Raw genomic sequence first — 136591 nt, 5'->3', positions numbered from 1 at the left:
GAGGAGCAAGAGAATTTAGCTTTGAATACATTTCAGACAGTAGCTCTCCTTTGCTTTGAACAAAACTTTTGGAGTTTTATCATGCTATTCTGTCTCTCCTTGAGAATAGTTGCAGTGAGAGATGTGGGATTCTTCCCCCCACCACTCCTGCTCTCCTTCATCCATACTTCCCTCTCTCTAAACCAGCAGCGAGGATGGCTGACCATAGCCAAGCTAGAATAGCACTGGAGATTTCCCATGTACTATCATATGAATGTATTCAGGTAAATAAGTGCTGGAAAATAGTAATTTTAATACAGCACTGGGAGATGGCTTCTGAGAGGAAATTATTTCAGCTGGAAAGCAAGAAAAAAAAATCTTCAAAAGCCAACATTTCTGCTTTACTGTTTGCATGCTACAGCTCACAAAAATAGCAAAGAAACTTTCAAGAGGCAAAATGAAACTAGATCAGGACTCTGCAAGTCTGAGAGGAAGAACCTGAGAGGGAGAAGACCAAGAAACAAGACAAGAAACAACGTTGTTAACACCCAGATCTCACCATGACACAGATGGAAACTTAAAGCTTTAAATCTTTTCTATATTCATTTATTTTCTATTTCCAGGAGGCATTTGCTCAAGTGTTTAGCACACATTTGCAGTTTGCTTCTAAAACCATGCAAGAATTTTCAATAATGTGTGAGAATCACTGGAAAAATATTCTCAAACAAAACATGAATCTATTTACGGGAACAGTCTAAATTCACCTATTCCAAGATTAGTCAGAAAGATTCCCAATTGTGGCTGAAATGCAAGTAAACACTGCTATGATTAATTCCACTGAGAAAGAAAACACCAAGAGCTGCTCAGGAAGTTGCTAAACGTGTTACAAAGTGAAGCGACTACTCACAGAACTCAGGATCTGCTCTCAAACAGTTTAGGAACATAGGGCAGTAAATTTAGCAGCTGATTATACTGCATGTGATGAAATGACAAAAGGATCTCTTAGAGCTCAGGTTTATATAGCAACACTTGTGTGTCAGTATTGGAACATTTGATTCTGAAAGCACAGACAAATTATCTACACATTAAAAAAATCAGCCCTACCAGGTGGTCACATCACCCACCCCTTTCACAGTAAGTACATGCATTTTTAGTGAGGTAAACAACAAATGAACCTAGCAGTTAGCACTGCCAGAACAGAATTCTCTCATAAGAAAAAAGTTACTTAACCATCTTCTATGCCAAACCTGTGCTGTTGCCTGTTACTTATGACTAACTATTCAAGACAGGGCTGAAAAGCAGTACCGACTGGGGTGCAAACTAGTTACCTGCACAGCATCATGAAGCAATTCAAGCAATGGTGGCAACTACTTTCACAGACACCAGAGTATATTTTGTGTAAGGGCTAGTAGTTTTACTAAGTAGATAGTTGGCAGGGTTGGTTACTACAAAAAGCTCTTAAGTATATTATCATCAGGAGAGCCACTTGTCTTCAGCAGCAAATACCCCCATTAAAAGATCATTCTGCTTTAGCCTCAGTGTACTTCAGTTTCCATGCTACAATATTTTTGGGGATTATCCTTGATACCCAGATATAACAGGATCCTTGTTTCCTGTTTCTTGCACATAGTACTACCAATAATCAGTTATAAATAAAACCATTAATTTTAAAGAAAGATAGGGGTATTTTTAAAAACAAAAACCACCTGGGAAAACATCCTGCTGATCCAAGCCATCTCTACTTGTCATTACACCAAGGACTGCAGAGATGAACAGTGAAAGCGAAGAACCGCCCTACTCTTCCTCTACAACATCAAGCTGGTTGTAGCCTGCTCTGGGATCTAGGCATGTCCTAGGCTGGGATAACTGACACGTAGCTACCAGCTCTCCCAGAGAGTAGTAGAACTGTTGCCTCTGCTCTGGCAGACACCTTCACAATGGGAGACACTTAATACACTTCTAGTACAGGGAGGACTCCTGAACTCAGGTAATGCCATCAATAAGAGCAGCACTAGCTGCTGTCTGCTCAGCTGTTCGCATAGCATTTGTGTTGTACCATCCTGTTGGGTAACCTCAGTGGTGAAACACAGAGCTCTGCTGCTGTACAGTGCTTGGGGGGAGCAACAGCACAAGGTAAGCAGTGAAGGTGCAAACTCTCCTCTGTTTTCAAAAAGTGTCAAAAAGGAACTGTTCCTGCATACAGGCAAAATCAGAAACTGAGAATTTGCTTTTTAATTGAGAACAACATGTATGGATTAGAGTCCTGTTCCAGGCCTGTGGGCACAGGAAAATGTGCTGGAAAACCCTTGGAGGTTAATGTAAACACAGAACTGCAGGAAGGAAAGATACAAGAAAAAGCAGCTGCACCATGTACCAAGTTTGGTATATTTGAACAGGAGAACAGGAAGATCTATGTAAAAAACCCAAGAAATATCTATCAAAAAGTTGTATTTACTGCAAACAGCTCTCTTCAGTCACAGAGACAGTAGACTGGCAAACTCCATGAAACTTTCTTCCCACACATACAAGATGAACCAACTTCATTACAGGTTTTCATTTGGACAAGCAAACTGTGGCTCGGTTACAGCTTGAACTAACCTATACTCTTTCCTTTTCAGGATTAATTTTCAGCAAAACCAACTCCAGGAGCTGGCACCTGGTAGCATGAGAGCTACTGCTAGTGAAGGAAAAAGTGTATGTGTGCACACATGCACGTGTAAGGGGAAGGCAGGAACGCAGAATAAAGGCTGCAGGGACAGGACAGTGACTTTAGATTTGCTTAAAATGCCATGAATCCTTAGAATGATCAAAAAAGTTTTTAATCAAGAAATAAGCAAAGCTCAAAGCTCACATCCCAAGTGAAAAGCATAAATAGAGCAGAGAATTAATTTAGTAAATATAACAAACCATAGAGAGAACAAAAAGGAAGAGGAAAAAAATGGATAGCAAATACAATGTAGAATAGGAAGGAAACCTAAGTGCAGGGTAGCACTTGTGGGAATTATGGAGAACCGTGATAATGGAAAGTGTTCTGTGTACAGGGTCACCTGAGCTACAGGTGATAAGGGGAGCAAGAGTGCCATATAAAGGAATTGCACAATAATTCAATAGATGACATTTTACATGTAAGAGAAGAGCACACAGTGCAAGCCAGAAAAATATATTTACTGCTCAGATTAGGACCAAGACAGGACCTTAGCAGACAGATAGAAAATTGGATGCAATATAGACATGAAGGCATGAGAGAATGTGATGCAGTACCTACAAAGACTTCCCCAGCGTCATGCAAGAGAAGGAAGCAAAGTCATCCAACCAGGATAAATGCTGACACAACTGTTAAACCACTGCTATGGTGTAAATTACGAAGAAAAAAAAATTATACTGGCCTAAGTGTCAGTTATTCTCAGTTCTAGTAGACTCTTATCAGCCAACACTGCTGGGTGACGTTGGTGTCTTCTTGCCCACTTTCGAAAACAAGCAGAACACATTTTACTATTAAGTTAATAGTGGGATCACACCAATATGATCAAGATTGTGATCTGCCTCACAAGTCTCAGCATCACACAAAATAAATATTTTGCACGTGGATTTAAGAGAACAAGAAAGAAACTGTAACAAAATCAAAGTTAAAATCCCATCTGTAATCTGGAAAGAGACAGGAAAATAATTGCAAAGTAAAAATGAAGTGGCATCATAATAGGTTTTTGATCTGCTATAAAATCCTTGGGACGCAGTGCAGGGACTCCTGACCAGAGACTGAACAGACTGCTATAGCTATGTGGTGCAACACAGTACATGGCAGATACACTAAACAAAGCTCTGAAAGCTTGACATCTGCATTTACGCAACGCTGCAATCGGTGTTGTTCTGCAAACAGCAAGAGAATGATGGGAGAAAAGACACTATAAACCTTTTAATTTTTTTAAATGAAAAATATCTTGAAATTTGAAATACAGATGAGACAATCACATAACAGAAATATTACTAGGTGCATGTCATGACAAGCCAGAAGGGTTTCTTTCTTCACCTTAGATTGGCAAATTTCACATCAGATATTCCTATACGGGCATTGCAACCCCGAAGTAGAGCAGGATCCAAAAGAGTCGAGCTGATTAAATGATTGACAACATAATCAGCCACCAGTGTGGGTACATACATAAGTGTCTGTGTGTGCGCACACGTGCATCTGTGAGTTTATTTATATATAATCCTCATATTATTAGCTTCTTTTCTGTGGCTGCGAACACATTTTAATTTCTTCACGTTAGCCTTCAAAATTATTTTACAGTATTTGTCTCACAGACTTTAACGGCTTAGTTATCTAATGAAGTAAGAACTTAAATAGTGAACACCTAGATCAGTCTATGTTGGGATGAATGACACAAGAAACCTTCCTGAAAGTATAATAAACAGAATTAGTTGTCATCAGCCAGCACTTTAGCAATAACAGAGCACAAGAACAATACTAGAATCTGGCATTAATGACCTCCAAGGCAGACGGTTTGTGATGTGGTTATGCTGTGGTTTTAGACAGTGCTCTAACCCAAATTCCTATAGCTATGGCCTTCCTCTTGTGGGTTCAAAGTCAAACCACCGCTACAGAAAAATAGTAGTACGTTTTGGTCAAGATTTCAAAGGGCAATGAAACATAAAATAACATTGGAGAATGAACTTATTAGCATCAAGCCCTCCAATTCCCACTGAAGACTTTTGCTTATGAGCATGCATGCAGTAGTATTCAGAGAATGTACACTTTTAAAGTGACAAATTCAAGAGGCACCCAAGCACATACACTGACCTCCTTTCCCCTTCATGGTATTTGGTTGGGTAAAACAGCTCACTGCAGTTCTTAAACACCATTCAGAACTACAACAGTGCAATTCACAGCTTGTACTTAACAGAAACCCTCCAGGTGAGAAGATTGAATTACTTTTCTGAGCCAGAGCTTTCTAACTTGCCCTTTGTAACCTTGCTGCTCTCCTTTCCTTTCTGCTAGTCTCAAGTGCAGCATTCTGATAGCACAGAAGATGTGAACTCAGCTTGATTTATCCAAATGTTATGTATTTTTATATTTTCAAATAGTTGCTCAAATCTAGAGAATGATAATAATTAAATCATACATTGCATTTGTACTCCTATATTACCTGTGACCCAACCAATTTATTTTTATTAAAAGAAAAAAAAAGAAAATTATAGGCATTCAATGGTATGGACCAGGTTATGTTATATAGCTAGAAGATCATAAAGCAAAAACTGTCTGGGACACACTGAGGTGAACAGGATCACCTAGACATGTCTTGTCTTACTTTGAAATCCGTCTCAAGAGGAAAAGGAATAAAGGAAAAATAGGTATCAGGTGTCCTAGAGCAAATACCAGTAGCACATTGAACATAGACCAAGAACCAGTCTATTATTTCTTGTTGAAATGAGATAATGGAATATGCTTGTGTATCTGAGTTTCCGACTTCTGATAACAGTTGGAAACAGCTGATGTTGTCCACTAAAGTATTCACAGTTATTAGGAATAATAAATGAACCACAGAAAAATGGGCGTGCTTAAAATAAATAAGCCTTCAATGGTCAGAGTCATGCTTCAAATTGGATTCTTCAGTTTCTGAAGGATGACTGCATTGTTGAGGGGGCGGGGGGGTAAAAAACATGGCAATGCTATTGCCTGTGACTAGCCAAAAGTGATGCAAGATGAGCAGGAAGGAGGTACCACCCCTTGCAATGCTGTAGTCTGGCTCCTCACACTAAGGAGACATTCATATTTTCTCCATGTTTTCCATTTCATTTTTCAAAATTCTCTTGATCTAGTGTGTCATTTGGACTTCATACCTACCATCACCCACAGTCCTGGTGTGGCAGCAGTTCATAATGTACATATAGGTAACCCTTAGGAGAAGAGTGAATTACTTCACCGGAATTGTTCTTTGGAACTAATTAACTTTTTGTCATCTTCCCTGGGAAGGCTTTTTGAGAAGACTACTGCCTCTTTGTTTTCCCCCATTGCTGTCCCTCACACATCCTGAAGTGAGTGAAACTTGAAATCAGTTGAAGATTCCTGTCCTCTTAAGAAACAGATCAGAAATAGACCGTCATTGATAAGCTTTTCCAGATTTGTTATCTGTGTCTTCCCATTGCTTGCCAGACACCCTCCATGTGATTGCTCTATGAAGCTATGAGTTCACAAGTGACCCTTACAAGCTGATAAAAGCAAAACAAGCAAGCAAGCCTTTGAGCCATGCTGGATGGACTCCATTTACAGCATACTCCCTGCAGGAAAAGAATAGTCACATATGCTTATATAACTAACTGAATTACTTCTGAAATCCCTTTCCCCCAGCTTAACACTCATAACCTTATTGGGAAGTGTTTGACAGAAGTTATTTCTTTGGAAAGATGACTGTCTTCGCCTATTATGGTTCTTATGCTCCTTAGTAATCAAGTGAACCTTACCTGAAAGCAAAGCCTCAGACAGAATCCTAGCACGGTCTTCTCCTACTACTGAATTTTGTGGTAATACGTTATATCAGTTACATGTTTTCCTGCTATTTTGAGAGGTCGAGCAGCCTTGAATTGACTGATGTTGGTCTCCAGAATGAAGGCAGAAGGGGACAGTGATTATTGCAGGAATCAATGTGCTTCCATTGTACTTCCTAAATGACTCGTCCTCATCGTGTCTGCCCCGCTGTCCCTCCCTTCACCCCCAGCTAAAATAACGCCTTTGGCTTGCCAAAAAACTTCCTAAGCCACCTCTTTGAAGATCTCACAAAAGCACTTTCTGTAGTCATAGAACATCTCTCCACCACTCCAAATCCAGCATCCCACTGCCAAGAGTAGAAACTTAGAATATTTCTTGTAAAAATCTGTTTCATTAAGAACATGGGAAGGAGAGGTATTACTGCCTACTTCCTACATAATAGCCAGCTACAGAACATCTGCTAGGGAATAGAAGACCTTTGTTCTATTTCCTCCTCAGCCAGAGGTTATTCAAACCTTCAAAGAGGACATAAAAGCAACCCTTGCTTTAAGGTATTCTTCAGTGGGGGAATCCTCCATCTCACATGCTGAATATGGCCACTGTGTGGCAGGGATACCAGTGGAGACCAGTGAAGGTAGCCATCTGTTGGTGAGGTATCCCTGCTCACGTTGGCTGGGGCCACAGGTAACACACATGAAAATTATTTTGCATTTTTATTCCTGTCTCAATAACAGTGCAGGTCAAAAAAGTACTCTGGCCTAGTTCTACACTAGCCACCAGAACGCCAAAGGTCACTAGTTTTCACTACTGCAGCTACATTGTTGTCAGTTATGTGAACTGCATAGTGTGAGGCCCCAGCAGGTCTGTCAGCATGGGCTGACAGCCACTCAGTGTACCCTCAAGCATCCCATGACTCTGTACCAGCACTTTCAGCTAAACCTCTGGCTGATCATTTCTGAAGTCTCTAAAAGCTATTGCCAACTTGATTTGACTTTTACCTTAATACCTTCTTTTTAACTTAGGGCCATCCATCACTAAAGCAATTTATAGAGTACTTCATACCCAAGATTACAAACAATTGCATTGCAATCTGTATGGGTGTACACCTGTAACATTCTCCTTTAGTATAAAGTCTCTCAGTTTCAGATCAAACAGAGGCTGGCTCCTGGTTGTCACTATTCATCAGTTTCCTTTTCCCTGTACAGCTTAGGAGATTGATTATGAAATCCTTTCTCAGTCTTGCCATTAAAAAACATCTCTTCTGTTATATGCATTTAACTCTCAAGGGTCTTCACCATACCAGTCTACGCATTATTTTTTTGACATGTACCAGAACATAAATATTTGTACAAGTGAGTCTACAAACTGTGATGTGACTGCATACAGGGCTAAGTAATTACCTAAACATATTAATGTGAATACAGATAGCTAAAATGCACGTGCAGCAATTTAATGGCACAGTGTTGTCTCATGGTCATCAAGAAATACTGTGCTGGAAAGTAAATGACAATGGCTTGCATCAAAATAAGCAAATGAACAGAAGAAATCAAAATTCACACCCTCTTCATATCTACTGTGCTTCTTTTGTAAGGTGGTTAGGTCTTTCTGCAGACTTTGAATTATCAAGTGAGTTTGAAGCTTACCTGTTTTACTTTGAAAAGCTAAACTAGGATGTGTGTAAAAGTCACCCATGTGCATCAGTGAAGCTTGGACAGTGTTCTCCTCCTACAACTGCTTCCAATAGGAGCTTTTATTGTTGCCTCCAGCTGGCAAAGCAACGCATGTCGCATACAAGTCACAATGTCTGGGAAGCACTCAAATACTAAGGTAATCAATGCCAAGCAAGACGCTGGGAAAAAAACCAATTGCACTGTTGCCCATCTACCACAAGGTACTCCCCTGTCATTGCTCCAGGCCATGGAGCAGCCTCTTTCAACCAGTTTCTGAATGAGTTTCTCGGCAGTACATAAAATAGACCTCTAACACTGACCACCTTTTCCAGATACCCCTTGCCAAAGTCTCTTAAAGGGTGCACACACCTACCAGATGCAGAGCACAGCAAGTTAGATCATCTGTGTTGACTCATAACTTCAAACTGAAACCTTGCAGTGAAACTAAGGGGGAGTCTGAACCCCTGATTTGCAGGAAAAACATCCATCATATCAAAGATCAAAGATTAGCTTACCACGTACAAACTATATAAATGCTATATACAGTTCTTATTTTGATACCTGGCTTTGCTAGCCAACATAATGCTTTCTACTCACTGCTAGCCATCCCTGGATGTTTTCATACAGCAACACTCTTACCTCAGTTACAAGTTCTCCAAATCCAGCACACTCTCACATGATGCATCTGTTTCTCTAGCTAATCAGCAAAAATAGTGTTTAAATTATGCCTAGGTCTGCACTGAATTAAAAATTTAGATTTTTCACTTCATTTCATGATTTAAGGAGTCCTCCAGAATAGCAAATACATCTTTTAATTGACAACTTCTGTACTATGACATCACAGTTTTGGCAAGGTACAGGCATTCTGTGTTTCACAGTGCCGATAACTATATTCTATCAAAATATGTTTGTAAAATCTCTTGGGAAAGGAAAAGGAAACAGAAATCCTAAACAACTATTCATTGGCCTTTCATTCTCTTTAGAAGTGCTGGTCCCTTTGAGAACATATTTTTCCCTTTCTTTTCAAACATTCTTACAGCACCCTACTCAGAATGTGTTACAAGAATTACTCTATGTCAGATGAAGTATAGTAAAATACTGTTATGTGAAACAAAGCTTCTTGCTGAAACAAATAGAAAATAGATTTGCGTCCATCTTTATGTTGAAATAGTAAATCACAGAATCAAACTGATATAAGCTATCAGGTTGTTTGAAAATGTGCCAGCACATCAGAGGAGTACTGTTTTCCTGAGAATACACAACAGCAGATGATACACATTAAGACTAGGGCTATGCAAATAATTAATTTTGCAGTTTGCTTGGGGAACACAAAAACTCATTTCAGATTAGTCTGAAATATTCTTTCAATTCTTGGGGAAGAAAAATGAACAAAAGAACCCCACTCAAGTTAGGAGAAGGCATTTCATACCTAAACTTTTTAACCTGAAACGTGTCTGCATAAGAAGCTAGCACAGGAAACATTTAAAATACGTTTATTGCACATTCTGCAAAAGAGTCATCAATACTATTTTTCAGTCAGACTTTGAAATGGTCACTGTTTAAAGAGGAATAACTAGAAACACATTAATCCTTATGCACCTATACTATTAAGTTGCCATTATTATTATTTATTAATGACAGGAAATTTCCAGGATGGGTTTTATGCCTGCTACATAGAATACAACACCAAAATCTATATACTTGTATTTCCTCCTGCAGAAAATTGGAATTCAATTGTGATGTTTTTCTGGAGCCTTGACAATATACTTAGGAGAATGCCTTAACCCATTCATATCTATGCTATACAGTTCTACAGAACAGCATTTCATTCAGAGGAAAAATTATAACCTTTCCATCTAAGGCCTGCCCACCTGTATTTCCTTGTCCTCTAAGCTGTAGCACACATAGTGAAGGTTTTGTTTGTTTATTCCATTTGTTTTGCATACATGCATCAAAATTTAAAACAACATCAAACTACAAGATGTCAATTATTCCTGGCATCAGTAGTGACACAAGAAAGTCCAAGGCCAAATGATGGGCTTTGAGTGCTGTTCCCATCACAATCCCCTATGTATTCTGTATAAGTCTACTAATCCATATCAAGCCCTAAAGGTTTTTAAGTATCCATAAAAAAACCAGAGGCATATTATTGTCTACAAAGTCATTTAGAAGTTTTGTCTACTGTTCATATTTTGGAATAGTTTCCATAGCTTTCATTTTACCTTTAAATAACAAAGCCAGTGTTATCTAACATGCTGCCTCTGAAAATTCAATCAGCAGCGCTTTCTTCACAGCCCATATTTAAATCTTAGTACTTAAATAGTATTCTACACCTTCAAAGCAAGCACAGTACAAACGTTTAAACCAATCCTCATAACACTTCAAGGTCCACATTAGTTCAATAATTTAAAACAAAGAGAAAGGATTTCTACTGAGTATGAAGAAAAAAATCATTCCAAAAAAGGAAACAAATACAGCATGCATTCACTATCCTGAACACACTAGGCCTCCTTTAGAGACAGCAAAGCCCACACAAGTGAAGATATTCTGAAATGTGTTAGCATTAGAAAGCCAGCACTGCATACACAACGTTTTGAGAACAGAAACACTACTAACAACACCTCATCAATATAGCTTCATTTGTGAACCAACCTTAACGAGCACATCCTACTCTTTCCACACTTCCCTAACATCAGACAAACTCTCAGCTTGCTCTCCTTACTGCAAACCCTGAGTGAAAATCTGTCCGTTTAGAAAGCAGCTCTCTCACCTGAGTTAAAGCTACATTGGCCATAGAGGTCAACCTGCTTGTTAAGCATTTAGTAGCAAAGAAACCACCCCACCCTTTCCTGGGTAATCACAAGGCAGCTGTGACTAGCTTAGCCAGAGCTTCTGTTCTGCAGCTATTTTGCCAAACCCAATGTATTTGTCATGTCCTACTTGTTCACTTCTTTAGTAGCTATGGGAGGTTTACAAATTCTGCAACAGCTGTCCACATTTAATTTTAAGGACAAGGTTTTCAAAGTTATTTAGGCATATAACACATTTGCTACAGCCAGAGTCAGACATCTATCTCTATGGCTCTAGGCCTTAATTCTGTGCAATCTATCACCTACTAATTCCAGTTAGAGTTAATCTGAGGATTTGCCACAAACAGCTCGTTTGTGTCACTTCCTCCAATCAGGATCCCTTTACCTTCCCTGGCTTGTTCTGTATGCATTGGCTTCTTCTTTCCATCATGTTAGATTTATATAGTTCAAATCCATCCCTATGTGGATGAAAAAATACCTATTCACCCTATTGGGTGAAAAACTAGCTGGATGGCCAAGCCCAAGGGGTTGCAGTGAACGGCGTGAAATCCAGTTGGCGGTGGGCCACAAGTGGTGTTCTTCGGGGCTTGGTGCTGGGCTCGGTTCTGTTTAATATCTTTATCAATGATCTGTATGAGGGGATTGAGTGCACCCTCAACAAGTTTGCAGATAACACCAAGTTGGGAGGCAGGGTCCATCTGCTTGAGGGTAGGGAGGCTCTACAGAGGGATCTGGACAGGCTGGATCGATGGGCTGAGGCCAATTGTATGAAGTTCAACAAGGCCAAGTGCCAGGTCCTGCACTTGGGTCACAACAACCCCATGCAGTGCTACAGGCTTGGGGAAGAGTGGCTGGAAAGCTGCCCGGCAGAGAAAGACCTGGGTGTGCTAGTCGACAGCCGGCTGAATATGAGCCAGCAGTGTGCCCAGGTGGCCAAGAAGGCCAAGGGCATCCTGGCCCATATCAGAAATAGTGTGGCCAGCAGGAGCAGGGAGGTGGTTGTTCCCCTGTACTCGGCACTGGTGAGGCCGCACCTCGAGTACTGTGTTCAGTTTTGGGCCCCTCACTGCAGGAAAGACATTGAGGTGCTGGAGCGTGTCCAGAGAAGGGCAACCAAGTTGGTGAGGGGCCTGGAGCACAGGTCTTATGGGGAGCGGCTGAGGGAGCTGGGGCTGTTTAGTCTAGAGAAGAGGAGGCTGAGGGGAGACCTTATTGCTCTCTACAGCTACCTGAAGGGAGGTTGTAGTGAGGTGGGTGCTGGTCTCTTCTGTCAGGTGTCTGCAGATAGGACAAGAGGAAATGGCCTCAAGTTGAGGCAAGGGAGATTTAGGTTAGATATTAGGGAAAATTTTTTTTACTGAGAGGGTTGTCAAACATTGGAATGGGCTGCCCAGGGAAGTGGCTGAGTCACCATCCCTGGAGATATTCAAAAAGCAAGTGGACGGGGTGCTTTAGGACATGGTTTAGCGGGCATGGTTGATAGTTGGACTCGATGATCTTGAAGGTCTTTTCCAACCTAAATGATTCTATGATTCTATTTATTGCTTACTGCCGGGACTCCATTCCGTATCTCATTTCACCTTTAATTTAATTTCAAAGTAGATGCTAGAAAACCAAGATGGACAACCTGAATCTAATTTATGTAATCAAACTATGCTTATGATGCCATCAGCTGACCACTTTCTTACAGATACCGCAAGAAACTCTTATATCAAATCAAGTTCAGAAACTGCCCAAGTTTAGCAAGGACAACTTTGCTGTATGTAGCAAGGCCACCTCACTCCCTCACATGGCACTCTGAAAAGATAACAGGATGTTAGAAGAGCTTCAACCACATAGGAGAAAAATGCCCTCTGTAAATGAGTCATTTAGGACAGATTAAACAAGCCTACCAGGTTTCTGCCACAGAGAGGAAGGGTCAGGTATTAGTCAGGGCTGGCATATCTGGGGCTGCATTTGCAGTGCTGAATGCTGCTCTTAACCGCAAAGCCAAGCACAGGAAACCACTGTGGAGTCAGCCATACACCAAACTAGCCCCTAACTTACCTTATTTTGGTCCATTCAATAGCCAAAATGTAAGTGTAAAAATTAACATACTTTTTTTGCCCTCCCTGCCAGCTGTACCTGCTACATAAGAGAATCTATCCCAAATTCTTTCATACAAACTGCCTTCCAGATCTGCAGGGCTGAAAACTTGACTGCAAAAGGGAACAATGTGGGAGGCAAAAGACACAGAGATGTTTTACCTGGGGGAGCTTAATTAATTGTTTTTATAGCACATCAATGACATTAATTGCTTTAGAAGTGCCAAGGTTTTTTTTTTATTATTAGCACCACAAACAGTCATGGAGGACAAGAAATGGCCTGACCACTGCACTTGATGCATTGATTTTAGATTGTGACTTGAGTGTTCCGTAGCCTTTTCTTTCAATAGATAGTCACAGACCACATGACTACAGTAGAAAGCCCTTCTAGTGCAAATAAAGGATGTTTGGGGGGATTAAGAGGGGGCAGAAATAGAGAAAATTTTTTCTAATATGTTTCTATGGTGTAGGAACATCAACCCGCCTTTTTATGTACTCGCCTGAGTCCGTGCTGGTTTTATTCCATTCTGAAATTACTTTTGTTCAGTTAGAAGGCACCGCTCTCAGCTGAAATAGATAAAGACAAAGGATAAGATGGCAATTAAAGGTTGTTTTTTTCCCAGCTTCTACACACACAGTTTGTCCTTACTGGCAGTCACAGCTAGAGGACTACAGTGCCATCTCTCTCTCTGAGCAATGTTTGCAACATCATTTAATCCGCCTTCACCATAGGACAAAGTTGTTGTGAGGATGAATTATATTAGTGTATGTTAAGCAGGCAATCATTACAGCTATTGTGCATACCACCATCTCTTTTATATAGCTACAGACAGTTGCTCCACTGCCATTTCGCTGTGGTCTTCCAGTTTCAGTAACACCTTATTGAAAGAATGTAAAACCCCATTAGTTTACATCCTCTGTGCTATGTGATTGAAATACTGCAGTTACGTAGCATGCCAAAACAACTAACTCCTGCAGAAATAATGGTGCTGGATTACAAGGGAATATAACTGAGACAGGCAGACAAACATGCTTAGCTGGCATACCTCATGAGCAGACTTTGCTCACAAGAACCTTAGGAATGCTCATAATGCACTGCTATATTCTTGCCTTTTGTGTTCTTAATTGTCAACTTACCTGAAAGCACAGATGAGGGAGAATTTTTGCCATACTAGTTCTACCACTGGGTGTACAGGTTGCTCCAAAGGAAATAATCTGCTGGACAACTGGCTTGGTGCTGTATTAAAAAGATCTATGCAGAGACCAACAAGTTGGTCTGTCCTGGGTCAATTTCAGGAGCATCTCTCATGTGTCCCAGAAGGATGTTGTGGTACGCTGTACCATTAATATTCCTCCTCTTGTTGAATTTACAGTGTTTCAAAAATCCTCATAAAATTATAATGCCCGAGTGCCCTTCTACTCTCATCAGCATCATCTTTGGACATTTGATAGGATCTCTTAGCACTTGTCACTCCAGCTTTCTGAGATATGCTGGCCTCCAGGAACAAGAAACAGATAGCTGCAGCCAGCACTCTTGGCTACCTCCAGTTACCAGCCTGATTAGAGGCATAAGTTCAGTGTCTTAAATGACAAAGAAGAGATTTCTCAAAGCAAGTTGGTAGCTTTCCTGTGAATCTTGCATATCTGGCTCAGGAAGCTTAGACCTAGAGATAGTTTACAGCTTATTTAACCTCGCTATGTGACCACAGAACTGCAGAGATGGTCTTGACATGTCCACTGCAGAATGTCATTATCTTTGTTCATATAAGCAGTTACACATTTAAGCCAGTATGATTTAGAAAGTGTCGTGGTCAGCCTTAGGTTACAGGTCATACATAGTGGTGACCTGGCTAACTGGACATGTGTTAGGAAAATTTTGTTAGGAAAACACAGGACAAAAATTTCAACCCCAGTTAGCCCTCTGAATTCAAATTCAATAAGCCTGTACAAATACTACTGATAAGCAACTCATCACATCATGAAAACAGAGTTTAAAACAGTATACCTTCATCCTTCAGGTCACTAACTTAGAGGGTAACAGGAAGGGAAGGGTAAAACAAATAGGAACTCAAACCCAGTATATCCTTTCCCTTTGTCTCTCACAAGACAAAGCTTTTTCTGTACAATCATAAACTCCAATAGGAAATTAACTGTGATTCAGCGACCTAAGAAAGTTCAAAGCTACTAAAGCAGCAAATCAGCACAAGTGAACCAAAGCCAGTACTAACAAAGAACACATGCTACCAGTTACACACTTGGAGGCTAATTTTCAGTAGTGCTGAGCACTCACAATGCCAGCTGAAGCCAGGTGGAATGGTAGGAGATCAGCACATCAGAAGATCATGCTCTTTGATTTAAAGACTATCCTGAGGCAGAGAAAGCCTACCAGTGGGATGAAAGAATGGAAGACAATGACTGTCAGTAAGAGTCAAGCATTCTGGGAAAACAAGTTGAAGCCACAGAATAATCTCCTCCATGTCCCACTGCTCAGAAGGGCATAAAACTCAGCACTCTAAGAATCCAGGGGTGAGAAATATTTGTGGAGAGGAAAAAAAGTGATAAGTGGTGCAGTAGGATTTCAGAGCTGGGTTTTTAGGGTGACTGCTGAACAGATGCTTGATGGGAGTACCTAAGGGAAGGCTGTTATGTTCTCCAACTGGTAGAACCCATGTCTGCAAAAGAATGGCATAGGAATCCTTCTACTCCTGCAGAAGATAAAGCACAAGCAGATACCCACATACACAGCCCTGTAACTTGACTGTCCAGCTGTTCAGCAATTTCCAAATCTCCATAAATATCATAAATAATATTTTACTGTGAAATATATTCTCTCTAGTACCTATAAATATGACAGCTTATTGCAGAGTCTTGATTCAAGAGTATTTCTCTGCCCTCACTTAGTAATTGCATCACCCACTGACAGCTACAGCTCTATCAAGATGATCCTAGTGATATTCATTCCGCAGCGTATACAGTATTAAAATACTAAATGCTTACTAAATACTAAAAACATGTCACCCTCTACTCTTTCCCCTTAGCCACCAAAAAGGAAATGTGAACAAAGCTTGGTATTTTGGGTAAACATGAAGGAGGAACTGAATACATGTATATTAAACACCAGCAAAAAATTACAAGCCCTTTCATTTTGTAAATTAGCATATTCCCAGTTGTGTCAAACTGCAGGCTCAGGACTGGATCAACAATCTCCATGAACATATGAAATGAAGCCGTGTATTTCAGACTATTTTGTCAGACTGGAGAGATTCAATGCTTAGCCTCCTTTTTTAACTTTTCCTTTACCCTTCCTCATCCTTGAGAGCACATAACAGCAGGCATTGCCCTCAGTTGTATCCTGCTGCTGTTTCTCTGTTGTGATCATTTTTTTCTGCTTCTGGAAATGCAAAGATAGTCTGAGTGAACTGGACCATAACCAGTACGCAGCATAAACAAAGTGCCCCATTCTATTGGATGCAGAACATAAAACTGGGAGACACAACTAGTTTGTAGCACTTCCAGTTTTTTTAAGACAATAGTGTCTCCACCTTTCCTATCACTTAGTAAAAAAAGTTGAAATGTACACATCTGGAAAGTGGGATCCTCCCAGAACCTGTGAGAATCACTGGACATCCACACAAAACTCTTCCCTTTTTTTGCAGCATGACCCACATTGTAAACCTTTCAAGCAGTAAACTCCCAATGCCTCACTGATTGTAGCTGACTTCTGAATGCAGGCAGCGTATTGTTGAGGGAGAAAAAGCACAAGTTGATACAGCCTCAAACCCCTTTAGATAAGTAGAAGCTTTCATCTGGCTAGAGAAATAGATGGAGGCAACGTATTTAACCTGGGAAAACAACTTCAAGGTAAGCTCCCTCACGGAGACTGGACATAGAGAAAAACAAGGAGATTCCAAAAGGTAAATAGGATATTCAGAAGAGGAGGCTTAGAGGAAAGCAAGTGAAAATGACATGCCATTTTCAAGATCTTGAGGAAAGATAACCTTTAATGGCTCCCTAGTCACCAAATCCCAAATACTGTGTTAAGTAAGTTGCTAGCATGCTAAAGCTCCAATTAAAAAGTTTATCTCATTACACCAATGTCAAGTCTCATACACTGCAGTAGAACAATTTGACAGAACAACATTTTTGGTTCCTTGTAGAGAGGGGATGGATATAAATGGATGTAATTGCTTTGCTGTGTTGTGCATTAATGCTGGTTATCAGTTGTTACCAAAACTGAGTAGTTTGTGAATGTTATTTTACACTACCCCTGCTGCAGCATGTAGATGCCTTGAGTTTTGCCTATATTTATGCAATTAAGCTGCATTTAAGTTTCCACTGCCAGGGGTGATTTCTGCGGTAATGTGTTGTGAGCTTTTCTCCAGTACAAGCTTTCAATAATACAGATCCTGATAAAGTTTTAGTGTAAACACGCTGCTGAACCTTGAGGATGAAATGCACATGATCTGAGTACTGAAAACAAAGTCAGGGTGGATATCTATGTCTTTTCCTCTTTTCTGCGGCTGGCTGAGCAAGCTTTCCTGAGCAGGGAGTGATCTTTATGAATTTAACCAACATTGTATTCAGTGGGCCCTAAGTTCCACATGTCTTTCCATATTTTCAAACAGCTGTTAGTGATAACTGCAAAAGAAAACTATATTCTGATAGTCTAATTCTAGAGAGAGAGAGATTCTCACATGCTTTCACATTAATTTGAATGAAATAGACTATAGATCCTACATGTCCTGAATGTTCCTTGTGATAAATTGAATGAAAAGGAATAACTAGAAAATGTTTAAACACTGGTTATGTCTGACCAGACTGAAGATAGCACAGCTTACACTGTGCCTCCAGGCTCCCAGTTGCAGTCCGTACAAGTCCAATCTACCTTGCCCAGTAGCTAGGGCCCCAAGTGAAACTCAAGAGAAGGCCAACCAATTTCAAGAGAATGCATATGTCTTTCTAAACACTAGTCACATTCAACAACTCAAAAAAAGGGTTTTAACTGATGCATTTGAAAACTAAATGTGATAAGAAAATTATGCTCTTCTTCAGCTGGTGTGCAGGGAAAATATCTCATAAACTAAAGATGAGTAAATTTAAGATAGATCAGGTAAAAAGTTCTTCCAACTGTAGTTAAAGAAACTGGACACAAAATATTTGCAGAGCTTCCCCCCACCTCCCACCTCCCCAAGGGCAGTAACTAAACTTGTTGTAGCTGTGTCAATGTGTGTGTTCCAACGATACCGTAATCTGATCTTTCAGGGAAGAAGGTTACAGCTTGCAAAAAAAATCAACAAGGAACCTACCCCTCTTCCCTGAACAAGTATCCCTTCTCTCCAAGTGACTTAGATGGGCATATTCATAGAAGGGTAGGTAGTCCTTCATTCTCTGAACAAGCAGATTATAAAACAGTAGGCATTGCTAAGGGCAAGAAATCAAACTCGATGGTGTGATGCAATATGGCAATTGCTACAGCACTACTAGTAGTTCATTTCCATACAAAGTCCTTCAAAGAGCTAGATGAGAATTCCACTCTTCCTCAGATATCTCTGTCAGCAGAATTTGCATTGCATGCAATATTTATTACATCCTTCAGGCATTCCACGTGACTTGTCTCACACTGGCATCTGTACAGGTCCAGGCACATGTCATATTCCCTGAGAGGTTATGAAGGAACCCTTTGGCAAAGGAACCCTGAGAGGCAGTCAAGGGTCTATGTATTAAAATTATTAGTTGGGATTGCACTGAGACTGTGAGATATTATGAGTCAGCTCTATAAAAATACCTGTTCAAGGCAAAAATTAAGACACAGCAGACATTCCATATTAAGGAACAGTCTGGCACATTGGTAGCTAATTGACTGTTAATGCTTAGTATATTTGTAGAATGGGGCATAAGGAAACAATTAAGCCTCCATACTGCTTATTATCTGTGGAACCGATTTCTGAAAATCTTATTTGATAGAAAATAACAGCAACTTCCAGACTACTATCAAAGTTTACAAAGCTGAAGTAGGCAATGCAGTTTTCTTCTGACAGTATATCACTTACATAGCATTTGAGATCAAAATGTGCACTCTCCCCCTTTTACTGTCAATTATCATCTCTTTAATGAAACTGCATGTTTTAGAGACAGAAAACAATCCTACACTTTTAAAGAAGTGAATAGAACAGTAGCTGTTTACTTCGGCGTGTTCAATAACTTCAGATCAACTTCTCTTCCCTCCAAAAGAAGAGCTGGGTTTTAAAGTCCATTCCCTGAACGGCATTTTCTATCAAAGTACTTGTTAGGTAGTGGTTTTTCCCCTCAGTTGTGGGAAAACATGCAAAACAAATATTGAAAAAAAAAAATAGCTTGCTTTTCACTCTAGAAAGCATACTGATTTGGGGTTTTAGCACAACTAAATTCTCGTTGAAATATGGAGAAGTTTATTTTGGAATTCCAATCAGAGACAAGGAAATCCCAGCCAAACCCTAGAGAAAGGAAAAAAGCAGATATAAAGCAGCTATCTCCCCTGTCAGCGTGCTAAGCAAAGAATTCACCCTTGATTTCCAGCAAATATTTCAGCAAGAGCAGGATGAGGTCTTTATGAACTTAGATGTAAAGATGAAATATGTTCCATTGTCTGTACTCTGGAAGTAAAATGAAAGGGCTCCATACTTGTAAAAGTAAACTAGATCCTTCTGAAGAAAAGGGAGCATTGCAGAACCTAAACTAATTTCTTTTGCAATATCCTCTACTCCATTTAGGCTCCGTACTAATCGTTATCTTTCCCTTTTTGGTAAGTTTTATTAAGTTGTTTGTGTCTTTTTCTACTTGTTTGGGCTGAAATCTATTAATACATAACCAGCCTGCAGACATATCATCATCATCATATGTATTCTATATAACTACATGTAGTACCTATCTTTTGTCACCTCTTCAATGTCCTGGAAATACCTCCCCCCTCTTACAAACAGTCCATTGTAAGAAAACATGCTTCATGAGCACCAAAAAAAGATATACTGAAGTACACTTGAAAGTTTTCTTCTGCTCCAAAAAGTTGTCTACACTGTAATCTGGACAGCATATGCAATGTATCCAGCCCTAGCCCTGACTTTTTTGGGGAGTACCTTATCATCACCTCATTGGACTGGTACGCATCTAACAAGGGTTATAGTCATTTGGCTGCCTTCAGCACTAGCTCCACCATAACGCTTCCTAATGGCTCCTGAACAGACTGCGTGTCCATCTGGTGCCCCAAGGGTGAACTGACAAACTCATTCTGCAGCAAAGAACACAGCCAGCAGCTCCTTTTTAATTTGAGCTTATCTCCCTTCTGTGCCCTTCAAAGCACTGCAAGCTCTACTGACGTGGCTTTGCCTCAGTGCTGCTCCTAACCCTCCTTCCTAGGCGTCATTACCTCTATTGTTATACTTCTTAGCCATTCCACAGTAAGACTGAAGGTGCTAAAGGATGGTACTGGTCTTGTGACTTCCCCCACTCTTTCAGGTACTTTTTGACCATACTAAATCTCTTAACTCTCACAAAGGCCCATAGGCATATCGAATCTGGAAACATACTTGGTAACTATCTAAATCTATTTCACCTGCATGCTTTGAGCTGGACATATTACTTAGGATTCAGTTTCTCTGGTTCTAGACATGTCACATGCTCTTTTTATCTTCAGTTTTTGACATAGCTTTCACCTTAGCTTGGTATCCTGCTCCTAGCACCCTGCTTGGAGTTGTTACAACTTGGTACAGTGCTGAATTTTTTCTTCACCGAGGCCTCCTTCTACTGCAGGAAAAGCAATATCAAATGCAGTCTTCATACTTGAGGTTCCCCCTAGCCTTAGTTCCCATTGACAGTGAAATGCCTCTTGAGTCACACTAATGGCCAGAAATGTTTTTGTTTGTTTTTTTTTGTTTGGTTGGGGGTGGGGTGCCTTTTTTTTTTTTTTTAAAAGAACAGCTCCTGCAACCCATGGCAAATGTTGTCATGGGGCTGATACTTCTTTTTTACGTTAGCATCCTGATCCCAAAACTTAGCACCATAAGATGATCTATACCTTACAGAAGTATTGGATGAGCATTACACTTATGACTTTTTGCCTGATGTGCTATATTTTATGGAGGCCCTTGATGACACTCCCAGGACAAGTGTCTGATCATAATTTCTTTTGACAATATTTCTATTAAAATAGATAGGTCCTTAGAAACAATATTTTTGACCTTGTACTTCGAGATCTGAGAGTGCACAAGACTACACAGCAATCTGTCAAAAGTAATATCCTGTCTCTAACATGAATTTGAAATTGTTTGTACACTGAGTAATTTTTATCCTTTATTTTTAAAACAAAGGAAGACATATAATATTTGTCCAGAAGTTTAGCCAACAGCAATAATTATGGCTAATGAATTATCTGATGTGTTTTATTTTCAGTGTGGAGTCTATGTTAAGACAGCAACAGCTTGCTACTATCACAAGTAAAATGGTTAAGGTTATTGTAAGGTCTCTCTCATCTGGAGAGAAGACATATAAAAACCAAAACTATTTTAAAACTTCCTTCTTTATTATTAAATTCATTCTGGTAACATTCTTCTGCTTAATGCATTATGCATTGAAATTCTGGCAATTAAATACTAGCTCATTGCTCAAGATTCAAGATCTATTTTAAAAATTTATTTTGTATTGAATCAGTTTTGTATTTTTTGTATTGAATCAGTTGAAAGTACCTGGTGTTATTATGGTCAAATATTTTATTACAGGGTGTCCCACTAATCCAACACAAACATGAAGGTAGCTTTCCTGGAATGTTTTCACAGAAAACTTAATGACCAAGATGATCATTACATATGACTTGCAAGATAAATTACAAAGGTTAAAAAAGTTATTTTTTAAACCAAGTTATTCTTATATTAATCCACATAAGTGTTCTTCATATTTGATTTATTATATTCAGTAAGTCTGTCCAGCCTTCAGCTGGAGATATTAAAAAGATACATGTTGCCTTGCTTCTGTGAATTATTAGCTACTGGAATAATCTTAAGCAGCTTTACTTATATTTTTACTTTAACGTCTAGCATCATCTGCAAAATACATTATATCCTCTCTAAGCTGATATTTGATGATAGGGAATCACAGATCTTTCAATAAGCAAAGCAAGATCCAAAATCTTTGAAGATCTGAACTAACTCCCAACCTTCAACTGAAAGTCTGAGCAAATCCCCCTATAATTCTCAGGGTGTTGTTAATAATTTAAAAAAATAAATAAAAAAATTATGTACCTACAGAAAACCGATACAGCCTAGTGAGTTGGGAAGAGTAGATAGAAGGTGTGATTCATTTACGTATTCACCTACCTGTTCATAAAACCATATATGTTAAGAAATGAGAGAAAAAACCCTGAAATGTCAAACTTCATATGATAAAAAAAATAATAAGATCCTAATCAAATTTCTGTCAGAGGCATCTTTATCATAGCTCTATCTTCTTGCAAAAAGATTGTAATAAACAGTTTCATAAAAACATGTGTTACGGTTACATTTGGAACATTTCAGGTTTAACTCAGTTGCCTGCACATAGGCACGTAGCACCATTTAAGATGCTCTTGGTGCCTACCTAGCCTCTAGCTGCGACCCCAGAAGGCCTTTCGTAGGTTCTGTGTCACATCTGACAGCCCCCTGTATCAACACCATAACAGATTTTAAAAAAAACAAAACAAACAAAAAAACCCTACTACAACACAAAACAGTTCAGTATTCAATAAGTGAAGTTTACTCTTAGACACGTTATCAGCTTATTTTGCTTGTATAACCAGATTTCATAACTTATATGCTAGTCAGTAGCTTAGCTAAAAAAATACATCCAACATCCTTATACTCTGTAATAGAAACAAACATAAAATAATAATACAGGAAATAATGAGATAAAGATTTTACACATCTAGATGCAATGTCTAGTAATTCAGGTCTTTTCTCATGCTAATAGAACTGCTTAGATTTAGCAGCAAAAGACAATTGCATGTCACAAAGTGGCATAATACAAACTGAGAAACTTTTAATATCTGCGAGAAAAATTACATTATTAGCATTCATAGCATAGCCTATAATGTACTGTAATTCCATTACTTAAGAGTAGCATTTGTTTGATCTATTTGGAGCAATTCTGGATACGAAGATCTAATTCACAGACACAATCTTATTACAGCATCTGAGACCAATAGGACTATTGCTGCCTTTCCTGTGCACCACAGGACTTCTGGGTACAGACAGTAAGGACACATTCATGTTTAATTACTATGAAAATGTCACGTAAAGAATGAGAAGGGAGTTAAATCACTGTACAAAGATTTAAACTGGAAGCTGGTAAGGTTTTAATAACACTCTGCATGTGAATTATGCTTCCAATAACACATAAATGTATTATGAAGCTTTAGCTGGTATAAAGCAGTTTCTTATGGCTTAATGTATTTGAAAAGAGAATGGCTGTACTTTGTGGTAACAGAAATACCAATTATGAATCAAACTTATAGTTTAATTCACTTAATTATAGCTGCAGTTAAGGCAAAAGCCACGTTTAAATACTTTTTCTTCAGTTTGTGAAAGTGGAGAGACAATATCCATTTCCTTGTATTTATTGGAGTACAGTAGCGAAACCCCAGCCATTTGCTGCACTGCCATGTGCCCTCTTGGCATGCCTCTCATTTTAGCTGGACTCCAGCCACACTGCAGGCCACCTCCTACTTCTGCCTCTTGCCATCCACCAACATGGAAATGGTGGTTCCTCTGTCACTGGCCATTTCCCTTTTCATCTGCCACAGTGCCTCCAGCCTTACCTCTGTATCCCAGGATATCCAACCACACAAGTGTTACAAGCATCTGCAGGAGAGGGCAGAGAGGCAATTTTGAAGGAAGCTAATACACTTGATACTTGGTGTATCAGGTGCCCGTGCCCAGGCGTCGGCGAGAATCTCTGTGAGGAGAGATCAGGGCTGCCTCACGCCTGACACGGCTGGTTCCAACCGGTTCCAGCCAGTTCCACAGCAGCCCCACTGCCCCACACAGGTGAGCCCATCATCAGCACTGGTGGAGCCTCTGTGGTAACAGATTGAAGAAGGGGAAAACTGCACAGCTGCCAGGAGTGAGGAAAAAAACTGTGAGAAATGAGCCCTGCGGGCACCCAGCTCAGAGAAGGAGGAAGACCTCCCGGTGCCCGAGCAGAGACTTCCCTGCAGCCCCTGGAAAGACCATGGTGGAGCAGATTTTTTCCTGAAGGACTGCAGCTTGTGGAGAAGAACCACACTGGGGCAGGGGAGAAGCATGAGCTAAGTTGCTTAAGCTGAGAATAGCGCATGTACTTGCTCTGTGACAAGCCAAGTGACTTGCCCCTGAAAAAAATCCAACCTGTTAAGACCACCTTGCCTCAGCAGGTGAAAGCAACAACATTGCCAGACATTTTGAAGAGGGCTTGTAGTAGCCTCAGGTGAAGGTTACTTGCTCCTCAGATTCTTCTTCATTTTACTTACTAATAAAGACAGGATGAGTAGCTCTGTTTTTCCAGTACAATCACTGCAATAAAAAAATTAAGGAAAAAAAAAAAATCCTGTGTTGGTGTACTGAGATCTAGCTACAGACTAATTAATATGCCTCTGCAAAAAAAATTTAACATGTTAAGGAGTATTTGGAAGAAGGGATTTTTATTGTATTACAAGATTTTTACCTCGTATATATGGAAGCATTATTCTGTTAAAAAAAGGCCTTATCACAATCCTGACTGCAGGGGAGCCATGACAGAGCTTGACAGCTCAGATTTGTCCTAACTGCTCCTTTTAGGATTTAAGTAGCAGTCTTCAGCCTCAGCCCCCATCCCTGCATCTGCTTTAGCTGGAAGTGAGTAAGAACATCTAAGATTTACAGATGGACCCCTTTTGGCCTCAGTACAGCTGCCAACCCTTCAAAAGCCGCTACTATTCCATTCCCACTGCTCCACCTCTGAGAAAGTAAACACAATATTTCATGTACATTTAATACTAACATGCAATATTTATTACCCTTTCCAGCTTTAAGTTCTGTTTAGCATTTTATCTCAAACCTCAAATTGGCACCAAAAAAACCCCATACAACTGGAAAGATTTCAGTCCTTAAACCCATGAAAGCTGCAGTTAAATGTGTTGCTTTACAAGGTCACAATTAAAAGCTTATTTGCATTATACATAATCAAGTGTCTTACAGTCTAAATTATCTTGTCATTACAGTGGTACAGGAACTTTTTAAGAGATGTTAAAGGATTTGAACCTGCATTATCTCATTACTTTTGTGCAGTCTGTCAATAAATCAATGTATTGTGTATGACTGGAAGCGCCTGGCGTATTCTTCTTAACTGTCTACTGCAATGGTAAAACTCACTTTAACATCCCTAAGCTTTTCAGACCCCACATCTCAACCTCCGATGCAACACAAAGACCTCATACTGCAGCGTCCCATCTCTAAAAATCCACGAGAGTGCAAACTGGCCCCAGCCCACTGGCCAAGCACACAGGCTTTTAGGTTACCCATCAGGCTTCCCTGCCTGCACAGCCAGCCTTGCCCCTGACAATTAGGGCACTCGCCACCTCTGACCACCTGCACAAAAGGCATGATGGGAAGATGGACACAATGTCAGCAGATGGTCTGTAGAACAAGGTGAACAAAAGCAAAAACTCAACCTGCAACAAACATGGAGGATGCAGTTTGAAGCGCAGCTAGAACAACGCAGGAAATATGAGTAGCACAGAGGCTTAGCCAGGGCACCCACCGCAGAACGGCGGCATGAGGAGAAGACAAGAGTGCTGCAAGATGGGGATGCACAGCAGGGTAGGGCTGATGTGCAGCTGAGGGAACAAGAGGTAGCCAAGGAAAGCCTGGGGCCAGCCTGGCACACCTGCACTCCATGTATGCCGTCACAGGAGGAAAGGGCTGAACACCTGAGCACCCTCATGCTCAGAGTCACACCAGCTGGGTACTGCCACCCAGTCAGCTGCAGGGACACAGCCTGCAGGCTGGGTGGGGGCACCTGCGGCAGCTCCCCTGTGGATGCAGGGCTACATTGGAGTCAGGCCCTCACCCAGGTCTTGGTGGAGGCTCTGGGAGCCACAGGCCAAGGAATTACACCTCAATGCTCATCTGCCCCAGCAGTGATGCTTTAGAATGCCAGCACCCTCCTTCCCAGAGGTGTGGGCATGGGAAGGTAATTTCTCATTTCCTCCCCAAGGTGGGCAAACAGCTTAAGTCCAGCTCAAAGAAGTGGAAAGTGTTGTTTAAATAAAAAAAAAATAAAAAAATATCACACACACATGGAGAGTCTGAAAGACCAGAGGTAGTGCCAGGAGCAGCCTGCAGTGTGAGGGGAAGGGTCTCACCTTCCACAGACTCCAGCTCCATCTTCAGGTACTTCCATCTACTCCCCACCAGACTTTGAAGAAACAATGTGCTGATACATTAAGAACCCTTTCTTAGAGTAAACACCTCAATAATTCTCACACTTCTGTCTTCTACTATTGCTTCCTCCAAAACTCTACCCCTCAAGCCCAGAAAAAACAAACCCCCACTTAAAAAATACATTTTGAAATCCTACCAAAACCTGTTTCCTGTTATATTAACTGCTGGCTAGTCAACATCCTTCCCTGGCTTTAAGGAGAGCAGCTGCCAAGTGGCCTTGAACTTGCTCAAGCTGCAGAGGCTTTGTTACAGAGACACTCCCCTGCAAGAGACGAGTTCCAGCTGGATGTTGATATTTCACATTATTCACGCATGTTAAACATTTAAAAATATACAAGTTACTTAAGCTTTAAGCAATGTGCTAAAATACGAAGACCAAAGTTTCTCCTTTTATTAAGACTTCAAAAAGACAGTATATTAGTTCTGCTCATCTCTGCTTTTGCTGAAACAGGTGAAGTTACAGCTCACTTCACATGTCTTTGGCCATTATTCCCTATTGAACATTCAACCTCCACCTTATTAGTCAGATGTGTTGTTTCCAGCAGAAACTCCCCCCCATTTGAGCAAGCCTCATGTGTTTAAACAAGAGGGGCTCCCACCAGCACCCATCTCCTCTCACTCCCTTCTTGCCCAAACTATAGGTATAAGCTGTAGGACTTAAGTGCTGGCAGCTCCTATTTTTAAACAGTACCAGCTCATCTCAGAAGGTTAAAAAAATAAAAATCATACCTTATTGTATGCAACAGACTAATAAAAAGACTGTGTATCAGCATAACAGGCAATGTATAACTCTTACAGTTCTGCTTGTGGAGGAAGTTATGCAAAGCCTCCTGGTGTTAAGCATCTGGAAGGCAAGAACACCCCAGCGTACTATAAAGTGATAGCCCAGCTCCTGGCAGCTCCTCGCTTGCAGAAGAATCAAGCATGTATTCCAGATACTTAGCACTGCTTTCCCATGTGTCAGCAGCTCTTGTGAACAGGTCCAATCCATCCAGGCAAAGAGGATACACACATTCCATCTCTCAGCAGTGGAATACTTGAAGAAAGGTACTCAAGTTTCAGCCTACATATGTGGAGAATAAAATACAACCAGGCAGACAGGATAGAACTGCAGCGAGGTCCCTCAGGCACGTCCTTGTTCAGTCAGTTTTGTTTGCTGGAGTTGCATCTGTGACACAGAAGTACTCAAGGCTGTGGGCCCAGAAAGGAGCTACAAAAGCCTTCCAAATTTCAGAGGCATGATACATTCATTTGACTTTATGTTACCAAATATACTCAATAGCAAGATCGCTGCAACTCAGCAGTCTGTGCTGATGCCTCCCAGAGGCCAGAAGAGCATTCTCAGCTTCATTTCCAGTTCTCCTTCTCATCAGCAGCTGAATGGGTGTGTAGTGAATCCTTGGGGGGTCCAGGGGGTGAGGAAAAATAGCAAAACAAAACAAAAGAGATTTCTTCTGTGCCCACTTCCCCTTCAGTCCTTACTGCAAGAGGAGGATCAAAGAATCCCAGCCCATCCCTTCACCCACAGGGCCAGCTAGTGCTATACAATCCAACACTACAGTAGGTATTTTGCCACCAAGAGCTGTCCCACCACATTCCCTCTCTGCAGTTTCAACTTTCCTGCCACTACAAATTTTAATTTGAATTACTTTGCTTAGGAAGAAAAAGTAGAATCTCAGCACAAACATCTCTCATCTTGGTTGCACGAGGTAGGCTTTGCTAGCACGGGATTTTTCTTTACCTGGGTTAGAAGTTGATGATGCCTCAGCTGTCTATAGAACTGCAACACAGAAGGATCAGCTCTCACAACTTTCGGATCAAAATCCAGAACACGGAGACCTGCAAGGCTACGGGCTCGGGAAAGAGCTACGTAAGCCTGCCCACTTTCAAAGACACGAGACAGGGAGATTTCCACACAATCTAAAGACATGCCCTATCAAAGACACAAAGAAGTTTGTTACAGAACAAACAAACAAAAAAGAACACTGTGCTGTATCAACACTAACCTGTCCTGTGAGTCTGTCAAAGGTACCATCCTTGGTGTATGGGCTTGATAAAACTAAGTCTCTTGTTCGACTATGTAACTGATTAAAAGATGGGAATCAGTAGAAAGAAAAGGACAGTTTTCCACTGTCAGGAAATTGCTAGCAGACAGTAGGGTCCACTAACTCCACTAAGCCTCTTGTTGTGTGAAACTCCACAAATCCCATATAATCAACACAGCAGGGAAAGAAATCCTGCTGTTTTCACTCCTAGTAATTAACTGGAGCAGCCACCAGTCTCAAGCAGTCCTCAGGCACACCATCTGAGACAGAGTTTGGGTTAGACCCAGCCAGCCCTGTCTGCACTAAGAGACATCCCAGGAGGCAGCAGAATTTACAATGTGGCCTGGTTTAAGCAGTGGCATGGGAACAAACTCACAGGTCTAATATCAAGACAAGTATTTATCAAAGTGTATGAAGTCTTCTGGAAAGGTAGGAACTGCATTAGTTACACTGAAAAAACCCAACACATGCCACTAAAGGGGAAGCCCAGCCCAAAGAGCACAGCTATGACTCCCGCAGCTTCCTCAGGTACACTGCAAACCTCAACACCACTAATGCTGATGACTGTCAGGGAAACACTACCCTGATCAGTCCACAGCAGTAAATAAGGCTGCTTTATAGTCTAACACCAACTATGCAGATGGCAGCACCCTTATGAAAACTCCAGCAGATTGCTAGCCCATCCTTGACCCTATAGGCAAGCATCACAAGCAGAAGAGGTGCTGCCTTCTCTGCAGCTAGACACATATTCTAGAGGTCCCCCACAACAAGCGTCTTTCAGTTTTCCCTCCTGTTTTACCAGCAATGCAAACTCACCCAGGAAATAAGGCTTATGATGGTGTAAAAGTCTATAGACAGCTGTATAAGCACACCCACCTGACTCTTGTGAATGGAAATGGCCCATGCCAATTTTAAAGGCAACTGTTGACGACTCAGATGAACTCCTGATGGTCCTTTGAAGATCCATTTCTCCATTTTGATGACCTGCGTGGCCCCACAGAGAAACCTCACCTTAGGCAGCCCTGTAGGAATGGGAACAGAAGATAAACAGGAATGTATTCCTGACACTCAACAGCCTGGAAGCGAGCAGCCTAAAAGCCTTTTTTATTTTTCCCTCCTTCCACGTGTCAGTCTTCCACAAATTTTAGGGCTGCATTAAAAAAAAGAAAATCCCACACCAAAAAAAACCAACCACCCAACCCTAAACCCACACAAGTAAATAGGATGTTCTGAAATTATGTTTGGGATCTACTTAAACAGAAGAATTTAAGTCACATAATTTATCAGTTGAGATACAGAGAAAAATACACATTGCAGGTAGAAGAACTTTATTCTCCAAGAAAAACAAACAAAAAAACCCACCAAGACTTGCTTCAACAGAACAGACAGGAAATGCAAGTGAGCATACACATCTAGAGAATAAAGAAAAGCAAACACAAGAGGCCCTACAGATAGCTACAGCAGATGCAGCCCATGAGAGCCACAAGCCTCTCACTGCAGAGAAGACCTCCTCCCTGCTTTCCCTCAAATTATTTTCACCAAGCAGTAAACAAAATTAACAAATCATCAGCCGTCAACAATACATTGTTTTGTTTTTTTCCTCTTCCTTCAACAAAAGATCAAAAAGCTTTCTTACCCTTCTGTTCACTTTCAAATCCTACAACAACTCCTCGTGCCCCATTCACCAGCCCTTGAGACACATCCAGATTCTTAGCTAGCATCACCTACAGAGAAGAAGAAAAATCCGTTAGCACACTGGCTTTACAGCCTGTTCAGCCACCTGCAGCTAAGGTTCTAGCCTGGAAGCACAAGCACAGCAGGCTGATATGGCCACAGCCACATCATCCTATTGCAGGATAGAGCACCGTCTCCAATTTGATTGAAATTATTTCACAGCCTTTCCTTCCTAGGATTCCCAACTACATTATTCTGCAGCACTGAACATTTGATTTGAGCTGCTTCTGTTCACAGCTGTGAGCTCAGATCCAGAGAACAGATTCCCCTTCCCCAAACACCAACAAACCTAGACATATGTAGATTCTGGGAACATGTAAGGAACAACTTCTTAAGGCAAACAATGCTGCTGCTAACCGCAATCCTGCATCCTTTCCACACTGACAGCCCTAGCTCACAGCAGGGTGCCCAGTCCTGCAAATTTGGCAAGCTATGCCACACCCTTACAGGTCAGGAGGGCTGCTGTACCTGGAGCTGAGACTGCAGGCAAGGACTGCCTGTGCTCTCTATGACCCAGAAGTTTCTAAACCTGATTGGAAATATGTGTCAAAGTCATAGGAGTCACCACTGTCCATGACACATGGACCTGCACTCAAATCAAACTAATTCTCTGTATGGATAAGATTCCAAGCAGAAAGGATACAAAGATTGGGATAGAGTCTTCTGTTCACCTGGCATAGCCACTCTATACAGAATCTGCATTCTATACATTAATCTACTCTATGCATTTATCTGCTATTCCTTTATTTTTCTTATGCCATTTGATCCGCTGGTCTTTCACAAATGTATGTACACACACTCACCTGAGCTCCAAGCTTTAGCTCAACTCTACCACCCACAGGACACTGAGAATCAATTAACTTCACTAGCATTGGGTCACTGTCCAAAGCCTCAAAAGTGTGCACTTCTCCTATTAAGGAAAGAAGGATGTCACAAGTTGCAGCCATTGAATATATTCCACGCAGCATTGCAGGAGGCTCAGCATTTATTTCTAACAGCAATTCCTCTTTTAATATCCATTCTGCTCTGCTGATAAGACATCTTCACCCAAACCTTGACACCTCTAAGAGTAGAAAGCTCACTATTGCCTCTCTTCCCAGCATAACTCCCAGAGCATAAGAAGGCTCACGAATCAAAGGCCAGCAGTAAATAAGAACTGAGCAGTCACCATTTCGAGCATATGACCAGTTTCACTTGCTGTCAACACCAGATCTCCAAAGAGGACTAAGAAAGCATCCTAGGACCAGACAGGGAGGTGGAAGTGAAATAGCACTTAATTCAAATAGTGGCTGAATAGAGCATAGCCTTCCTCAGATGCTATAGAAAGAAAAAGCAGGGGTATGGAGGCAATAAATGACCCGCCCTACCTCACAACAAGCAATGAGCTCACTGTCTATTACACACCAAGAAGTAACGGTGTAGATTTTTATGCAAAAAGCTGTGAAGGTTTAACCCAGGCAGCTCAACTCCAACACACACAGCTTGGACTGGTGCTGCTGTGCATGCCAGAACACCAGTTCCTCCTGACACCTCAGTATCCCTATTGCATCCACTCAGAGCTCAGCCCCAAAGCCAGCAGCTTCCTCCAAGGAGTTCACCTGATAGCTGTTGCAAGCATCTCTCATTAGTTATTTCTACATCATCTTTATGGGTGCAGAGCCGCGTAGCCAGGATCCCGTCACGCTCAGACCTGTTAGCAGCGGTCTGCATCAGCAGTCTGGTAACCTCCTCTGTGCACCTGGTAACCAAGAAAAGGGGATTATTTTTTAAAGTGATCAGGAACAGGTCTTGAGCAGCAGTAACCTCCTCACAGCTGGATCAGGCTGTGCAAGCCCCAATGCCTCTAGAGAGAAGGACAGAGAAAGATAACTACACAAAGTTGGAGAGCAGTGCAATTGTGTGCCCCAGCCCTGCCCTGGCCATTGCCAACTCCAGATCCATTGAATTCCTTAGCAGAAATTGCAAAGAGGGACCCTAGAAAGGGTCATTCCTTACCAGCATGCGGAAACCTGCTTACATTAACTAAAGCATTTATAGCTATTATCCCCAGCCATGCATTCCTGATAGAGCACAAAGAAGTGACAAACTGCTCCTTCCTCTGCTCTGTCAGTAGGGAGCAGGGACTACAAAGACACCCAAGTTTCTCCTTACCTGCCTAAACGAACTGCACTCAGGAGCGAGACAAAGGTCTTGTCGGTCTGCCTCCGCACTTCAGTCAGCTCCATGTTTATGTGGATGCATTTCCTCCAGCTTTTTGCCTGGCAAATCATTCTCTTGTCAAGAAAGAGGCAGACTTGAAGTACAAGAATGAGTTTAGGGACAGTTTTGTACCTGGAAGCAGAACTTGGTTTCTTCATTAGCCTTGCAGACTGGGGGTAGCTGCAAGAAGTCCCCACAGATGATTAGCTGAATTCCTCCAAAAGGTTCATCACGTTTTCTGACTGCCCTGAAAGGGAAGGAATAGAAGAGAAGTTCTGAATGCCCTCCAGGCCCTGGTCATAGTCAGGTCTCAAGTTAACTTCTTAGTCTGTGAGTATATTCAAACATGTACTACCTGCAGTAAATACGATTATTCTCAGCTGTATCAGAAGAGATCAAATAATTAAGCAATGCTATTGCAAGACATAAAATTTGCTTTGGTTATGCACCCCAGATGTCATTACCAGTCTCGGTTCTTTGTTAGCTGTTATGCTGCAAGAGAGAACTGCTGGATACAGCATAAACAGACAGCTGTATTCTGGACTCAGCCCTACAGAAAACACTTGGCTCCAGAGTTGGAAACAGCAGCCAGAACAGCCACAGCTGGGGAGCGGGGACACGATCAAACCCTATCTCAAGATAAAGGTCTGCCCAGATGCTGGCTATGACTTCCTGCTTCCTTCCAGTCCTATGCCAGTGGCTGCCTGGTATCCATTCACATAACCAGAGCAAGGAAGCAGCCCGGAAATTTAAGGAAGTTAATTTCCGTTAGTTGTTTGACCTGATGATTGCTCACCTCGCTACTGCCTCCAGCTTGTCAAAGAACTTGCCATCCACCATTGAGATCTCATCGATAATTAAGTGCTGGCAGGCCAGCCAGTGCTGGCGCACCCCAGGCCGCTCTGCCAGCTGAATACACTGTTCCAGCGGTGCCTTCCCAGAGCCAATTCCTGGCAGGGGGGGAGAGGAAAGCAGAGCTTTGGGAAGCTCCCTGACTCTTTGGGACAGAAGCGAGAGCTCCCATGCCCTCGCTGTCGGGCAGACCGCTACCTGCGAAGGCATGGAGAGTGGTGCCGCCGATGTGGCAAGCTGCCACTCCTGTGCTGGCTGTAGCATAGGTGCTCTTCGGAGGGAGGGAGCCCACAATCTTCTTCAGCAGGAACGACTTCCCGGTCCCTTGGCGGGGTGGGGTGAGGAAAAGCGTGTCACGGGCGAAGGATCGGGAGAAGCAGGAGGTCAGCTTCACCCGGTGACAGCCGCCCGGCCCCCTCACCTGCACAGCCGGTGAAGAAGACGCTCTTCCCGCTCCGCACGGCGCCCAGCACCGCCTCCTGCTCCGCCGAGAGCCTCGCCGGGGGCCGCCTCTCCGCGCGGGGCACCTGCGGGACGGGCAGCGGCGCGCTGTGAGAGCGGGGCCGGCAGCCGGGGCCGCCCCCCTCGCCTCGGGACTCACCTCCGCCGGGCGCTCCCCCCGCGCATCGCCGCCGCGGAGGCGGCCGGGGCCGCGCAGCAGGTCTCGCTCCTGCAGCGGGCTGATGACGGCGAAGGCCGGCGGGGGCCGGCCCAGCAGGCGGGGGACGCGCGGCGCGCCCCGCGGCCCGGCGGCGACCTTGAGCCGCAGGAGGCGGAGGAAGCGGCGCAGCGCGTCCGGCGGGCAGTCGGAGAGCAGGACCTGGGCGCCGCCCGGCCCCACCCGCACGGCCGCCCGCCCGTCGCCCGCGAACCGCCTGAAGACCCGCACGGCCTCACCGGCCAGCGCGAAGCTCAGCGCCGCCGCCGCCCCGCCGCCGCCGCCGCCGACCACCCGCAGCACCGGCTGCCGCAGCTCGTTGCGGCCCAGCAGCACCAGCGCGCCCCGCATCACGCGGCGCCGCGGGGCCTGTCCCCCCGGCAGCGGCTGCTCCACGGCCACCGTGCAGCGCAGCTCCGCGTCCTCCATCCTGCCGCCGCAGCCGCGCGTCCGCCGGCCGTTCAAACCCGCCGCGTGCAGCCGCCGCCAATCAGCGCCAGGGGATTTAACTCGGCGGCCAATAGGAGGCGGGAAGGGAATCGGCCCGGGAGGGGGGTGGGACGGAGCACCGGCCTGGCCAGCCAGCAGCCTCGGGGGGGACCACGTGAGGCGTTGCCAGGCCACGGGACGCCGCGGGGCCCGGCGGAGGCATGGCCGCCCGCAGCGGGGAGAAGGAGCCGCCGGACCCGGTGCGGCAGAACCAGCTGCTGTGCGAGCGGGTGCGGAAGGAGCTGCAGTGCCAGAGGCTGCACACGCAGTACGACGTGAACCCGCTCCACCGCGGTGAGGCGGCGCGCGGGCGGCCCCACGGCCACAGAGCACGGGCAGGAAACCCCGAGGGCAAGAGAAGCGTTCGCACCGAGGCGCGGGGCTGAGGGGAAGGCTCGTGGGGCCTGCGGGAGGCAGGGGCTGGAGCAGGCCCCGGAGCACTCAGCTGCACGTCAGAGACGAGCAGCTGCGCCCAGGAACGCCAGCAGTGGCCAGGGAGAGGGGCAGATCTGGAAGGAGCAACGGGTGGGCTTTTCTTTTACCTAAGGAACCAGTCTGCACAAAGACAGAGCAGAGACGTGACCAATTGCCCCGATTAGACAGTGCCTTAGTAAACATGTAGACGCGAGGTGACTGACTGCTTAGGATCTGGAACCCACAGATCCTGGGAAAACACCGCAGAGCTAAGATGGGGTAGAGCGCCCCAACACTACATCACGTTTCTTCAGCCCAGGGGCTGATTTCTGCCTGCCAATTCTCAGTCGTAGAATAGCATAATCTGTGCTGGCACAGACAGGCGATGTGAATAGATTAACTCAGGTCTAGCTTTTACAATAAAATCAACACAAACCAAAGGAAAATAATTTCCTGAAACTTGGTACTCTGCAGGCCACTGCTTAGGTGGTGTGGAACTGTGCTGTGGTGAATGCAAGCAGCATCCAGCAGAAAATCCAGGCCTTTAGCATGCTTAACCCCCTTCCATTTCTAGGAAGCTGCTATTAGTCAGTACTCTGAATTCATTTTATTCTGTTCACATGCTGTTCTCCCTTTACAACTTCCGTGAAGTAGCTGGGCCCAGACCGGGGAATAACAAAAAAACCCATAGATATCCTAGACCCAGCTGTGATGCTAAATTCACATTAAGGTAATTCACCTGCGTCATTTCTTTCCAGTTCACACCATCACAAAGAAGCCCATGTCTTGGCATGATAATATAGAAGAGCCGGCAGATGGTAAGAAATCTCTGAACAGCTTGTGATAATTACATAAGAAAATGACTAATAAATAAGATTTTTAAATTCCAATTATTCTAAAAGATGACATACGTGGAAACATCCCTGTGTTAAGAAAGTTAAACTCATTCATGATTTCTGTGAAACATAAAAGGCAGGGGTTTTTCCACTTTAAGGCCCTTTCCCATTACTTTTCATTATCAGTACGAGCCTGCATTCATGCATCTATGCTTTTATTTTTGTTTTTAGTTATCATACTATAAAATTCTGCTTGAGAATCTAAACCTCTTTCAGGGGAAAACAAAAAAAAATCTAGAAACATGTTTTATACATACACGTTGCCTGTCATTACAGATTCTACTTAGCCACCCCCCATGATAGACTGCTGAAATGGCTGCTGAGTCTTGCTTTAGCGCACTAGCAACAGGATAGCAACTGCTCCCTTATTTCTAACGTGCCAATTTTGTCTAGAAAACTTAACAGTCAGTTAAGGTTGGCCCACTCTGGTCAAGGATTAGGGGGAGGAAAAAAAACCAAAACAAAACAGGGAAAGGCAGCAGGTCTCAGGCAACTGAGAAAGACAACAGCTAACGTGGGGAGAGCTGGTTGATGCTAGATGTGGTACAAGAAAAGTAAGATGCTGCAATACAGTAGACAGGGATGACAGAATTAACAGGACAACATAGGCAGGCAAATCTTGAAATTTCATCAGGATAAATTTGAGTAGAAATGTCACACTGCTTTCTCTTACACAGGTTGCCTCCAACCTTGGCTTGCTTGCTATTGCTTGGACAGCTTTAGGATGTCCCATTCTAACACAAACCCACGGGTGACTGGTTTTTAAATGTATGTACTTTCATTTGTATTTGTGTCTCTTAAACCAACAGACAAGTTTCTGAATCTTATTCACCATGCAGCACTGGAGCCAACAAAGAAATATGCAGAGCCTCAAACTGAAAGCCAAGAAATTGGCTGGAACACAACACCTTTGGTGAGTAGGGTGCTTAAGGACTCAGCTCTTTGCAAGATTCAGAGAGGTTCAGCCCATCACACTGAAAGATACTCATGCAAGAAAATAATGTGACAAACACAGAAAAGAGGAAAGACTAGGAATAAGCAGAGCTGTTCATGGACAAGCTCTTAAAATTTACACCTAAGAGGACTCTTCACACTGGCATAGGCTTGTGAAGAGAAAGAGTAGACTTCCCCTGAGAAACTTGCATGCAACATATCTACAATGACAGTCAACCCCAAGCATATTGCCAAATACCACATACGTAATCACGGCTGTTTATTAAAGCATTCAGCCACGAGAAATGGCGTAGTGAGCAATGTGAAGTGACATACATAAGTACTGTGAAAAGAAATGTGCTGCTGTACAGTATCTTTCAAACAAATTGCAAGCAGAACCGTAAAATTAATGATCAGCTAAGTATACCCGAGGCAGAATACACCAGTGAGGATTCATTTGGGGAAGCGTGAATAAACAGGAGGAAAAGAAATCTTATTAACGACCTGAGACATCAATCATATCCAACAAACGAATAGCTGTGAAGATGACTGACTTTGTAGGTTAGTGTTTCGAGATAGGCAAATGAGACCCTGATTAGTTTTGGCCTGTTACAAAGAAAACTAAGATAAATAAGAAAATAAGAGAATCTTCCGCAAGTTTTCATCTTACACTGCAGGTAAACTAGTTACTCATGACAAGGCTAGAGACAGACATCCCAGCAGGTCTTTACGCTATTAGATACTGGTGGTAGGATTAGACTGTCAGGAAAGAGGCAACTAAATTTGCTTATAGGGAAGTGAGTTAAATTTATAGAGTCAGGACACACGATGCTGTTTCATACGTTAAGTTTTCCTCTTTTCACCAGGTTCTACTGTAATGAAGCAGTGAACAATATATTCTGATATAAGGGGTACCCTACTCGTTTGTCATTTCCGCATTTCTCAGCAGCAAGAACACAGTGCATCACTCTTCTCAGGAGGGACTATTACTACTAATTCTAGTAAAAGCACATGACTATTCATCATTTTTCTTTCCCAGATTCACGTGGACCGTACTGATCGCAGACTCTACTTCCCACGACGGAGAACCGAGATCACTAAATAAATGTCTGCCATGGGGCACGGGGAGGAGCACTCTTGAGAACCTGAAGTTGTAGACTGGCCAAGCCACACAGCTTAGAAGCAGTTAATGACATCTAATGTGTTAGGCCCTGCTTGTTATTAGATGAGTCTGGTACATTTCTGGCCAGAGAAGATAGCAAGGAAAGGGAAGAGAGAAACTCGGTCTGTCCAGATTTGCAGCCTGGCAATAGTTACAGAAATAAACCTATTTATAAGATTGCTGCATTTGTCTCACTGCTGTTTCCAAACCCATCTATATAAGTAGTCTAAAAACCACTTTAACATCTCAACAGGCTTCAGACTTCTTATTTTGACGTTGGCAACGTGACCCAGAACTCAAGGTTCACCAAGTACATGTCAACAGTAGCTGTGGAAATAGCTGTCAGAATGAAGGGAACAAAGGGCAGGCTTCAGCCACCGTTCATAACACGGTTCAACATGAATTAGACATAGTTCTGTGCAAACCATTTAATGCGTTCACACACCAAAGTTTTAAGTAGAAAACAATCCTTCAACAAAACAGACAGTAAGAAGAAATTAGTGATAAGGCACCAGCTTCCACTGACTTTTTTCTTGCCACTTGAAAGCACCCAGCTTGCTCCACGGTTAGCTGCTTGATGACAGCAGAAACACATCTTGTGACACACAGAAACACAGGAATCCCACTGGGGAGCATGGTCCTCCTATCGTGCTCGGCTCTTCATTTTCTGCCTTGCTCTCTTTCCAGGTCTCTTCTGCAAAAAAAGGACAGATTCAGATCTTTATTTTCACGTCCTCAATCTTTATGCAAGCTCTATAGCTTGGGGAGGATACCAAGGAGAGGATACCTCTGGAGGAGGTTTTGGGACACAGGTAGCAACAAACAGTACTTGCCAACTCCCCCACTCATTTCCCTGCTCCGAACCACCACGCTCAACTCTGTTCTGCAACTGAATTATGCTCAGCTCCCACAGACAGACACTGTCACTTCCAGATGCTGCAGGCACCCATCAGCTCTCCCTCCCAGACCAGGGCTGGCTTCCTAGCCAATCAGGATCATTTGCATGCAACATTTTACTTACATTGAGGGCTTTTTTTCCTCCTTTTCCTGATTTTCCTGGGCCTTTGTTGTGAGCCACTTTTGACCGGAAGCTGGATACATCATTAAAACTCTCCTTCGTGTTCCACTTTGAGCCCTTCTTCTTCCCACCAAAACCAAACTTCTGATTCTTGTATCGTCTTTTGGCATTTGGTCTGAAAAACAACCAAACAGCGTCATTGCCTATATTCCTTTCCTCAAGAATCTCTCAAGAAGGCACATGTATCTGCTGACAGAGTCCCTTTCCCCTCTTACTGAAGAGACAGAAATTAGCACATTTCAGTTGCCGTTCAATTCTGGCCACAGTTTTCCTCCTCTTTAAGGTCAGAAAGCCACCTCAGGCTTACTTTAACAAACATTAATCAGAACAGCTTTCTTGTTCCACAACATGATCCCCTAAAAGACTGAAAAAATCAGAGATTCTACATTTAAGTATCCTTCTTTTCTGGTCTCACCCCTTCTTTATCCGTTGACTTGCACTGCCTTTTTTATTCCCTTGAGATGATGTCTGCTCTTCATCTAGAAAATCCAGCTTGTCGGAGAGACCTGCAAGAGCAAAGACATAACAGTTGCTCAGCTACCATCACAGAAAATACAAATTTTCAGTCTAAACAAGTGTTCTGGTTTAACCCCAGCCAGCAACTAAGCACCACACAGCCGCTCACTCACTCTCCCCCCCCACCCAGTGAGATGGGGGAGAAAATCTGGAAAAGTAGTAAAACTCATGGGTTGAAATAAGAACAGTTTAATAGAACAGAAAAGAAGAAACTAATAATGATAATTATAACACTAATAAAATGACAACAGCAATAATAAAAGCATTGGAATGTACAAATGATGCGCAGTGCAATTGCTCACCGCCCACCAATCGAGACCCAGCTAGTCCCCGAGCAGTGATCCCCTGCCCCACTTCCCCTGGTTTATACACTAGATGTGACGTCCCATGGTATGGAATACACCGTTGGCCAGTTTGGGTCAGGTGCCCTGGCTCTGTCCTCTGTCAACTTCTTGTGCCCCTCCAGCTTTTTTGCTGGCTGGGCATGAGAAGCTGAAAAATCCTTGACTTTAGTCTAAACACTACTTAGCAACAACTGAAAACATCAGTGTTATCAACATTCTTGCATACTGAACTCAAAACATAGCACCCTACCAGCTACTAGGAAGACAATTAACTCTATCCCAGCTGAAACCAGGACAACAAGTCATAGCAACAAGTCACCCTCACTGAAGAACAGCTACTTGGGAAGATTTTCACTGCCACTAGCATAGGATTTTGCACAGCAGCAGCCTTTCGAGCTTACTGCCCAGCACTACAGATTGACCAAACACATCACACTGCCTTACATTGCTCACACATCGCTATTCCCATTATACATGCGCTCTCTTAGACAAGTTAGCTTTACCTTTCTGGTATTTCTTGACTGCATTCAACATATTTTTTTTCTCCTTTTGTCTCCTCTGCAGAATCTCAGTTTGCACCTGAGATTAGAAGCAGAATGTTAGTGTTGTGCCTTGTAGTGTCCCATACCTCCCCCCTGCCCCCCCCTTTTTTTTTTTTTAGGTATCCCATCTTTTACTCTGTCTTCCTTTAAAGCAGCTAGACAGAAGACTAGACAGATTCCATATGTTTTAGCCAGCCTCCTGTGGTCTCACTTTCTAAGCTCCTCACTCAGGCTCTAGATTCTTGTCATAGATAGATGTCTATCCCTTTTGTAGCTCCTCCTCACCTTTTTGCCATATTTTCTCATTGCACGGAGCTGTTTCGCTCTCTCAGACCTCTCCATTGCTTCCTGTTTACTCTTAAGCTTCTGTCGAATCTTATTAGGGGATAGAAAAAAAATTATCAGTAACACAAAAGAAAATATAAGAATTTTATGATTGCTGTGCAGTCGTGAAGTCAATAATTATGTGAACTATCAATGAGTGTAAGAACGAAAACATCTCTCAATCAGAAGGCTGGAACAGTTATTACAAAAACTCCTGAACTGATCTGTACCCAAAATCTGGTTAAAAAGACAAAACTCACACAGAGACAAGACAAAGCCTTATAATGGGCTCTAATAGAACTGCTAAATAAGAGTATCTTGTCACATCTGGTCAGTCTACTCAGTTGTACATCGAAGACTTGAGTTTCTTTCTTGTCATTATTAAAAGTAAAGCACTGAAGAAGAGTCAACAACTCTTCCATGCCATAGAAAACATCTTTTTCATTCCCTTCTTGTTCACAAACATTTCTATAAGGATGCCACATAACAAGGGATTACAAAGATTTCAGTACAGATCATCTGCTTTCAGTCTGTGACTCCACGAGAAGATTAAAGACTGTTCTTCAAACAGAAGCCAGCAAAAGAAGGTAACGGTAATGTCCAGAATTGACTTAAGCCTCAGCACAAGCTAATTATTAATCTTCATCTTCTCTAGGAAGACTCTATCAGCCATCAAAACAGTGACCAAGTCATACATGAACCTCCAAATTAGACTCCAGCTCATGCTTGTTTAACTTACACAATGTAGTCTTTTTTCCAAAACTAAAACAAAAAGTAGGGTTCCGTTTTGAACAAAGACCACAATCAAGAAGTAAGTTTGTGAAATTCTTATTTCCTACACAAATCCGACTTACTACCCATGATAGATTAATTCAGTAACACACAGTTTAAAATCACAGAGAACCAAAACACACTAAGTATAAACAAAGGGGTGATAAACAAGGAAAAAGGATCACGTTAATGCTACAGTTGACTGCAAGTCTTAGGCCAAAGAACATAAACACAGCCAAGTTTACAACCACTGTCACACATATGGAGAAAAAGTCTCCGTTTTTAGTATTAAATACATTCAGGACAGAATATAAATCCTGCTTTTCTACTTTATGTTCCAACCTATTATGGAAATCCCCACATTGCACTGAAATACCTAAACAGGAAGAATTTCCTGCCACAAGCAACATTTCAAACACAAACATTGTCACAGGCATTTGTCAAAGAGATGAAGGTAAGTATTCACACATCACACAAAGTTAATCCCTAACACCGGCTGAAACCAACACATAACACAGGAAAGCAAGCCACTATTCACTGCACATACCTTCTGCATCTGTTGGTCTGACTTGGCCATCTCTGCAAAGTAATCATCTGGCCTTCTAGTAGGAATTTGGAGCTTACGCAACCTAGGTAGGGCTTCCAGGACCGCTGCCTGAGCCTGCCGGTAACTAGGAAGACAGCACAGCGCCAGCTCTTATACCTTGCACGTATACATTTATCTAGTTTCCAGTTACAGTTTTATATGCCGGATTATAAAAGGCAAGGCAAAACAAGAGCACTGTAATAATACCAAAAGAAATCCACAAAGAAAACCCCATATCCTGTGTTAAAGCCATCGTGCTGCAACCAAGGAACTTTTAAAATCAGCTTTTCAGCAAAGGATGGAAGTCTGCTGCAAGGAGGGAAATGATTTATTTCCAGTCACAAGACAAGTTAAATATACTACCATTAATTTGTAGTTATTCTGGAAAACGTTCAGAGCCATCAAATGTAAAATACATGGCCCAAGAGCAACCCGATACGGGTGACAGCCAGCGTGGCAGTCTGCAGCACACCTGCAAAACACACCTCCGAGCACGCAGCGGTATGCCGAGACCCTACAAGAAATCTCCCTGTTGGACACTTACAAGCTCATCTCTCTCTGGAAATCATTCTCAGGATCAACAGCATCCTTGCTAGACGCACTCTGTGAGGCAGGGTCCACGACCTGGCCCGAAGTCACATCCAGCCTTTCCACCCAGGCCAGCTGCTGCTTCAATTCGGACAGACACTGCTTCAGGCCGTCCTGCGGAAGAAGCACACCTCTGCCCGCCACCGCACAGAACCACCTCCCCAGGGCCGGCCCGGCCGAACGGCCAGATCACACCGTGGGCTGCCGCTGCCCCACGGCCGCGGGGTGACGCCCCAAATCACCGCAGCGGTGCAGGAGCCCTGGAGGCCCTGCCCTGCCCCGACCTCCGCGGCCCCAGCCCCGGCGGGGGCTTCTCTGCCCCGGGAAGGCGCCGTCCCGCCCCGCGGGCCCCGCTCACCGCGTCGTTGCGCCGCTTCGGCCGCTCCTCCAGCACCACGTTGAGCCCCGGCTTCAGCGCTCCCCTCGAGAAGGCCTCCTGGAGCTGCGGAGAGGCCACGGTCAGACCGCGCCGCCGGCGGGGGGGGCACCGGGCGGCCTTACCCCACGGCTACCGGGGGACGTCTCGCCACCGCGGCGGCGGGCTCACCTCCGAGTCGGAGAGAGACGAGTCCTCCGAGCCGGAGTCCGAGCCGGAGTCGGAGAGGGAACCGCGCCGCGCCATGCCGCTGCCGCTGTGGCCGCCGCCGTTTCCGGCCGCGTGCGCGCGCCGCCGCCGCCGCTTCCGGGGGTGCCGGGGCCGCGGTTGCCACGACGACGGCGGCGGCGGCGGCATGTCGGCGGTGACGGCGCAGCCCGTGGCCGTCTTCGGCTGCCGGCCGCGGGTGGCCGGCGGCGTCTGCTTCGTGGAGGACCAGGTGGTGCTGCACGCGGCGGGGGCGGGCTGCCTCCAGCTCCACCTCGAGCAGAAATGGCACAAGTTCATCCCAGGTGGCCCCGACCCCGGCCCCGGACCCCCGACTCCGGCCCCGGACCCCCGGACCCCCGACCCCGACCCGCCCTGCCCTGACCCCTCTCCTTCCCGCAGGCACAGAGAAGAGCCGGGGCGCGCAGGCGCTGGCCGTCAGCCCCAACCGGCGGTACCTGGCCGTCTCAGAGACGGTGGCGGAGCAGCCGGTCCTGACCGTCTACGAGCTGTCGTCGGTGCCGGCGCGGCGGCGGAGGACGCTGGCCGCCGCCGAGCTGCCGGCGCGGGAGGCGGTGGCCCTGGCCTTCTCCCCCGACTGCCGGTACCTGGCGGCCGCCACGGCCCCCCCCGAGGGGCACCTCACCTACTGGCTGTGGGAGAAGCAGCGGCTGATGGCGGCGGTCCGCCTCGAGGCCCCGGGCAGTGGCGTCTGCCAGGTAAGGGCCGCGGCCCTCACGGGCTCCCCGGGCCAGCCCCGGGCCCGGCCGGCTCCCCCCGGCCTCGCCGGGGGACGAGGGTGCGCACGCCTGCCTCCAGGACTGAGCTGGGCTTGTGTTCAACATCGCGATTCACGGTTGGCTGGTTCTTCGGGAGCCTGTCGCACTGTTTCAAGGAGGTGGAGAAAAGGATCAAACTTTAGTTCACCAGGTACCGAGTGCCAGGTAGCACGTAAATTCAGTCTGCAGGATATGCGCACAGTACCTTTTCCTGTGGTCACGTAGCTCCTCTCCAGGGCAAGAGAGGGAGGGGAGGGCTCCACACCGTAGATTTTATGTAGTTTCTGTGGCCTTTCCTGGTGCCTGCTGTTGGCCTTCCTCAGCAATAGGACACTGGGCTAAATAAATTTTTGCTTTGCCCCATAATGGACGTTCTCATGTCTGTATTGCTTATATCACATGAGATTCTGTTATATCACATGAGATCTATGGCATGGGGCCAGTGCAACTGGCCAGCGAGTGTGCAATGTGTCCCTTGTGTCCCTGCAGAAACACTCATTAAATGCGTTGGCTGCGCTCAGCAGGCGTAACATACATCTTGGAAGCTCTTGGCACGTTCGTGCACCTTTTGCTTCCTGCAGTCTGTTCTCTGTACAGATCAGAGGAGTAACCCAGGAAGAGTGGCTAGGAGCAGGCTGATGGCACTCAAACAATTCCTGCATCCTGCTTTGGGTGCCCTTTTTTAGTATCTTTCTTGCAGGGGGGGTAAGAGGCTTCCAGTACATGGGTTGGTTGGACCCTAGCTGCCATTTTTTCTGTGGTACGGCTACAGGCAGAGGTTGGGTGAACTGCTGACTTCAGGAGCTCAATTCCTAAAGAGAGGAAAGTGACTGTAAAGACAACTGCTGACTAAAGTTCCATTAAGAATGAAAAATGAGGTCTAACTACGGTGCTATCCTTCATGTTGGGTGTTGGGATGGCTATTCCACTGTTTTCACCAATTTCACCAATTCACACTAATTGTGTGAATCAATATCATAATGGGCAAGGTTTGCCTGAAAACAGAATTTATTCCTGGCCTTTAAGAATGAATGGTCCCACTTTTCAGGAAGCTTGCTGCCAGAAAACTTGCTAATCAGCAGTAAAGAGGTATTTTGGCCTTACTTTTGTCATTTAATCCTGAGCGCAGAGACAACTTTCTTTTCGGTATTCCATTGTGACTCAGATAGCATCTTAGCTTAATAGAGTTAATGTATTTGTAGAATTGTGTAAAATTGATATACACGGTTTTGAAAGGGGGAGAACTGCAATGTAGTAGTTATGGTTATTTCTTAGTCTCTTCTCTACTCCTGTATGTTTCTATGAACCTTCTTCCCTTGTTTGTTTTTCTGTATCTGGTGCTGAAAGTCTTCAGAACAAGTATAATGTTTGCTTATTTGTGAACATAGTTCTGGAATGTAATTTCTCTCCCTTTTGTTCCACAGGTGAGCTTTAGTCCTCAAGACAATGCACAGGTTTGTGTCACTGGAAATGGCTTTTTTAAACTTTTTAAGTACCGTGAAGGAACTTTGAAGCAGATGAATTTACAGAAGGGAGAGCCACAAAACTACTTGTGCCATGCCTGGCTATCCGAGAAGGAAGTTATATGTGGCACTGACACAGGCAAGCTTATCTTGTTTGAAACTGGAGAGCTGCACTGGGAGACAAGTGTAGAGTACAAAAAACCACCCAGGGAACTAGAAGAAGATGCAACCACAGAAGAATATGAGAGGTAAATCTGCTAAATACTATTACTAATAGTTTCATGCTTGTGTATGCAGATTAGTCGCATTCACTAATTTCTTTCTTGTTCAGTTTATGAATGGATTATAATATTCTGACTGCTGCTGATAAACATTTTGTGTTTTGTCCTTCTTTATTCTTAAGTCTTTATGTGTTTTCTGCTCACAGTTCTTCTGATGTCCCTTGTGGACTGGCATCTGAAGATAATGGTTCACAACAGGATTCTTTGCCTCAAATATCTGCAGTTGTAGCTTATTCCAAAGGCTTTGCATGTTCATCTAGACCAGGAGTTGTTCTTCTGTTTGAAAAGACCAAGGAAAAGGAAGTCTACAAGGAGAGTCAAGAAATCTGGGTAGGGAGAAAAAAGCTTTTCCAAGCAATTATGCAGCAGAGGCCTGTTTAGAGGGGTAGGGGTGGTTCCAATTCAGTTTTATTAATAATGATTTTTACCACCTCTCTAAATTACATTGTAAGCATTAGCTAACTGTCCTGGTGGTGTTGAAAGTAAGGGAGTTGCCAGAGGTCACACTGAAAGTCAGTGACAGATATCCGTTTGCAAGGTAGCTCTGCATGCTCCCACAGGTAAAATGTGCTTTGAGGCTGCTAAACTTCAGAAAACCTTTAAGAAACTTTTATTTATGGAGACTTTTGGAGCTAAGAAGTAGTCTATATCAGTTTTGAAGAACTAAGCTGCTTGGGTTTTTTCATGGCAAAGCTTTCACCCCTCAGATATTTATTATAGCGGTCATGAGACTTGTGCACTCTTAAGTAATCTAGTAAGATTTCTAACTGTTCTATAGCAAGCTGTGTGCATTGACTTACTGCAATCTCTGGATAAGAATATTTAACTCTGATGATCTGGTCAAGCCTTCATACTCTGGGCCTGAAATGCCAGATCTTCCCTATGCACAAGACCCTGTAATAAGACTGTTATCAACCTGAATTATACAATGCAAAGATTCTGAGATCACAATTTTCTCGATGTTTTTCTGCTACCGTTTTCATTTTTGTTTAATGCATTAGTTAAGATTACTGCTGAAATGTCCTCTGATACTTTTTTCAGCTGTAATGCTATAGATAGTTAGGTTATGTTGTCCTCTATTCCCTGCCTTGCAGTAGTTATGTACTATTAAATATTCAAGTTGTCTTACTGATGTTATGTATATGCTTATTAGAGTAGCATTAGAGCAAAAGTTTGTGTGTTTGTGCATGCCTACTACTAAAACACGGAGAACTGGAATATCCCATGGGATGCATTTCTTGTGCAGCTTCCTCAGGACCTGTTCAGAAGTGAGCCAAAAACGTCAGGCAGACAGGACATTATATGTATATGCTTCAGCCCCTCTGAGGAAACGATGGTCGTTAACACAAATAAAAATCAGCTTTACATGTTTACTATGCTGTCCACCAATCTTATGAAGGTGAGTGCAATCTTATCACATTCTACAGCCATCATGTCCAGTAAGGGGTGTATTGGAATGGCACAGGCTATTTAGTGTCGCTTTCTATGTTACCTTCTCATAAAATCCATCAAATAGCGTCTGAACCCTTAAAGCTCATGATATGAAGTGGTCTGCATGCTTCTCTGAGCACTGTATTTCAGCAGCCCCTTGCTCAAGCATCCCTCCATATGAATACCTGATGTTAGTCAGCGGAATGATAGAGGACATGGTTGAGACTGTTTAAGGGTGCATGTCTGTTGAACCACTTAAGTAAGGCTTTAACAGAGAGATTTTTAACATAACTAGTAGTTTATGCTCCACTGTAATATGCAGAAACTTCAATGCAATGATAAAGCTGGAAGAGCCATGGAAATCTCATGTTACTCTAAAATAATAGTTGTTGAAGTCCTAGTTAGGAGCGAAACCTCTTTGTGAAGAACAAACACAGTGAAAAACATTCCCTACTCTGAAGAAATTAAATAATACAAAGACAAGAGATAAATGTATTACCATGAGCTAGACTTACATGGAGTTAAAGACCTAAACTGTATGCAGGCATACAGAAAGATCTTTACAGGAAAGGGGTTTGTAGCTATGGGTCCTTTTTCTGCATGCAGCCTAAAATTTTATTGGTGCCTCACTTCCAGCATGTGCTAGCTAAACATCCTGGTGAAGTTACTTATCACTTAGCACTTGATTATTTTTAAAGATCTGTCGGACCAGAAGGTTTTAACTGAATTCTTGTAGGTCCAGTTTTATTTATCTATCTAACTTGCATTTCTTTGGACACTTATAATTATGTTCTGCTCTCACTAGTGTATGAGAACTATGGAGCCTGCATCTTCCCAGTGTCACTTTTTTTATTATTAATTATAAAGTTAAAACTGATTCTAACATTGTTATGTTTTTAACATTGTTGGGTTCAGACCAGTGCAGTGAAAGGATTAAGTGGTTTCCCCAAAAATATTTTATTACTGTACACAAAGAGCTAAAATAGATTTCTTACCTGATTTACTGCCTGCAGTGAAACATTTGTGATTTTTTTATGTTCTTTTTGCTTCTCAGGAGAAGGCAGCTTATTTTTCATATCTGAATTTTCCATTGCATTCTGCTTCAATCACTGGTCTGGACATCTGTATGTGGAAACCCATTCTTGCTACTTGTTCCCTCGATAGATCTGTCCGCATCTGGAATTACGAGACGAAGTAAAGAGTTGTTTGTGTTTGTTAATACTTCTTGCTTTTTTGTATATTGTATTTAGCAGGCATCAGCAGCAACCTCATATGAATGAGAGTGTTGTTCTGCTAAAATTCTTCTGTGGTGTGGGTCATAAGTGGTCTTACTGACATGATTTGGGCAGTGTGAATATGCAGTGCTTTTAAAACCAGTGCCAGAAGAATCCAAAACCTTTTCTGTTAAGCCATATTGATGTCAGACTTCTCGTGTGTTTTGGGAAAAAAAAAATAATCTTCAGAAATGTTTCATTCAGCTTTGTCTTAAGATACTGTTGTCCCCTATCCTGCTTCATAGCCATAGTTCTTAAGCAAAAAGACTCTGTCTTTTAAGGCTCTGTGGAGGGAGAGCTGGGGAAAAACAAATCTCAGACAAGATGTTTGTGTAGATTTGCAATCAGCAGTTCATTTACCATCTTCATTATATTACAGTAAACAAGGATTTGCTCTTGCAGCTTCCACACCTTCTCTGTGAACCAGAAAGTTCAGATTTGCCTTTGTTTCCTGTAACATCTCTGTGATTGTTACTTAATCGAATGACAACGTATTTCCTCAAGGACAAGGCAGAGTCAGATTGTAGCTGCAGGTGTCCTTGCCGGGCCAGATGATATCCTGTCAAGTGTGCATAGGGAGTTTGTACTATTCCATACTGTGCAAAGGTTTTCTCTTTCAGCACTTTGGAGCTGTATAAGGAATATCGGGAGGAAGCATACACAGTATCACTTCATCCCACTGGCCTTTTCTGTTTGGTTGGGTTTTCTGACAAACTACGATTTATAAGTCTACTGTATGAGGACATGCATGTTTTCAAGGAGTTTGCTGTGAGAAAGTGTAGAGAGGTAAGGAGTGGTGTAAAAATGAAACTGGGGAGTTATAGGGAGCAGAGTGATGAAGAACATGACAGAAGATAGAAACATCTCCAATAGATCCTAGTAGGATTTAGGACATCAAAACATTGAGAAGAGGATTCCAACTGTTGGAAAATAAGCCTGGAGGCTGATTGATAACTGTGGACCTGGGAAGCAGCAGAAGGGGTAGTTTGCTCAAATACTCAAGGACTGAATTTTACAGGGGAAAGCAATTAAGAAAGCAGTAAGAGGCTAATTATGTCATGGAGTTTTCTTTTTGTGTAACATTCTGATATTAGACGATGTCATTGGAATTCAATGCATGAATGTTTTTATCCACTGCATCTACAGTAATGGGTGGTTATGTTCTTATTGTAGTGCTCATTCAGTAACGGAGGCCATCTTTTTGCTGCAGTTAATGGAAATGTGATTCAAATTTATTCCAGCATCACCTTTGAGAATATTAATAATCTGAAAGGACATAGCGGGAAGGTTAGTAAACAAATTCGATAGGATACAACTCATTGAAGTATGAACTAGTTGGTAAGATGCATTTTGAAAAGGTGAAGTACAATTTTGGATCAGAAATGGGCCCCAAAATTAAAAATAGAAATAAAAAAGTCAGTTTTCTGTGGTCAGAAGTCAATGTATGCATGCACTAAATACATGTAAAGAGTCTGTCCTTAAATTGAGGGTGAATGATTGGCAGGTGGCTGAATCAGGAAAAACATCCCAGTAATGAATTAAAAAAATAAAATGTACTACTCACTATTGAAATGAGCTTTTTCCTGACAGTGTGCTCATAAAATAGCTCTTACTAATTATTTTTTTAAAATGCTAAAATGGGATTAGTTGAGAGACATCTAGCGGTTTTAAAGTAAGACTTAGAAGTATGATTCCAAAGTTGTTATGGATTTACCAGTAAAATAACTCCATGTTTTATGTCTATAAACTACACATTGTGCTCCTTGGTGTGTTTTGCTTTTGCCAGATACATGCAGTTAAGTGGAGCGCAGATGATGCTAAATTTGTCTCCTGTGACACACATGGTGCTGTGTATGAGTGGAACTTGTTGACAGGTAAAAGGGAGTCAGAGTGTGTGCTCAAGTCCTGCATCTACAGCAGCATTGCCCTGTCTTCTGATGCCAAAATCATCTTTGCTGTTGGATCTGACCAAACTCTTAAAGAAATTTCAGAGTCTTCGGTGAGCTAACAAGTACTCTGGGATTTTGCTAAGCTCTCTGGGGAGGGTACTAGTGCTTTGGTTTCCTTATCATCCATTTGCTAAGTAGAAATCAGTCTGGTTTTGATAGCTGTGATATTTACTGATGCTTTTCTTGTGTTCTTATGTCCTTTACCATGAAACCTGAGATTTTGTTGTAGTTTTGTATTTTTAAAACTTGGATTTACCTAGAAATCTTCTAATCTGGCTAACAAACTAATTTGGGAATATTGTATCAACTGTTTTTCTGAAATACAAGTGTATTGCATCTACCGCTGTAGGCTATGTGCATATTTTTTTTTTTTTGTCCAAAATAGTAGTAAATTGTATGTGATAACCATTACGTCTTTCAAAAGTGATCAACGTGTGGAACTTGGCTTGAAATTTTAAGAGTGCATATCTATAAACCTTAATACTAATTACTCTTCCTGGCTTTAATCCTATAGGCACGTAGATTCTTTTAACTGCATTATTTGCTGCAGGCAGAGGTATGACAATTGCTCATGCAATAAGTAATCAAATAGTATTGGGGAACTTAATGTAATGTGAGGGGGTTTTGTGTTTTGTTGTTTTTTGGTTTTGGTTTTTTTTTAGATCCAGCATGAAGTGCCTGCTTTTGATGTTGTTTATACTGCAGTAGCTGTTTCATATTCCGGGCACATGGTATTTGTTGGTACATCTCTGGGGACAATTCGAGCTATGAAGTACCCGTTACCTTTGACAAGGGATTTCAACGAGTATTGGGCCCATGCAGGTGCTGTTACAAAGGTAACACAGACTACTTTCTTTTCCCTGCGATACCAGCTGCACATGTCTCCTTTAGCATTGATTCTCCTTCCCATTTCATAGCATAATACGTTAAAACTAAGGTTAAGCCTGCATGTGAAGAATGAATATTGCAACATTCATAGAAGTCCTGTCTCTCAAAATAGATGTCACTGGATAAGCTGTTGTTGGCTAAAAAGTGGCTTGCACCAGGATAAGTAACATGGCGTATCCCTGATGGAGAATTATGATATAGCTCTTTCTGGAAAGAGGAAGATAAAGTTATGCAGACTTTAAAACCTCTTGTGAGAATAGAAGTAGGAATGAGATAAATGTATTAAGTAACTTGCTGCCAGGGTAAAGAGCAGAAAAGATTGCAGTGCTGGTCTGCTAACCAGAGTGTATATCGAAAAGGCTAACGAACAGCATCTCAGAGGTGGGGGATATGGAATAGACTCTGCAACCATGGAACATTTCAGTGTGCTTTGTCTAGGAAGCCACATGTTCTGTCTTGTTACAACTGTTTGTAATTTTGGCATTTTAAGTATCACTGTCAAATACAGCACCTTGACTTAAAGTTGCACAGTCCAACATTAGTCTATGAACTTCAGTTATTGGAACTCTACTTTCACCTCATTCATAAGCTCTGTCAGCTCCCAGATACTCTATGCCAGGCCATGCAGTCACAGGAGGCCTGGAGGAGGTGACAGCAGGTATTACTAGATAGTTCTTGGTGGGCTTATTTGCAGATTCAAAAGAAAATGTTTAGCTATCTGTTGCTCAAACAACTTCACAAAGGAAAAATCTAGAGACCTTTGTAGTTGTCATATAAAATGCCTGTCTGTGCTATAACTGTCTAGAAGGTCTTGTCTGTTCCAGGTTTTTAAAAATCTACAGCTTTGAGAGCAGAAGCACATCCAGTGTCTTCACATGTTCTTCTAATCTTTGCCTTCCCCTTCCCAGTTGTTTGGACTGGGGCGGAGCAGGAGTAGAGGACATAATCAAGATGTTGGTAGTGGGCCTATGTTAATATTGCCACTGTTGACTTTATGTGGTAGAAATGACAGGGAGTATGTTGGTGGGGAGAAAAATTTGGTATAAAATCAAACTGTCTCTCCATTCTTCCTTGTCTCTACTATTATTTCGTTGTCTCTTACTTCTAAGATGTCCATAACAAACAATGACCTATTTCTGCTGACTGCCTCAGAGGATGGCTCTATATTTATCTGGAAAGTGTATGATAAAGGAGGTGGGATACTGAAATGGGTAAAGGAAGTTGAGTATGCTGAAGAAGTACTGATCATGAGATCAGATATTGAAGAGAAGGTAAGAGGAGCAACTTGTGAACATGAACCATAGGATTCCTAGTGTACAGCTTGTGAATTACATTTGTGTGGTGTTTGTGACTAGCTATTCCTATATGGCCTTCTGTTTAAGAGGGCTTGCATGGCTTTCATTATAAAAAGAGGTTACAGTAAGTAGCTGCAGCTGCTTGTTAATATGCAAACTGCATTATATGAACAGTGAATATGGGGAACAGTTTAGACTTCTCTCTTAATACTTTCCCCAATCTCTTGAAAGTAGTTTTAATGGAGTAGAGAACTCAGAAGCTGCATTTCTGTAAACAATCTTGTAAGATAACAAAGGAACCTTATTTCTGGAACTCTTGGCCTGTCTGTCTGAAAATTCTCTGCAAAAGCTGTCTTTCATAAATATGTGCATATAAATAAAACATCCTTAACAAGCTGTTGCTAATGACAAATAATCTCTCTGTTAAAACTGTCTTCTCATCCATGTCCTAACAGAGTCAGGCAATGCTAGACCTGCAGATTCATGTGAAAGAGCTACAGACAGAAAATGATTACCAGCTACGTCTCAAGGACATGTATTGTAATGAAAAAATAAAGGAATTAGAAGAGAATTTCACGCAGGAAATAAGCTCACTGAAAACCAAACACCAGGTATGATTCATATTGCAGAACCAAATACCAAGAAATCTTTCACTGAAGAGCTGAATTCAAGCTTGCATTATATATGTATGAATGCCATAAAGCATCTGAAAAATGAAGCATTCCTTTCCAATAAAGATGTTCTTGATATTTGTAAAGCATGAAGCTACTTTTGAGTCAAGTATCTTGTAAGTACAAGGGAATGCAAGAGTTCTTCTATGTAGCCTATAAGTATCTTCACATAAAACCAGTTCCAGCAATAAACGCTGCCTAAGACCAAGGATCAGTAAAGCTATATCACCCTGAAGTAGAAATGGGACTATGCCTTAAAAGCTCTGTCATATAAAAGGTTGCAGCTGCTGCAGAATCCAACAATTATTCTTCTTGATGCCACCTTCTTTATGCCCTGGCCACTTAGCTTTTTTAAGAACATCTTGTATGCTTTTTGAAAATAGAAGTAAAATATATTCCCTGGATTTCTTCTGTTCATGTGTTTATTGATTTCTCTGTGGTCATGAAGCAGGACTTCCCTGAAAGGCAAAAGCCAAGATAATTTCTCCCACTGTCTTACTTATCTGTGTCGGTTAATTCTATTCTGTCCATCTGTCTGGTGCACACATCAGATTTCTGACCTGTAATTTGCTATATTTCTGGACCCTTTTTAGGGTTAGAAGGCAAGTGATCCAATAGCAATTTCTATGGCAGTAAGATGGCTTGAAGTGAGAGATTACACATCACATGATTCAATTCTGTCAACTTCATGTTCTTTTCAAGCTTTTGGATGAATATTAACCTGTCCTGGTGATTTGTTACTGCTTATTTTGTTGAGTTGTACATAGTCCCTTCAAGCAGTATTTCAGTTTGACTCCACATAAAGAAGGATTCCAGTATGAAAGCTTGCCAAGTTACTTAATAGTTTTACTATTTTATGGTCTTGTCATTTTCAGGTGGTCCTTTTATACCTTTCTTGTCTTTTGGCCCTACAAATGTTCTGGCAGGTTTCTGATTTTGATTTTTTGGGGGAAGATTAATTATTAATTTTAATGTTTTCTTCAAGTAGTTCCTCAGGCTCTTTGGCTTTTCTCATTGTGGTTTTTGCATTTAAGTAACCTGAGTTTTAACCTTTCTATTCTTCCTCATTTTTGTACAGCTTGACCTTTTACAAGAAAGCTATTTCAATTCTTATAGATTCCTCTACCTGTGTTTTATCTGTGCTGGTTTTCTTCTGCAGTTCTTCAGGTCTTTTCATAGGTAGCACTTGGCTATAGAGTTATAATAATCTCAGCCACACTGAAACTTCTTTAGGCTTGTTGATTATAAGCTTGCAAGCAAATACCTTTGAAGGTGAATAAAAGTTTTCTAAGCAGGCAAGTTGTACTTCCTGTCTGACTATCAGTACGTATTAAGGTTAAACTGAATGACAGATTTGGACAGGCTTGGGGCTAACCTTTCTAGTTGTTGTGTCCAGCAGTCAAATGGAGCATTTCTGCTTATGTAAGACCCATACAGTTGTTATGAGAAGAAACTGAAAAAATTGTACCTAAGGTACCATTCCCAACTTTTCTGGGAAATTTCTCAATCATTTTCTTGTTCCAGTTCTTTGTGCTTTTTTAGAAGATTAAGTAATTTATAGTGGTAGTTGGACATTCCAAGCAAATGGCATTCCAAACTCACTCTTGCTTAAGTTTATGTCATTCTGTGCAATTGTCAGTGTTTTAGGACCTCAAGGTTGCTTCTAGTGAGACAGGAAGCAGCTTGAACTTTAATATGCGTACAACAATTTGTGGAACTGCAAATTCTTCTCAAGCAGGCGCGCACAAAGAAGTGGGGGCTTTTGTAGCTCACAAACTTTTCTTGTTAGATTAGTGTTATACAGTACCCTGTATTATATGAACTCCATTTGCTACTTTCCCTTAGCTTTCCATAGTTTTGTAACTTGTCATAACAAACTAATCTCTGGGAAAATTTGGCTTAGTGACACATGGCATCTGAATTTTTTGGTGAGAGACTTCAAACATAAATTCTGTTGTGTATGTGTTCCACACCATGGTCAAGAGCACAAATGATTTGGACACTGCTTTGCCTAGTTTCAAATTAAAATGTATTTTTCTTATTTTTTTCCCCAGATTTTACAGGCAGAGAAAGAAAAACAGGAGCTACAACACCAGTTTCAACTGTCTGAGCTGATGAATAAACAGGCCAGGGAGGTGCAACAGTTAGGTTAGACTGTAACAAATGTCTGTAACTGGAGGAAGTGCATTAGATTCATAGCAAGTAATGTGGCAGGGAGGGATTGCTAGAGTACAAGTACAAGGAAAAATGCATGTATGTCATATAGATATTGCAGACCAAATGTTTGTCTAAACTGCACCACAAACATGCACATGGGCACTGTATCTTAGATGTATCAGTTTTGAGATTAGTAATTTCTTCATTTAACTTATAGCTCACTGGGCAAGAATAGTGAAGTCATACAGTTCAGCAACGAGGCTAATGTACAGTGCACCCAACATGTAAATACCTGGACCCCAGAGTCATAATCAAGATAAAATAGAAGTACTGCAAATTAGTATCAAAAAGCAAGTTCACCCATAAATGAGTCCATTGCCTACTCATACTCTGTACCAGTTGTGCTCATGCAGCTCTGACATGGTTGTCATCTCAAGAGAATGCCTAAATTAGCTGTTATTAATTTGTTGTAATGGCAGAGTAGGAGATTTTGGTGTAGGTTTTAGACTTGTTGAGGCTGGAACAGAATATTCTCTCCTGATGCAGCAAGCAGGGATATAGCAGAATATTCAGATACAGCTGAGAAAGGTGAATGACAGCTTTGGAATAGGTATTATTAGTGAAGTGGTAAGTAAAAGGAAGAGCAGGAAACTCAAGAGATGGTTTTCTGATGTAAAATTTTGTATGGCCACAGAGTCTAAAACCCCTGTATATCTGATTAAGAAAGTGATGAAGTGTTTCTACTGTAACTTATTGCAATCAGCTGCCAAAAAGACAGTAGAGAATAAGACAATGATGACTGTAGAAGGATAGGAACACCTCTCTTTTCTTTTAGCTTTATCTGTTCCATATGTTGCCTGTTGCCAGAATCTGACAATAATCAGAAACTCTTAATGGAGAATGAGAAATACCAGGAGCTGCAAGTGAAATCCCAGAGGATGCAGGAGGAATATGAGAAACAATTGCACAATTTGGAGGAAAGCAAAAACAAGGCTGTGAAGGAGTTAACAGAATATTATGAGGAGAAACTTAATGAGAAATCTGTTCTGCTGGAAGAGGTAGGAAACTTGATTTGCAGTTTGAATTATCAACTAAGTTTATCTCCAACTGTGATAAAATGTCCCCTAGGACAGGAGAGGTTGGCTCCCTTCATGCAGATCCTAATCTGCCTGTAACCTTGGGGAAATATGTTGACAAATAGAATAGTAGTGAGGAAAACCCAGCTGAGTTACCAACTTTTCTGGGCTTCAAACCTAGACTAAGTAATCTGCTAAGGTTAATATCCTTGGGCATTATCAGCTTCACCTCTCTTTCTCCTAGATCCAAGAATTCCTGTTTATTAATGTGGGTTAGATGATACATTTACTGTAACTGAAGAAAAAAAGATTCAATCAGCTTGTTCTAGTGAAAAGATAACATTTCTAAAATGGTGAATTCCATTCCTGAGTCCCTGAGATTCCTGCCTGCATAATTTGGGGAACAAAGAGAAATACCCTGAGTACTTAAACTCCTGCACATTGAGGTCAAAGACTTGGCTTGACAAAGGACAGCCAGATAACTGATACTTGTATATCTAAAGTCAATAAATTCTATCAACTTTACTGTTTGCAGCCCTATGTTGCAATACCAATTTGGAAAGAACATGAGGAGTGAATGTGAGAAGAGAGGCATACAGAGACTGATACAAACCTGAGTGGCCATTGGTCCTAATGCATCAGAAACAGCAATTTTAAAAGATCGTATCAGATGTTACTCATGTTTGCATTTTCTGCAGCCAGAACAAATTTGCTGATGTTAGTATTTGGGCCACGTTCCTAACTTGAAGCATCCAAGCCTTAAGAAGAATTTTTTTTAAGCAGAATTTTTAATGTTTGTCTTAACAGTTTTTAAAGTTACTTTAATCCCCTAAGAAGTTAAGTTACCTTAAATGATATTGCTGCAATTGAAGAGTCCACTAAATACAGATCCTCCTAGGAGAAACACAGTTACAAATAAAGAATTCTCTTCTTTACTGGTCTCTTACTGTTGTCCTCTCTAATGTTTGCTTTCCTTAAATGCAGGCAGAGGAGGATATGAAGCAGCAGCTTCAAGCACATGAAGAAATTAAGAAACAAATAGAAGAAGATGACGATCAAGAAATCCTGGAAATCAAAATCAAGTATGAGAGACAGCTCTTGGAAGAAAGGGAATCAAACCTGCAACTGAAAGGAGAAATAGGAGTCATGAATAAAAGGGTATGTCTTATTCTGTGATAGGATCAGACCTGCACGTGAAGACCTATAGCCAAGGATTGAATATGGTTAATGGCATGTCAATTTAGTCTGTTAATTTAGTCTGTAAATATGTGGCATTTCATATGAGAACAGTAGCTCCTTCTTATATCAGTTGGAATGTTTTAGAATATTTGGGCAGAAGAAGAAGCTGTGTGCTGATTGTATTGCTGATATGATTAGAGATGATGGCAGAGGAGGTGTGTTTTTATTAATACACTTTCTTTTATCTTACATTATTATAAATAATAATATTGTTCATCCTACAATGGGAAAGAAATGAACCTTTTCCTTTGTCCAAGATCTAATGCGTTGCTTTGTTAGAAAAATACTTCTACTGCTTCATTTGATGCAATAAACACTTTGTGTTTTGTATGCATCATCATTTTTTATTGGTTTTACTAGGACTTTTAAGGAGGCATAAAACCTTTTAGCTCTTTTACTGGCTGGCTATTACATTTGCCTAAGGATGTTAGAGGGACATTTATTCTTTTCAGTTTCTTCTGTATCCGTCTGGAGACAGGTTCTCTTCCTTCATACCCTCTATTATCATGGTACTGTCTTCAGTTCCGTTGTCTTTTAGACACCATAAATTTCTTCATGGGTCCTCACCATCTGACCGGCACCATTCCTTGGCTCCAACTTTCTTGGCTTCACAGATCTTAGTACTGAGGCGGGGATTTTGGGGGTACCCAAAAGCTATGAACTAGGCACCCTCCCAGTCTACTTTGACATCCTTAGAGATGTATAACAAGTGATCACCTTAAAATAATTTTCCATGGCTTTAGTGTTATTTGAAGCTGATGCTTGAGTATAATATCCATACACTCCTTGCTTCTGGATGCAAATTCCTTGATTCCTTGTAGTGCAGTGAGTATTCTGTCAGAATATAGAGAAAATGCAAAAATGGATATTCAACCCTCTTTTGAATTACATGTATTTAAGTGATGTGATGCTCCTTCATCATATCTTAGTTTGATATCCTTTGTCCTACACTGTTTACAATGTATCTTACAGAGTAGGATGGCTAAGTTGTGCACAGCTTTTGCAGACTTTTAAGTTCTTACTTGTTTGCCTCCCTAGTTGAACAGCCTACAGAAGGAGCTCAAGGAACGAAACAGGGACACTGAGGAAATGAGACTAGAACAGCAGAAGCTGCAAGGCATCATTAGGTCACTGGAAAAGGACATCTTGGCACTGAAGACAGAGGTTCAAGAGAGAGCTGACACTATCCAAGACAAGGTGAGAAATGGGACAATTGGCTGAGATCAAAGCCACCCTCCCATAATTTAATACAGTTATTTATTTTAATAGCATCGTGTTGTGATAATATCACATGACTGGAAACTCAGTTTTAACTTAAAGAATTTGCGATATTTAGTTTGGGATTTAGTTTTTAGTTGACATTCTAAGCTTTTCTTCAGGAGCTCAACTTCAGGATGTTGAGTTTCTCATCCTCTGTTCTGGGATCTGTAGATGGCTCTCTGCATTATTTGCCCCCTCCCTTCTCATGCAATCTGTGTAGATGTGCAACTGAAGTTCAGTCTTCCACTAGATCTGTGACTGCTGGCTTTGCCTCTGCCATATTTATGCCTTGTCCTAAGGATCTGTTTGAGAGTGTTGTGTCTGATTCGGATCTCTGTACATATTTCTCCCAGGAGAAGCATATATATGACCTAAAAAAGAAAAATCAGGAACTGGAGAAGTTCAAGTTTGTACTGGATTACAGAATACAGGAGTTCAAGAAGCAAATAGAGTCACGTGAAAATGATATTAAAACAATGAAGGAGCAGATCCATGAGGTGAGTAAAACTCTCATTTGGCCTCTGCTACTAAGCCCTTTGAATACAAAGATGACCTGGTAAGTCCCATGGAAGACTCCACCCTGTTTGTTCCTTGACTTCTTTCAAGGATACTAAGCACTGATTCAATATCTTTACAGCTATTAAAAATGTTTGTGCACAATAGCTGCTATTTAATTTTCTATCATATGCTACCAGTGAATTTGTGCACAATAGCTGCTATTTAATTTTCTATCATATGCTACCAGTGATCGACGCAGTTATTTAAGCTCCTGTTTCAGTATTTAATTCTAGACTCTGAGTAATATCAGTTTTGCTTAAAAACAGATCTTATCCTTATGTGGTTGCCCTCCATGTACCCTGTAGAATTTGCAAGACACTGCCTTTACTGCTCGGGAGGAAGAGAGAGTGAACTTCTCTCAGAAAAGTTGCAGGTTTATGCAAACATAACTCTTTTTAGGGATTAGGTATGTGGATAAATTACTGTTCATCAGCTGATCCATGGAATATTTCCATGTATTCATACTTAGCTTGCAGCAGACTCATTGAGGCAACTTATTTATGATAGAAACTTACTGTGATCTCTCCATAGATGTACCTTTAGCTCAGCCAAATTAGGGCTGTGGTGACATAGCTTATCAATGACCTATTAGTTTTCATAAGTCTGTTTATTCAGAACAAAAGCCTTTTGAATAAAATGCAAACTACTGAACAATTTGTATGTACATTAGACCAGCATGATGAAAGCCCTGTTCTCTCTTCTGGTCACCATCTTATGCCAGTAAATGCTGTAGTACCCCTATTGCTTTTTTCCCTTGTGTTCTACATGTGTACCCACAGCTTTTCAATGGGTTTGTTTTTTTTCAGTATCAGGTTCTTCTTATTGTTGCACTTACTCTTTCCAGTATTGACTGTTAATTTCCATCTCACCCATTTTTATTCAGATGGAACAGTAAAGCTTCAGTTCAGCTCAAGGAAATTAAGGGGCATCACATCACTTAAATACCTGTAACTCAAAAGGGAATTGAATATCCATTTTTGTGTTTTCTGTATATTCTGACAGAGGGCAGTGTTGTTCCAAAATTGACTTTTTTCATGTTGTAATTCAACCTGAAGGGGGATCTACTCCCTCAAGTCTGTATTTTCACTCTCTTGTTTTCCTGTTACGTGTTGTTTTTTCATGTGTCCTTTTAGTCCTGATTTCCTTCTCCTGCTTCCTTTCAGATGGAGGGGGAGCTGGCACGGTTCCACAATGAGAACACACAGTTGAAGCTGAATATCACACAACTGCAGCAGAAACTAAAGGCAACTGATCGCGAGATGCACAGAGAGAGGCAGAAGGTATGGGGTACAACTACTGTGCAGGTCCCACATCATGAAGTTTGTGGGGACAGAACACTGCAGAAGCATTAATCTGAGCAAAAGGTACTTCAAGGATACTGTGTCCAAGGATGAGGAGAGTCTCTGGTCAGTGGGGACAAACACAGAAAACTTCCAAGCTTGCAACCAGGTTAGAGAGTTGATACTAAAAAAAATCCAGTTATTTATGTGTCAGTTTGTTCAATCAACACATATTCTTCTGGGTTTACAGAGCAGCGAGGCAAATGTTTAACTGACTACCCTTTCCTGCCCAAGCTTGAATTCTGGGGACACTTGGCCTAAACAGGAGCAGCACGTAGGCTATCACCTACAATGATACATAGGCATCAGTAGGGTGATATGAAGGGTGGGCTTATTAATGGAGGAGACAAGGACCCCTTGTGTTTGACAGCAAGCACATCAGACTAGGGAGGAAAAGTGACTGCAAGTGAAGGTGAAGGAGCTTAGCACGCAGTGCAGGACTGAGGAAGCAGGTAGAGGGGCCTGGTAGAAACCAAAGTGAGAATGGGAAAGCACTCTTGATATGAAATCACAAAGTTGTGCATGTGTCTGATATGTGTTTTGTCCCTTGCCTTCTCTCATTAACTGTTCGTGTGTTGCTTCTAAATAAGAAAGTAGATTGTTTGGGAAATAACAGTGGGGGGTAGCAGTCATGATAATAAGCCACTGGTTTTTGGATGAGATCTCTGGGTACTGGCACTTACATTACCTAATGCAAGTATCTTGGATTATTATTACTGCTAAAACTTGTCACTGCTTTTGAACATTTAGTGCTCAGATCCCCAGCAGGTTTTTTAATGAAAGACTTTTTTTAAATTAAGTGGAAGTGAAGTATATGAGAGCTTTCACCAGTTCTGCTAGACTTTCTAGAAAATTGCATATGATAGAGTGCTCTGATGAGCCAAATAAGAATGTACCTACATCATTCTTGCAGAAGCAAAATATGGAAACTCTCATCAAACGATTTAAAACAGATCTTCATAATTGTGTGGGCTTCATTCAGGATTCCAGAAAGATGAAGGATGGGATCCGTGAGCTCTACACCAAGTATGTGCAGCAATCAGACTTGGTGAGTCAGGCCCTTTGCTTTCTCCTTCCAGATGAATTTCTCTGGTAGTGTAATTACTGAGGCAAAATGCTATGCCCCCTCAGGTGGAGACTGAAGCAGCAGACACAGATTTTCAGCAGGAGTACATGAGACAGCGAGAGTATCTTGAGAGAAATTTGGCAGCTTTCAAAAAGAAGGTGGTGAAAGATCAGGAAATGCACCAAGCTGCTTACATGCGCATCGTGCAGGTAATAAGCCTTCTCCTTGTGGTATGGAGGGGGAAGAAGGAAGCAGCTGTACAAAAGAGACTTTAGTAGCCTTACCACAGTGGTTTCTTAGGACTTTGAAACAGTTTTGGTTTGCTTACTTGCCAGAAATTCCTAAGTTTTTCAAGTGCTTCCATTCAAGGATAATATTCATTGAGCTACTAAAATTCTATAATTTTCTGGACAAAAAGAGCAAGATCTCTGAAGTCAGAAATTGCTGCTGTTTTGTGGATACTTTTGTTTATCTCCCACTCCCTAATGTAAAAGGAGATAGGGAATCTCTGCTGCCTGGGTGTTTTTAAAGCAATTAATGTAGTTATTTTTTATTTGAAACAGTATTTATAATTGCCATCATAGTCAAATTGCACCTGTCTGAGTGCCAAGCTGTACTTGCTGTGTAGTAGTGTTTAGGAAGTAATTTGGAGGAAGAAAAGAAAAAAAAAATTACTTTCTTTGGCCACATAGTCCCATGCCTACTGGTCTGAATTCAGAAGAACTTTCTGCTTTTCACATCCAGGTTTTTCAAGGAAGTTCAGAAACACATGATGAATATGCCTATTTGTACCAAGATCTCTTGCTCAGAATCCTTGTTTCCTACAAGGCAAGGTAAACTTGTGACAGTTGGGGCCAAAGATCCAATTTGTTTTCATCTGGAGTGAGAGGATCTAAAGCCCCACACCAAACATCCTAGGAGGACAGCTCTTTTACAGTCTCTTCTTACCTTGATCTCCTGCTCAGTCAGCATTTCCTTTTCCCCTCACTAGCCCTTTCTTCACTGTTATTTTATTATGCTTCCTCAGGATCATTAGACCTCAGTCACCTCCTAAGTCATCTGTTCTTTGCTATTTATTCATAGTGCTTCTTCAGGCCTAGGCGGCAGCAATCATCTTCCCTGGCCCTGTTTTAATTTTTTGACTCCCTCTGTGAGTTAGATGTTTCCTTTGGCACAAAAGGAGATGGCTTCAGAAAATAACCTGAAGAATTTCCTTGCTGGAACAGGGTGACAGATGGTGCTCATAATGATAATACTTGATGTTTTGGATCAGTAAGCCTAAGATGAAATGATGATTAAAACTGAATTAATAAAACATCTGGAAGACGAAGATATCAAAGGTTCTAAGCAGCCTGGTTTCTTCAAAGAAAAAGCAGTTCTCCGAAGTCTAGTGGATTAATGAGACTTTACAGCCAGGAGGAATTATCGTGGTCTTCCAGTTCTTCACAGGGGGCTTTTAAGACTAGTTTAAACAAACTTCTGTCAGGACTTGCTTTGAAAAAGTAAATGACATCTTGATGGCCTTCCAGCTCTGTATTTCTATTATTGTGCTTACATTTTCAGAGCTGTGCATTCCTCTCTGAGTGACTGTTCATAGGTACATTCTACTAGTGACTGCTGCAACAGATGATTAGAACTGTCAAGGTAATTTGAGTTATTCTTACAATTGACAAGTTGCTTGTTGTTAGACTATTCATCTTCCCTCCAGCCTTCTGTATTTGTAATGGCTTGTTTGGTCACTTGGATACATAAGAAGATAATCTTGAAGTAACACTGCTGGAACTGAAGCATGTAGAGGATGATCTTTTCTATAATATGTCCTACCTGTCTCTGACAGTCAGCACTGTAGGGACTTCCTAGGCTGTAGATTGCATTCAGACATATATGCAGTTTTACCTGATGCCCTCATCCTCCGTACATTTGATCAATCCCTTTTCTGAAACAATGGGTACTTTGCCACAACCATCTCATGACAATGAGTTTTACCATGAACATTTATTTTAATCCATTGCATTGCAGTGCAAGCTTTCTGACAGAATGCAAAAACTGAATTAAAGGCTAATCTCTCTGGATAGCATGCCTCCTCAGAAAAATACTATCAGTGTCAACCAGCAGCCTTTTAGCACCCAGCAAACCGAAGGAGACATTTCAACATAGCCAAGATTGCCTCATACAAGATACTATGTATTATACTGTCTAATAGACCAAAAGCAAGATCTTCATTTGATAGCAGCATTCAACCACTTGGAGCAAACTTATGAAGATGTTCATGACTAAAGTACATCTAAACAGAAATGCTGTGACCTAACCCTGAAAGCTGGTCAAAAGAAAATTACCATGACTGATTCTTGGAAGTTATCACCTTCATGTGTTCCTTTCAGTATCAAGCTTTGGGATAAAAGCATAGCAGTCAAATTTCATCTGTGTTTAAAGACTTGAATTAAACGTAGGAGTCAACAAAATATTACGATTTCAGAGCAGGCTGCCTGAGTGCACCAGCTCCCACTTCATTTAGAATCCAACACAACAACTGTTCTTGCCCAAGTTCAGAGCTTAACGCATCCCACAATCTTCCTCTAGTCAGTGACTTTCAGCTGAGGGGCAACTAAAGCACAGTTGGTGTACTTAGTGCGAAGTATTGAGAATCTTGCCATGCACATGCACCTTGAGTTATTGCTGCCAACTTGAACTCCATGAGTGCATCTATGTACAGATAATTGTGGTAAGGATTATACTTTGTTACTAACCAGTTTTCAGTTGTGTGGTGCTAATACTTTATAAGTATACTGTAAGGAACTGAATCATATGCCTTGCATAAATCTCTTGTGGCAACATAATTATCTTTATCAAACAAAATTATCATTAAAAAAACACCAAGATTTGAAGACATCTTTTTCATAGGAAAATGTCATTAATCCTTGTTCTTATCTCCTGTTTTTTAGTGGGTTCTCTATTGCTTGAGACTGGTATTACGTAAGGTACCCAAAGCATGCCTTTTGGCCACTTACATTTTTAAAATGTTACCATTTATGATGAAGTTCCAGGGGTTGGAATGGTGCTGTGTTCCAAAACTTCTAAGAAACCACCACAAGTAGCTGAAATCCTTGCTATTCTTGGTTTAAGTATGATGGCAGCTGTTTAACATTTGCACTAGCTGTTGATGTGATAAGGTATTTCGCCTTCTTTGTAAGAGGCAAATATACCATTTCACTTCTCCTGAATTAAGAAAAGAAATGTTTAGTTAATGGTGCTCCTGTTTCTCAATTGTGAGCAACAGTTTTATTATCCTTCACTGGTATTAGCCCATACTGGTTTTGCTGAAGTCTTTGAATCTGTCACAACAATGGGTAGAGTTCATTCTCTCATACTTTCACAAGTCCTTCAGCAAGATGCTTTGTGGTAGGCTATTAAAAAAATTAGAAGACTGAACTTTTTTGAGTTGAAAACTGACTAAAAAAAGAACAAAAGATTAATACAGAGCTAACTTTTCCCTGTAACAGCATGTTAGCAGTAGGTATCTCAAGTCTCCATATGCTTTATATATTTTTTAATAATTTGGAAGAGGTGTTGGAAAGCGATGTCTGTCAGAACTAATGAAAAGGGCTTTGAAGAAGTGCAAGGAGATACAGATAATTTAAATGAACAGACACATAGTGGCAAATGAAAAGCAAAATAGTACACAGTGGAGGGAGAAATAGGAATGCCTCACATTAATTCTGAATTAATTGGATCAGTCCAGGAAGGGACCTGAGCTTCCCTGTGGAACTGTCAAGGAAGATGATACCTTGGAGTGCAGCTGCAGTCAGAAAAGCAAAACAAATATTAGGTTATTGAGCTAACATGGTTTGATACTGTCATGTTTTGCATCAGATCTACTATGGCCTTATCTGAAATGTTGTGTACTGTACTGATTGCCCTGTATCTTCTGCTTCTGATAATGATTATATGCTGTCCAGTGTCCTTCCCAATGATAAGAAGATACATATTGCTGAGCCAGATAGTACCTGTGCTTTTCCTCATAGGGCATACTGTTTTTGCAGGAAAATGTGAGTCTGATTAAGGAAATCAATGACTTGCGGCAAGAACTGGCGGTGGCCCACACGCAGGTACATGACCTCCAGTCAACACTAAGATTAACCAAGAAAAAACAAGCCATTCAAGACACAGGTGAATAGTGCTTCTTGTATGTTTTCCATATTGTCAGTACTCATTCCAGAAGCCTTTTTTGTCGTTGGTGAACAATTATATTACTGTCTCCACATTGTTTCAGCGTGTCTCCCTGGTGGTACCTGTTATATTGTAATGTTAGTTGTAGAAGCTGCTAAATACTGCAGAATCTTACTATTTAGCTCTACTCCTTCAACCCTGAAAGACTCCTTTCCTTGTTCATGCCAAGGAACTCTGTGAGCTGGACCTTTGTTACTCTGCTCTATCCTCTCTGATTTTATCTTCTAGCTTCCTCCACTGAACTGCTGTCCAGCCCAGCTGTCCTGAGGTTGAATGCAGAGAAGGAAAGTGAGAAAATCATAGAAATGCAGCAGCTAGAAATTCAATACCTGCGAGACCAAATCCAGGAGAAGGGGCAAGTCCTTGCAGTTCAGCCTCTCTTAGTTGGAAATCTTCCTAAGCTGAATCTGGAAAGAAGTCACAAGACACAGCAACAGTGACCTGGTTCAAGGATGCCTTACATTACTACATTCTCCTGGCAAGATCAGAAATGCAACAGCATGGATTAGACTTCCATGATCCTATACTCTTCCGCTAGAAGCACTTGTGCAGCACTCACTGCTCTGAACACAAGGCAGCAACCTTCACTCCCTTGTACTTTCCTGGAATCTGCCCTTTCCATGAGGCCTAGGAGCCAAGACAAAAAAAATAAATTTGTGTTAGTGCAAGACTGATCTTTGTGCCTTCATGCTAGGGCAGGTATGCACCTTTCTCTTGAAAAATAATGTGTCCTAGTTCAGAAGTGCTAGTCAAACTCTGTAAGCCTTTTCTGCTAGAATTCTAATTTGGTGTCATTGTGCTGCAAAAATCAACATTAGCCTTTTATTTTGCCAGTATTGAATTGCCTATGTCCATACAAAGGACTGCCCGCACTTAAGACACATGTCAGTGTTATTCCAAGCAGGTATCCAGCCACAGACTAAAAATCAATTACCTTGTGAGGGCAACCTTTGACTAGTGGTCAAGCACACCTGAGCTAGAGCCCTTGCTCAAGCCTCTGCCTTCTGTCTAGAGATGTATTGTCTCATCTGTTACAATCATTTCAGCAGCACAAAAAGGCAGCCCAGTTTCAGACTCCAAAATCTGGAATAAAGTCCAAACCTTATGTCATAACTCTACTGTAACTTTGATAAGTTAATATTTGCTTGTCTTTTTTTCCAACATCTGCAATCCCTTTAGTTCAGTTTTTCAGTGAAATTCCCCTAAAAAGTCACTCTGCAAAGTACTCATGTATAGAAAAAGGCAGGGAGTAATTTCTTTAATAATGAGGGGGGGGAAAGTAATTTTTTCATCCTTTTTTGTCTGCATGACACACTGTCTCACTGAGGAATACTTCACATACATCAGAAATTTAAACTACTGATCGAGCATGGAACTATATGGTATTGTAACAGCCAGAACATTACTGTTTCCATTTCCTATGCTGAATTGTAGAGAAATGACGAGTGCTTTCTACATACTACTAATAATATCGTACATAAGATAGTGGTGCCAAGGCTAGATAATGTGTAAGCTATATTACCATTAGGGATACTAGACTCATTTCCATGCTAACACCATGCCAAAATGGATGGTTCCATGAGCTCCTATGACCTGGGAGATTTCAGTTGAGTACTTTGTCCATGACTGTGGAATTAAGTTTCCTTAGTCTTTTTTAATTTTTCAGCTTTAACGTGCATGAAGCACAGGTTTCACAGGAACAAAAGGAAGAAGTTATGATGGAATTGGTCTGTTAATGTGCTAGCTTAACACCCTTTCTTCCTCCTCCCCTCCCCATATAATCTTGATACTTCCTGTACAGAAAGAGGATGTAATTAATGTAATTAACAAATATTTCAGAAAGTAGTTCCTGCTTAAATTTTCAGAACACACCCATTTGAATTTGCTAGACTCCCATGTGGTATAATTTTTCCTTCTCTCTGTCAGAATACATTGAGTGGTAGAAGCCACTGCTTTAAGAGATGTGGTTTAGAGAAATGGAATCAATCTTTCTGAAAAATAAGGACCTTATCCTAATAAGAGGAAGAAGCATATACAGGTGAAGAATGATTTCTAAGTGATGATTAATATGCTTAAAAGTATGCCTGTGTGTCACCCTCATGAGAAAGATTTAATGGTAATACAAGGCTTGTCAGATGAAGCCTAGGTAGACAGCTGGCAAACTCAGTTCAAGAGGATTTCAAACTTGATCTTAGTAGCTAAGAGGCGGTTAAACATTGTTTGTAAGGGAGAACATTAAAAGTCAGCCACAGCAGTGTTACAACTGAGGTTTATCAGAGACCTGCTGGAAGAAAAATAGATGTACAAGCCCTTTCTATACCGGGAAAACTAGACCAAGGTCAGTCTCCCACGCGTGTGCTGTACAAATGTTTTCAGAATTAAGTTGTAACTGGGTTATGGGTTTGTATGCTAATGGTCTTCTGAGTTCTGTCAGAGTGCAAAGACACGTTCCACTTTCATCCTCTCTTGGTCTCCATTGTCTGTTTCTCTTCTCGGTACCTTTCTAAAGGATCTGGTAAGCATCTCATGCTCTTATAAAGTTACAGCCCACTTTTTAAAGTGAATATAACTTGGATGATGTATTCATCCCCTTGGATGATGTATTTGTTAACTGGCCTACCTAAAGGACGAGGTTTTTCTGGGTAGGGACAAGCTCATTGTTCAAGGGTGTTTGTATAGTGAAATCCACCACAGCCCATTTGTTGTTTTAGGTTTAGGACAACAACCACTGGACGGACAGATGATATTTCGCAAGTTTCAAAAGATGTGTCAGATTTTACTCAGACAAATTCCTGAGGCTGTCACACTAATTGGTGTCTATTGTATTAGCATATCCTAAGTTTTCCTTCTCATAGCCTGCTAAAAAACTAGCATGCGACTTAATAACCGAGCCTCTCTTTCCATTAGTCAGGCAAGAGCTGCTGTCGGCCCCGTTCTCTTCTTTCTACATCTCCCAGGAGATTTTCCAGCTGCTCAGACTCGGAGTAGTGATCCCTTCTGCTGTCATTAAGCCCAGCCACAAGGGAGGGGGCACGCACTCAGTCTGGGAGTCCCATTCCCCTGCTGACTTCTGCGTTCCTGCTACTCCCTTTTTTTCTCTTCCTTTCTCAAATAAGTCCTTCTCTGTTTCCGTAACTCCTCTCAAAATGGTCACCCTTTTCTTTCAACTAGATTACCAGGAAGTCAGCTCTTCTGCAGCACGGCAGGCTGTGCTGATGCCGCTCTTTCCCAGGGAGGGGGGTACTGCAGCTGCCCGGTGACGGAGGTGGCACCACCATGACATCTTGCCTGACCTAAGCGCCTGCCTGGTCCAAATGCCATACAAAGATCCAGTCCTGATGCGACCAGATGGCCCTAGCCTATGCAGTAGTGCAGGGGCTATTTTATTTAACAGCACGTCATACCAAATACTTGCCGAATGTGTCAAACCTTCCCTCGCGCTGCCAGCCTGGCTGCAGGCTTCCTCTCACCTGCTGCCTGGGAGCTGCTCCCTGGCTCGGGCACCCCTGCACCTCCAGCTGGGAGGAAATGAGCCACCTTCCAGGATCGGTGTGTGGCCAGATCCCGCCGGGGGAGGGAGGGAGGGGTAGCACCTGCACACCTGCGCGGCTCTGGAGCCTCTCCAAGGCCAGCAGCAGGTTTGCTGAGACACCACCCTGCTGGGGAATGCACCTGCCCGGGCGAGAGGTGAGGGCTTGCAGCCTCTCGTGGGTGCTGCCCGTCCCGCACCAGGAAGGGGAGCCGGCAGGAGCACCTGTTTCTTGGCAGGCGGTTGCCGGAGGAAGGGAAGAGATTTTTCCCCGTGAGCTCCCTCGTTAGCTCGATCCAGTGGAAGGAAAGTCAGGAAAAACCATTGCTGCCAGCCAGGAGCAGGGAACAGCACTGGGCTATCGCGTGTGGGCAGCGTCTGCCGCAGGTGAGTAAGCCCTCCTCCCCGGGACCCGTGCGTGCGCGGGAAGGGCCGTGCTTCATCAGTAACTGCTGGCAGGTTCGGGCGTACTTCGGACGTACTTCTTAAGAGATCCTGCCTCTTGCCTCCACATCGTTTCTTCCTTGCGCGATCGTGTTTCCTCTCGGCACATAAGGCTCCGGAGTTTCTTGTTCCTTCAGGGCTCCCAGGCCTCCCTCGGCAGAGGTGCATCAGGACAGGCTCTGTGGGGTCAGGATGATGGATGCCTGTTATGCATACAGAGAGGAAGGCGAACACGAACCTTTATAATGCAGCACGCCGAAGCTATCTGGATTTCTGTAAAAAGTAGCTGCGCTGACCCTGTTACAACAAGCCCTCCACCATCCTTGCCTCCAGAGTCCCTAGGCTTGGTGAAAGGAAGGGACAGTCCGCCACCACCCAGGGCTTCCCCGAGGCTTCCCGAATGATGTCTGGTGGCAGAAGCGCTGGTGGGACAGATGCTCACTTCTGGGAAAGCATTATCCCTCTGGCAGGGTAGAGAGGGTGGGCTCTCCCCAGAGATACAGGTTAGACAGCATAGGTTTGCCTGGATTTTGAGCAGCCCTAGAAAGGAGGAGCACTGGAAATTGGTGGTTGATGTAGCAGCCAAAGGAGTGTGGATCTTTTGCTAGGATTTTGGGTGAGACAGACAGATGCCACATAAAAGCCCCATTACTCCCATTCCCCACTGGTTCCTCTATCCCCACTCCTGAGTTCTCAGGAGAAGAGAGGAGACCTTCCCACACCACCCAGGGCAGCAGCATCCCTGCTCCCAGGGCCACAGATGGGCCTTGAGCACTACGACATTCACAGCTTCTGATTTGTGTATTGGCAGTAATTCAGGCATAAAAGAAGATACTTGAGCTTGATTTTCTTTGAGCTTACTAGGGAGTTAGAATAGAATAGAATAGAATATGCTTAGGAAGAATTTCTTTACCAAGAGGGTGGCCAAACACTGGAACAGGCTTCCTGGAGAGCTGGTCGATGCCTCAAGCCTGCCAGTGTTCAAGAGACCTTTGGACAATGTCCTTAATAACATGCTTTAACTTGGTCAGCCCTGAATTGGTCAGGCAGTTGGACTAGATGATTGTTGTAGGTCCCTTCCAAATGAAATAGAATAGACAGAATAGAATGGAAGTTGGAAAAATTACACGAAGGGATGAGAAAATACTTAGGGCAATTCTGGACTAGAGGTTTCTGTGAGGCACAGAGTGGTGGCAAGTCCATCCCAAACAGGCTATGGCCAGACCTGGCCAAGAAGCAAATAAGCTGTGATGGACAGGAGAAGCAGGGGAAGGAGATGGCTTGTATCTTTTTGAGATTGTGAGGCTCTGTTGGCTCTCATCTAGATTGCTCATGCAAATCATTTTATGTATTGTTGTTTTACAGCAAATCTTGCCGAACACTCTCACTCTCCATGATGCTCACAAAGTCCACATAGCTGCATAAAACCCTTCCAAGGCTGGAAGTGCTGCGGGAGCCTGTCCCACCCCCAGACTTCCCCTCTTGAATGCTGTGGGTAAGCAATGTCTCATGGTGTACCCTGGGTTTGGGGAGAGGGAAGTGAGGAGTATTTCAACAGCTGAGTTTTATGTGGCTCTGAAATTAAAGTGTTAATTAACATACAGTCTATGGCCCACCTGTCAGATATCAGACAGTCAGACAGAAAAAGTCTGTAAGTAAGTAAATAAATGCATAAACCATTCCCAGGCGGTCAGCAGGCGTGTGTCTCTCACACCTGCAGCCAGGAGTGGCCAGAAACCAGTTGATGATGACCCTCAATTCCCAGTTAAATGTTGTCAGAGTAGGAAAAAAAACCCCACAGCAAAAAAGGAAAAACAGGAACATTTTTGTTTTCCTGCATTCCCAGCGCTTTCCTGTTCTTCCTTTCCAGCTGCCAGCCAGCAGTGGGGAAGGACAGCTTGTCAATTTTTTCCTGAAATGCGACCTTCAGTCAGAAAGCATTGTGTGGCTGGGCTGGTCCTCTCCTCCTTTTTCTCCTAATACAAATATGGGAGCACTGAAAGCACTGGGTTCAGTAGTAAGTAAATGGTAGAGATTAATGACCTGTGATACATGTTATCAAACTGGCTAATCTGATGGGCTATCTGGCTTAAGCTCCCAAAGGGTTATGATCTGTCCCAGACCAGTGAGACCAAGTAGCCCAAAGAAGAGCTGCAGAAGGGGCAACTGCTGTCCTTCTCCCTCATGGCAGAGCAGGGATCCACATCCCTTCCTTTCTCTCAGTCTGATCCAGGCAAACTGATATGCTGCATAATGCAAAGAAACCAGATCGGCAAAGTTGCTGTGAGATCTAGTTTCATCCCTTCTCCAAGGAGTGGTGACACCCAGGATAGGGCTGCTTTAGTTTAATACATAAAGACAGTCAGATTTTTCTTAAGAGGATGGGAGGCAATGCAGCCGTGCTGAGGAATGGGAAACTGCAGTTAGATTTAAGGAAAAATTTATTCCTGGTGAGGATGGTTAAACACTGGAATGATCCCAAAGGGGCTGTGGATCCTCCATCCTTGGCAGTATCCAGCACCCAAGTGGATGGGGCCCTGAGCTGCTCAGTCTGACTTTGAGGTTAACTCTGCTTCAAGCAGAGGGATGGACCAGGTGGCTTCACAAGGTCCCATCCCACCTGAATTATTCTGTGATTCTAAGAGTAAAAATACTGTTATTAGTGGCACAAACCCTCACAGTCTAGAGAAGCCCAAGACAAGTGTGGAGGCTTATAGAGCAAAAGTTTATATTCCCACAACATTTTCAAACACACACAAGGAAACATGGAGACACACTTCAGTGGAAGCCTTTGCCTCTGTTTGTTTAATAGAGGTGAATATAACACTGGGAAATACCTGCTCATAGAGGTCATACCTTATTTTGTTCTGCAGCCAGATGCTCTAATAGTTTTATCTTGCTCCCTGACCTTCTTCTGAGCAAATAAAAATTAAAATGGCTAAATTTTAAAAAGTAACATGAGAATGCAGTCCCATAGCTTGATTTTTTGGTCGCATTTTCCCTCACTGTGGTTAGTGCTGTTGTGTTTCTTATGCTTACTGTTTGACTCACAACTTGTGTGCGCAACTTTGGTCAAGCAGCAGAAGGCCGCAGACTTTGCACTTCTCCAAGCTTCATGTTTTCTTAGTCCAAAATCTCAATCTAATCTACAAACCTGCTATCTACTAGACTCACCCGTTCGCTGGTAAGGAGGAGATAAGGCACCGCTGTGCTTGGAGAAGGAAAGGCAGGAGGAAGTAGTGCTTAGCACTGAGCTGGTTTGCATAGGCTGAGGAAACGTCTCCGGGCTCAACCTCTTCTCGCCCCTCTCCTTTGAAAGTGCCCGGTGATATCCTCACCTTCTCAGGAACCTGTGTCCTGGGCACGTGCGGACAGCACAAGGTATCTTCTGTCTCATGCAAAATCAAAGTGGGTCCCAGCAGGCACAAATCAGCATACTCAACCACCGCTTTTTTTTCTCCCTAACTGATGCTTTCTGATTGTTCTGGCTCTAGCCGGGAGCTGCAGATCTCCCACGGGCCTCCAGGCAAGTGTACCCTCTGGAGCCTGGGCTTCTGCGTCCCAGCCCACTCCCTGCCCAGGCAATTCAAGCACCGGCAGCCGTGCGAGGGAATAGCACAGTGCGCAGCTCACATGGCGTGATGGGTCCCGGGCCTGCAAACCCGTGGTGGTTAGAGACTTCCTGGACACGTGCTGCCAGCTGGCAGCGTGCCCTGAGCCACGTCCAAAGTGACCTCATGCTCCATCACAGCCGGGGAGTGACTCAGGAGGAGCTTGGCCTGACACTGTCAGGCGGTGTCTGGTTCGGGCACCCCCCCACGCTATTGTCCTCCCTCTCCCCCCACCCCACGTTGGCTTGTCCCTGATGGAGGGGGATTTTGAGGCGTTTGCTGGTAGCAAAGGCATTGCCGTAAGGGGATGCGTCTGTGGAGACTGTCTGAGGACAGGGAGAGCTGTGGGAGCAAAGATCCCTGGTGTGTGCAGAGCTGCCATGCGTGGAGGTCACAAATTGTCCCCGCCCGTCCGTAATGAGCCCAGAGTCCCAGCGCCGTGCAGAGCAGGGCACAAAGACAAAAGGAGTGTTTGGCATGGGCTGACAGGCTCCCGGAGAGCCATTTCTAGCAGGCAGGGTGCTGCGTGGCCATCCCCCCACCTGGGAGAAGTAAAACGCAGCTCTGACGCAGGGGATCTGCATCGGTTCCTGTCCCCACCACGGGCTCCTGTGGGACTCTGACCGCTTTTTGTGTGTGTGCCCGCGATGGCCGAGCGTGCGTCGTCCTGTGTGGGAGGTGACCAGGGAGGCAGTTCGTGGGTCTCCAGGGTCTGCCCCATGTGTCAAGCGCTCAGCCATACCGGAGACGCTCCTGCACTGTCCTCCCCAGCACCTCTCCTTGCTTCGGGTACTAGTTGTGCTGGAGGGTCCTTCTGGTGCTGTGGAACCAGCCAGAGCACTCACATGCTGGTGCGGGACATTATGTGAGAGAAATGCAAGTGGTTTCCACTCTTGGTGTAAAACTGTACCCATGAAGAATTGAGGGGGGCCCAGATCTGGGGGAGGTGATGAGCCTGGGAAGCGAGGCTGCGGGTTGAGACAAGGCGCTGTGCCGAGGGGAGCCCAGCTGGGTGCAGCACCAGGGAGCCTGCCTTCACCCTGCAGCCACCGCGGCCCTTCCCCTGCTCCCCTCCAGTGGGGAATGCTTCAGGGACCAGCAAAGAAGAGAGCAAAATTGCAGGGTGCCAGGTCCCAGCTTTCTGGGGGCTCTTTCCAGGGCAGCGCTGAGACCACTGGAGATGTAACCATCGTATTTCTGTAGGGAACTTGGGTGGGGGAACCGCTGGCAGTGCAGGGGTAGGGACAAGGCTGAGAACATGCAGCAAGGGCAGCTCTCGCTCTTCCAGCGACTGCACTGAAAGGGTTAAGCCCCGGTCCTGACCCCCACCTCCCGATGTCATTCTGGGCAGCAGAGCCAGTTGGTGACAAGAGGCTGATGCTGATGAGGGAGCATGTGAAGCCCGAGCTGTGAATGGGGCTTTATCCCAGGAGGGACTTGCCTCTGCTCCGTCCCTGCCCTGCTGCCAGCACCAGCTGCAGGCAGAGTCCTGCGGGCAGCGATGTGCCAGTAGCCTCTGAGCGGGGCACACGGGGCTGGGGAGGCAGGAGACTCGCCCTTGGGGCAGGCTGAGGTCCCCCGGCAGCGCGTGGAAGTCTCCCTGAAGACGTGCGTGCGTGACTGATCTGTGCTCCAGTTGCATGGGGCTATTGTGAGGGAGGCAGGGAAAGGTCTTCAGGCCAGTCTGGAGCAACCAAGGCCCAGGGTTTGGCAGGGGATTGTTTGGTTCAGGGGAGCAGGGTCTCTGTTTAATGATATCTTCTCTTCTTGACTTTTTCAGATGAAAGACACAGGAAAGGAAGGACGCAGCCCTGGTTGTTCCCTCACGGTGCTGCTCTAGGGATGCTCCACCATGTCCTGCAGCCCTGCCTGGGGGGTGGGCTCAAGCCCCAGCGCATGGACCGTAGCTCTCCAGATGGCACTGCTGCAGAAGGGAGCTTCACCAGGCTCTAAAGAATGAAACAGAGGCATCTCCACTTGAGAAATGCAGCTGCCTTCGCAACCGCTGCTGCCTTGACCCTCCACTTCACTGTAAGGGTGTAGATTCACCTATGCAACCACCCCACCGTGCCCTCCCCACCCAGCCTCCCACCATGCCAGAGCTGGCAGAGCTGAGCAGCCCCCGCACCCCTGCGGACGCGGACCACATCCAGAGGAACATCTTGGAAGAGCATGTGGAGCTCTGGTGGTTCCAGGACCCCAAGAAGTCCATCCTGTGCTACGGGATGGCTGTGGTGCTGATCCTGGCGTGCGGGATCGGGGGCATCATCCTGCTGTACAGTACTAGCAGCCGGTCTGGCGAGTGGCGGCTGGCCGTGGGCACCACGCTCTGCCTCCTGGCCCTGCTCGTGCTGCTGAAGCAGCTGCTGAGCTCTGCCATCCAGGACATGAACTGCATCCGCAGCCGGGACCAGATCGAGCTCCTGAAGAGCGGGGGCTTCTCGGACTGCCTGGTGCTGCTGCTCAGCGCCCTGGTGCTGGTGGTCTGCGGGGTCGTGCTCACCATCCTCTCCACCACGACCATGCAGCTCAGCCCTGCACGGCCGCTGGCCAGCATGTTCACCAGCGGGGTTGTCCTCCTGACTGCCGGCAGTGCCATCCTCCTCTGCCTGCTGCTCTACCTGCTCTGCACCTCCTGCTGCCAGGCGGCTCCTCGGAGCCTGGAGACGGGCGACATCCGCGTCTTCACCATCTCCGGCCGCCTCGCTGCAAACAGGCGGCTTCCTCCCACCTCCAGCATGGCCAACCTGATCTGACCCAGGACACCCCTGCGTGAGCCTCACTGGATATGACCCGTCAGCAGGGCTTGTGCCGGCCTTTCCTGAAGGAAGGGCGAGCGTCGCGGTGTCCCTTGTGCTTCTTTTGGAGATGACTGGCATTTGCTTTGCCCCAGGCTGATGGCACAGCAGGGACTTGGGGTGCCTGGACAGGCTCTTTGACCCGGCACGTTAGGAGCGCAGCGCTGGCCTGGTTGGCGTTTTATCTCCGCAAGCTTCCCGTGACAGCTGCTGCCTGCCCGGCTGTGAGCCCAGACACAGAGTTAAGGTGAGCCTGTCCTGTACCCCCGGGGACCCCAGTACTTGTTTGGTTCCTGCAGTTCCCGGAGCTGTCTCGTGCACTTTCCTGGCAGGAGAAGCTGTGATTGTGGGTGGTATAAAACCACCCTGTGCTCTGTGCAGAGCCGCCAGCTCCTGAGCAAAGTAGAGCCTCTAGCAGCTGATGAATGGCAGGAAATATTCTGTGTGTCAGCAGGCGTGCAGTGCAGTGCAAGTGAAGGGAGCTCGGTAGGAGGTACGGCTGCAGGGGCTGCTCCCGAGAAAGCACCTGCGTGTCTGTGGGAGTGAGCGTAGGATTTGCATGGGATTCTGTGTGCCAGAGGCCCAGCATGGCTACATGAAATGCTGTTTGTGTTTGCAATGCCAGGATCTGTTCCAATATTACATTTCAGTGGCCCACCACCTTCCGTGGTTTGTCAAACCACGGCTCTGTTTTCACACCAGCGTGCTCCAGCCATGCGAGACACAAACAGCAAGGTGCGGTCTCTGGGGAATGGCCACGGGATGCCCGAATCCCGGGGCTGGGGCCGCTGCTCCGCAAGGGCGGTGAGAGGGGGGAGTGCTGTTGCCCTCAGACAGGAGTTTCCCGAGCAGAGGCACCTCTGCTGCCGTGGGAGCGCTGCAGCTCATCCCAGTCCCTGCGTGTTCCTGTGCTCTCTCTGTCTGTCAAGTGCTGCAGCTGCTGTGGGGCAGAAAGTTCTTCTGCTACCACTTGGGCCTTACCTGGAGCTTTTTTGGTGTTTTATCTCTACAAGGTGTCTATCACCGAGGTGTCTTTCCCAGAGGCATGCTAACAACTCACCCCCAGGAGCTTTTCCTGTGACTTGACACTAATTTACCTGTCAAAATTCTCATTTCCTCCACAGACCCATGAACCATTTCACTGCCCTTTCCATAGACACAGATCATAACCTCCTAGCAAAGCTGCTCATGTGCAACATTCTCTTCATCTTCCTGTCTGCTCCCATATGCCCCTTACCTGAGCTGCTCTACCCCAGCTGTTATTTTTGCTTATTATTTGCTAAGTTCCCTCTGTAATGGAGTAAGACTGAGCTATTATTTTTTGGTGCCCGGTAGCAAATTTATTTGGAAGAGGATAATAGCTCATTCCCTTAGTAACAGCATGAATCACTGTCCGTGTTACACGTGGAGGCAGTGTCACAGTTCAGCATCAGTGAACCCCACCAGGTACACACTGGACAATGAGGACTTCATCCCCTTTGCAGCTCCAGACCACACCATTCCTGATGCACGCAGATCATGTGAGGGCACTTCTGTCTTCATCTGCTCTTGCCGTGCTCCTGCTGGCTTTCCTTCCCCTAAAGCCTTGGATTGTTTTCCCCAAAGTAGAGGAACATCATTTTGGCTTTTCTTTCTGGATCTCTGTTATTTCTACATTTTCCTTTGCCACTTTCACATCATCTATAGATTTTATTAAACTGCTGTTTCCTCTTTTCTCTGCATCATTTCCCTTAATCTGCCCAAGAGTTCAGAGGGTGTTACTAAGCTCAGGTCCTTCTGTGCTAAATCCTCTGCAAAGCAAAAAGCCGTCCTTCCCCTCCGGGCTGTTTGACCCCAGGTCCAGCAGGGATCCCTGTGCGTACACAGGGAGGGACAGGCCAGAGCTGGACAGTTTTGCACCATCACCGTTGCTGCTGCTCTGCACATCTGTGTCGGTGCATGTGCAGTTATGCCAAGCTGCACTGTCTCTGCCTGCATCAGTGCTTTAGCAGTTACTCCCAGCTCCCCCAACCTGCACATGTGGACAGGCCACAGCTGCCTGCACACCAGCTGTTTTGCACATCTGGGCATTTCTGTGAAGACACCTGACTGTGCTGAGCTCGCAGCTCTGCACTGCCTGCATGCCAATGTGAATCCTCCCCTCCATAGTCCCTTCAAAATGTGCCCCAAATGCCCACGAATTGTGCCAGAAAAGGATGTTTGTGGGCCGTGTCAGCAACCCAAGGAAATAATGGCCGAGAACAGGCTGTCCCCAAAGATAGTGGTTTGGGTGTCTGACTGCCCAGATGGACAGCCTGCGCTGCTCCAGTCACTGACTCACCTCTGCAGCAGTGGTACTTGTTTGCTCCTTTCTTGGTTCCTGTGTTGTGCATGGAAATCCATAATAAAGTGTTACAGAAGTCGACCGTGTTGAAGGCTGATGCTTGAGCGTTGGCCTCTCTGCAAAGTGGGAGGTGGCAGAGCCGTGCAGAGCTGGCCTCTCTGCTCAGGCTGAGCCCCGGGTAGAAATCATGACAGCCCAGGGTCCCTCAGCGGGCGGCTGTGATTTCGGCTCATCAGCTAGCATGGCAACGCCACCACAGTCCCCCAAATGCATGTACTTATTTCCTGATACACGACTCCCACCTTCAGATGCACGTGCACCTCCCTCTGCTTGAGGACCTAGACATAGCTGGTCCCCCTTACCACCACTATGTGAACCTAAGACCTTGCCGTGCCCCTCAAAGATGCTCACATGGAGCACACGAAGCCTTCTGAATATATCGGTGCCGGCTGGTTTGTTTACAGAGAAGCTGTTTTGCCCTGCAGTAGGGCCGAGCCTCGAGCCTCGAGGCGGCAGCTGCTGCCTGCAATGAGCCTCGAACCAGTCTGCCTGCATACCTGCTACTGCTCCCGCCCGCCAGCCTCCACCGCGGTTCTTCCAGCAGCTTCCCGGGGGGATGCCCTTGAGAAGGCTCCTCCTTTTCTGGTCTGATCCCCTTGTATTCCCAGCTCTGCATGCCAGATGCATTTCCCCCCATGTGAGCTGCCAGCCTCCTGCCCGCTGGCTCTGGAGCTGCCTGGAGCGGGGGCAGAGGGGCTGTCACGGGACTGGGCCCCCCCGCACGCCAGAAAAACAGCCACGTCTGCTCAGTTAAAGAATAAATGGGTGGGCCTCCCAGCAGGGTCAAAGTAGACAAGCAACCCCCCAGTAGGTACTGAGGGATGGGAGTGAGCAAGATCCTGGATAAATAAGCCTGGGCAGCTGTATTTTTAATCTTTTAAGACATCGCTGAGACCAAGAGTAAAATACTGCATCTAGCACAAGTTCATGGGATTAAAAAGCATGTTGAAAAGCCCCGAGAATACCCTCCAGAAGATAACTGAAATGCATTTTCCCAGCCCTCAGATTTAAGTCTATCTTACCTGAAAGATATTAGAAATTCCCCCAAAATTACAGCATATATTGTATTTTCACAGGTAGCTGTTAAGATGAGCCCAGAAGTCAAAGCATGAGGCAGTGACTGTAGAAGTAAAGCTTAGTTTAGAAATATGGCATTTAAGAGCAAAAACTGGCTGACCGCTGAAACAAGCCAGCAGGTTTTCATCCTCCTCGTGGCTTTGAATGGCACGTTCCCTCTCTGGAAGGTGCTTTAAGTCACTGGCCTGTATCACCCATCCAACGCCTGACCCAGTCGTCCCCTTTGGTTTACATTCTCTGACGTGTATTATTTACTTTTGTACACACTGTGCTCTATAAATATCCTAATGAGTAGAGAAATACAAAGGCAGTTTACAGTGAGATGGAGGTTTGAAGGAGATAGGGGAATTAGCCGTGTGGCAGGGCTGCAAGAAATGGCATCCCTGTGATGATGCTTTATGCTCTGGAGCATGACAGAGAGATTCCCAGGCCATCAGGGATGGTAATGACTGGGCTGTGCCCTGGGAATTCTTCCCATCCGGATGGTATGAGCCTTGTGAACCACTTACTAAGGAGGGTGAATGCCACTGCTGCTCCCTGCTTTAAACTCTAGTGTGACCCACACAGGCATGACTGGCTACAGCAGAAACAACTTGCAGTTACCTATGTCTCATGTGCTGTTTATCGTACCATAAAGATGACAGGAATGCAAAAATTATAATGTTGTTATAACTCCACAGTTAGAGATACAGACGGGACTCTAATGGGTGCCTGGGGACAAGGCTGTCTCGCCCCAGTGCACGTGCCTGCTTGACGCCAAAACTGGTGCCACCAACAAGTTCGCTCAGCTCTGCAGAGCTGACAGGGGAAAGGTAAGTGCCTTTCTAGCACGTCTTGATGGAGAGGGAAGAGAGAAAAAAGAGAAGGGACGCGGCAGGAAGCAACGCTGGAAAGACATGCACAGAAACCCTGGGACGACGCAGCAGGGCTGCCTGCGCCACAGCAGGTGACAGATTTGTTTGCACAAGAGCACTGGTGCCACAGACCTGTTCTCTCACCACCGCAGTTAACAAGGAATGTATTTATGGTCCTTGAAAGCACATGCAAAAAAAGCCACACCCCAGCTGTGGGCCTGGGTGTCTTCTCCCGGCACCGCCGCTGGGAGAGCCCCAACAAACCACCGCAGGCAGAAGCAGGGTTAAATCATGCTTTAATCACACCCCAGAGTGACAACGCATTGAGGGACACAGCAGGGCTGGGTCTGGCGCCATGGGGCAGTGGGGCCGGTGCCTGACACCCCGCAGGGAGCACAAGGGCAGGCACCTCTTCCCGCCTCACCAGGCTGCCTGGGCACAATAGGCACCATCTCCTTCATCCTCAGCATCCGAGCAGGGCTGGGAGAGCAGCAGTGGGTCTGGTGTCCCCACGTAGTCCCGCTGCTGTCATGCTGGGGCACCATGGGGCTGGCTGCCTTCAGCCTCCATCACCATTTCCAGCCCACCCCTCCTCTCCACTCCTTTCCTCCTGCCCCCAGCCACATGGGGCCAAAAGCCGAGGGCGGGTGGGAAAGGGCAGGAAGGGGATGGAGGTGGGGGGGATGGCAAAAGGCCGCAGTGGTGGTAGCTGGGCAGCAGGCTCAGATGGAGAGGTGTGATTCCCGCTCCTCTTCCTCTGGCAGCTGCTCGCTTGGCTGGATGTAGTTGTCCTCGATGAAGCCGTCATCATCCTCAGCTTGCAGGTCGGCAGCACCAGGCATAGGGTGGCTCTCAAAGGCCCCCCGGCCTGAGGAGCCCCTGTCCCAGCCGCTGCCATCCTCCATGGGGCTGCCTCTGATTGAGCTGGTTTCAGGCAGTGGCCTGTGGCGGTAGCTGGCAAAGTTCTTGTGGAAGAGCTTGCACTTGGCAGCCACCGCGATCAGGATGGAGATGCCAATTGCTGCCACCAGGAAGCCCACCAGGTACGGCCAGCTCCTTCCCCCCTTCCCGGCGGGCGGTGTGGTGGCTGCGGCACAGGAAAGGTACCTCAGGGCACGGTGGGTCAGCCAGTGGCACACCCGGCGCTCCTCAGCAGCCAGCCCTGTGCATGTCTGTGGTGTGCAGCCAGCACTGGGTTGCTTTCATCAGGAGCAATATAAATGCTCTTCACCCAGAGCTAGCTACCAAGGATATGTGAACACTGTGGGGAAAACGGCCAGATGGCTGTCTGATACTGGTGCCCATCACCATGGAGCCTGTGCTCCATGCGGCTTTGTGGCATCTGCTAACTTTTCTGTTGCAAAGCCAGCAAACACCTCCAGGTGGTCACCACCCTCCCCACCAAGCCACTGCACAAGTGGTGGCTGGGCAGCCCCAGCCCCTGGGACTGCAGGGCAGAGCAGGGGGTCTCTGGCTGCAGTCCCCTCTGGGGTGATGGAGGGCAGGAGGGAGCGAGACCTTACAGACGCCTCCGTAGCTGCACAACTTACTATTGCTGTGGGTGACTGTGATCTGCTGCGCCGTGCTGACTCCCCGAGGAAACCGCTGCTTCATCCAGCAGCCCAGGTCCTGGGAATCCAGAGCTGTGACCTCCCAGCCCCGCAGCCCCGGGGGCGATGCACAAGTCACCTGCACAGCTGGGAGACACATGGGCTAAGGTGGGACAGGAGGTCTTTGCCCATCCCCTCCCCAGTTTAGAGAAGACGATCCCTGCTTGCTCCTGGGTTGATGGGATGCATCGCAAGGTGCTCCTGGCTCTGCCCTTCAGCCTCGACAGTCCTCAGCATGTTGTAAGGCACAACCAAAGAAAAAAATTCCCTGACCAAGGAACCGTGCGAGTGTGTGACTATGATTAGCAGGCTCCTTTTAGCTGGATAATGCCAAATTCATGCATACTGATAGAAACCCCACTGTCACAGGGCTGCTGTTGCCTGGGAGCCAACTTCAGAGTGTTGGAGCCTGATCCGGCTCCACAGGAGGAGCTGCTGAGTGCTCTGCAGCTCTTGAAAAGGTGGTCACTCCACGTAGATACATATAGGTGGATTTAGGGGCTGAAGTGTATGTATAGCCCCTTTCCCAGAAGAGTGGCTAAATTATCCTGGTGTCATTCCTAGAAATCTTTGGTATTGTGTGTAACTGCAAGCAAGGAACAGGCACATCACCTTTCGGTTTGCTGTCCCTCAATGGGGTGGGAGAGGTCCCTGGAGAGCTGTCTCAGAGCCTGCCCAGGGGTTGGAGCAAAAGGATCAAGCGGGACCCCTGCACCCAGGGTTCCTCCTGCCCGACATGTCTCTTGCCACCCGCCCCCGTCCGCTCACCTTGCCTGCGCTGTAGCCACTGCTGCAGAGGGTGCACGGTGCAGTCGCAGACCCAGGGGTTCCCTTCCAGCCGTACCTGCGGGACTGCATCCATCAGCTGCAGGCTCAAGGTGTCCAAAGAGACCAGTGCGTTGTGCCGCAGGTCCAGGTGGAAAAGAGCCTTCAGCATCAGGAAGGAAGAGACCTCAAGCTCTTGCAGACTGTTGTTTCTTAGGAGCAGTGTGTGCAAGTTTTCCAAGCCCTTGAAAGCATCTGTGTAGAGGTAGGCGATGCTGCAGCTGCTCAGGTCCAGCAGACGCAGTGTCCCAAGGTTGGAGAAGACTGCTGGGCTCAGTGCCAGCAGGGCATTGCTAGAGAGGTTGAGGGAGCGCAGAGAAGGGAAATGCATCAAGAGAGTCCCATGACGGGGCACAACCAAGTGGTTGAAGGAGAGATCCAAACCAGTGATGGTTCTTGGAAGGGAAGTTGGAGCATGCAGGAGGCTCTTCCCTTTGCAGTCGGCCCATCCCTGGGAAAAGAGCTGCTGTCTGAGATGGGCTCCCTGTGCTGGGGAGGATGTCTAGACCAAGACTCCCCAGGAGTTCAAATGTCTTAATTAATTACCCTTGCAGAGTTTAAAAAAGCAAAGACAGGTTTACAAGTTTAAAAAACACATGAGCTGCCAGTTTGGTGTGGGCCAGGATAATGCACAAAGATGAGGACAACAGCCCAGGACTGAGAGCAGCTGACTGAAGGAGTAAAGGAGGTGCGTGGAGGGCTGAGGGGGACCCCAAAGAGACGAGGTGGGTGGAAAGGGACTAGGTTGTCACACTCCTGTCCTCCCTTACAGGGCAGTCATCATACGGGGTCAGCTTGCAGAGGGACCTCCTCTTCCTCCCCCAGATTCCCACCTCCAGCCCCCAGGGAGCTCTTGCATGACACAAGGGCATCCTCCAGCTGGGGCAGGGAGGTGGGCGAGATCCCAGCCTGCTGCGAGGGCGGGCGGGCGGGCAGCCTGCTGGGCTGCAGAGCAGTGGGCACCTGCACCAGACACCCATGTCAAGAGCTGCTCCCCGGGGCCTGTGCAGGATATTGCACCCATGCCTCCAGCCTTCCCACATTTCTGAGGATACGCCGCGAGTGGCAGCGGCTTAGTGCAGGCTGGCTGTGGCCATACTAGTAAACAAAACAGACGAGGAACCATTCGCTGACCCAAAAGGCCAGCAGTGCATGCTAGATGGATCGATCAACCCACATGGACGGATTTTTTTCCCCAAAAAACAGGGTAGCCAAATACAAGCTCTTTTTGGGGAGCAGTCCCCAGCATGTGTTACTCCTGCCTGTGCTTTATGTGGGAGAGGGCCAGCTGCCCAGACTGAAGCTGCCAGAGAGTGGGTCAGCAATTCAAGTTTGCTTGGGCAGGCATGGGATCCCGTTTGATGCCATGTTTGGGCCCCCCAGGCAGAGGTGCCTTGCTGAAGTTTGCTGTGGCCTGTAGTCCCAGGTTTCTAGGTCTACCTGCTTTCCAGATAGCTGGCCTTTCCATTTCTTTGCCTCCTGTGTGATCACCTCTCCTTTCATAGAATCATAGGCTCATAAAATCATTTAGGTTGGGAAAGACCTTCAAGATCATCGAGTCCAACCATCAACCATGCCCACTAAACCATGTCTTGAAGTGCCTTGTCTGTGTGCTTTTTGAATACCTCCAGGGATGGTGACTGAACCACTTCCCTGGGCAGCCTGTTCCAATGCCTGACAACCCTTTCAGTAAAGAAATTTTTCCTAATATCCAAACTAAACCTCCCTTGCTGCAACTTGAGGCCATTTCCTCTTGTCCTATCTGCAGACACCTGACAGAAGAGACCAGCACCCACCTCACTACAACCCCCCTTCAGGTAGCTGTAGAGAGCAATAAGGTCTCCCCTCAGCCTCCTCTTCTCTAGACTAAACAGCCCCAGCTCCCTCAGCCGCTCCCCATAAGACTTGTGCTCCAGGCCCCTCACCAACTTGGTTGCCCTTCTCTGGACACGCTCCAGCACCTCAACGTCATTCCTGCAGTGAGGGGCCCAAAACTGAACACAGGACTCGAGGTGCGGCCTCACCAGTGCCCAGTACAGGGGAACAACCACCTCCCTGCTCCTGCTGGCCACACTATTTATATACTATATACAGGCCAGGATGCCCTTGGCCTTCTTGCCCACCTGGGCACACTGCTGGCTCATATTCAGCCGGCTGTCAACCAGCGCACCCAGGTCCTTTTCTGCCGGGCAGCTTTCCAGCCACTCTTCCCCAAGCCCGTAGCACTGCACGGGGTTGCTGTGACCCAAGTGCAGGACCCGGCACTTGGCCTTGTTGAACCTCATACAATTGGCCTCAGCCCATCGATCCAGCCTGTCCAGATCCCTCTGTAGAGCCTCCCTGCCCCCTAGCAGATCGACCCTGCCTCCCAACTTGGTGTCATCTGCAAACTTGCTGAGGGTGCACTCGATCCCATCAGCCAGATCATTAATAAAGGTATTAAACAGAACCGGCCCCAATACTGAGCCCTGGGGAACACCACTTGTGACCCGCTGCCAACTGGATTTAATTCCATTCACCACAACCCTCTGGTCCCATCCATCCAGCCAGTTTTTTTACCCAGCGAAGAGTACACTGCATCCTCCTGTTCACCTAAATCTCCTATCAGGCCCTGCCATCCCTGCTCACTAGAGGGACAGATGTGCACTTATAAACCTGGGCTGCTGAGGACTGGGTTATAATGGGCCTGAGCCATGGGGATACCGCACAGGTCCTGTCTCAAGCTCAAACAGGGCTAGGCTCAGGGAGGCTGGGGAAGACAGTGCAAACCTTTTGAGGGAGTATCTGAAAGCTCCGTGGGCAGTGCTGCCCTGTGCCATCCACTCAAGACAGCTGCTTTTCCTGCCTCCTCCCTGCTCCCGCCTGGTGCAGCCAAGCTGCTGGCTGTGGTGCTTGTCCTGCCGGCATGGGTTAGTTGTATTTCCTGCTCCTTGCCAGGTGCCTGGGGATCCTGACCCCATGGTTGCCCGGACCCTGGCTTCAGTCACTGCATCACCATGCACTGGAGAAGGGAGCGTGGGGCTGGGAGCCCCTTGGGGATGTGCCTCACCCCAGGCATCCCTTATGGGTGGCTGTGTTACGGCTCCAGCCGAGACCCCCAGAGTCAGAAACGCAACAGCTCAGACAAGGCTTTTGCCAGCCCTGCTGTGCTCCGGTGCATGGGCTGGACAACGTGACGAGTTCAGCCCGAGGCTGGGAGCAGGGATGTTGTGGGGCTGGGAGCAGGGGTGCTGCAGGGCTGGGAGCAGGACAGCTAGGCTCCAGGGGTGGGTGAACCACCCCTGTGCTTGGTGGCCACTGGCACAGCACATCTCCCCGTTAACTCCGCTTGCTCCCGTGGGTTTTCATTGCTCGTCGTCTCTCGAGCCGTGCAGAGTGGGAGCTGCCGACCAGGGCCTGCTGCCCCGCAGGCGCACGGTGCCACCGCCCCAGCTGCGCTGGCAGGACGGGGAGCGAGGTGCCCCTGCCTGCCCCCAGCTGCTGCCCGCGCCGGAGCCCCCTCGGCCCCCCTACCTGGTGGTTGAGGCTGCAGGGGTGTCCCGTCACCACTGACCAGGCGCAGAGAAGGCTGCAGACCCCGAGCAGGCAGGAGGGAGCCATTTGGCTCCAGGAAACGTCTGCGCAGAAAAACAAGTCTGAGGGAAAGCTGGGAAGCCGGCAGAGCCGGCCGTGCCGGGTGAGGTGTGGCTGCAGCCGCGCGGCTCGGGGGGCCCCGCCGAGCCCCCCGCACCCCGACCGCAGGGCCCTGCGGACCACCAGCACCTGGGAGCCAGCCCGGCTGCCGCCGTGGCCCTGCGCCCTCCCGACGGCTGCGCACGGGTGAAAGGTGGCAGGGCTGGTTACACATTAACCACCACGCCCGGCCACCTCCCACCTGCTGCCTCCAGTGACGGGTGACCAGGAGACCGCCAGCAGCTGCCTGGTGGACCGTAAGCTGCCGTGGGGGCTGCCTCAGGGGGAGCAGAGCACTGGGAGGTGCTGGGGGGCGAGAGGAGGAGGAGGGCACCTCTACGGCATCCGCCCTGAGACGGCCGCGTTCGAGGAGCGCAGCCTGAGCCCAGCCCGCCTACGATGACAGCTGCTCCACGCACCCAGGGCAGGGGCACACAGCAAGCCTCGGCCAGAGAAGCTGGGACTGAGGCAGCTCAGAAGCATCCTACAGGAAAATAAAAGTCTTATCGGGATTCAGGCAGAAAGGTGTTTTAAAAGTGCGGCAAACGGGCAGGTCCCTGGGCCCGGCAGTGGATCAGCAGTCTTAGCTTTCCGGCATCGCGGAGTTGCTAATAAAAATGTGGCTTTTCTGAGCAGCACCCAGGGCTCCTTTGAAGGTCTCAGAGGAGGGGGTTGCCCCACCGCCTCTGGTACCCCGCATGCAGACCCGCCACTCATCAGTAGTGCTCCCAGTCAACCCTGCCACAGAGTCAGTGAAAATCTGGGAAATGTCCAAGAAGCATCTTGTGGATGTTTGCTGGCACGCAGTTGGGTAAGATGTGCTGCCATGCCCGCGGGTGCTGGGGTGGGTAAGCGGACGAGGCCTGGCAGAGCCACAGCCTGGGCAGGGGAGGTGCTGGCAGCACCCGCTCCCAGCTTTGCCTCTGCAGCAGGAGGGAGCCCCAAGCTCCCCACTCCCCATTCCCTGCTCCCCGTTCCCACTCCTGCTCAGCGGCAGGCGGCCGCCTGCCAACGAGAGCGCTGTGGATCTGCAGTTTCCACCCCGGCGGCGGCTGGGACGGGGCGGCCCCGCTTCCCCCAGCTGCCAAGGGGCTCCTCCACAGCCGCGTGTCCCACCCTTTCCTTAGGGAAAGGGCTTCCCAGCAGCCTGTCCATCCTGCGAGCGTGTGACGGATGCCAACGCATCCAGGCAGCTGCCTGCTCCCCAGCTGCCCTGCCGATGTGACCAGGCAGGCTGGGGATGCTCGGCCACCCCGCTCCCGGGCTGCTCCTATGCCTGGCGGCAGCAGCCCTTAACCCAGCCTTGTAGGGCCTCCCCAGGACCTGCTCTGCACGTAAACCAAAACAAATGGCCAGAGAAGCAGGGCTAGAAAATGTTGCTGAGGCAGCCCAGCCCATCGGTAGATTCGCAGGGCGTTTGCATTTCCTATCAGGAAACGTATCGGTGCGTTATGGTTTCTGGCATGTGGTGCCGTGCATTAGAAAGTGCAAATGATAACAAAAAGGGGTATTTTTGTCTCTCTTTTTTTTTTTTAGTCTGTTGTGATTCAGCAAAAAAGTTGAGGTCTGTGAATTCAGCAGAAATTCAGGTGCTTTCAGTGTGCTGTGGGTTGGGCAGCTAGAGCTTTCCGTATTACAGGAGGGGAAGTAAGGCGAGCTGCTCTGGCTGAGCTTGGCTGTACCCAGCTCCCTGGTTCCTCCTCTGGAGATACATAAAGTTAAACTGGAGCTGTAGGGTCCTGGTTGGGTCTCACCACAGAACCTCACAGAGAGGTTTCCTACCTCAACTCCAAACCGAGGGATCTGCACAAATAGACACCTCTTATCCAGGTGTTCCTAGAAAAAATGCAAGGGGGCAAATCAGCTTGGGTCAGATCCCTCGATGGATCCCTGAGATCTCCTGGGCATCACCAGGTGTGGAGAGCTGACCCCAAATGGCTCCCATTCCCCCAAAGAGCAAAGCAATGCCCTGGTTCCCGTTGGGCAGTAAGAAAAGTCACGCTGTGTTCCCTGGAGGAGCATACTGCAGGGTCTGTGATTGCAAAGCCTTCCCATAAAGCGTGTTTGTTCTGTGTAAATAATCCTGTCCTCAAATGGATCCTGATGTTGGAGGACATTTCACAGAATGCATCATAACTCATGGCTCCGTGTGCTGCCAGGGGAGCACAAAACAAGTTGCTTCCCCAGGCGCAGCACATGTCAGCACACGGTGGCATGATGGCAATTGCAGTTCTGAGCATGACTAGCCATTGTAGCCAGTGAACTAGAGGAAGAAGCCATTTATTTACCTATTTATGTATCTATCCCCTTCCTGCAGCTGTACTGGGTGTGCGGATGAGTCTCTGACCCAACGTGCTTGCAAATGAGCTTGGGGTTGGCCAGGCAAATGGGGATTTGGGGTTCCCAGGAGGGCACCGACAGCAGGAGGGACCAGCCTCAGCTGCCCAGCCCCTGCACGTCCTACTGCAGGGGGGCCTCGTGCTCCGCATTTACATTATGGTTGTTCCCCAGGGGTCTCCCAAAAACAGAGCCCCTCACCTATGCACAGCCCACGGCAAAGCACCATGCTTAGTTTTCTAGGCAAATGGAGGCAGCTGCATCTGGTGTCCATCTTTTTTGGATCCTCTGCATCCCTCCTGTTGCGGGGTGGGTGGGTGGCTGTGCTGGGGGAGCCCCTGCCCGCTGCCATCCCTCTCTCGGCACGCTGTGGGCACCGTGTAGCCCTGGAGTGCGCTGTAAATAGTCGGAAGCTATGAATGGATTTCCCTTTCCTCTCCATGTGTGCTTTAGATTTTTGGCCGGATACGGCATGGGCTCGGGACGCACCAAAACATGAGGCTCGCTCTCCAGCAGCCCTGGCTTTCACGTGGGAACAGTTCAATTTGTGAAGTAGCGTAAGGTTTGGTGGGTGAAGCTTACCGTGATTTCCTGGGGAATACCTTTTGTTTGCCAGATAAAGAGCCCAGAGCACACCGAAGGCCGGGGCAGCCTCGCAGGAAGGCTGGGTGGGACGCCCTGGGGCTGGGGGGGCAGCAGGGCCATGCCGTGCCATGCCTGTGCCGGCACTGTATATGGGAAAGCACTTGGGGGAAGCCAGGCTGTCTGCTGCTTTCCACTTCCTCCCCGACATGTTTACTGCAACATGGCGGGTTTTTCTCCCCCGGCAGTGGCCGCCCTCCTATGCAGGCGGGCTAGCTTTTTGGCACCCTGCCTGCTCTCCCGCTGAGCCCCTTTCAACCCTGACAGTGGCCCTGCAGGTGCGAGTCGGGCCCCGGCACAACGTGGAGCCCAGGTGAGGCCGTGTCTCAGCACCCCGGCTCGCGGCGGCAGGAGGCCAAGGTGTCACGAGGTGTGTACAGCCTCAGCTTTGCCGCACACTGCTTGCCGGGGGAAAGCCTGCGCAGGGCAGCTCCCGCCGGCTCCTGGAGTCAGGGCCGTCTCCGAACAATGGGTGGAGAGCAGGAAACGCCGCATGGGAAACAGGATTCAGCTCCGCCGCCGCCGCCAGCCACGGCCCCTTGGCCCCTTTCCTTTCCCTGCTCCAGAGAGCCCTTCCCACAGCCGTCAGCCACAGGGCTGCACCGAGGGGACAGGAATGCTGCCACCCGGGCGGGCTGGGGCATGAGACCCTCTGCACGGTGGGCGAGGAGGGGGGGTTGGGACACCTCCCGGCTGGCCTGGGGGCTCAGCGTGGCTCGGGGACCCCTGAGCACGCAGCCCTAGTCCTGGAAGGGTGGGCGCCTGTTCCCCGGGAGAGCTGCCACCGGGCAGGGGACCTCAGTGGCCTCTTCGCCATCAAGTCCCACGCCTGAGCAGTCGGGTGGCCACTGAGCAAGCGGGGACGGGGACATCTTCCTCACCGTGCCCAGGCTATGCACCAGAGGAGGTGGTCCTGGCTGCCGTGGATGCTGAGCAGCAGGGTGGAGGCAAGATGGGGGGCAAGGGCGGGGGGCAAGGGCATGGAGCAGGGGTCCTGAGCTGCTGCTCATGTGGAGCCTCTAGGTAGCCGCGGCCTCCGGGTCTGACCCCCTTGACTGGGACATGCTGGGGATTTTCTGACCTCTGCCAGATTCAGGACACGCTCCAAGGACATGGGACTCCAGGTTTATCTTCTGCTTCTCCTCCCACTGCTGGCAGGTAAATCACCCCTTTCCCTCTGCTCCAGGGAGCAGCCCCTGCCCCAGGGAGACTTGGTGGGAGTAGGCAGCTGTGGGAGCTCAGTGGCGCCATCAGAGCTGGGTTTGGAGGGAGAAAACATCCCTTCGTGATCAGCCATTTGGAGACCTCAGAGGGCAGCAGTGTCCTCCCCTGCCTGCCTCTCCGCAGCAAGGGGCTGGGGCGCAGGCAGCTTGCGGGAGGACAGGGGCCCCGACACCCTCGTCCTGCTGCACGCTTGGCTTGTGACGGGGGGCTGACCTCCTGGGGATCTCCAAAAGGAGAGTGGAAATGCCCACCGTGTCATCCCGATGGGTTTGTACCCAACCTGGCTGTGCCCTGGCTGCGCCTTCTGGGCTGGGGGTGGCAAAAACGTCCTGGAAAGGAGGTGACATCTGAGTGACAGAGTGTGGCCCCGAGGCAGGGCTGGAATGGCTGTGCCCCTGCCCAGCCGTGACATGCCCTCGTGCTCCCCCACCCCAGGGGCCATCCTGGACATCACCCTGATTGCCAACGTGCAGAGCCTGTCCCACTCCAACTTCTTCCTCTCCTGTGTCATGGGGGAGCGCGATGTGAGCTATCTGCAGATCGAGCGGGAGAACAAGATCGTGATGACACACCCCAAGACGGGCTTCCAAAACTACCGCAACCGCAGCAACTATGTCCAGGCCAGGGGCTTCTCCATGGCTGACCTGGTGGGGATCCTCTACTGCCTGGGCCGCACCCCAACCGAGCAGGCCCAGGTGGTCTACGTGCACAACAGCCACAACGGTGAGCGGCTGGGGGGGTGGCGGGCAGCCCCCCCGCCTGCCAGCTGGGTCCACATGGGAGCTACCTGCCCTGTGCTTTGGAATCCCGGCACCACCCGGCATGGCGGGGGGACGGCGTTGACCCACGGGCTAGGTTTGGGGTCCGCCAGCACCGGTTGGGTGGAGAGGGGAGGGATGTTCAGCTGGAGGAGCGTGGCTGAGACCCATGGAGGTGTGCAGGGATGGGCAGCAGTGTGGGCAGCCGGCTGGGCTGGGAACCGTGCCTGGGAGCAGGGCAAGGTCCAAGAGGAAGTCGGGTGCCCTTGGAGGAGGCGGTGGGGTCTGGAAATCATTAACCAGGACAGGGGGCAGCCCGTAGGAGCCATGCCAGCCTCATGCCCCTGCCACAGGCTCCTGGGGAGGAGGTAGCGCCAGGACTCATCTCCAGCAGCCTCCCTGGGCACTTGGCAAGCACCATGCCGCAGCAGCACGTCGCCGCTCTGGCAGTGGGGTCTTGCCAAGAGGCACTGCTAGGGCATGCCACAGCCAAGAGCAGCGCTGGGGTCTTGTCTCCTACTCCCATTTGGGGCCACATAAGCCAAAAGGGCCTCCCCGAGCTGGCCAGTGGCAGGGATACCACCCAGGGCAGCACTCTCCCACACTGCCCCCCCGACCTCCGCTCCCCCTGTGCTTGAGACTCTGCAAAACTATTAGGACTGAAATTTTCTGTGATAAGTGTTTGCCTCACAATGCTTTCTAGATCTTTTTTAGAAAGTTTTGGCTAAAACCGTTGACCTTTTGCTGCGAATGGGGGGGGGGGGGGGGGCGGGTAAAAGTTTCCCTGCCTGTGTTAAAACACAGCTTTAGCAAGCAGCTCTACTATCTCCAAGGTGGGGAACAGAGGCTGCTGGTGAGGTTCAAGCATCCCCCAAGGAGCAGGGACGAGCCGGTGTCTTTGGTCAGAGGCTCAACCCAAAAATGGCAGTGGTCCAATTGGAAATGGAGCCGGCCAGTCTGGGCAAGCAGAGCGGCACAGAGGTGCCGAGGGAGAGAGGCAGAGGCACTGGGAGTCAGTCTGGGGGGCACAGCCAGCGGCAGGGGGTGAGGAGCACAGAGGGGGCTCTGCACCCCCAGATGTCCCTGTATATAAGCCATGAAAGGAGGTGACAGCTCTGGGGCTCCATCGGCGTGAAAGGGTGTCCCATGGTAGGGGGGCTGCCAGCCAGCCCCCCGCTTCTGGGTTGACATAGCCAGGCCAAAATAGTGCTGTGGAGGAGCTTGTTGGTGTCTGGGTCCAAGCCCATGTAGGAGTTACAAGTGCCAAAAAAGTGGCTCTTTTCCAAGCGTCAAACAAACTGCCATTGCTCTGTTTAATTTAGAGAAGAAGTACAAAAATAAAGGAAGAAGTAAGAAAAAAAATTACATCTTTGCATGGGGAGGGAGGGCTGTGTACAGAACCCACCAGGGAGGCTTGATGCATATTGTCTCTCCTGTTAAGCCCAAGAGTGCACCAAAGCAGGCCAGGGTGAAAAAGCAGTGGGTGGAGAATGCTGTTAGAGGAAAGTTGGCATCTCCCAAAAGGTCATCCATGAAGGCAACCATAGGAAGGATGACAAACTTTGGAAGTTTTGCTGTAAAAACAAAGTAAAGCAGACCAAAGACATCCTGAGTAGCAATTTCAGAAGGGTTTAAAATCTGGCAATAAACTATTTTTTACAATATCCAGAGCAGAAAGACACCCAGAAAAACGATTGCAGAAAACCAAAATTCTTTTATTTTTGCATCCATGTGCATGACAGAGAAGTTGGGGAAACTCGCTGGGGGATCTGTCTAAAATGCTGGCACTAATAGCAAGACACAGGCGATAAATAGCCAAGCAGAGCAGTGCGGCGATGCCAGGCCAGGCTTGCCATGAGCAGGGCTCTGCTACTGCCTGTGGGGCATGAGCGGAGAGCGGGCAGCAAGGCTGCTCATGGGACACCAGCCTTTCCTAAAAGCTTTCTGGATAGGAAGTTACAGGCCTGTAAACCCAAATCAGAACCAGGCAAATTAGTAGAAACTGTAATGAAGAAGAGAATTGGTGGTTATGTTCTCCCTGAGGAGGAGGCAGCATGAGTTTGCAGTGGGAGGGTCTCTGAGGACTCAGTTGACACTGTCTGTTTGGGTTCCTGGAAAAAAATGGGAAAATTCCCTTTCAAAGGCTCTTTGGGAGCAATTCTGCACCCAGAGGGTGGCAGGGGAGGTCTTTGCCTGGGTAAATAACTGACTAAAAGAAAGGGAGCAAGAATAGAAGTTAATTTATGGTTCTTGTCACGTGGGGAAGTCCCCACTGGCATGGCACAGGGTCTCTGTGGGGACCTGTGCCACCGGTTGTGCTTGCAGACAGCTGAACAAGCGGCCGTGCCAGCTGCTATCCCTGAGCGGCCCGGAGAGATGCGGGGATGGATGAGCTTGGGGGGGGCTGCAGAAACTGCTGGGTGGTGATGGAGTGACAGATAAAATTCAGTGTAGGTAAACACAAAGCACTGTGTTTGGGGCTCCCCGGGGGACATGTTGGGCCCTCACTCCAGTGAGTGAGATGGAGTGAGGCAGGACAGGGGCCACATCTGTGTGCCCTTTACGAGGGACTGCAAAGTCAGTGGTAAAAAGATCCCAGCTAGAGGGGTAAGTGGGGAGGGGATTCTGGGGAATTACCGGGACACGCGACCTGCGGTGCTCTTCCACGGGCGTCTGCGGCATGTGCCGCTTCCTCCCAGCCTCGCTGGGGCAGGGCTCGGCGCTGGATGTGCCTTAGTTCCAACCCAGCGTGGCTGCTTTTAGTGTGTGAAGCTGGCATGGCTGGCAGGCTCCGAGAGTCAGCACCTGCCTGTGCCCTGTTTTGTGTCTGTCCTGGCACGCCCAGGGCTTGGTTTCCCAGGTCTTAACATATTTATAGTCCTGTTTGTGCTCAAAGCTGGGCTCTGGCTGACTCATATTAATACTCTGAGAGTTCATTGCTGCTGCATGTCCCAACAACTGGGAAATCAGGAAAACAGACATGACAGGGCCAATGGTCCCGTGGGCTGGCGTGCACCCTCCGCACGCCTGCTTCCCCTCGCTGCCCCTCGCCTGCCCACGCTGTCACTGCCTGCAGCCACTCTGCGCCTCCTGAGCCAGCAGCAAGCAGGGCGCACCGTGCGGATTTGTCCCAGCTGTCACCTCCCCAGGCTGCTGCCACCAGCATCCCGCGCCGGGCTGGGGCTGGCGGGCTGGCCAGAGGACGGGGTGCCCCATCCCGCTCCTTGGTGTCTGCCGGCGGGGGCTGAAGGAGCTGGGATGGGAGTGCCTGTCCCTGCAGAGGCTTGAGGGGGTCCCAGCTCCCACGCGGGGTGGATGGGGAGGCGTGTCACGATGTCCCAGCAGCAACATGTGGTGGGTGCTGGGCTGTGCCAGGGCCATGTTTTGGGGTGACTGGTCTGGGGGTGCCAGCGCTGCCCTTGGGTGTGAGTGCCCTGGGGGGCGACCGCTGCTCAGCCTGCTCCTCCTCCTCCTCCACAGCCCACCTCTTCCCGGTGAAGGCCACACAGTCTGTGAACATCGCCGAGCCAGCCACCTTCTCTGCCAGGGTCCTCAAGAAGAAGGAGACGGACGTTATGTGGAAAAGAAATGGCAAGTGGCCCCAAAAGCAGGCATGGGGCTGGGGCTGCTCCCAGCTGGTGCCTGGCACCAGCCCCGGGGGCATGGGGGGACCCCAGGTCACCTTCTGCTCCCTTGCAGGCACCTACTATCAGACCACGGACCGGAGCGAGGTGCGGGGCGACCTCGTCACCTTGACGCTCCCCAATGTCAGCGTGAGCGAAAATGGCGTCTACAGTGCCACATTCATGGGGGACAGCCCTCTGTGGAGTGCCTTCTACCGCCTGATTGTGAGAGGTGAGCGGGGCCCTGGCTCCCTGGGACATGGGGACAGGTGGCCGTACCCTGCCCTCCAGCCTGGTGCCACCCTGCGCCCCCTCCGCTCTCTCCGCAGCCTGCCCTGCGAAGAAATGGGGACCGGCCTGCGAGAAGGACTGTCCTGACTGTCTGAATGGCGGCGTCTGCCACGACCATGTTGGCGAATGTGTCTGCCCTCCCGGGTTCATGGGCACCCGCTGCGAGCGAGGTAGGTGCCAGGCTGCCCAGCCCCGGGAGCTGTGCCCAGGACATGCATGGGGGCCTCACTGCACTCCCAGCCCCGGGCACTGTGGCCAGAAACTCCGCGTGCATCCCCAGTGCCTCCCCACCCGCAGTGCCCCCTGTTTCTGGAGCAGGGCTGGACCGTCCACCCTCTCAGCAGGACAGGGCTGCTGTGCCTGCTCTGGGTGGTGATACAGGGCTTAGGGCACCTGAGCTGGCACCGTGCCATGCACAAACAGTGCATGGGTGAACAGCAAGTGAGGGCAGACCACGCTTTTTTTTCCCAGCCTGCCGGGAAGGCCAGTTTGGCCGCAACTGCCAGGAGACGTGCCAGAGAGCCCAGGGCTGCAAGGGGCTGAGCTTCTGCCTGCCGGACCCCTACGGCTGCACCTGCGCCTCAGGCTGGACTGGCTCCCGCTGCAGCCAAGGTATGGCGACTTCGGCGTCCATCAGCTTCCCCAACCAGCCTGGGCTCCCTCCAGGGCCCAGCTCTGCTCTTCAGCAGCAGCAGCACCTATGCAAGCTTCTCCCAGCCTGAGAGTCAGCATGGGTTGAGCAGTGCCACTGACTGCACCAGCTGCCCGTGCTCTCCTGCACCACAGCCGGGGATAGCAGCGATCTCTCCTCTCCCTGCAGCCTGTCCCCCAGGATACTATGGCCCCGACTGTGCCCTGGGGTGCGCCTGCCGAAATGGAGGCAGCTGTAACCGTTTCAGCGGCTGTGTCTGCCCAGCGGGCTGGCATGGGCAGCACTGTGAAAAGTCAGGTGAGGCTGGTGTGGGGCTGCGGTGGGTTTCTGTCCCCCATCCTTAGGTGGGCTCTGGCTTCCTCCTCACCAGTGACTGGGGGGTCATCTACTGGCCTTCCCAGCTGGCCCAGCAGCCCCCCTTGCCTGCAGAAATAGCCCCCAACACTATGGAAACCGGGGTGCTGCAAGGGGACCATCTAGTCTGGCACCCCAGGATTAGCCATGCTGAGAGCGTTGCTGAGCCTGGCACGTGGGGTGGGGATCAGGGCTGGACTGCAGCATCTGGCACTGGCCCCCTGGCACCAGGGTCTGGCTGCACCCGGGACCAGGGAAAGGCGCCAGCCCCTCTTGAGCCTGGGGACGAGTGGGGCCAGCCCTAATGCCAATTTCTGTGGGCCAGACCGGTTCCCCCAGATCATCCAACTGGCCTCGGAGCTGGAGTTCAACCTGGGCTCAGAGCCCATCGTCAGCTGCGTGGCTACTGGCAACCCACTGCCCGCCAGCGACAGTGTGGAGCTGCGCAAGGCTGACGGCACTGTGCTCAAGGTACTGCCCCTGTGCCCTTGCCCCACTACCACCCCTGTGTTGCTGGCTCCCTCAAAAGCACTTGTCTCTCCGCTGGGCTGCTGGGCAGCTTCAGGCCGGTGTGGGGAGATAGGCAGCTGAGCCAGGGGGCTGATGGCACCCTCTGTGCCTACAGCTTATCAAAGCCATCATCGAGCCAGGGCAGATCACCTGCGAGTTTCAGGTGCAGCACCTGACGAAGGCGGACACAGGGCTCTGGGAGTGCCGGGTCTCTACGACCGGGGGCCAGGACAGCCGGAAAGTCAAGGTCAATATCCGAGGTGAGGAAAGGGTTGTGGCAGGACAAGCTGGGGTTGCTGGGGGAGGCTGACAGCATGGTGTGGCAATGCCAAACACCCTGCACTGGACTGGGTGCCACCCATCGTGTGCTGCAGTGCCAGCAGACAGGTTTGGCTGGTGATAAAAGGCTTCCCTGACAAAGCTGGAAGAAGCCAAGAGGTGGTGGATGTACCCACACTCTGCTCCTCGTTGCTCCCAGTCCCACTGGTGTCATTCCTTCTTCCCCCCTCTAAGTGCCACCAGCACCCCTGAGCCCCCCCCGGCTGCTAGCCAAGCAAAGCCGCCAGCTCGTGGTGTCTCCTGTGGACTGCTTCTCTGGTGATGGACCCATCATCTCCATCAAGCTGCTCTACAAGCCCAAGGATGACAACTCAGCCTGGTCATCCATTGTGGGTATGTGTCTACCAGGGGGCAGAGGGCACAGGTAGGACCTGGGCGGGAGGAGATGGCTGCCCCAGCCAGTGGGTGTCTGGGTTGGGCAGAGGTCTCCGTCCCGGGGCCCCAGTGGTAATGCCAAGGAGGATGCCAGTGGCCAGGCACATTGTGGGTCATGGACATGGCTTTGACATGTCCTCTTGGCCAACAGTCGACAACAGCGAGAACATCACCCTCATGAACCTCCGGCCGGTGACCGCCTACATCGTCAAGGTGCAGCTGAGCCGTCCAGGGGATGGTGGGGAGGGCAGCAAGGGGCCTGAGGCTGTCATGGTGACCGAGTGCCTTGGTGAGCCTCCATCTCCCTCACCCTGACCCTAACGCTGACCCTACCCCTAATGCTGCACGGTGCCAGGTCTGCAAAACCCCAGGGCTGATGCGCTGTGAGGTTTTGTTGCCTTTTTGTTCACAGAACCCACAGTCAAGCCTGTGATCGAAGGTTGGTCCATAGAGGAGAAAAACATCCTTCACGTCAACTGGAAATTGCCAAGTAACCACGAGCCGGCACACGGCTTCATTGTCCACCTCTTTGACTCTGCAAGGCGGCTGCTCTGTGAGAAAAACATCACATCCATCTCTGTGCTCTCTGCCCGCATTGGGGACCTGGAGTACAACAAGGAGTATGGGCTGGAGGTGCTGGTGTACCACTGCACCAGCCTGGGGCCCCCCTCCGACCTCTACAAGGTCATGATCAACAGCAAAGGTGGGTCCAGCAGAACACAGGGAAATATTACAGGGAATTACAATGATAAATCAGTTATAACTGTAACGGCAAACATCCCCAGGTCTTGTATCCCACCTGATAGAGCATGAACAGCTGCTTGGGGGAAAATGGGTCCTCCTTTCCCTGCTAGACCCTGCAGCCTCCAGCACCAAGCAGCTGAGAAACATTCTAAGCTGAACGTGACATTCAGGCCATCACAAGTGATGCTCGCAAACAGATCTGTTCTCTGCATCCTTGCCCAAGCCCTGATGGACCTGTCTAGAGTTGCAGCTTGTAGCAACAAGTTCCTCGGTATAATTATACTTTGTGTGAAAAAAATACTTCCCTTTGGTTCACTTTAACCCCGCCGCCTGGTAATTTTGCTGGATGGTCACTAGGGCTTGGGGAGACCTGAAGTCCCTCCTATGGGCACATGCACACATGCACGCAGATCTCCACTGGGTGGGAGACCATGGAGAGGTGGAGCATCAGCCGGACCAACCTTTCTGGCAGCCAAGGGGGAAGGAGTGCATGAGGCCTTCGGTGAGGCTCAGCACTGGCTGGCACATGTAGGGAGGGCTAGTGGGCATCAGGCTTGGAGGATGTGAGGTTTTCTCCTCTTCATGCTTGTAAGAGCTTTGTGTGATTTGGTGATTTGGGGTTAGGGATGTCGGCAGGCTAGAGAAGACTCAGAGGAGGCGGTGGGAACACTGTGTGTGAGGGAGGGTTGATGAAATAAAATATCCCAAGGGCTAGTCTATACACAGACATCTACCTTGATGGTCCCTGAGGCTGGGAGCATTTGGGGGTACAGTCCTGCCCTACTGTTGTACCTGGAGAGCAGCTCCACCTCCTCCTGCACCTCCTCCAAGCAGGGGCCAGGGGTCCCTGGAGGTCCCTCAAATCTGGCACAGCTTTGCTTGCCATTGCCATCCATGGGGTCCGGTCCTCACAGCAGCGTTCAGGCCCTGCAGTGCCAGAAGCCCCATCCTGGGACTGACACTCTCCTTTCCTTGTCCCAGGGCCCTCCTCCCCACGGTTGCTCTCAGCAGAGTCCGTGTCCGACACCGCCGTCAGGCTCTCCTGGCAAGTCCCCGAGTACCCCAACGGGGGCATCACCAAGTACATCGTGGAGCTGCAGCAGATGGGGGGCACCAGCGAGCCCCAGTGGATTGACACCGACAGTGGCGCCGAGACCACCAAGATCGTCGGGGGCCTCAACGCCAGCACCAGCTACCAGTTTCGCGTCCGTGCCAACTCCCATGTCCCAGGGGAATGGAGCCAGCCCGTGAAAGCCAAAACCCTGGGGGATGGTGAGAAGGCTGTCCCAGCAGACAGGGGGCTCAGGTCTGGAGGAGCTTGGGCTCAGCATCTGGGTCAGCAAAGAGTGACGGGGTGCTCATGTGACTTCAGAGAGTGGCTCTGAAGCAGCAGCCCAAGCCCAAAACACTTGTGGGTGTCTTCAGAAATCCTGCTCCTCCTAGTCCTGATGGGGCAGGGGTGGCATGGTGACAGCACGGCACCCACAGGGTGGCTCTGCCTTGGCCAAAGGGTGACACGGTGTGCGAGGGGCTAGAGGACCAGGGCAGAGCCGGCACGGGAGGAGCTGGTGGCTGGACCCAGAGGTGGTTGGATGTCTAGAAACCAGCAGGTTCAGTGGCAGGGCCCGGTCAGTGACACCATCACCCCTGTGTCACCATGGCACCAGGAGCTTGGGATGTGGTTGTGGTATCTTCATGGGGTCGCAGGGTGCTGGGAGAGGGCTGCTGTCTTGGTGCTTGGCCACCCATGCAGCCTGGACAGGGCTCGGCTGTGGACCACGACCCTCCATCCCTCCTTTTGGCAGGAGCGCTGAGCGTGCCGCCCAGCCTGGGCAGCCAGAGCACCGAGCAGGGGGGAATAGACCAGCAGCTGCTCTTGGCCATCGTTGGCTCCGTGTCCGTCACCTGCCTCACCATCCTCTTTGCCCTTCTGGCACTTTTCCTCATCAAGAAGAATTTTTTCCACCGGCGCCGCACCTTTACATACCAGTCTGGCTCGGTGAGTGCCGCCTGCCCCGCCAGGACTGTATCCCCAGCTCCCCACGTCCCAGCCCGATCCAGGTCACGCTCCGTAGCCTCCAGTCCAGACGCAGCCAGACCTCACTTCCACGCGGAGAGGGTGCGGAGCCCGCCCTTGCCCATGATGCCTGCCCTGCCAGGACTGCCGTGCAGGCAGAGGGGTGCCCGGTGCCTCTAACCTCACCCGTTCCCATCTGCCAGGGGGAAGAGACCATCCTGCAGTTCAACTCGGGGACCCTGACCCTGACACGCCGGCCTAAGCCGCAGCCTGAACCCCTCAGCTACCCCATCCTAGAGTGGGAAGACATCAAGTTTGAGGACATGATCGGGGAGGGCAACTTTGGGCAGGTCATCAGGGCCATGATCAAAAAGGACGGCCTGAAAATGAATGCAGCCATCAAGATGTTGAAAGGTGAGTGTGGGGGGAGGTGGGAAGGGTGGCCTGGGGGATCCAGCTGCATCCTGGGCCATGCTCGGTTCTGAGGAGGGGCAGGAGCCATCGGTGGAGGAGCAGAGGAAGGGCCCTTGTTGTAGGACTGAGGTGTCCGTCCCTTCTTTTCTTCCAGAGTTTGCTTCGGAGAACGACCATCGCGACTTTGCCGGGGAGCTGGAGGTGCTGTGCAAATTGGGCCATCACCCCAACATCATCAACTTGCTGGGTGCCTGCGAGAACAAGGGTGAGGGCTGTCCCCCTCTCCTCTCTCCCCAGCCCCACAGCCCCTGTCTGGCTGTGTATTCCTCTTTGCTGGGGAGAGCCCCAGGAGCCCAACCTCCTCCTGCCCCTCAGGCTACCTGTACATCGCCATTGAGTATGCTCCCTATGGAAACCTCCTTGACTTCCTCCGCAAAAGCCGAGTCTTGGAGACAGACCCAGCCTTTGCCAAGGAGCATGGCACCGCCTCCACCCTCACCTCCCAGCAGCTCCTCCAGTTTGCTTCAGATGTGGCCAAGGGGATGCAGTACCTGAGTGAGAAGCAGGTACATCCCCAGCAAGCCTCTCAGAGCATCCTTTCCCTGGGGCCTGGGGACTCCCCATCAGGGCACAAGACCCCTGGGGCCAGCAGGAGGGAGCGTGTGGCTTCTGCTGACTGCTGGCCCCTTTCAGTTCATCCACAGGGACCTGGCAGCCAGGAATATCCTGGTGGGAGAAAACCTGGCCTCCAAGATTGCCGACTTTGGCCTTTCCAGAGGGGAGGAGGTCTATGTGAAGAAGACGATGGTGAGGCAGGAGCAAAGCGTCTCCATGGGGCCTGCACCAATGCAGGACCCCTGCCATCAGTGGGAACAACCCACCATGCTGGCACCGGCTGTGTCACAGCTGCCCTCCGTCTGCGGGGCATCCCCCCTGCCCTGACAGTCATTCTCTGCTTCCCCAGGGCCGCTTGCCAGTTCGGTGGATGGCCATCGAGTCCCTGAACTACAGCGTGTACACCACCAAGAGCGATGTGTAAGTCCTGCAGGCAGGGGCACTAGGGCTAGAGCATGGCTGGGGCCACCTCCATCCCTCTCCGGGGTGGTCAGTGTGGTGATGCTTTTGCCCTGAGTGCTGCAAGGGCAGGAGGTGATGCTGATGCATCATCCTGGGGAGCTGCCAGCTCAGCCCAAGACCTGGCTGCCTGCTGCACCCTGGGCTTTGCTCCATGCCCATCAGCAGGGCATGGCTGGGGTCTCCATCACAGCCTCGGTTCCTGCCCTTTCAGGTGGTCATTCGGTGTGCTGCTCTGGGAGATCGTCAGCTTGGGTAAGGCTCTTCTGTGTCCCCTGCCTCCATGCGGGTCCCTGCAGGTCCTCCTGCAGCCCCAGAGGGGGTGACCCAGGGACCGTCCCCGCTGCAGCCAGCTGTGTGTCTCTGGCTGCAGGGGGGACGCCGTACTGCGGGATGACATGTGCCGAGCTCTATGAGAAGCTGCCCCAGGGCTACCGCATGGAGAAGCCACGCAACTGTGACGATGAGGTGTAAGTGGGCAGAGCTCCTGCCCGGTTCCCCTCTGCACTGTGGCTGGGGGATAAGCTGGGGTCTCACACCCCAAACACCCTTCCTTGGCTTTCATTTCCCACCCGCTTCCCCCCATCTCCCACAAACAGCTTTTATGCCCCATCTCTCCCTGTGCACGCTGAGCCGCCGGCTCTCTGCCCCCAGGTACGAGCTGATGCGGCAGTGCTGGCGCGACCGCCCCTACGAGCGCCCACCCTTCGCCCAGATCTCCATGCAGCTCATCCGCATGCTGGAGGCCAGGAAGGTGAGTGATGATGGCTCAGCAGGAGGGATGCCCACCTTGTGCGGGATTTGTCCAAATGCTGGAGCATCCCTTGGGCTCAGTTGTGGGGGGACATCCAGCAGCAGCAGAACCTGTGTGACCCCATCATGTGGCGGGGGTAACCCCAGCATCAATTTTTGGGTGTGGGGAGCCCCATTGCCTCCCTCCAGGGCACAGCACCTGAGAGTGTGCCAGCAGGGATGAGAAGTAGATAGGGACACTGCCACCACCGGCTCCTGACTGGGGTTCCCCCACAGGCCTATGTGAACATGGCCCTGTTCGAGAACTTCACCTACGCGGGGATCGATGCCACTGCCGAGGAGGCATGAGGCTGCGCTGGCACCGTGCAGAGGGGCAACGCTGGCCCCAGCCTGCTGGGACAGTGTTGTGGGGACGAGGGGCTGCCCGTCCCCCTCCAGGTCCGAGTGGCCAGACGCCGGTGCCCCTTCCGAAGAGTGCCTTCCCCACAGCAGGACTGTGCCATCCGCTCCCTGGCTGCCCACGCAGCGTGTACTGGCCATGCTGGCACATCGTTGACTATCAACATGGCCCCACGCTGCTGGGGGACATGCTGGGATGGCCCCCAAGGACAAGCAGCAGCAGAGTGCAGCAGAGCGGGCAGGAGAGGAGCTCTTTCAGGAGCTGGGGTGCTGCCACCTGAGCCCACGGACACAAATACCCAAGCTTTGGGGCGAGAGGGGAAGCAGCGAGCTGGCAGCTGCCTGCCCTGCAGCTCTCAGCGTGCTCTGGACCTGAAGCGATGCCAGCGGGGCCGTGAGCATCACTGCCAGCGCGGGACAGGGCCACCCCCGACGTGCAAATGGACAAGGGACAGTGTTGGTTGTGCACAGCCTCCAGCTCTGCAGTAACCTTTTGGAGGTGCTAGCCCTGCCTTACAGACAATAAACGTAGTGCAACAGGCAGCTGGGTCCAGAGGAGAGGAGGTGGGGACCCAGCTCTGCCTCCCTGATGGCACGGGGAACAGAATGGGGGCCTCAATGGTCTGCTGCTGTGGTGGGCACACCTCGGGATCCTGTCCCCATTGGGGTCCTTTGATGATCCCCAGGGATACCCCAGTGCCCCCAGACAAGCCCCAAGTCTTATCATGCCATGGGGATGGGTTTTCTTAATATCCAACTGGAATCTGTCCCCTGCAATTTAAGACTTTGTCCTGTCCCTAAGGGATACAGAGAACAGGCTACGTCCTTCCTCCACACAGCCACGTCTCGCATGCTTGAAAACTGTTCCTGCAGCTTCCCCTCAGTTGGCCGCTCCTCTGGGGATGGCCCCGCTACTCTGGCCGGTCCCTGTGGGGCTGTGCAGCTCCGCACCCTTCCCACCCTGGCCAGCCGGCGCCCGCTCAGCACTGTGCTGAGCTGTCGGGTAACTTCCCATGTCTTACACAAGGACCATCATGTTTGACCAGCCTGCTTGAACACGTGCCGTTGAGGTGATTTTCTTTCGCATGCCGGTCCCTCAGAGATTGTCTGGGCTTTGCGCTGACCCTCCCATAGGAGCTCCTGCTCCAGGCTGTGGTCCCTCATCCCGCACTGCTGCTGTTTGTTATGCTGACAGTGGGTGGGCTTCATCTCTGTTGGCCTCAGCTTGCTAAGCCCTAGGTGTACCATCCAGCTGCCCATCTAGCCATCTTCCACAGTCCGCGGGAAGCAAGGGCTGCTGCTCTGGAGCCCAGTATCCCAGCTGAAGGCAGGGGCATTTGCATTTGCCCTTCTGGGCAAGAGTCAATTTTCCCCAGAAGGCGTTTCAACCCTGTCAATACCATTTTGATTTCCCATTCTGGCCTCCAGTGCTCTTTGGTGTCAACTGCAGCCGTTAGTAAGCAGCCTCTCTGCCCCATCACTCAGGTGTACAGTGAAACAGTGACGGGGACTGGCCCTTGCAGGCAGCCTGACGTGTGCCACCACCTCTGCACCTCCTCCGCTGCTGGCTGGGAATGGTGTCTGAGGCAGCATCATCAGACCTGCTCAAACTGAGGGTTTTCTGCTTTTTGCCTCCCTGATGGCAAAGCCCAGTAGCCAGATGGAGAAGGAAGTGGGACTGATTTGACAAAAATTGACTGTGACAAATTGGTGCTGGCTGTTCCCGTCTCCCCTCAGTGCCCCCGCTGCTGTCCCTGGTGGCAGGGCAAGGAGAAGCCCACCCGCCCTTGGCACGGTGGGGACGTGTGTGTGAGTGGCTCCTCATGCCCTGGCTGGTTCTCCCCGGGCTGTGCCGTGGTGCTGCGCCCCGGCGGGGTGGGACACCCCTCCTGGCTGCCTGTGCCAAGCGGCGGTGGTAGATTGGCACGAGGCTGAGCATGCCTGCAGGACCCCACCATGGTGGCCCTGCTCCTGCCCCAGCACACTAGCATCTGTGTGGGCCCTGCCAATGCCCCCTGTGCCTGCAGCTCTCCTCCCGGCACAGCCACAGGGATGGCACCGCTGGACCGTGCAGAGCAGACCCAGTGCGCACCCGTGCCAGGCAGCACAGGGCGGGATGAGGCCGGAGCAGCTGCCCCATGTCCCATGCTCCCATGTGCCTGCAGCCCCCAACAGCCTGCCCTGCCCGGCATAGGGGCCTCCCTGGTTCCTCAGGGGTTTGTTTTTCTTCCTACCCCAGCCTCCTGGCATGCTGGTAGCCGCAAGGGCAGGACGTGCCGCCTATCTGATAGGAGCAGTCTCTCTTGGCGCTGCGGCTGGCGGCGGAGGGGCTGTGGCACGGTGGTTTCAGGCACGGGGAAGTGCCGGCAATGGGGCGGGGGGAGCCTCCAGCCAGGCTTCCTGAGCTGCACAGCCACCACTTCCCAGATAAAGGTATTGCCTGGAGGAGCCGCAGCAGCTCCCAGGGCGCTGGGAAGGGCCCAGCACAGCACCCACGGCCCCAGCACATGGGTTGCAGGATGGCAGCCTGCCTGCATCAGGGCTGGCTGCTCTCGCTGCTCCCTGTTGTCCTGCTCAGCCTCCGTAGCCCTCCAGCAGCCCCTGAGCCGGTGACATCCCAAGGTAGGTCCTTGGGGCCATTTTCTCCCCCAAAGGATGGGCCAGAGAGGAGCTGGCATGCCAGGTGCAGGCAGCGAGCACCCCACGGCAGCCAAAATCTGCAGGGTTGGGGAGGGGGCGTCCCAGGAGGGTGTGCAGGGAGTGTTCGGGGTGGGCGATGGAGCGCCCTTCTCACCCATGGGACACCCTGGGGTGCCCAGAGCAAAGGGACGTCCCTGCTCTCTGCAGGCAGGACCTGGCAGACCCCAGGCACCCCTTTGGGATGGCAGCCTGGGGCTCCCAGTCCTGCACAGGTAACAGAGGGACTCCCTGCTCATCCAAAATTCTTGGAGTTACGGCGATGAGGGTCTGAGCAAAATTCAAGCTAATGCCTGACAGCATGGCTCTGCACCACAGGTAACGCTGTGGCACTGCCAGGCTATTCCTAATGCTCCCGCACCAGCCTTGCTGTGATCTTACTGCCCTGCTGAGCATCCTCAGCTCAGCCAGTAGCTGGCCCCAGCCTAGCTTGCTGTGCCTGGCAGAGCCACTTCCCGGCTTTCTCCTCTTTCAGGCTTCTGTACGCTTTCTTTGAGCCCCTCCTTAGTCCTTTTAACACGTTCTATAACACCATAAAAAGCATTAACTGAACAAAATCCTGTTGATCTCCTGCTCGCCTCTCCAGCCCCACCCCAGGTCTCTGGCCTCAGCAGGCTCCAGAGCACATTTTGAGTCACCCCCATAGGGGCAGTGGGAGGAAGGTCGGGGTTGGGCTCATCCTCCCTCTGCCTGCAGCTTCTGTGACGTTGCTGTGCTCTGAAGCCCACTGCTGGCTTGAGCAAGCGCGCTGCCCAAGCGTCGCTGATGTGGGCTGCAGAGCTGTGTGGCTGCTCTTCCTAGGAAATGGCCTGCACCCAGCAAAGATGCTCTGATAGCCCACAGGACCAGTGTGGCCTCCCACAGATGACATGGGTCCCTGTGCTACCAAGCTGCTGGGACATGGCCACCCCATCCCCTGTCGCTGGGAATTGGGGATGTCACAGAACCGGCATGAGGCCTGAGGTGGGGGAATGAGGTGCAAAAAGGGAAGAGCAGGTTGGCTGGGTTGTGGTCTCTTGGGAGGGAACATGGGCTGGGGGAGGAAGGCAACACAGGGCTGGGGGCTCAGGGCAAGGGAAGGGACAGGGAGAGCAGAGGGACACTGAAAAGGTAGCAAGTACATTTGGGGACTGTCACTTTTATTCTCTGCCCAGGGTGGGCTCAGCTGGCAGTGCAGGGGGTGCGTAGCAGAGAACGGATGCACTCAGTACATGGAGCAGGGCCAGGCACTGGCAGAGGGCTTGTTGTGGGGTCCTGCAGCTGGGGGGAGCCCCTGGGGAAGGAGGCACATCCCAGGAGGAGAAGGAGGAGGAGGAGGAGGAGGAGGAGGAGGAGGAGGGCTGGAGGCAGGGCAGAGGCAGTGGGGGAGAAGGGAGTGCTGGAGCAATGCTGGGGGCAGCAAGGCACCCCCTGTGCTTCACACATCTGCATCTTGGGACTGTCCACTTTTCCCCGACAACAGCAACGGACACGCATGTGCCAGCAAAGCTACTGGTGCTTGGGATGGAGATCCTGCAGGTCGTGATGCTCCAGTTCATCCCTGCATCACAGGGAGAGCGGCTTGCTAAGTGGGGCAGAGAAATCCACAGCCCCTCCACCACTCCCCAGGCTGGGGTTTCAGCATCCCCCCATGCTCAGGACCACATGCCCCTACACCAGCCCCGAGGCTCTTTCCCTCTCCCCGGGGCGCTGCTCCTCCTTATCTTGCTTCCACGCACCTTCCGGTGTGAGCAGGGCAGGGGTGCTTCCCGCCGATCGCCGGGCCCCGAGCCCCCCTCCGACCGCAGGGCTATTTTGGGATGTTTGTTTGTCCCAAAGGACCCCACGTGCTGAGGAGGGTGGGGAGCAGTGGGGCTGGCCAGCAGGGAGCTCTGCTGCCAGCCAGGACCCCCGTGCGAGCCAGCAGCCAGCATGCGTGCCGTGTCCCTTCCCACCGTGCCAAGCTGGTGGAGGGCACCTGTGGCACGTCCATGTCCGCAGCCATGCCCACGCTGCCCCAGGTGCCTACACAGACTGGCCTCAGGGGCAAGCTGGACAGTGGGCATGTGGTGGGGGTACACAGGTGGGATGGGGACAGGTTTGTGCCCAGGGGCTCCTTCATGCCCACACTCCTCCCAGACGCTGCGCTGTTGGCGGGGGTGCCCGAGGACATCCTCTGCTTCTCCCGCTCCTTTGAGGACCTCACCTGCTTCTGGGATGAAGAGGAGGAGGAGGAGGAGGCGGTGAGCGGGATGTGCCACTTCTACTACTGGTACAGCAGGTAGGAGGTGGTGGGGACAGCCCAGCATCCCCCTTGCCCGCACAGAGAGCAGCAGAGGCGGGGTGCTGCAGCTCTCCGTACCATTGCTGTGGCTCCCAGCTGCAAGGAGATAGTGGACAGCCCATGGGAGCTACACAGCAGCCACCACACACCCTGCGGCAGGGCTGGGAGCATGGCTGTCCCTCAGTCCCACAGGGATGGTGCCCTGCAGCAGATGGGGGCACAAGGAAGGAGCTGGTGACACCAAAGTCTCAGTGCCATGCCTCAGGTCCCCTCTCCTCCAGTCTGGCCCTGGGCAGGAGGCATGGGGTGCTGCAGGACCCCACTCTCCATTCCTCAGGGATGCGCCCACAGCGTGCGCAGTGTCCACATGGCGCCGTGGGGCTGGTGGGACGCGGCATGTCTGCGTCTTCCCCAGCCAGGACGTGCGGCTCTTCACCCAGCTCCACCTCTGCGTCCTGGACGCCATCACCAACCAGACCAAGTACTGGCGGGAGCTCAGCGTGGATGCAGTGGGTGAGTCCCTCCCACTGGGCAACACCCCTGTGACACCAGGACAGTCCCCAGACCTGGGTCCCCTGTCCTTCTGCTTGCTGCAGGGGCTGGCAGCACCCTGCACACCAGGCATGGATGCAGTCCTGGGGGACCGCCGGGTGTCCCGCAGCAGGACCAGGGAGTGCCCAGATGGGGGCTGCTGCAGGAGGGCAAACGCCCCGGCACGTTCCCCGCAGGTCTCATCGCCCCCCCAGCAAACATCACGGCCCGCTGGGCTGGGGCTGCAGGGCAGCTCTGCGTGTCATGGCAGCCACCACTTGCCGACTACCTGAACTTCTTCCTCTACGAGGTGCAGTGCTGCCCTGCCAGCTCCCCAGAGATGCCCTGCAGCACCATGTTGGACCCCGGTGGGCAGCACCCCAGGGACCCCTCCAGCCAGCCAGCCATGAGCACCCACGCACCCACGGCTGGCGCAGCCACAGCCTCCCCGGGAGCGGGGCAGGTACATAGAGGGGCCAGGGAGGGGCAGGGGGATTTGGGGGCTGCAGCTGCTCCCCAGCCTGGCCCCTCTCCTGCAGAGACTGGTCCAGGCCAACACCTGGGTGGTCCTTCGGGACCTGCGGCCAGGGGTGAGGTACCACATCCAGGTACGCAGCAAGCCTGACGGCACCTCCATGGACGGCGTCTGGGGGCCCTGGTCACGGGCGGTGGCTGCAGAGACACCCCGCTCCTCTGGTGAGCGGCCATCCCCACCACCGGGGTGCTGGCAGGCACCCACACCTGGGGCTACGAGGGGTGGGGGTCCTGGGGTAGATGAGGTGCAGCACCCAGGTTTTGGGGGCCAAGGCGAAGCAGCTCCCTCTCTGTCCTGGCTCTTGCCTGCCCAGGAGACATCGGGCTGAGCTGCAGCACCCCTGACCTGCAGCATGTGCGCTGTGAGTGGAGCTGGGACCCTGCAGAGCCCCGCAGCTCCCACCAGCTCTTCTACCGTCCGCCTCCAAGCAGGGCCAGCACAAGGTAAGGGGCATGGCAGGGATGCGGTGCTCGGGCAGAGAGGCAGCACATCCCAGGGACCATGGGCTCTGCTCAGTGTCCCACATCCCAACCTGTGCCCTGCCCTGCCCTATCACCATCGACCTCGCACCTCCCCACCACCACTCCAGGCCACACTGCACCTCCAACTACAGGCAGTGTTGGCTTTCCTGGGCAAGTGCAGGAGGAGTGAGGCAGCGCTGGCTGCGGGGACAGGGTGGCCCCAGGGTAGGGCTGGCAGCAGGCAAGGAGAGCAGGGCGGCCACAGTGGGGCTGACTGGTTCCCCGCTCCTCGCGCAGGGAAGACGCGTGGCAGCGGTGCGAGGAGGTGAGCGTGGGGGTGCAAGGCACCCACGCCTGCACCTTCCAGCCCAGGGCTGGCAGCGCTATCTCCATCCTGGTGAATGTCACCCGGCCCCACGCGCTGCCCACGCTCAGCTACTTTAAGGAGCCCTTCTGGCTGCACCAGGCCGGTGAGTCCCAGTACCACCGTGGCCCCTGCCCTTGCCCATGCCTGCCTGGCAGGGGATGCAGCGTCCTATGTCCCATTCCATGCAACACGTCCCCATTGCCAACAGTGCTCACAGATGCCCCGCAGCTTGTGCAGGCAACGGTGTCACAGGGCCAGCTGAGCCTGCAGTGGCTGCCACCCCTGGAGGTGCTGGCAGAGCAGCTGGACTACCAGGTCCGCTATGCCGTGGAGAAGAGCCATGACTGGAAGGTAAGCCACAGCCAGGGCTCCTCCAAGCAGCCCTGCCCACCTCCGCTGCCGACACACGGCCCACATGGGGTCAGGCAGGACGGACCCGCACCCCACTGCTTGGCCACCACGCAGCAGCCGTCGTCTCCAGCTCAGCTCAGCTCGGCTCTGCCCCGCAGGTCCTACAGGTCCCGCGGGCAGCCAGGAAAGAAGTCCTGGACCTACGGCCAGGAGCCCGCTACCATGCCCAGGTGCGGGCCCAGCCCAGCGGGCCGTGGTACCAGGGCAGCTGGAGCGCCTGGTCCAAACCTGTCGTGGTCGACGCCATGGCCGCTGCGGGTAAGGGACAGGGCAGGAGTGGAGGCTGCAGCCACATGGCCGAGGGCAGGAGACCGGGAGTGCTGGAAATGGGATGGGGAGCACCGAGCGGCAGGGCCGCGGAGGGCTCGGTGGTGGGGGCTCAGCACAGGGCTACAGTCCCAGCGTTCCTCCTCCCACGCAGGCTGGATCATCCCGAGTGTTACGGTGGTGCCGCTGCTCTTCACAGGAGTGCTCCTGGGGCTGCGGTGCACCTTCCCTTCCCTCTACAGGTAAGGGCTGTGCCTGGGGCAGGCGGGGGGGGTCCAGCACCAGGCCTGGGCACCCTGCCCCGGGGGCGTCAGGGCACCCCGGGACCGGGGTTTGCCTTCGACACCCCCTTCCCCGCACCCAGCAACGTGAAGCAGAAGCTCTGGCCCCCCGTCCCCGACCTGCACCGCACGCTGGGCAGCTTCCTCCACGAAAGCAGCAAGCACGGCCAGGTGAGGGGGCCGGGGCAGGGCCCGCCGCGGCTGAGCCCACCCGGGGGCAGCTCGAAGGGCGGCCCTCACCGCGCCCCCTCTGTGTGTCCCCAAGGCCAACACCTTCTACAAGCAGCCGCCGGAGGAGGCCGTCCTGCCCTGCCTGCTGGAGGTGCTGCCCGGCCCGCGGGGGGAGCCGGGCGCGCCGCCGCCTCCGCCGGAGCACGCCGCCGGCCGCCTGCCCGGCACCGACATCGCCAACCAGTCCTACCTGCTCATGAGCGGCTGGGAGCCGCGCGGGCCGCCCTGAGCCGCGCTCCCCGCCCCGGCATAAATGAGACGAGCAAACACCCGGTCTCCTCTCTGCTTCGCGGCGCCCCGAACCCGAACCCGGCCCCGGCCCCGAACCCGGATCCCTGGGCCCGCGGGGAAGCGGGGCGGCGCGGTCCCCGCGTGCCGGTCCCCGTCACCCACCCACCTGCCCGCAGGCGGGGAGGGGAGAGCCCCGCCCCGCCCCGCGGCCCGGCCAATCGTGGCGCGGCGGACGTTGGTCGCCGTGGCAGCGCGCGGCAGTTACGTTTGAAGCAGCCAATGGGAGGAGCGGCCGCGCGGGGTTTAAATGCTGCGGCGGCGTAGAGCGATGTGGGCTTCAACCGTGGAGTGGTGGTGAGGGGCGGCTGGGCTGTGGCGGGCGGGGAGGGCCGGCACCCTGCGGGGGGGAGCCCGGGGAGGTGGGGGCCGCGCCACCTGAGGCGAAGCGGGCCATGAGAGAGACCCTGTTGGCGAGGGGGGCCTTGGGGTGGGGGGCATGAGGCTGTGGTGGAGCGGCCTGGGGGGGCTTCTCCTGTGGCGGAGAGGGCCCTGAGGTGCAGCCGGAGGGGGTGTCCTGTGGCGGAGAGGGCCCTGAGGTGCAGCCGGAGGGGGCGTCCTGTGGCGGAGGGGGCCCTGAGGTGCAGCCGGAGGGGGTGTCCTGTGGCGGAGGGGGCCCTGAGGTGCAGCCGGAGGGGGTGTCCTGTGGCGGAGGGGGCCCTGAGGTGCAGCCGGAGGGGGTGTCCTGTGGCGGAGGGGGCCCTGAGGTGCAGCCGGAGGGGGTGTCCTGTGGCGGAGGGGGCCCTGAGGTGCAGCCGGAGGGGGTGTCCTGTGGCGGAGGGGGCCCTGAGGTGCAGCCGGAGGGGGTGTCCTGTGGCGGAGGGGGCCCTGAGGTGCAGCCGGAGGGGGTGTCCTGTGGCGGAGGGGGCCCTGAGGTGCAGCCGGAGGGGGTGTCCTGTGGCGGAGGGGGCCCTGAGGTGCAGCCGGAGGGGGTGTCCTGTGGCGGAGGGGGCCCTGAGGTGCAGCCGGAGGGGGTGTCCTGTGGCGGAGGGGGCCCTGAGGTGCAGCCGGAGGGGGTGTCCTGTGGCGGAGGGGGCCCTGAGGTGCAGCCGGAGGGGGACCCTGCGGAGCAGGGCTGCCGCTCGGCCGGCGTCCCCGCGCGGGTCCCCGCTGACACCGCCCGCTCGCCCGCCCGCAGGGCCATGGCGCAGTTCGTGTTCGAGGCGGACCTGCACGGGCTGCTGAAGCTGGACACGCCGATCCCGAACGCGCCGCCCGCGCGGTGGCAGCGCAAGGCCAAGGACAGCGGTATGCCCGGGCCCAGCCCCGCCGCCGGCTTGTCGCCCATGAAGCCGGCCAATCGCTCCCACAGCTCCAGCAAGACGCCATCCAGGACACCCGGTGAGCGGCGGCGACCTGCGGCGTAGGCTGGGTGGGGGAGCGTCGCACGGGCTGCTTGCCTGTAGCCGTGGGGCTCTGGCCTCCATGCCAGGCTGCCCTAGCCGGCTTGCTGGTCGGGCAGGAGGAGGTGGGCTACACTGCCTGGCTCCTGGGAGTCACCCACCTTCTCCTCCCCAGCATGAGGTGGGCAGAGCTCTGTGCACTGGGGCTGGGTGAACTGCTGATCCCACAGCTGAGCCTTGCTGGCACAGCTGTATGTTGGGACAAGCGTGGGTAGGACTATCTGCTGATAGCTTTATGTGCTCTGACAGTATTTTTGCATCCTCTCCTTATCTGTGAACTCTGGCGTTGTTGCACTAGACCCAAGGAGTTGTCTCCTGGCAGTCCCTAACCAGAGCTTAGTACAATTAAACAGGGGGGTATAAAAATACGAGTTAGTTGTGACTGGATGGCGTGAGCTCTCCAAGTCGTGCTTGTCTGGAACTTGTCTGGTAGGTGTGATCTAGGAGTGCTGGATTTGCTGTCTATTAAAAGCTCTAATATAAGCTGTTTGATATCTGTAAGGCAATATTTATGCATGTGAATGCAGGTAAACCTGGATCCAAAATTCAGAGCACCCCAACAAAGGCTGGGGGGGATCGCTACATTCCCAACCGCAGCACTATGCAGATGGAGATGGCCAATTTCCTCCTAACCAAAGAGAATGACCCTGCTGAGGAGTCACCTACCAAAAAGGTGAGCATGTTGCTAAGTTACAATTACTACAATGATCACTACCAAACACCTAATCCTTCTTGGCCTTTTTACAGAGAAGCAAACTGTTGGTTTTATCAAGAGGGCACATGGGGCTGACAGCCCCAGCCATCACTGCTTCCAGCTCTGGGCTTCAGGAGCCCAGGATGTTGTGGAAGCTGTAACGCCTGCTGTTGGAACAGGTACACAGCTGCTCCACAGGAACCTGAGCATAGCTGCTCTGTGGGGTTGTTTCCCTAGGTACAGGGAAGAACAGAGCCTTACACTTCTGCTTCTACTCACTCTAGCCTGTTCTGCTTCTGGTAGCAAAATTCAACTTTGGGCTAGTGAGGCTTTAAAATATAGCAGGCTACAGAGATACAAAGCTGTGAGCCTGTGCACAGTGAAACTGCTGGTGGTAGCTATTCTAGGACAATGTCTACATGGGGAGCTATTCTGGAATGTGTACACTGTGTTCTGAAATCTGTTTATGAAGCATTTGGTCCCTTGTAGCTGTGGCTTTCCCCACTGGCAATGAGACACTGAACTTGCCACTCTTCTGCATGAAAATGTGAGCAGGACAGTGTGCCAATGTCTGAAGAAAAACTACTTTGACCTGCCTGTCTGTAGCTGACTCCCACACACAGCTGTATACCTCCTGATTCTAGGAGAAGGGGGCTTAGGTACATGCTCTGCCAGCCGCAGTTTTAAGTGCGGCATGGGCTTTGTGTTTCAAATGCATCTCACTGAGGGTCGTTTCTCTCTGTAGGAGCAACAGAAAGCCTGGGCAGTGAATCTGAATGGCTTTGATATAGAAGAGGCAAAGATCCTCCGCCTCAGTGGAAAGCCACAGAATGCTCCGGAAGGTATGATACAGGGTCTGTGTAAATTGACTCAGCTGGAGAGATCTGGGCAGGGGAACAGCAACACAGAGGCCCTGTGTGCAGACACAGGAGAGGTCAACTGGCTTCTCAGAGCTCCTATGCACACTGGAGTCTCCCTCCTTAGGGTTCCTGAGGTTGAGGGGCTGTGTAACAGCTACAGTGAATTTATTTACAGAAGTTGAAATGACTGCCAGTTGCTCACTTGTACTGGAGGTGGCTAACCTTCTTGAGGTCTGCAAAAGCTTCAAACTCTCTCCTGTGCACTTCTAGCTTAACAGTCACTAAACATAACGGCATACAGAAAATCAAGTGCTTGTCAGTTAAACTTGTTCCTGTGAATTAGGGAATCGGAGCTCAGCCTGGTTCAGCAGTTCATACTGCCAGTGATGTTAGCACACTGCACTCTTCTGAGTGTATCTCTTCTCTGAGGACTTCACTTTCCCTGGAAGGGATTTCTGTTTGGGTGAGCAGTGCTCAGCTGGGACGAAACAGTAACTCAGGTTAACAAATCTGTTCCTCTGCACGCAGGCTATCAGAATAACCTGAAAGTGCTCTACAGTCAGAAAACAACACCTGGATCCAGCAGGAAGAATGGCAGATACATTCCCTCAATGCCAGACCGGATCCTGGATGCACCGGAGATCCGCAATGACTATTGTAAGTAGGCTGCAATGTTGAGTGCTGGGCATTGAGATCATTCTGCACTGAAGTGCAGCTCCTAGGACAGTGTAACTGGGCTCTTTCAGTATCTTAAGCACCCAGGCTGGCATGGCCCACTTCAGGAGTGTCCCACTTCTGGAGTGTCCCTGTGTGGCCTTAGAGGAACAGTGCTATGTATGTGACTGGGATTAAGGCTACCTGACCCCACCAGCTGGGCATGGTGACACCCAGAAGGCTGCCCCTTATCTGTGTGTGTATGTGTGTGTGCACATACCTGGTGCGAGTGGAAGATCTGCCATCAGCACTGGGGAAGGGCAGGGCTCCCCAGGTAAGCACAGTGTGACCAGCATTGCTGTTCCAAATTGTAGATCTGAATCTCATTGACTGGAGCTCTCAGAACTTCCTGGCAGTGGCTCTGGACAACTCTGTCTATCTGTGGAATCACACCTCTGGGGAGATTATCCAGCTGCTGCAGATGGAGCATCCAGATGATTATGTTTCCTCTGTGTCATGGATCAAAGAAGGAAACTACCTTGCTGTTGGCACAAGTAATGCTGAGGTCCAGGTGAGTGCAGGAGTAAAACTAGAGGTGTTGTCTAGGGATTGCTGGAGGGTCTTGGGACAAAGACTTGGCTAAGCCCAAGAAGGATACACTGTACCCTGACTTGTCTTGATTGGTGTGGTGTGGAAATGTCCATGCAAGGTGGAGTTTGGCATTGGAGTTTTCTGATGCCTGGAGTTACCTTCTGTTCTGTAGGCATGAGATACAAGTTGATCTCTTCTCCCTTACTGACAAGGTTGAATGGCAAAGCCTGTGCAGTGAGGTTCCTAGGGCAAAGCAACTGGGCTGGGTTTCCTCATCCTCTGGAGAATTTACTGCTCTGCCTTTCTAGCTATGGGACATACAGCACCAGAAACGTCTCCGAAATATGATCAGCCATTCTTCCCGTGTGGGGTCCCTCAGCTGGAACAGCTACATCCTCTCCAGGTAAAGCAGGGGGTGGGGGTAGGTGAAGGGCAGTGTACAGCTGTTGCAGATTCCTACCCTAGATGTGTGAGCAGTGCAGGTTAGGAATGGCAGAGAGGAGTTTCTGTCCTGGCTTGGGATTCTTACTCAGCTAGTTCTGCTGAGACTGTGGGGAGAAGGCCTCTCTTCTCTCTTGCCCTTTGCTGAAATTGTGAAGAGCTTCTGTGGCTACTTTGCTCACACCAACAGGCCAGAGATGCTGGTAACATGGGCTGAAACCCAGTGGCAGGTACAGCAGTCTTGCAACAGCACAAAAATGGATTTTGGTGAAAATATGTGCCATCCTGACTCTGCAAGCCTTCTCTCTGCAGTGGGGCACGGGCTGGCCACATCCACCACCATGACGTCAGAGTGGCTGAGCATCATGTGGCCACACTTGCTGGCCACACACAGGAGGTTTGTGGACTCAAGTGGTCTCTAGATGGCCGCTACCTGGCCAGCGGTGGCAATGACAACCTGGTGAACATCTGGCCATGCACCCAGGGGGACAGTGGAGACTTTGCTCCTGTACAGACCTTCAGTCAGCACCAGGGTGCTGTCAAGGTGAGTGCAGGGCTGCTGTGGGCACATGTCTGTGTGCAAGGCAGACATGCAGCACTGGCTGTGCACAGGTTGCTTCTTGCATGTCTTAGAATTAACCCCTTTCTCTCAGGCTGTGGCATGGTGTCCGTGGCAGTCAAATGTTCTAGCCACTGGAGGTGGGACTAGTGACAGACATATCCGCATCTGGAATGTGTGTTCTGGCACCTGCCTCAGTGCTGTTGATGCCCATTCCCAGGTAAGACATGAACATAGTTTGAAAATAAACACCTTCTGGCTGGACACCTATACAGAGCTGCTGGCTCCTGAGGCCCAGAAGCATGGGAAAGCAGGGGACCATGCTCATCTCTGTGTGGTGAGCATCAGCACAAGCAACTTGTCTTACCTGCATTACTGCATCTTCCCAGGTCTGTTCTATCCTGTGGTCAACAAACTACAAGGAGTTCATTTCAGGCCATGGCTTTGCACAGAATCAACTGGTTATATGGAAGTACCCAACGATGGCCAAGGTCACTGAGCTGCGAGGTAGGCTGGGCCCTTTGCCTGGGGAAGGGAGGGCTGCTAGAGGCTGAAGGCAGATGTAATCCTTGGTTTGAGCAGGCTGGTAGTCTAGCCTGGAGCATCACTGATGCAGAGTGGTGTCCAGGGGGCATGCTGCTAGAGGGAGGCACTCCTGTGGGCTGCTGAAGAAACATTATTGCTCCAAATGCATGCCTAGGGTATGAATTCATGCTGCTGCAGTGGGGTGTGGGGACAGCTGTGCAAGCTGGTGGGGCTCATGGGGTGTACAGGAGTAAATGTGACCATTATGGTAGACCCAGAGGGACCAGGGCACGTGACCAGCCCTGACTGCACACCTCTTCCTCAGGTCACACTGCCAGAGTCTTGAACCTTACTATGAGCCCTGATGGTGCAACAGTGGCCTCTGCAGCTGCTGATGAAACGCTGCGGCTCTGGCGCTGTTTTGAAATGGACCCCATAAAGAAAAAGGAGAAAGAGAAGGCAAACAGTGCCAAAAGCAGCATCATTCACCAGGGCATCCGATGAGTGCACAGGGTTGTTGTGGGGAGTGGGAAATTTTGGCTTACACACTGTACAGTATTTTAAATGTTAATAAACTGCTTTAACTTTACTTTTTTTCTTTATGGAGTCTGATGGAAGGCCATGGCTCACAGACCCAAGCCCCTCCTCCCTAAGGGTTGAGATCTGGGCAACCAGATCCAGGTCCAGTTGGCAGGCAGCCTGAGCCTAGCACAGCTCTGAAGTCCTGGGAGAAGGAGGATGCTGTACAATGGCTGTACTTGTATATCTGTCCCAGTGAAGGCAATGCAGGTGTGTCATCTGCCTCACCACTGGTGGAAGCTGTAGCCTTGGTGACTTCCTAGCCTGCCATCCCTGACTGGAGTGTGTCAAAACTGACACTTACTGGGCCTCCAGCCCTGTGACAGGCCTAGAAGGAAGAACCCCTGACTTGCTTCAGCTTCCACAGAGTAGTGAACCAGCTCTGAACTGGCCCCTGCCTAAGGCAGGGCCCTCTGCCCAGCTGCTGCCTGCTTTGGTGCCAGCTGTGGGGGGGAGGAACAAGGCTCAACTGAAAGCACAGTATGTCTATGGCCCCAGTTTATGCTGTGTCCTTACTGTGCCTCTGCAGGCACCTACCTGTAGTGATAAGGCCACAGACTGCTCTGGCACAGGTTGTTCTTGGCAGTCTGAGCTGTAGTGGTGCCTGCACACATCAGTTAAGTCTTGTTCTGCTACATGCAGCCTCTGCTACAGCCAACACTGCCTGGTCTTACAGTGCTGGAGTAGAATAGCTACTTTTGCACTGAGTTTAGTACTGAATTTAAGAGCCAAATGCTATTGGAAAAAAAGTGGGGGCACGGGCTGGAAACATACAGCAACAGCTGTAATCACCCTAAAGGCCAGAAAGAGGGTGGCAATGGCATGAAGCCTGATGCAGAACAAAAGGTTAGTTTACATTGCCACAGCTAGGTTAGATATCATGCAAGACACTCTCAAAGCACCATAAACCCAGCGCACAGCTCTTAGTCATATATTCTTCCAGCAGCCCTAATCTCCCTCCTGGTCCTAAGCTTGAGCCAGGCAGCAAGGCTCAGCTGACATTTGGTAGAGCTTGACTCCCCAGCACTTGGAAAAATGCATTTTTTTCCAGGCTCAGTTATGCTGGTGCAAGTTGCAGGGAGCATATTTGAGCCTTTACCTAAGCAAGAGCCAGCACAGCCACAGCAGCCATGCTGCTCTGCATATTTGAGCAATGCAGTCTGAGGTTGTGGGGCTGCACCAGACCCACCGAGCCTGTCCTTCAGCTGCACCAGCAGAGCCCAGGGGCTGCACAGCTGATTAGCACCTTGGCCTGTGCAAAGCAGCTTGACAAAGCCTGTGCCTCCCATCAGCCTGTGATTAGCTGAGGGTGGATTATTATTAACTGTTTTCACCTTTCCCTCAACACAGTACCATGCTGTACCTGGCACCAGGCTTCTCCTCTGCCTAAGCTTTAAGCCAGCTGCAGCCTTCAAACGTGGGCAGTGTTGGCACCAACTCATGCTGCACTGAGGCCAGGCAGTGTGCCCCCTACACCCACCAGAGCAGCCCCACACCTGTTGCTGACCAGGGGCACAGACTCAAAAAACAGCTTGCAGCAGCTGAGCCCAGCACCTTCCCAGCAGGGCTGTTGGTGCATCCCCATCTGGCCACCTGGGGAAGAGCAGGGGAGGTCTGAGGGAGGAAGAGGCAGCTCTCCCTTCCTCTTCAGAAGCAAACCCTGCGGCAGCAGCTGGATCAAATGGGGACAGGGGCAGGAACCCATATGCAAGGTTGGGCTTTTTCCCAGAGCTGTGCTGCTGTGGTAGAAGCCCTGCCCCTCACCACTGTAGGTTGATGCTGGGAGTTAGCACAGGCTTGCCTTAAGCAGATTAAAGCTTCCACTGGTTCCTAACCATGGAAGGAAGGCTTTATATGCCTGAAAGCTGGTGTATTTTCTTCACTCCTATGTAGTAGTAGAGCCCATCTTGCCTCTCTCCTTTGCACATACCCACCCCCAGAAGCTGTGCATTACCCACTCCTTGAAAGTCCTCCAACTATTACTAGAAGGTGATAGTATTGCAGTATCTTCCTTTGGCCCCATACTGATCCTAATGCCCCAGAGCAAGGAAGGAGCTGGGCACTGATCCAGCACACCCAGGAAACACTGCCATATAAGGTGTGATTTCAGCTCAGAGCAGCAGCCCAGGCTGACCATGACAGCATATAAATTACCCAGCACCATGACCAGCCCATGGAAAGATCACAGCTAACAGGAACAATTGGAGGAAGGGAAAGCAGAGCACACAAAGGGAACAGTCTGTTTTAAAGTGAGAAGCATAAGGAGTTTAAACTATTGTTACTATTTTGGGCAAAAGCAAAGACAGTCCTGTCTTTACCAAGAGCCAGGTGGGGGGTGGGGAGGAGGCAGCTAGACAGGAAAAGCTCCATCTCAGCTGTACTGTCACCTACAGCTCCTGAAAGCAGTGACTTCTGAGCATTGAACTAATGTCCTGGTTGCTGCTGAAATGGTGAGCAACAAGTTCTCCTGCCAGTTCTTGCCCCCAGAGAAGCAGCAACAACTGGGGGAACACTACATAATGCAGCAACAAGATCCCATTTTAAGGCTTCGTCCATACAAGGGCACTGAGCCCTGTAAAATGGGGTGATGCCCACACACAATTAGGCATATTGGTCACACAAGTTCAGGTCACTTGAAAAGGTTTTCCTACATTTCAGAGGTGCGCAGCAGCTCGGACGGGGTCGGCAGAGCTTTCCTGCTCTAGGGCTTTGGCTGGACATCCACTAAAGCCCTCCCACACCCCAACCAAAGCTGCAGTAAAACTCAGCTTCTAGAGGCCTGCTGGTCTAATGCATTCCTCCCAGCCACAAGCAGCCCAGCCAGCTACCCACCCCTCTTCCCAGGCTTGAGTCATCGATCACCTCAGCTGGCCTCTCTGCACAGGTCACAAGGTGATGGGGGAGGCAGCACTGCACTACAACAGTACTGAAGGGAAGCCAGACTGTCTCAGGTGGTAGAGGCAACAGAGCACAAGCTGGCAAAACACACTTCTGTAGCAAGAACAAGGCAGCAGCAACATAAACCTCCCTCTGACCAGCCCAAGCTATGTTCTGCACAGATCCACACTGCAGGGGCATTCACAGAAGGCAGCAGCTCTGGCTTCAGCAGATGCAGAAAGCAACAGACTGCTGTTTCCCCATCACCTGGGCTTCCAGGGGCTCTATTCCCTCTGCCACACCTCAGCTCCCCAGGATTTCTGAGAAGCAGCAGCTCCTTCTGGGCAGCTGGCCCTGGTCCCAGCCCACACCCACACTCCACCCCAGCCATTCTTTCACAGGGTGGAGCTACTTTCACAACAGGAGCCTTGACACATTTCCTGCCCTGAGCACCCCCCCCCCCCCCAACCAAAACACTTGGAAACAATCTGCCTTCTGCTTCATCAGCACACTATCTCCCTCTCCCCCCAACACACAAACCTGCTACTCCAGCTGCTTCTCCCAGCCCTGCCTCCAACCACACTGGGCAGGACCAAGCATCTGGAACAGTTTCTGAGCACAGCAAGCCAGGAAAACAAGAGGGCAGAGCCATGACTCCTTCTGTCTGTTTATTTGTGATAGAAGAGCAGCCCAATCTGACAGGGCCTGGCTCCTTCACCTCATCCTCAAGGCCATCAGCATGGTTTTGGTTACAGCCAGAGCAGGTGATGGGCACCAGGCCCAGGAGAGCTGCTGCATTGCCCTGCAGTAGGGCAGAATACACCTTCACCCAGGCCCAGTCAGATCCACAGAGGCAAGAGGTGCTCACTGTTACACCACAGCAGGGCACACTACAACCATCCTCTGCTGTGCTCATGCTGGGCCAGAGCAGGGCTGGTCCCAAGCAGGAGAGCCCAGGGGCTGATTCTAGGGGCAATTATTGCTCAAGTTTGCCCGAATGGAAGTGGTCCAAACCAAGGCTGAGCTTGGCCTCCCCCACTCTAGAGCAACCCACCAGCTGCCATACAGGATCAGCCAAGTGTGGCTAAAGCACACACCAAGCACCCAGCCCAGGCACAGAAAGGCAAGGCAACCTGGGCTTATCATGTAGGGGAGGCATTTCAGGCTGTCACAACCCCTGCTACATACTAGGCACCGGGCATGTGTACTGTACTGGGCGAGTCTGGGCCCTCAAGTCCCATATGCACTGCCCCTACATTCTCCACAGCCATGCCTGAGCAGATACGCCAGGGCAGAACCCCCAACCTGGGTGCACAGGGACCAGAAGGGACATGCAGCACTGTGGCATGGAACAAAGCAGCACAAGGCATGGTAGAGCAGAAGCACTCACACTTCAGCTGGCAGCATCAAGCAGCCAGGGACAAGTCTGCTCATCCACACAGGCTCTGATGAGACAGGGAAGAGGAGAGGGCACCAGGACAGGGACCAGTCTCTTCTTTTGGTCCTACTCAGAAGGAAGTGGCCCCTAGGCAGAAGGGCCAGGTGTAGGCACTTGGGGAAGTTCCTTTGGAAACACTGGAATGGGACTGCAGCCCCACAGCTGTAATGCAGGCAGCTGCCTCTCTGCTCAGCAACACCAAGGAACAGCACAGGCCCTCCCAGGAGCAGGAGAAGTTGCCCATGGCTGCTCAGAGCAGAGGGGCTAGGCATGCAGACAGAGGACAGCAGGGCTGGGCACAGGGGTACAACAGTCTGTAGGCACTTGACTTGGCTAGTGGCACCCAGGAGCAGGGGAACAGGTCCCAGCTGCCTCTGCCCCGGGGCTCTCATTGGCTCTGGGAGGGCCTTGCCCTCTAGTTGGCTTTGACCTTGCCATTGGTGACAGTGCCATTCTCATGGATGCTGCTACCGTTGTGCTGGGCTGCTTGCTGAGCCACCCGGGGCAACCGTTTGCCCTTGGTGTAGGACTGGTACCAGAAGTTGGAGAAGAGGATGAAGAAGATGGTCCCATAAATCCAGATGAGGTGGATGAAGATGGGGAACTGGTACTGGCAGCTGGGCATGAAGTAATACTGGGAGATGTGGATGGAGACAATCACAAACTGTGCCTGGGAGCAAGGCAGAGCAGGGATAAGTTATTCATGAAAGCAGGGTCAGGGATCCCACTAAATACCTTCTTTCTAAATGAAACCATTAGGGTCCTCTCCCACTCTGAAGCAGAGGTCCTTATGGTGAGGCACCATCAGCAGCAGCTGGAAAAGGCAGCCACAAGCCTCAAGGCAGCATGCACCTCTCACCCTCCCAACATGGTTGTAGCCCAGGAGCAGCAGGCTGAGCAGCACCCACACCCTAACCAGGCTGTTGGGGCTATGAGAGGCCCACAGTGGACCAGAGCTGCTAAAAACCCAGAGTGAAAGGCTACAGAAGAGGTAACTAGAGCTGCTGACTGCACTTTCATAGCTACAAAAGCTGGCCTGCCCCTCACATCAGAGGCTGAGGGCACATGCTCTGCTCCACAGCACAGACTCACCAGCTGGATGGCTGTAATGTGTTTCTTCCACCACAGGTACTTCTGAAAGGCAGGTCCTGCTGCTGAGAGTCCATAGTAGAAGTACATGACAACATGCACCATGGAATTGATCATGGCATGGAATGAGCCCATTCCCCCTGTTAAGACAGATTTTCATTAGCATAAGTCAATCCTCTGCAACAATCGGCACTACAAGGAGCTCCTAGGAGCCCAGCAGGGCCAAAAACCCGCTTCTTCTCCGCATGCTGTGGCTAACCACACCCTCTCCCCAAGCTGTGCGCCCAGGCAGTTTCCACCTTACCTGGACCAAACTTTGCTCCCCACCACCAGCTCCAAGGCAGAACAGAGTGGTGGAAGAGGTGCAGGAATGTGACCTGTTCATTCTTCTTCCGCAGGACAAAGATCACCTGCAATAAGATCCCAAAAGCATTAAGGACCTGTAGATGTGGGAGCACCTAGAGCAGGCTGGGCCACTAATCCACAGTGTCTGACCTCAGTGATGCTTCCCCCATCTCCAAGCTCACTGATGCCACACATCAGGTCACCCCACAGCTTCCAGAGCTATAATATGCCAGGAATGGCCTCTGCAATAGCCTAGCGTAGGCTCCTTGGCAGTGATGCCAGCCAGAAGCACTACCAGGTCATATTGGAAGGGCTGAAGCACCTACCCCAAGTACACTGGGCCCCAACTCCCTGCCCAGCAAGCAGTGACAAGGCCTCCTCAGTAACTCACTCACCGTGTCTGTCAGTTCAATGAACTTGGAGAAGACAAAGAGCCAAGCAACACTGACCATCTGTAACAGAACAGGTTACCATTAGGGACACACCTCAGCCTGAACATGCCCAGTGACCAAGAGTCTCTATACAGTAATCCTGAGGTGAAACCAAGAGTCAGGGACTGCAAGTCCTCTGCCTCAGGAGAGGCAGGCAGCTGTGACCTTGCTGTCCAAACAGAAGCACTAAATGCCATCCCCACTTATCAGGAGAGGGGCAAGAACTCACTCTGAGGGCCTTGGGGTCCTGCGAGAAGTCCACAGGGTCACATCGCCAGGTGTAACCAGTAAGCCACCCTGCCATCAGGAACTGCAACAAGAGCATCATCAGGGTGAGGCCAAACACATCACCTACTGCACAGCAGGGCTGGGAACAGCCTACAAAAGGGCTCCCCATCACCCATGTAGCCTGTGTGCACTGCTACAAAGCCTACTGCTGACAACTCACCTCATAGACTATGTAAAGCGAGAGTCCCACCAGAAAGAAGTTGTATAGCACCATGAACTTCTTCAGGTTTAAAGGCTTTCTGTTGGCCATTAGCCGGGGACCCAAGGACAGTACAAAGTAGACATATGCCAGAAGGATGCCCATCACAAGGAACGGGGACTGCATCAGTGGATAATCAGCAATGCGGGGGTCTGCAGAGAGAGCCACAGTGCGAAGCAGTTAGCATCCTCACCCCAATCTGCTGCCAGCAATGCTATTGCCAGAGATGAGGCAAGGACATGGCAATCCTGTTCTGCCAGGACAGGTGTGCAGGGGCGGGGTGGGGGGGGCAGTCTGGGAGCAGAGGCTGATGAAGCCAGCCAAGCTCAGTAAGGTACAGCCTGAAGCTATGCTGCAGGGCAGCCTGGAAATCTTTTGTCCAGGAGGGTGCAAGTGCCCCAAAAGGGCCTGCACAGGCAATGAGGCAAGACAGCCTCATAACAGGCAGCCCCAAAAAAACCCAGAGCTGCATCTATGTCAGGGCAGAGGCAGGATGCAGCCAGACCCAGACTGCTTCAGGGATGACAGACCACACCCCTGTGCCTGTGGCAGTAAGGCATACAGGGCCACCTGCCCTGCAGCAGGGCAAAGCCAAACACTCACCTGCTTTCTTCATGAAGTCCTGATACATGGTCACAATCCCCTCCATGGTGGCAGTATCTCTGTGGAGAGAGGGCAGATCAGGCAGCTGTTTTCCCAGGAGGGCAGCCTGCAGAGCACAGCCCTGCAGATCAGCAAATTTCAAGCACAGCTTCAGAGGTACAGTCATGTGTTTCTGGCCAGCATTGCTCTCAGCTGATCACACACCAGCATCCCCTTTCCAGTTGAGCCACATGCTCCCCAATTCTTATTGAGCCTGGCCCTGTCTCCCCAGCTTTGCTGGGAACCCCATCCACCACCACCAGCAGTCCTTCCAAGGCAGCATCTTAACATTTCAAGCCAGCTAGGAAAGCTTCCAAGCACTGTATCTCTATCCCCTTAGTCTTGCTCCTGCTGTACAGGCTCAAGTATTATCACCCACAACCATGATGTTGCCACCAGCCCTGCCACCCATACCCACCCAGCGCACTGATCTGCCTGACCCTGGTGCAAGGTCTCCAAGGGAGATGCAGAGCTGGCCCACACTCTCCACAGGGCAGTGCTTTTATCCTCAGCTTTGAGCTCCTGCCTACTGATCCCCACCAGAGAAGCACCACAGCATCACTGGCAGACCCACTGTATGAGGAAGGAAAGCCATCAGTTCAGAAACAAAACAACAGTTTCTGGTGTCAGAGTTCCTCGTTTCACATCCTTGCACAAAACCCTCCTGACAAGAACTACCACCCCATAACTCAGCACCTCAGAGGCTCAGTGCATCCTACTCGACAATGACATTTCCACTCCCCTTCCAGACAGAGGACAGTATCCCCAGGTAGTGGAGAAAGCCACAGGAGAAGGATACGAGGCTGCAGGGAGAAGGACTGGCACTCCCCACACTTGCTCAACCTCACTATACACACATACCAGACAGTGATCCAGGCAGATGCTCTCCAGAAAAGCAGGAAGGGCCCAGGCTCTTGCTGCTGCAGGCAAGTTTGAAACACCCTCACCCAGCCCCCTGTGCTCTTCAACCTCTCCCCAGCCCACAGGGCACCAGAGCAGCAAGAAGGAAGGCAGAGCACAGGTCCAGCCTCACCTGACTCACCCACCTGCGAGGGAGGCATTCCCCACAGCTGCTACCAGACACTCCACCTACCCCTTCATCCAGGAAGGTGCACAGGAATCACTGCCCACACACAGACCTGGGGAAACAGGTCCCCAGCCTCCCCAGGAAGTTTATTGCTGCCACCACCAGGAAGCATGCAGCCTCTCCCAGACCAGTGTCAGGAGGCTGAAGCCAGAGTAACCTTCTCCCCAGTAAGGCCCCACTGCTACCTTAAGCCCTCACCAGCCAGCACCAGCATCACTCCTTCAGCTTTGCTTCAAGAGGAAGAGCTCAGCAAAGTTCTTTGCTCTAGCTGGGACCCAGGCAGGACAGCAGCAGACACTACCAGTGCAGTGCTACCAAGCACCTACGTGACAGGCTTCACTGGCAGCAATCTTCATAGGGCCTGGCACACACCATTCTGGCTCATCATTCTCTGCAAATCACTTTAGTGCAGCAACAGTGCTGGCTCTGTGCCTGCCCAGTCATACCCTCTCCACTTCTCCAAAGTGTGGAGTATCACCCAACCTCTCTGCAACAGCAGGGGGGTAGAACAGCTCTCCCCCTTCACCCCCCACCCCTCAAAGTACCCACTCCCCCAAGCAAGGCTCCAGAGCAGCCTACACAGCCACACACCCCAAGGACAGAGCACAAGAAGTATTACTGTGCTTCAGAAAGCACAGAAGGTGGTTCCTCACACCACCTTGGAAGCAGCTGCAGCAACAGGGCAAAGCCTGCTCAGGACTGATCCCCCACACCTCAGGTGCATCAGCAGAACAGATGCTCACCTTCCCAACCCAGAGTTTCAAGGCATTTAATAGCAAGTAATACTCACTTGTGGTATCACTGTGATATAATATTTAAGGTCCTGGGCACTGCCAAGATTATCCGCTCTCCACATGCAGCAGAGGTGAGAAAAGTGTAGTAGGAACTATAGCATCCTTGAGAGCCACTCAAGGCTCCAGCTGTGGGAAATGCAGTAAGTACAAGTCCTGAAAGCTGCCGAGCTTTAAGTTGCCTTAATGGCTAAGAGCAAGCTCCAAACTTGTCTGTCTAGTTTCAGCTTTCAACCACTACATCCAGCTACACCTTTATTTGCTAGATTGAGGAGCCCTCAAGAGTTAGTTCCCAGCAGAGGTACATGACTATTCAAGCTCTGTGTTTATCTTATCAAGCTGAATGAGTCAGCCTTACTATAGGTCTAGGGCAGAGACAAAACTCCTGCAGAGTACTTGCCTATTTTGGGCAGGCTAGGATGAGAAGATAGTTCAGTCACTGACAAGCTCAGAGCTACATCTCACACTGCAGGGAAACACTTGAGCTCAGGCACTACAGATTACTTTGCTGACCCTGATGCCAGCAAGGCTCCAGCATCACTGGCCAACTAGGACTCCAGCTCAAAACAATTCAGGGTACCAGGACAGTGGAGACTTGGGTGAGAAGACTCACACTGCAGTTTTGCCCTGACAGACCTGCTGAAGGCTGCAAAGAGCACACAGCAGACAAGGGTCATCCTGGCAGCAGCCTTGAACCCAGACAACTATCCCCCCAAGCAGTGGGAGAAGCCCACTTCAACCCAGCACTAGCACAGAAGTCCCCACCAGTGTGAACAGCAACAAGTCCCTCTTACTGCTGTGTCTTGTGAAGCACCTCCACCACACCTACAGCCATACATGTCACAGGGAGACAGGAAACATTGGACTTGTCCTGAGCATGGGCTCTGGCAAGCACTAGGACTTCTATCAGGGCAAAACCAGCAGTATTATGCTACAGGCCCTTATGAAAAGGACCTGTGCATTTTCCACAGCTTCCCTAGGCAGAACATCCTGCTGCAGCTAGAACCACCACATCTCCAGGGAACCCCCAAGGTCTTCAGGTCTTTGCAAGCCCTAGTATCCACACTAGCATGCTACACAGTCCTGCATTAGACAGAAGCTGCAGTGTGCCTTGCTCAGTGAACAGAAGCAGGTATGTCTCACCCTTCTGTCTCCCAGGGGCAGCCACTGGCCTTGGGGTGTTGGCAGTTGAGCTCCAAAGGGGGAGTTGTAGAGCAGGTCCAAACATTACCTTCACTAAGCAGGAGAATGCCAAGTACACTGGCCTGCCTGAGCCATGATGGCACCATGCCAGCCCTTCTGCTGCAGGCAGGGGTTTTCCAGCACAGAGCAGCATCTGGGAACCTGAACTCACCTCTGCCATTTCCTCTGTGTACAACACCAGTACTTGATGTCCCTCTGCACTTTGAGAGAGGTTCACCATCCATCCAGGCATCCGCTCTTACTGCCCTCCATGCTACACTGCGCATCACACACTGTAGGCATTTACAGCTCAGTGGTTGGTATCTGTCCTCTCTGCACAGGGTAGACACTCTCCTTTGACTCCTCCTGGATCCTGATCCTCTTGGGCAAGGAGCTGGGAGGAGATAGGGAACCCAAAGCTGAGCCTTGAACAGCTGAAGAGAAGAAAACAGGTCCAAGCATCCCAAAGCACCAGGAACCCTGGAGGGCCAAACACACCCTGCACAATACCTAGTGACCTTGCAACAAATCTCCTTCCACCTCTCACCAACAGGGTGTCACTCCCCCATCTCAGAGAGAAAGTTCCCACTATTTGCAAACCAGAGTATCAGGCCACATTCTGCCCCTGTAACCAACATCAAGGATTAGATACTTGCTTACACCAAGCAATGTGTACACTGCATATTTCCAACAAGCTACACAACTAATTAGTGCAACTTCAGCAAGAACAGCAAGGCCCTTTATAACCAGCCCCAGCAACCCAAGAGCAGTCAGACCACAGCATCATGAACCATGACACTGACAGAGACCAGAGCTCATCCCAGTTAGTTTTGTTAACAGCCTTGCAGGGTACATCTCTCCCCAAACAGCAACCATCTGCAAGCAACACTCGGCCCCAGCCATCCAACACCCAACACTCCTACCCCATCAGCATTTGAGTCAGAAATCAGCCTGTAATAAGTGTGAAAGCAAGCCACCTTAATCTCCCCACTATTTTAATTACAGGCAGCACTAAAACAGTCTGATAGGCGGCCACAGAGCTGCCACCCCAGGGAGAGCTGGCGCAGGGCCCTTGCTGAACTGGCTAAAGCAGGCCTGGCCCCTATGGGGATCCTAAGGGAGTAGCAATCCTCAAAGGTCAGGAGATAACCAGTTGGCCAGATATCAAACCAACCCACATCCCTGACCTACAAGCTGGCAGCAAGGCTTGCTGCCTGATGCAGCTCTGAGCTCCACAGCCTCTCAGGAAGACAGATCTTCCTCCCCCATCTCCCTACCACAGCACCTGCCCAGCTTCCTGGAGCTCCAGAAAGTCACTGTGGGGTCCAGCAAGGTGTGCACACAGCTCTGTGCACCCAGGGAGTATGTTTCCCAGCAGAGCTATGGGTACCTGTGGTTCACAAGCATCTGCCAGTAGCAGCTGCTGCTGTGGAAAGTGGAACTGACCAACCCAGGGTCTGGTGGCCCCAGACCAGGCACAGACAGGGCTGTGCACAGCAGACACTGAGGTTGGCACCTCAAACCATCACCAAGAGCTGTCAGTCACAGCTCCAGGAGATGCTTTCCTGAGCTTATACACAAGCTAATCCAGCAAGATGAGGAACCATGTCTGCCCTAAACACACAAGCAGCAAGGCAGTCGGAGCAAGACAAGAGGGAGAAAGAGCCTGGCCAGCCCTAAGCAGCAAAATCCTGTTCTTTATCAACTCTGCAGTGGGATGACTCTAAGACTAAAGTTTACCAAGAAGCACCGAAAACTGGATTTGGATCTCCTGCTGCCACTCTGTGCCCAGGTGAAAGGAAGAGGGGCCTGTAACCAGACAGTGCACACTTGCTTCACACAGAGCATCTCAGGACACCAGCTCAAGCACATGCAGCCAAAAGCACTCAACAGGAGAGCTATATTCAAGTACACCTGCATTACTGCTAATGGTTTCAGCGATCTGACTGAAGACTCAGTTAAGGCACTATTGTCCACATGCTACTAAAGTAATTTTTCTCCCTCTCAAGAGAAATCACAGCCTAAAGAGATGCCTGTGCACCAGCTCATAGGGCACAGAAGACCAGTCTGGCAGGAGACCATGAGCTGCTACGTTTCAAGTGTGGAAAGCCATACCAGCAGATTAGGGCAGAACAGGAATGTAGCTCTCCTAGCCTGGCACCTTGGCTCTAAGAATTTGGGGCAGAATCTGATCAGAGTTTGAAGACAACCAGTCCCAGAATTCTCAGCTCACAACATAACTACAAAGTCTACAAAGAAACTTCATGCTACCACCACCAGATCTTTTCCAACTTGAATCACATCCATTTGTCACTTCCTCTGGCTCAGCTACTTCATGCTGAATGTCAAAGGACATGGCTAACAGCCTGATGCCATATGCTCTGCATCAGTATACTGTTAAGTTAGTATAGGAGGACAAAGTCAGTATAGGAAAGAAGGGATGCAAACTCTCAAACCCTTGAAATGTAACAGCTCTTGCAAGAGCTGCCATTGCAGCTGCTGCAGGAGTTACACTGGCTCCAAGTGGCAGGAAATGACCCATCTGAAGTTGGAGTTTCCCCATCTTTACCAAGTGTGTGTTAATACCCCACCACTATCTCACACAGTGGCTGTTAAACCCTGAGGCCTTTGGATAGCATCCTACAAACAGAGTTTAAGCTCTCCCCTTCCCATGCTCACTGGAAGCAAGGAGAGCAAGATGAGACTCCCAAATCAGCACGCAAGCTCTGCAGAGCCTGGGCAGTCAGTGTGGTACCTCACAAGCTTTTAAGGGAAGGAGCAAGCCCATTGCAATAGGGTACTGGTAACCTTGTACAAAACCCAAGGCAGGTTATCAGACTTCAAGGTCCCACAAGAGCATACATTGCAGTAAAAAGGCCTACAGGCATAGCACAGTGTTTTTTCAGGGACAGCACCTCCCCAAGCTGATCAGGCAAGCTGTTAGAGTAGGCTTACTCCTTATCACATTCAATACTGGTGGCTGCATATTCAGGGCACTGATATCAGTACAGATGAGAGCAGTTGGGGAAAAAGCAGGGAAAAGGCAATATTAGGCAGAAAGTCTGACATAGCAAGGAACAAATTAGTAAAGTAGTGAAGGACTAAAAGAAACAGAGGGTGAGATACCTACAGAAATAGAAAATAAGGTTCCCAAGCTAACCACACTGAGCTGTGTCAACTCCCTCATGCAGCACCAGGTGAGGGGGGAAGGAGGTGGAGGTGGCTGAGCCCCCTCTCCGAAGTAATGGCACCTGGCAACCCCCCAGGGTGCACAGGAACGCAGACTCAGGAAGGACAGAACTAGGCAGGCAACAGAGGAGGGCAGGCAGGGCTAGACCAACCAAGGCCAACTCCCAAAACCTACTTCTAGAAATAGGTCAAGTCGTCTAAAGCCCTCTGGCAAAGAAACACAGAGCACCCCTATCTGGAGGTGGGACACACTGTACCAGAGCATTCATCTCTGATTTTAATCATTATGCAACTGCCTCACTACAAGGCTCCACACAGCAGTTCTGTAACCATTACACAGTAGTGATGACTGTGCTCTGTCCCATCTGGGCCTGCACATTAATTGGACAGGCACACCAAGACAAGATGGACATTAGAAGTCTACAAAGCAAGATGCAGAAAGGAAAGACTCCTAAAATCCCTCCAACAGCTCTATCTGGACCATTCAAGAGGTCCAAGTGTGAACCCAGAGCCACTTCTCATTGAGACAAGGGGTCACTGCCTGGAACTCACCATGACATCAGCTTCAGGCCCCCCTACCCTCCACACCAAGAAGGCAGTACAGTCATACAAACACCTTATAACAGGAGAAAGGGATGTTCTCTGACAATACTACAGACATCAGACTCCAGCAGCACAGTATACACACCACAGATCCCAATAGGCATAACACTTAATAGGCGCCACCTTTAACAGGGTTCACAGCCCTCCAGACACAAAAAAAAAGAAGCATTAGGCCCAATTATCTCCACACATTCAAAGCCAGGGCTGGTGCTCCTACTGCTGGTCCTGTACAGACAGGGAAAGCCTCTTAGGGTTAAGTAGAAGCAGCACAAGATATAAAACCATAAGTATACAGAGAAACTCTATTAAACCATGAGAGCAAGCTAGCTGATCTGATGCACAGGGTAAGAGCACTCCTTGCAGAAAGACTGGGGACATGCTGCCACAGCAACAGCTTACCACCCTGATCCATCCCACACAGAAGAATCAACCAGAAGTTAAATACCCTGTGAGACACTAAGGGAAATCAAGAACCATCAGACCCAGTTAGCACCTCCACCATCCCCAAGCCACTAAAGTCTCAGTTAGCATCCAGACACAGGCCCGCTGGTGAGGAGCTGGCTGTGGCAGCTGCAACTTGTCATCTGAGAAACAGCAGCCCCACAACTCCTGCAGGGAAGAGCTCTGGCTCCTGGGGACCAGTTCCTCCCTGCAGGAGCCCAGGCTGCCTCACCTGTTTGACTAGCAAGAACCAGACTTTCCACCCCAAGTGCTCCCACCATCTGACAGCCAGTAGGGCACATGCTAGCACAAATCCAATACAAAAGCATAGAAACACAGAAGATCTCTTGGGCCATCACAGGCACCACTCCCAACATCTCCTGCAAGCTTCTTCCTAAAGGAAAGATCTCACCCTGAGTGACTGTGCTGTAACCCCAGCAGAAAAGGGGAAAGCATTCACCCACAACCTTCAAGGACAGTGCCAAGCCAAGCATGCAGCAAGGCACCTGCTTCTGATGCCAGCTTTTCTCCACCAGGAGAGAAAGGAAACACTACACACCTTGAATAAGCTCAGTTATTTTCACCTCCAAAACATGGTGCAAGACACCTCTAGGTCAGAGTGAGTTTTTACTCTCCTAGCCTCAGTTTTAACAGTACTTTCTCTCATATTTCACTTCTGCCCAAAGGACCATATAATCCCCCCCATCTAGCAGACTTTCAGGAAACAGAGGCGAGAATATGACACAGGGCAGAACTGCAGAGGCCCAGGCTGTGTGGGTGGCATGGCTTAATCCCTACAGCAAGATGCAGCAAGTAGATGCTGTAACAGCTGGCATCATGCTACTTCTCATAGGAACAGGCTGTCAGCAGCAGCTCAAACCCATGAGCTAGAGGGGCTTCCTAGGAAAGAGATAAGACACAGCAGCCTCAGTCAAGCCCCAAGGCCTCAGCCAGCTTTTTGACTCTTCAAACCATCCTCAAGAAGCTGCCCAGCAGGTCTAGTGGGAAGGTCAGCTCCATCCAGCTAGGAATCTGCCCTGGCTGCATTCTGGCAGAAGAGAAGGTGGTCATTTTGGGGCAGCACAGCAGGATGGATGCACTGCTGCACAGGCAATCCTGGTCTCCGAGAGGGGAAGAGATGCTCTGAGGGAATGTACTAGCAGGGAAAGTGCCCTGTGTTATCCGATGCTGCCCACTGAGCACAGGAAGGGGGATTCACCCCACTTCCTGCCCTTAGGACTCCAAAACCAAGGTGGTCAGTCACAGGGAAAGCACCTGACAGTCCCCCCACAGGAAGCAGCCTGGGCACCGAGGCATACAGACTGCCACCCCCAATGTCTCCCCTCCTGTCACAGTGCCTATGTATTTACGCCGTCTCATTTAGCTTGATACAGAAATCAAAAAGCAGCTTCCCCAATTGCCCCTTCATTACAGCAGAGGAACAGGCCCACATAAGAGACCTACAGACCAAGCCCAGTACTGCCTGTGGAAGGTCAGATGAGCATTTGGCCAAGGTTATTAAACCTGCAGTTGCCCAGCAAGTGCAGACCCCTGTGCATGACCACAAACCAGTCCAAGGTAAGCTTGCAGCCAGGCTACTGCTGCCACCAGGAGGGTGACAGTGACCTCCTCCTCCTCCCACCGACGTTCCAGAGCAAGGGCCAGATGGAGGCCAAGCACCTACACGAGCCAGCACTCAAAGCTAACATTGTGTCACAGCAGCGGGGGAGGCCTGGTACCGCCACCCTGCCCAGAGGAGGAGGGAAAAGCCATCTCAATGGTACATTGATGCTGAGGGCTGTGTAGGAGAAAGCTCTCCGGCCACTGAGCAGCCAGCCCTGCCGCCGGAGGCTGCTCTCACCCTGCTGCAGCGAAGCCCCGGCACACCACAGCCCTCCAAGCCGTTCAACGTCCCCACAGCTTTCAGCCAGGGCCGAGCCCAGCGACCGCACCAGGGCGGAGGGTGCCGGGGAGCCGAGCGCACTCGGGGTCCCTGGGCACCGCCCCGCACGGGCCTTACCCCCCACCCCCAGCGAGGCGGCTCCGGCACAGGCCCCCAGCCCCGCATCCCTATGCTGGCCGGAGGGAGCTCCGAGTCCCGCAGGGCCCCCCCTCGCCCGGGAAGCGCGGGCGGCTCCCGGCAGGGCCTCGGGGTGAGGCACCGCCGGGGCCTACCGCCGCGCCGGGCCCCGGAAGCGCGGTGCCGCGGCCCGCTCGAGCGCCGGCACCGCCGCCGACGGGGCCTGTACGGCCGGGCCCGGGGCTGCCGCCCGGCTGGGGCTGCGTACCACCGCCGAGGTGACTGGGGGAGGTTAAGCCACCTTCCAGCGAGCCCTGGCCGCGACCAGCCCCAGCAGCTGCCCCCAGCCCCACCAGAAGTGCCAACATGGCAATGCCGATCCCCCTCCCTGAAGCTGTGCAGCCGCCAGATCTCGATGGAGAGGAAACAAACCCCTGCTCGGGGCTCATCCCTGCCAGCAGCAGGGAGGCAGTCCTGGCACAGCCAGGACCCCGTCCCCGGCACAGCCACCAGGCAAAGACCTGCCAGGCCATAGGCCAGGTTGTTTGTGCCCTGGCACACAACCAGCGAGGAGAGACAGTCCTTCCTTCTGGCAGGCTAGGAAAGCATCCCAAGCACCAAACCGAGACAGTACAGAAGGGACAGCTCTGGCATATGACTGCCCCAAAGGAGGGCAGCCCAGCTGTTGGAAAGGAATTACGCCCTTCCCTGGGCACCCCGGACCGTGCTCTGGGACAGTGGCACTGGGCTGTGAGCCGGGGGCTCTGGGGAGTACTGCAGCTCCTCACACCATCAGGACCCAGCTGCTCTTAAAAGCCACTTGAAGAGCCCAGCTTGGACTCCACTTATCATCCTCCTTCCAACACAGGCAGGTGCACACACTGCTGGCCTGTCACAGGCATCTACACTGCTACTATAGTTATACCCCCTCCAGGGGGGTGACAGCCTCCACTAGCACCTTCCTGCCTGGTGGCAGCCCCACCCAGCCTCGCCACCTGCCAAGAGCATGTCACAACACCCATCCCGCCCATCAGGCCAGTCTCTCCAGACTCATCCCTCCACCGCTTTGGTGAGGGGCACACCACCCACCTCTTCCCATGCCCCAGAACATCCCAGGTGGAGGGACACAAACACACCCACACAAGCCTCCTCCAGCCTCTACCACTCCTGCAGGCTGTTTAGCAGGTGCCAAGCCAGCACATGGCCCCACCAGGGCAGGGCCCACCACCCCAGCAGGCAAAGCTGCAATCCCAAAGCAGATAAACCTCTCTAAGGCCTCAGCCCTCCCCTGCTCTGCGACAACCTCAGCAAACAGCACCAAAAGCCCTTCCAGCACACACCAACAGCAAACCCCAAGCCACCACCAAGCTCAGACACCTCCCTCCTCCCAATCCCCCCCCCCTCCCCCCCAAGAATCTAAAAGGACCCCTGGGAAAGACCAGGCACCCCCAGCCCAGCCCCACCATACAGGGCTGGACGCCGGGCCCAGCACCCACCGTCCCGGCTGAGTGGGTGGGTGGGTGGGTCGGTCAGTCAGTCAGTCTGTCTGTCTGTCTGTCTTCCCCGCCCCCAACGTGTACACAGCCTGCCCGCACACACTCACCATCAACCGCACCCCGCTCTACCCGCCACCACCGCTGTCCCTGCCCTTAAATGGGGCTGCCCTACCCCCCTCGACGCTGCCGATTGGCCTCCGGGGTTCGAGTTCCGCCCTCCAGGGCGGAGCTCGCCTCCCGAAGCCAATCGGCGCTAGCGTCGCTGCCCGCCCATTGCGTAGCCGCGCCCACGGGAGCAGCGCCTGGCGGGCCGGGGCTGCGCAGAGCCCTGACATTTTGAGGGGGGGCGGTGCTGGCTTTTGGGGCGGGTT

At 49.6% G+C, this 136591-nt stretch overlaps 10 protein-coding genes and 1 long non-coding RNA gene across 26 annotated transcripts; 6 read left to right on the top strand and 5 right to left on the bottom strand.

Moving 5' to 3' along the window:
• Positions 1–27834: 27834 nt before the first annotated feature.
• PIF1 (PIF1 5'-to-3' DNA helicase) lies at positions 27835–34404 on the bottom strand. The gene is made up of 12 exons (XM_049808210.1): positions 33919–34404; positions 33712–33844; positions 33516–33641; positions 33262–33415; positions 32598–32712; positions 32418–32524; positions 31865–32004; positions 31070–31176; positions 30169–30256; positions 29409–29554; positions 28229–28420; positions 27835–27885 (listed from the first exon to the last, which is right to left on the bottom strand). Exons 1-12 carry the CDS (start codon positions 34402–34404, stop codon positions 27835–27837), a joined length of 1845 nt encoding a protein of 614 aa, XP_049664167.1.
• A 199-nt stretch (positions 34405–34603) lies between these two features.
• CFAP144 (cilia and flagella associated protein 144) lies at positions 34604–37876 on the top strand. Its single transcript, XM_049808293.1, has 4 exons — positions 34604–34758; positions 35637–35696; positions 36584–36687; positions 37747–37876. Exons 1-4 carry the CDS (start codon positions 34626–34628, stop codon positions 37810–37812), a joined length of 363 nt encoding a protein of 120 aa, XP_049664250.1. The 5' UTR covers positions 34604–34625; the 3' UTR covers positions 37813–37876.
• On the bottom strand, positions 36971–43284 carry EBNA1BP2 (EBNA1 binding protein 2). Its single transcript, XM_049808290.1, has 9 exons — positions 43166–43284; positions 42977–43060; positions 42575–42732; positions 41992–42115; positions 40635–40724; positions 40311–40386; positions 39363–39453; positions 38891–39062; positions 36971–38563 (listed from the first exon to the last, which is right to left on the bottom strand). Exons 1-9 carry the CDS (start codon positions 43238–43240, stop codon positions 38513–38515), a joined length of 921 nt encoding a protein of 306 aa, XP_049664247.1. The 5' UTR covers positions 43241–43284; the 3' UTR covers positions 36971–38512.
• Positions 43285–43334: 50 nt separating this feature from the next.
• Positions 43335–67190, top strand: CFAP57 (cilia and flagella associated protein 57). The gene is made up of 22 exons (XM_049808289.1): positions 43335–43506; positions 43604–43920; positions 45405–45691; positions 45871–46054; positions 46971–47123; positions 48210–48349; positions 49050–49215; positions 49603–49716; positions 50216–50428; positions 51041–51214; positions 52376–52537; positions 53017–53172; positions 55287–55380; positions 56257–56447; positions 57450–57623; positions 58743–58901; positions 59318–59461; positions 60686–60802; positions 61776–61910; positions 61994–62137; positions 65969–66095; positions 66384–67190. Exons 1-22 carry the CDS (start codon positions 43350–43352, stop codon positions 66593–66595), a joined length of 3720 nt encoding a protein of 1239 aa, XP_049664246.1. The 5' UTR covers positions 43335–43349; the 3' UTR covers positions 66596–67190.
• On the bottom strand, positions 66509–73774 carry LOC126041913 (uncharacterized). The gene is made up of 3 exons (XR_007507024.1): positions 73303–73774; positions 70167–70331; positions 66509–66562 (listed from the first exon to the last, which is right to left on the bottom strand). It is a non-coding gene; the product is annotated as an uncharacterized LOC126041913 (long non-coding RNA).
• TMEM125 (transmembrane protein 125) lies at positions 71534–77884 on the top strand. Of its 2 annotated transcripts, none has more exons than XM_049808292.1 (2): positions 71534–71623; positions 75520–77884. In XM_049808292.1, the coding sequence occupies exon 2, from the start codon at positions 75791–75793 to the stop codon at positions 76493–76495; it is 705 nt and encodes a 234-aa protein (XP_049664249.1). In that variant the 5' UTR covers positions 71534–71623; positions 75520–75790; the 3' UTR covers positions 76496–77884. The 2 variants fall into 2 exon arrangements, with proteins under 2 accessions (XP_049664249.1, XP_049664248.1); XM_049808291.1 differs by lacking the exon at positions 71534–71623 and adding an exon at positions 75328–75347.
• Positions 77885–81130: 3246 nt separating this feature from the next.
• C8H1orf210 (chromosome 8 C1orf210 homolog) lies at positions 81131–86991 on the bottom strand. The gene is made up of 4 exons (XM_049809078.1): positions 86800–86991; positions 83230–83737; positions 82402–82548; positions 81131–81938 (listed from the first exon to the last, which is right to left on the bottom strand). Exons 1-4 carry the CDS (start codon positions 86884–86886, stop codon positions 81574–81576), a joined length of 1107 nt encoding a protein of 368 aa, XP_049665035.1. The 5' UTR covers positions 86887–86991; the 3' UTR covers positions 81131–81573.
• Positions 86992–90127: 3136 nt separating this feature from the next.
• Positions 90128–105679, top strand: TIE1 (tyrosine kinase with immunoglobulin like and EGF like domains 1). 5 transcript variants are annotated; one of them, XM_049807253.1, is made up of 24 exons: positions 90128–90307; positions 91028–91095; positions 91597–91884; positions 95400–95510; positions 95619–95774; positions 95872–96003; positions 96305–96445; positions 96654–96782; positions 97165–97310; positions 97465–97609; positions 97863–98021; positions 98215–98352; positions 98476–98766; positions 99789–100079; positions 100613–100926; positions 101028–101238; positions 101393–101503; positions 101614–101804; positions 101932–102045; positions 102203–102273; positions 102527–102567; positions 102686–102782; positions 102967–103066; positions 103342–105679. In XM_049807253.1, the coding sequence occupies exons 2-24, from the start codon at positions 91050–91052 to the stop codon at positions 103411–103413; spliced, it is 3495 nt and encodes a 1164-aa protein (XP_049663210.1). In that variant the 5' UTR covers positions 90128–90307; positions 91028–91049; the 3' UTR covers positions 103414–105679. The 5 variants fall into 5 exon arrangements, with proteins under 5 accessions (XP_049663210.1, XP_049663208.1, XP_049663207.1 ...); XM_049807251.1 differs by having other exon boundaries at positions 90961–91095; XM_049807250.1 differs by lacking the exon at positions 90128–90307 and adding an exon at positions 90325–90596 and having other exon boundaries at positions 100613–100806.
• Positions 105680–105775: 96 nt separating this feature from the next.
• MPL (MPL proto-oncogene, thrombopoietin receptor) lies at positions 105776–111815 on the top strand. Of its 4 annotated transcripts, XM_049807255.1 has the most exons (13): positions 106093–107124; positions 107624–108161; positions 108280–108421; positions 108762–108937; positions 109153–109418; positions 109495–109651; positions 109804–109933; positions 110249–110421; positions 110527–110669; positions 110828–110987; positions 111151–111238; positions 111361–111448; positions 111543–111815. In XM_049807255.1, exons 2-13 carry the CDS (start codon positions 107792–107794, stop codon positions 111735–111737), a joined length of 2088 nt encoding a protein of 695 aa, XP_049663212.1. In that variant the 5' UTR covers positions 106093–107124; positions 107624–107791; the 3' UTR covers positions 111738–111815. The 4 variants fall into 4 exon arrangements, with proteins under 4 accessions (XP_049663215.1, XP_049663212.1, XP_049663211.1 ...); XM_049807258.1 differs by lacking the exons at positions 106093–107124; positions 107624–108161 and adding an exon at positions 105776–106086 and having other exon boundaries at positions 111543–111811; XM_049807254.1 differs by lacking the exon at positions 111543–111815 and having other exon boundaries at positions 109021–109418; positions 110249–110987; positions 111361–111449.
• A 146-nt stretch (positions 111816–111961) lies between these two features.
• On the top strand, positions 111962–118112 carry CDC20 (cell division cycle 20). Of its 3 annotated transcripts, none has more exons than XM_049807259.1 (11): positions 111962–112093; positions 112935–113137; positions 113727–113872; positions 114639–114735; positions 115282–115410; positions 115782–115978; positions 116307–116401; positions 116752–116983; positions 117093–117218; positions 117388–117505; positions 117849–118112. In XM_049807259.1, exons 1-11 carry the CDS (start codon positions 112047–112049, stop codon positions 118025–118027), a joined length of 1569 nt encoding a protein of 522 aa, XP_049663216.1. In that variant the 5' UTR covers positions 111962–112046; the 3' UTR covers positions 118028–118112. The 3 variants fall into 3 exon arrangements, with proteins under 3 accessions (XP_049663216.1, XP_049663218.1, XP_049663217.1); XM_049807261.1 differs by lacking the exon at positions 111962–112093 and adding an exon at positions 112104–112293 and having other exon boundaries at positions 112336–113137; XM_049807260.1 differs by lacking the exon at positions 111962–112093 and adding an exon at positions 112259–112335 and having other exon boundaries at positions 112378–113137.
• Positions 118113–121632: 3520 nt separating this feature from the next.
• On the bottom strand, positions 121633–136370 carry ELOVL1 (ELOVL fatty acid elongase 1). Of its 6 annotated transcripts, XM_049807263.1 has the most exons (9): positions 136328–136352; positions 128644–128865; positions 125373–125431; positions 124731–124921; positions 124512–124592; positions 124247–124303; positions 123811–123916; positions 123510–123646; positions 121633–123087 (listed from the first exon to the last, which is right to left on the bottom strand). In XM_049807263.1, exons 3-9 carry the CDS (start codon positions 125416–125418, stop codon positions 122833–122835), a joined length of 873 nt encoding a protein of 290 aa, XP_049663220.1. In that variant the 5' UTR covers positions 125419–125431; positions 128644–128865; positions 136328–136352; the 3' UTR covers positions 121633–122832. The 6 variants fall into 6 exon arrangements, with proteins under 6 accessions (XP_049663220.1, XP_049663221.1, XP_049663225.1 ...); XM_049807264.1 differs by lacking the exon at positions 128644–128865 and having other exon boundaries at positions 136328–136370; XM_049807268.1 differs by lacking the exons at positions 128644–128865; positions 136328–136352 and adding an exon at positions 136221–136303.
• Positions 136371–136591: the final 221 nt, after the last annotated feature.

The sequence above is a fragment of the Accipiter gentilis genome, chromosome 8, assembly GCF_929443795.1.
Source record: "Accipiter gentilis chromosome 8, bAccGen1.1, whole genome shotgun sequence".
In the NCBI taxonomy this organism is placed as follows: domain Eukaryota; kingdom Metazoa; phylum Chordata; class Aves; order Accipitriformes; family Accipitridae; genus Astur; species Astur gentilis.
The sequence above is the reverse complement of the archived record's forward strand: the minus strand, read 5'-3'. Positions and strand labels throughout refer to the sequence as shown.

Bases quoted from the DNA above. Each gene is read 5' to 3' on its own strand.
- ELOVL1 (XM_049807264.1), bottom strand. From the start codon at position 125,418: ATGGAGGGGATTGTGACCATGTATCAGGACTTCATGAAGAAAGCAG. The intron at 124,593-124,730 runs GTGAGTTGTCAG...CTCTTGTTGCAG, and splicing joins CGCTTTACATAGTCTATGAG to TTCCTGATGGCAGGGTGGCT. The intron at 123,917-124,246 runs GTGAGTGAGTTA...ATCTTATTGCAG, and splicing joins TCATTGAACTGACAGACACG to GTGATCTTTGTCCTGCGGAA.
- EBNA1BP2 (XM_049808290.1), bottom strand. From the start codon at position 43,240: ATGGCGCGGCGCGGTTCCCTCTCCGACTCCGGCTCGGACTCCGGCTCG. The intron at 42,116-42,574 runs GTAAGTGTCCAA...CTGTCTTCCTAG, and splicing joins TTCCAGAGAGAGATGAGCTT to TTACCGGCAGGCTCAGGCAG. The intron at 38,564-38,890 runs GTAAGTAAAATG...CTTTTTTTGCAG, and splicing joins GAGGAAAAAAAGCCCTCAAT to AAGAGACCTGGAAAGAGAGC.
- TIE1 (XM_049807249.1), top strand. From the start codon at position 90,406: ATGGGTGGAGAGCAGGAAACGCCGCATGGGAAACAGGATTCAGCTCCG. The intron at 95,775-95,871 runs GTGAGCGGGGCC...CTCTCTCCGCAG, and splicing joins CTACCGCCTGATTGTGAGAG to CCTGCCCTGCGAAGAAATGG. The intron at 100,927-101,027 runs GTGCGGAGCCCG...CCCATCTGCCAG, and splicing joins CTCACTTCCACGCGGAGAGG to GGGGAAGAGACCATCCTGCA.
- MPL (XM_049807254.1), top strand. From the start codon at position 107,792: ATGCTCAGGACCACATGCCCCTACACCAGCCCCGAGGCTCTTTCCCTC. The intron at 108,938-109,020 runs GTGAGTCCCTCC...TGCTTGCTGCAG, and splicing joins GCTCAGCGTGGATGCAGTGG to GGGCTGGCAGCACCCTGCAC. The intron at 109,419-109,494 runs GTACATAGAGGG...CCTCTCCTGCAG, and splicing joins CCTCCCCGGGAGCGGGGCAG to AGACTGGTCCAGGCCAACAC.
- CDC20 (XM_049807259.1), top strand. From the start codon at position 112,047: ATGCTGCGGCGGCGTAGAGCGATGTGGGCTTCAACCGTGGAGTGGTG. The intron at 115,411-115,781 runs GTAAGTAGGCTG...TCCAAATTGTAG, and splicing joins GGAGATCCGCAATGACTATT to ATCTGAATCTCATTGACTGG. The intron at 117,506-117,848 runs GTAGGCTGGGCC...CCTCTTCCTCAG, and splicing joins CAAGGTCACTGAGCTGCGAG to GTCACACTGCCAGAGTCTTG.
- PIF1 (XM_049808210.1), bottom strand. From the start codon at position 34,404: ATGGAGGACGCGGAGCTGCGCTGCACGGTGGCCGTGGAGCAGCCGCTG. The intron at 33,642-33,711 runs GTGAAGCTGACC...CACCCCGCCAAG, and splicing joins GGCCGGGCGGCTGTCACCGG to GGACCGGGAAGTCGTTCCTG. The intron at 28,421-29,408 runs GTGGGTGTGCTT...TGTCTTTGATAG, and splicing joins TTTCCATTCACAAGAGTCAG to GGCATGTCTTTAGATTGTGT.
- TMEM125 (XM_049808292.1), top strand. From the start codon at position 75,791: ATGCAACCACCCCACCGTGCCCTCCCCACCCAGCCTCCCACCATGCCA.
- CFAP57 (XM_049808289.1), top strand. From the start codon at position 43,350: ATGTCGGCGGTGACGGCGCAGCCCGTGGCCGTCTTCGGCTGCCGGCCG. The intron at 43,507-43,603 runs GTGGCCCCGACC...TCCTTCCCGCAG, and splicing joins ATGGCACAAGTTCATCCCAG to GCACAGAGAAGAGCCGGGGC. The intron at 66,096-66,383 runs GTGAATAGTGCT...TTTATCTTCTAG, and splicing joins ACAAGCCATTCAAGACACAG to CTTCCTCCACTGAACTGCTG.
- C8H1orf210 (XM_049809078.1), bottom strand. From the start codon at position 86,886: ATGGCTCCCTCCTGCCTGCTCGGGGTCTGCAGCCTTCTCTGCGCCTGG. The intron at 83,738-86,799 runs GTAGGGGGGCCG...CTCTTTTCCCAG, and splicing joins CCTGCAGCCTCAACCACCAG to GGATGGGCCGACTGCAAAGG. The intron at 81,939-82,401 runs GTAAGTTGTGCA...CCTGTGCCGCAG, and splicing joins CACAGTCACCCACAGCAATA to CCACCACACCGCCCGCCGGG.
- CFAP144 (XM_049808293.1), top strand. From the start codon at position 34,626: ATGGCCGCCCGCAGCGGGGAGAAGGAGCCGCCGGACCCGGTGCGGCAG. The intron at 35,697-36,583 runs GTAAGAAATCTC...TTAAACCAACAG, and splicing joins TATAGAAGAGCCGGCAGATG to ACAAGTTTCTGAATCTTATT. The intron at 36,688-37,746 runs GTGAGTAGGGTG...TTTCTTTCCCAG, and splicing joins GCTGGAACACAACACCTTTG to ATTCACGTGGACCGTACTGA.